The sequence below is a fragment of the Podarcis pityusensis genome, assembly GCF_964106645.2.
Source record: "Podarcis pityusensis genome assembly, chromosome: 3".
NCBI classification, from domain to species: Eukaryota; Metazoa; Chordata; class Lepidosauria; order Squamata; family Lacertidae; genus Podarcis; species Podarcis pityusensis.
Genome location: NC_138026.1, coordinates 76,854,216 through 76,967,309, shown reverse-complemented (window position 1 = coordinate 76,967,309; position 113,094 = coordinate 76,854,216). Strand labels below are relative to the sequence as shown.

Below are 113,094 nucleotides of genomic sequence, written 5' to 3'. Positions count from 1 at the left end.
AAATCAGTGGTTTTCAGTCAACCGGAGGTGTGAGTGGCCTAATGGATACAGAGGACAGACCTACCGTATTTTTCGTTCTATAGGACGCACATTTTCCCCTCCAAAAACTAAGGGGAAATGTGTGTGCGTCCTATAGAGCGAATGCAGGCTGCGCCGCTAAGCCCAAAGCCAGAACAGGAAGACGGAGCACTGCGGAGCGCTCCGTCTCGCTGTTCTGGCTTGGGAACAGCCTTGCTAGCTTCTGCAGGACAGCGGGGTGAAGGCACCCCGCTGCCCTGCAGAGGTTTGCGCGCAGCCGTCTGCTCTAGCTTGGGGACGGCTGTGCGCAAACCTCTGCAGGGCAGCGGCGTGCCTTCACCCCGCTGTCCTGCAGAAGCTAGCAAGGCTGTTCCCAAGCCAGAACAGCGAGACGGAGGGCTCCGTCTCGCTGCTCTAGCTTGGGGACGGCTGCGCGCAAACCTCTGCAGGGCAGCGGCGTGCCTTCACCCCGCTGTCCTGCAGAAGCTAGCAAGGCTGTTCCCAAGCCAGAACAGCGAGACGGAGGGCTCCGTCTCGCTGCTCTAGCTTGGGGACGGCTGCGCGCAAACCTCTGCAGGGCAGCGGCGTGCCTTCACCCCGCTGTCCTGCAGAAGCTAGCAAGGCTGTTCCCAAGCCAGAACAGGCTTGGGGAGGGCTGCGCGCAAACCTCTGCAGGGCAGCGGGGCGCTGCGCTCCAAAGGCTTCAGGGATCTTTGAGGCTGGTGGTGGGGGAAAGCAGCGCTTCCCCCCACCGCCAGCCCCACAAGCTCTGGTGAATGTACCTTAAACGCACCTTGTTTTGGAGGGGGAGAACAAGAAAAAAAATCTTTTTCCCTGTTCTCCCCCTCCTATGATCCGGTGCGTCCTATGGTCCGGTGCGTCCAATGGAGCGAAAAATACGGTACTTCTTTCTTGGGCCTTACAGGTCAGAGGGCAGCTGCATGCTATTTACATTCCATTCCTGCATCAGTCTAGTAATATAATATGGGATGTGTTAGTCATCAGGGAACAACAGGCTCTCTAGTACACTTGTTAAGTAAACAAAGTTATAAGTAAACAAAGCCAAACTTCAGTTCTCTCCTAGAAAGCAGGTTTGTGCACTGAAGAGCATTTTTTACTTTTTTTACATTTTTGGTTTACAGTACTACACACAGGTCTGGCTGTTTGGATATCTGAATCTGTGGTGTGTATATACAAATGTAATATATAAGTAAATAAATAAAACCGGTTTCGGATACTCATTCCTCATGTTTGGATAGTGTGACCTGTGTGTACACATTTGCAGTCCCCTGAAATGCAACCCCAAAAGCTACTATGAAATCTTAGGACCTCACACAGCCACTTTTTAGAAGACTGCAGAGAAGGACAAAAATGGCTTAAATATAGGTGAACATGGGAAGAGTGGGCTATTGAAACTGCATGGCTACCAAGTCTATTTTCTCTCACATTATATCTCAGTGGTCCCTATGCTTCAACAAAACCAGTCACTGGCTCAGTTGGGACGGGTGGCTATTACCCATTATAGTTAGACTCTGGATTGCTTTACTTGCCTTCTTCAGCCTTTTTGACAACACATTTCCATTTTAATGCATACATTAATCCAGTGCTTTTTTCTGGGGAGACATGGGGACGCATACCCCTAAACATTTTGTGAATCTTTGTACTTTTGTCCACTTACTGTATTTATTTTTCCCTATTTGAACTATAAAATAGTATTTTCTTGAGTCAAAATGAGAACCCCTAAACATTTTAAAGAAAAACAGCACTGCATTAATTCATTGCCCAAAGGCTAAGTGAAAGGAAATGTAAAAGTGATTAAGAATACATGTTAGGACAAATCAGAACAAGATAAAAACCAACATTAATAAACCAATAAAGAACAAACTTCATTTTCTTCTGTAGTCATTTTTGGAAATGTGCCTTGTAGTCAAAATTAAAATAAACTCACAATCAAAAAGGATTATAGATGAAAGTTGTAGTTGGCAGCTTTATTTTAATGGAAATGTGCAGCAATATTGCATACACAGCTGAAAGTAGAAGTCCAAAGTTCACTTAGGGCACATATAAACCCCATAACCCCTTAATACATGCTTGAGAGCATTTCCTATGAAGCAGTGATAGAAATATTGTAGTTTAGTTTCCTTGATTATTTCAAAATTGTTTCCTGCAAATATAATCAGCAATTGTATCAGTTCTCGTCGTCCTTGAACATTTTGCTTAAATATTCAAGTAGTGCTGTAAGCTCAGGGTTGTCCCCAAGAGATTCAATTTGTTTGTAAGCTTCAGCCTCGAGTTCTTTTAATGTTTTCCGGGTATATTCAAAAGAACCCACATCCTCAAGGTAATGTACACAATATTTTTTTATGTCCACATTTTCAGTCCTTTGTCGCAGAATATTCTGCACCTGAGTGCTTTCTGGCCTAGACCATATGGCATGGATAGTTGGGAAACTGAACTTCCCTTCGGTTAGGTCTTCACAAAAACTTTTGTTCTCACTATATTCTTTGGAGTGCAAGTTTGCATAGTCATCTCTAATTTGAAAGAAGAGCCCAAGGGTGTTAAGGAGTGGTTTTAAATCTTTCTTATAGCTAGAGAACAATTGCATGAGGCCAACAGCTAGTCCAAAAAGGCCACCTGTTTTTTGCAGAACCATGGTTTTATACTCTGCTTCTGTAGGACAGGTATAGGTGTCTCTCCAGTAAATATCCAAGCCTTGGCCCTTATGAAGTTCTAGCAGTTGGCGGGTGAACACTTTTACAGCATCTGGATGATCAAGTGTTAAAACTTTTTCTAAGCCAAGGAAATACACAAAGTTGGCACAATTTATTACAGATGGTATCCCATAGATGCTATGGGCCACTGGAAAACCTCGCCGTAGTTTTGAATTGTCTTCGATGTCATCTATAAGCAAACTTGCATTGTGCAACATTTCTGTCACTTCAATGATAACCTAATAAAAAAAGAGAACAGTAATCAAGTCTTGCATTCTACTAGTTTCTTCTACAACAATTCAATAGCTTTTGACTTTCCCTTAGCCTGGTTGCAGATCTCAACTTCTGATCCCAATGTATCAATTTTATTCTCAACTCTTTGCTTTATGGCTTTGGTACTTGTGGGTTCCAGTGTACCCAAAGGGCAAGCAGAGTGCACACCAGGCTCTCTACTTCTTTGTGTGCTCACTAAGTATAATGGTGGTGCTCACTCTCACATTCTTCTCTCTCCCTTGTGCTGCCCATACTTCCCCTCCAACCAGACACAGAAAAGAAGAGAATGAACCATTCTGACTGGATTGTTCTAGTAAGTGAGTAACTCAACTCTGAGGGAATAGCGAGTGAGTGGATGAAAAATGAAACGGCCAGGGGCAGAGCAAGAAAGAAAAAGCAGAGCAACTAGGACCTGCTTAAGAGGAAAAATGTGTAAGAAGGAAGAGACAAGACATTGGGAGCAGAGTTAATTGGCTGACCAGGCCTGGGTGATATATTGCCCAGGACCAGTAAGAAGAGCAGACCGCGATGCTGGTTTCACTCAGCGATATAATGCTGGTGAAACCTGCCACTGTGCCAGCATCTGCTGGAGGGAGTCAAGAGTTCCTTTATCCAGTGGGCACTGCTAGCAGAGGGATTTGGGAGCGGTAGCAGTTTCACCAGTGGGGCGGGGCAGGTGGAGAACGATGCTCTTGCCACTTGTGCACAAGCAGCGAGAGCACCAGGGTGGCGCAAACAAGCTGCATTGTTCCATCCTGCGAGCCTGGGTGAAACCGCCTCAGCTCTCAAGGTGAGAGCTGGGCAGTTTCACCTGGTGTCTCGTGGGCAGAGGCCAATGCATCTTGTTTTTTCAACATCACGGTATATCGCCAAACTGCGATGTTTGGCAGGCGATACACCGCGATGTTGAATAGCTGGTATCGCCCAGCCCTGTGTCTGACTAAGGAAATTAAGAGTCAACAGGAATAGGTTTGGCTAATGAACTCAGAGTACCGTATTTTTTGCTCTATAAGATGTACTTTCCCCCTCCTAAAAAGTAAGGGGAAATGTGTGTGCGCCTTATGGAGCGAATGCAGGCTGCGCGGCTAAGCCAGAACAGCAAGAGGGGCCGCTGCGCACCGCTCCCTCTTGCTGTTCTAGCTTCGCCGTGCGAAGCCTGTTCAGGGCACGGGGAGCCTTCATCCCGATCCCACTGCCCTGAACAGGCTTCAAACGGCTATCCCAGAAGCCAGAACAGCGAGAGGGATCGCTGCGCTCCCTTTAAATAATATTTTTTTTTCTTGTATTCCCCCTCTAAAACCTAGGTGCATCTTATGGTCAGGTGCATCTTATGGAGTGAAAAATACAGTAAATTATTTTGAAGTGATCTTTCTATTAATTTGGAGTACATCTAGATTTACCAAGAGGTACATTAAGAAAAGTAGTTTGCATGAAATGGGTTTTCTACTGGAGCAGGAAACTTGGTTTAAAGGAGTGGTTTGATTTTGGGGGGCTAAGACCCCATCATTGACATACTCATGTTCTTAAGAATGTCTTTCAACCTCACCAGTTTGCCTTCTGTGGAAAGGGTGTTTTGTGATTGGCTACGCCCACCGTGTCAGTCATTTTGTGTCTCCCTCCACTCAAGACTCCAGATGTACTCACCATCCCAAAAAGGTTTGCAATCCCATAATATATATGGGCCTATGGTGATCACAGCATGCATGATTGTGGATCACTGCATAGTTACAGTACCTAGCCTTAGAAACGAACCAGATTTGGTATACAAAAAGCACAAACCTCCTATCAAGTGTGAAAACCATGTACATGTAAAATTCAGTATTGTGATCATTTAAATACTTGGTAGCTTCAGTCTGGAAAGGATAAATTTACAGGTAAATCAATTTAAGAATGCAACTTACTTGTAGCTTATCTTCAGGAACATTCAGCCAGTGATTAAAAGCTTGGGAGAGTTTGGTTCTGACTTGCTTTCCTGTAATTTTAAAAAAACGTTAAAGGTATTATTACCTGGAGAAATCATTAAAGTCTGTGGAATTTCCTAGCCACTACTCTTCTCATAGTAATTATACTTCACTAGGTCAAGTGGAACATGTGCTTGTGTGTGTGCAAGTTATTCAAATTCAGGAAAACTTTGCTATGTAGCTCACCAATGAATACTGCTGAAGTTTAGAAAAAGTTATTTTCATAGTATGGGGTAGAGTGGATGATACATGCAGTGTGGCCTAGCTGGAGTAGAGTCTTTACTTACTTCAGGGTCCTGCTAGGACACATATATTGGGATTTGAGAAGTCCAGGACAGCTGCATGTTGCTTAACAATTTCATTACCTACTGAACACTACCACAGGTAATCCTAAAATTATTACACTTATACAATACGTTGATTATAGCATTAAGGTATCAAGGTGTGGTTTTAATTTTGTACTTTCAGAACTAAGGCTGTAGGCACAGAACATAAATTGTGAAAAAACCACTCCCAGTTGTAGCCACAATCCACTACTTCTGGGCAGCCATTTGTTCAAATCTGTATATAAGGCAGCTGCATCTGTTAAAACAAGCCAGAGGAATGTAGATAATTCAAATATTTTGTTGACATGTTATTATAGATAATCTGGACACCATTTCTGAGGATCATGATTGCCCCCAAAGGACTGCTGGCTGACATGCCAATTTTATCTTACCAGATATTTCAATAAATTTAGGATTAATTTTAAATCCACTCAGAAGCTCTTTGCTAGGTTCCAAAATGTGGTATGGGAACTCTTTATGCATGCAGGAGAGCATTTGAGGCTCCCACTTCTTCCTGCAACATGCGCTCCCGTCCCACTTGAACAACTGACTGGATGTTAGGGAATCCTATGTGGTATCAAACAGTACTGAGAATTGTGGTTGCAAGACGAAAAGGATAAAACAGCACCTAAGCATGCACACTGGGCTCCAGATCCCATCGCTTAAGCAATCCAAACTAAGGAAATTTAAAGGTGGGGGGGTGGGCTTTTTACTAATTCTAGGGTAGATCAATACAAATTACCAAGAAAAAGAGGCGTTTCCCATGATTAAAATATTCAGTTAACAAAAAAATTGAATCTGGGGCTTAAGTTCACCATTCTGCCCCTGACAGCTGTCCAGCTCCAAAGTAGTAGAGAAGCTGGAACTAATCACAGGATAGGATTCCATACAGCCACAGTTTTCCAGAATTTTGGAACATGAGTTAACATGAAAATCCAACATCAGAAGTGCACAGCTCACTGTGGAAAGGTGACATATAAGCTAAATCAAAAGGTTTTTGTCAATTGAATTTGATTATGCCTTGTGTCTATGCTTAAAACGCTTCAACTTGAAATCAAAAATGAGAAAGGAAGAAATAATAAATTATACCATTTAGAAGGGAAATAATTCACATGCAACTTATTTAGGGTTGCCATTTTTCAAACAGTGAAAATCCGGACCGACTCTCTACCTCCAACGACTGGCTCATTATGGAGGTCATGTTTGTTCCCATGCCCTACAATCACCCTGGCTGATTTCTGCCTGTTGTATAGTTGTTAAAGGTATAGGAGCATGCCAAACAGGGCTTCAGGCTAACTGGCAAGCTTAGCCTTTAAAGAATGGAATGGAAATATAAAAGATTCAGCACACACATATCGCCTTCCCCTTTTCTGTGCCTTAAAAAGCTGCCCATCAGTGCTGTGCATTCACCCCTCACCTCCCAAACTTTTTAACTCCTCTCCTGCAATTTCTCCTACCTGTCACACGTAACCTCTACCCTTTTGGCCTTTTTCAATTGTAAACTCTTCAAGGGCTTGGTATGGGAGAATTTTGTCTAGCAACAACAACAACCTTCTATACATCTGAAGGCTGACTGACCAGAAATCATTGCCTAGCAACAGCAGAATAATGAACCAGATAGAATTCACTAACATTAGCCAAAAAATGCCTTTTTAATACAAACTACAAATATGTTGCATGGCCATCTGTCATGGATACTTTAGTTGAGGTACCTACATTGCAGGGGGTTGGATTAGATGACCCTCAGGGTCCCTGCCAACTCTACAATTCTATGATACACAAATCATGGCTAAAAGCACATACTAGAAGTTCTCCTAACCCAAAACAACATTTCCTGAAACACATAGTACTAATCATAGTACCTGAAGCCATTGCCTTGAGTCCTACCCTCCACAGCAGGAGAAAACAAGCATGCTCCCTCTTCCATGTGGAAGCCCTTAAGATATTTGAAGATGCCTCCCTCTTCTATGTGGCAGCCCTTAAGATAGTTGAAGATGGCCATCATATCTCTTCTCAGTCTCTTCTTTTCCAGGCTAAACATACCCAGCCCTGCAACCTCCGCTTTATAGCAGCCGGGGAGGGAGGAGCCTCCTTCAACCCTTGATCTAATTCTGTCTTCTGTGGCATTAGCTACCCCTCCCAATTTGGTGTCATCTGCAAATCTGATGAGTATCCTCACAATTCCTTCATCCAAGTCATTTATAAAGAGGTTGAACAACAACGGGCCCAGGACCCTACGGCATGCCACTAATCACTTTTTTCCAGGATGACGAGGAACCATTAATGAGTACTCTTTGGGCTCCGTTAGTCAACCAGCTACAAATCCACCTATTAGTTACCTCATTCAATCCATATTTTACCAGCTTCCTGGTGGGAATATCATGGGGGACTTTGTCAAAAGCCTTACTGAAATAAAGATACACTATGTCCACAGCATTTCCCTGATCCACCAAGTTTGTAATTCCATCAAAAATAAAAAAGAAATCAGATTGGTCTGGCATAACATATTTTTGAGAAATTCCTGCTGGGTCTTAGTAATCACAGCATCCTTTTCTAAATGCTCACAGACAGACTGTTGAATTATCTGTTCTAGGACCCGCCCTGGTATTGATCAGCTGGTAGTTACCTGGGTCTCCCCCCCCCCTTTGAAGATGGGGACAACATTTGACTGCCTCCAGTCAGTAGACATCTCACCTGTTCTCCAGAAATTCTCAAAGATAATAGACAAAGGTTCTGAAACTACATCCACAAGTTCCTTTAGTACTCTTGGATTCAGGCCCTTGAGATTTGAATTCATTTAGGACTTGCTCTTCCTCTCCTCCCCTGCTGCTCCCCAATCTGCTCTATAGGGTTAGTGGACCTCCTGGGCCGGATTTGTGGGCTCATGCAAGAGGAAGGTGAAGTTTCATTTTTCAAGATGACGTCTGTTATTTGAGGATGGACTCAACAGGGTTTCAGCCAAAGCCTCTAGAACATTTCAGAAATAAGCACTGGTAATTATAAGCAAAAAATATGCTTATCTTCAAGAAGGGAAATAAATATTTATGATTTTTTTTATCAAGTCATAAATATTCTTTACAGTTGGGTTCAGACATAATACCAAAACATAGTTTGGCACAATGCAAAGGACCCTGGAATGAGCACAAAGCCTGCAGCTTTCTTCTTCCCTTGTAAGTGTGATTCTCTCCCTCTCTGGTATGTGGCAAACCATAATGTGCCAGTACATCTAAATGGTCAAACTATAATACTATTCCACACAAGGTTAAGCACCTATAATCCCATATTTTAAACAGGCAATTTCAGCACCTATTTGATCTCCCCCACAGAAGGCAATGTGACTTAATAATTTTAACGTTGGATAGATTACACCTATCGCATACTGTATGACCTGTTCTTGTTTTGAATTAAATCTTTATTTGAAAGAATTTAAATTAACATAGACATTACGTTTTACCACCTCAAATGTATAGTGAGTTGGAGGTGCATATCTGATATGACTTTAAAATTGAAAAATGGTCCAAAGAAAAAGCCGATGTCCAATAAAGAGGGTGCAAGAATCATAATAACTGATTACTTTTGTTTCAAGTAGGCAACTACAATTTCATATCAGTTTACTAGATATATTCAGGCATAGATAATACTGTGTTATTGCGTTTTTTATAAAAGACAACTGAATTCCTCTCTAGAGTTACATGAAGATGGCAAGCTTAATCTAACAGCCAGTGATTTCACCAAAGCATCTTGGAACTATGAGTAACATACAGGAATGCATTGCTTAGGAGTTACTACTTCTTGCGTAAAAAGAGAATGAGAGCAATTTAGTATTCATCCTGCTGTTATGTTAGTATTAGCATTATGTAAGCTTATGTTAAGATTTATTTAGGCTTCCAAGCTTACACAAGCACTTGAGAGGGAGGGAGGTATTTTGAAGCTTGTGGCACACTAGCAGCCAAATGTTTTCCCACATATACTACCTTTATTGAAAATACTTGAGAATTATTTCGTCAACAACTTATTTCTCATAATTCAAACAATCTTAAAAACAGAAACGAGCCAGCAGAACTCAGAAACCTGAATATAGCTTGTAGATCAATAACCACCCTCAACTGAGGTGATATTAAGTAGGAAACTGAGCATGCACACCCAAGACACCCTGTTGTAAAAAAAAAGTGTAGGTGGAATGGCACCAGTGTAGGTGGAATGGCATGAGTAAACATTCCCTGTAATTTAACGCTTTGGTTATGAAACAGAAAAATGCATCACACCATGTGATGATTCCACAGGATCTCTACTTATCTTTTGGAAATGAACAAAGTATTCTTGCATGAAGCTTAAGTTGAGTACTGGCAGTGAAAACATGTTTCAACACCAAGTCTATTAAGACATAGTGATCTGGTTTTGACACAACCCTAGTCCATATTTAGTGGTACATGAATGAGCAAACTTGAACCTCAGGCTTTTATTCTCCCTTTTCCTCCTCTAGTATAGTCACATAGTTTCTGCTTTAAATTACCGTAACTGCAGTTTGTCATTAAAGTGAAGTTGTTGGTTTGGATGTAACATTAAATGTTATTGAAGCAAGCGAGAATCAGTGAGGTGTTAATGGGTGTTATCTATGTACTAAATGTACGATGTACCTTTATCTACTACACAGTTTTAATTGCCCTGATGTGCATCAGAAAACGGTACAGTGAGATAGTTAAACATATTTACACAACATTTGTACACAGTCCAAACACATACTCTTTAGGTGGTTAACAATAAAAAATTACCTGAATAAATATAAAATATAGCCACCCACCCATTATATCTCATTTGCTGGGGGAACCTGGAGAAAGGCCTCTGAAGATGCCCTTAGGATCTGAATAGGTAATCTTCAAACATGTGCAAATCTATATTAAAAATCCAAGATCTTTAAAATACGCTAGCTATAGTGGACAGCAAGTACAGAGATGAAAGGAAGGTGGGTAGTAAGATACAAACAGATCAGAATCGGGTATTATAAAAGCATTTACCTAGGAGCAGAAGCCCAGTCATTTATAACACTTCTTCAACCAGAACACTGAGAACACATATGATCAGACACAGGGAGTAAGCAGTCTGGAAATTTCAAGAGGTTACAGTATTGCTTAAGCTAATCACATGTAGAGCTGGTCAGAAATTTAGATGGAGAAGTTTGGATAACACTAATGTTAAGAACAGGATATGAGTATAATTTAAAAAGAGAAAGCACAGGATATGTGATGGTTGGATAGCACTGGTCAGAAATTAAAGGGTGGTTTGAAAGATATGTGACACCAACCCTAGGCTTTAAGCTGAAAACATGCAGTAGACAAAACAAAGTGATTGCTACGGGCATCAGTTTAGATACTAGTTTTAGACATTACTAGAACTTAAAGCTCCTCCATGGATCACTGCCTTGTCGTGGTGAAGCCAAAGATGGAGAAGTTCTATATGGTCAGCAAAAACAAGACCTGGAGCTGACTGTGGCACAGATCATCAGTTTCTTACAGCAAAATTCAAGCTTAAACCGAAGAAAGTAGGAAAAACCACTGGGCCAGTAAGACACAATCTAAATCAAATCCCATATGAATACACAGTGGAAGTGAGGAACAGGTTTAAGGATTTAGATTTGGTGGACAGAGTGCCTGAAGAACTATGGATGGAGGCTTGTAACATTATACAGGAGGCAGCAACGAAAACCATCCCAATGAAAAGGAAATGCAAGAAAGCAAAGTGGCTGTCCAATGAGGCCTTACAAATAGCGGGGGAGAGAAGGCATGCAAAATGCGAGGGAGATAGTAAAAGATACAAGGAATTGAATGCAGATTTCCAAAAAATAGCAAGGAGAGACAAGAGGGCCTTCTTAAACGAGCAATGCAAAGAAATAGAGGAAAACAACAGAATGGAGAAAACCAGAGATTTGTTCAAGAAAATAGGAGATATGAAAGGAACATTTTGTACAAAGATTACCATAATAAAGGACAAAAGTGGTAAGGACCTAACAGAAGCAGAAGACATCAAGAAGAGGTGGTAAGAATACCCAGAGGAATTATACCAGAAAGATATGGATGTCTCGTACACCCCAGGTAGTGGGGTTGCTGACCTTGAGCCAGATATCCTGGAGAGTGAAGTCAAATGGGCCTTAGAAAGCACTGCAAATAACAAGGCCAGTGGAAGTGATGGTATTCCAGCTGAACTATTTAAAATTTTAAAAGATGATGCTGTGAAGGTGCTACACTCAATATGCCAGCAAGTTTGGAAAACTCAGCAGTGGCCAGAGGATTGGAGAAGATCAGTCTACATCCCAATCCCAAAGGAGGGCAGTGCCAAAGAATGCTCCAACTACTGCACAATTGCACTCATTTCACACGCTAGCAAGGTTATGCTTAAAATTCTACAAGGAAGGCTCAAGCAGTATGTGGACCAAGAACTCCCAGAAGTGCAAGCAGGATTTAGAAGAGGCAGAGGAACCAGAGACCAAATTGCAAACATGCGCTGGATTATGGAGAAAGCTAGAGAGTTCCAGAAATACATCTACTTCTGCTACATTGACTATGCAAAAGCCTTTGACTGTGTCGACCACAGCAAACTATGGCAAGTTCTTAAAGAAATGGGAGTGCCTGATCACCTCATCTGTCTCCTGAGAAATCTCTATGTGGGACAAGAAGCTACAGTTAGAACTGGATATGGAACAACTGATTGGTTCAAAATTGGGAAAGGAGTATGGCAAGGCTGTATATTGTCCCCCTGCTTATTTAACTTATATGCAGAATTCATCATGCGAAAGGCTGGGCTGGATAAATCCCAAGACGGAATTAAGATCGCTGGAAGAGATATCAACAACCTCAGATATGCAGATGACACAACCTTGATGGCAGAAAGTGAGGAGGAATTAAAGAACCTTTTAATGAGGGTGAAAGAGAAGAGTGCAAAATATAGTCTTAGCTCAACATAAAAAAAACGAAGATCATGGCCACTGGGCCCATCACCTCCTGGCAAATAGAAGGGGAAGAAATGGAGGCAGTGAGAGATTTTACTTTCTTGGGCTCCATGATCACTGCAGATGGTGACAGCAGTCACGAAATTAAAAGATGCCTGCTCCTTGGGAGAAAGGCGATGGCAAACCTAGACAGCATCTTAAAAAGCAGAGACATCACCTTGCCAACAAAGGTCCGTATAGTTAAAGCTATGGTTTTGCCAGTAGTGATATATGGAAGTGAGAGCTGGACCATAAAGAAGGCTGATCGCCGAATAATTGATGCTTTTGAATTACGGTGCTGGAGGAGACTCTTGAGAGTCCCATGGACTGCAAGAAGATCAAATGCATCCATTCTTAAGGAAATTAGCCCTGAGTGCTCACTGGAAGGACAGATTGTGAAGCTGAGGCTCCAATACTTTGGCCACCTCACGAGAAGAGAAGACTCCCTGGAAAAGACCCTGCTGTTGGGAAAGATTGAGGGCACAAGGAGAAGGGGACGACAGAGGGCAAGATGGTTGGACAGTGTTAGAAGCTACCAACATGAGTCTGACCAAACTGTAGGAGGTAGTGGAAGACAGGAGTCCCTGGAGTGCTCTAGTCCATGGGGTCACGAAGAGTCGGACACGACTAAATGACTAAACAACAACAACAAAGAACTTAAAAGTGAAATGTTACCTGGTAACTGAAGTAGGTAGTTGTATGGCTCCAACAGAATTCTCTTAGATGACTCTTCTACTTGTTCCATTTTAAAAAAAATTCTGGAGTAGTTCAATCTGTTTAAGAAAAGCCCTTATTAATGACCAGGGGTCTGAAAATTAGGTCCTACTAACCACCAAGACTATAGTAAGAGTTTACATAGTAATTGTACCCTACCCCTTCCATAGAATTAAGGAGAAGACCTAATAATGTAGATGACATTATTCTCCCATTAGCCTGCATGTCCCTTCCGGAAACTGCCTAATGCAAGTTCATTACAGCCACACCTTTGCCAGGGGGTACACAATCCCGAAATATTTAGTCATGGTTTTCCAAACATCCATAAAAAACTGTACAGTTAAAATACTCCTTGTGCCAATTCTCTTACCTCCCTTGCTTTAGGCAGGCTTTCTGTTCTTTGCACCCACCCTGACAAAGGTCTTAATTTGTGCCAAAGCAGAATCCAGAAAGCATAATCAGGGCTTAAAAGGCTAGGAAATAGCCCTTCCTTCTCTCACAGAAACACAGTCCAGATTTTCCTTCACTCCCTGCAGCAGCTTCCTCTGCTTCCCAGTCATCATTTCTTAAAATATAGAAACCTCACACTGCGGAATATGGCAAGGAGAAAACAGAACACGGATGCTAATTCAATACAAGCAGTGGGCCAATATACAGGATGTACAAGTGAAAAATCTAAGCAGGTAGTCACTGCAGGCTTTACTCTAAAATACTCCTTAAGTATTTTTTACATGTCATTCCAAGTAGTACGTAGAATTTAGTGCAAAGTACCCAAGATTAGTAGTATGTCACTTTAAGTAGGAAGCATCACTAAAAGAATTTCTTGAACACACACTTATTTATACACAACTAACAAAAATGATATTAAATGATATTAAAATTTCAAAGTACAGTGGTACCTCGGGTTACATACGCTTCAGGTTACATACGCTTCAGGTTACAGACTCCGCTAACCCAGAAATAGTGCTTCAGGTTAAGAACTTTGCTTCAGGTTAAGAACAGAAATCGGGCTCGGGCGGCGCGGCAGCAGCAGGAGGCCCCATTAGCTAAAGTGTGCTTCAGGTTAAGAACAGTTTCAGGTTAAGTACGGACCTCCGGAACGAATTAAGTACTTAACCCAAGGTACCACTGTAACATTGTCATATCATTTTAAAATCTACTGTTGTGAGTTTTGGGGGGGGGTGTGCCTTGGCTCCCCTTCCAATTTCTGGGTGCCATATGCTGGATTTAGCATATTGATATACAAAACATGAGCCAGTCTGGTAATGACCCACTAAAATATAGTAGGTGGGGGAGTGGCTCTGTGCCAGAGGGCAAATGGGAGGGCCCCCTCCCTCAACTCAGAATTAGTTAGAAGGGGAGCGGTTGAGTTTAGGATTGCAGCAGTGGTGATGTGAGCTAGTTGGGAAGGGTTGCAATCTGCTAAACATAGCAAACTGTACAAAGTGACAGAGGGCCATGGCTGATTTCTGCTGGCATTCAAGACTGTGGCCATGGGAGAAGAAAAAACCTCTTTGAGTGTAATGTTGCGAGCCCCTCCATCATCTCAGGTTGTATATATGTGTAAATAAACTATGTGTCATACACCAGGGGTAGGCAACCTAAGGGCCGTGGGCTGGATGCGGCCCAATCACCGTCTCAATCCGGCCCGCCGACAGTCCGGGAATCAGTGTGTTTTTACATGAGTGGAATGTGTCCTTTTATTTAAAATGCATCTCTGGGTTATTTGTGGGACATAGGAATTCGTTCATTCCCCCCCCCCCCCAAAATACAGTATAGTCTGGCCCACCATATGGTCTGAGGGACGGTGGACCAGCCCATGGCTGAAAAAGGTTGCTGACCCCTGTCATACACCTACTGCTGTGCCTCGTTTCTAAAAGAAACACAAGCCCTGGGTAAGCACCTGGACCCCTGGTATCTTGCACTGCTTGGAGATCGGGGTGGTGTGTAACACTACATTCTTAGTTGTCCTATACAGTGGTGCCCCGCAAGACGAATGCCTCGCAAGATGAAAAACTCGCCAGACGAAAGGGTTTTTCGTTTTTTGAGGTGCTTCGCAAGACCAATTTCCCTATGGGCTTGCTTCGCAAGACGAAAACGTCTTGCAAGTTTGTTTCCTTTTTCGTTAAACCGTTAATACCCAGGGTGCATTGCTTGAAGAGGTGCAGTTGTGACTTGACTTCGAGGAGCAACTCATAGCACGCGGTGTGGTAGCCTTTTTTGAGGTTTTTGAAGACTTTGGTGATTTTTGAAGCTTTTCCAAAACTTCTTTTGCAGCCATTTGGTAAGTTAAACTTTTAAAACTTTTTTTGGGGTTTTTGGATTTTGGGTTGGGGTGTTTGGAATTCAAGGACTTGGTGTTGGGGAGGGGTTTGCAAGAATCTGGAAGCTTGTGTGTTTTTTTTCTGCATTTTTATGATTTTTTGTGACCATTGGGCCACTCTGCTGTTTTTTAAAAAAAAATTCTGGATTTGAATTTCTGTGTGGTGGGTGGCTGGGGGAACAGTTGGGGAGGGGTTTGCAAGAATCTGGAAGCTTGTGTGGTTTTTTTCTGCATTTTTATGATTTTCTGTGACCATTGGGCCACTCTGCTGTTTTTTTAAAAAAAAAATCTGGGTTTGAATTTCTGTGTGGTGGGTGACTGGGGGAACAGTTGGGGAGGGGTTTGCAACAGTTGGGGAGGGGTTTGCAATTTCTGTGTGGTGGGTGGCTGCGGGAATAGTTGAGGTTTTTGAAGACTTTGGTGATTTTTGAAGCTTTTCCAAAGCTTCTTTTAAACTTTTAAAACTTTTTGGGGGGGGTTTGGATTTTGGGTTGGGGTGTTTGGAATTCAAGGACTTGGTTCTGGGTTTGAATTTCTGTGTGGTGGGTGGCTGGGTGCTTTTGAATTTTTTGGATGTGAAGCACTGATTTTTTTTGGGGGGGGGGTTGCGCAGGTAGGAGCTGTGCTGCCATGGGACCCAAGAAGACTGCTGCTGCAGAGGCCGGCGAGGGGAAGGAGGAGAAGGTTACGCTGGAAATGAAGAAGGAGATCATCCGGAAGCACGACGGTGGAATGCGTGTGACAGACCTCGCCAGGGAGTACGGGAGGAATCCATCGACCATCGGGACCATCCTGAAGATGAGGGAGAAGATCCTTGCGACTGATGCAGCCAAGGGAGTCACCAGGATCGTGAAGAACCGCCCAGCTGTTCTGGAGGAGGCGGAGAAGTTGCTGCTCATCTGGTTAGAAGAGAAGCAGCGTGCAGGGGACACAGTGACTGAGACCGTCATTTGTGAGAAGGCCAAGGCCTTGCACGCAGACCTCGTCCGGGAACAGCCAGGAACCTCAGGCGAGCCAGAAGTCTTCAAGGCAAGCAGAGGCTGGTTTGACCGGTTCAAGACAAGATCTGGAATCCACAGCGTGGTCAGGCATGGAGAGGCTGCCAGTTCTGATGTTTCTGCGGCTGAAGACTTTGCAGCGGAGTTCCTGGAGGTTGTGAAGACGGAGGGCTACGTTCCACAGCAGGTCTTCAACTGTGACGAGACCGGGCTGTTTTGGAAGAGGATGCCCAAAAGGACTTTTATCACACAGGAGGAGGCCGGACTGTGTGGCACCAAGTGACTCTGATGCACCAGAGTCAACAGTGGTGCAGGACATTGTTGCCTTGGGGAGGACCATGGGCCTGGAGGTCACAGAGGAGGACATCAGCGAGCTGGTGGAGGAGCACAACCACGAGCTGACCACCCAGGAGCTGGTCGAACTGCAGGCAGAGGCTGTGCAGGAGCAGGCCTCGCTGGAAGAGGAGGAAGCAACTGAGGAATGGCTGTCCTCCAAAGAACTGAGGGACATTTGCCTGAAGTGGAAGGATGTGCAGGCTTTTGCACAGCGGCACCACCCTGACAAGCACGTGGCACATGACCTTGCGAACACTTTTGATACGAGGGTCATGTCGCCTTTCAGGGAGGTGCTGAAAAGGCGGATGAAGCAGCAGACCATGGACAGGTTCTTCAGCAAGAAGCAAAGAGTGGAAGAGGAACCTTCTTCGAGTTGTCCCCCAGAGTCTTAGAAAATGTACTGTACACTTTGTTGATTTTTAAATGTTTTTCTGTCATGTTTAGAAACTTAATTTATTGTTCCTTCAATTTCTGAAATGCTCTTTACAGTATGTGTGACTTTAAAGAGCACTTAATAAACTCTTGTTGTACCAAATTTGGCTTTGTTTGGACTTTTTTTGACCATAGGAACTCATTAATTGAATTTCAATGCATTCCTATGGGATTTCGTGCTTCGCAAGACGAAAAATTTGCTAGACGAAAAAACTCGCGGAACGAATTAATTTTGTCTTGCGAGGCACCACTGTATAGCTTTCCTTATCTAGGTCTTCCTAAATTTAGGAAACCTATAATCTCATGTTTTGTAGGCCTGTTTTTCTGTAGACTTTACTGAAATCTCTTTTCTTCCCTCTCATTTGTAATGTTTCTTGCTGCACTGCAGATGCAACTGCTTCAAACTGAAACAATCTGTCTCGTGCAGTTTAAATACAGACACTACAGTATCATCGTCCCAAATTAATTCTGCAGCCATTGTTGATTAGCATGCAGATAACAAGTTGTGGCCCAACATATAATTTCCTGAAAGCTTCACCAATGTTCTGTCTAACAGAAATAGTGAAACACTTAAGCGGCAAAAAACAAATATACAGTGGTACCTCGGGTTAAGTACTTAATTTGTTCCAGAGGTCTGTTCTTAACCTGAAACTGTTCTTAACCTGAAGCACCACTTTAGCTAATGGGGCCTCCGACTGCCACCGTGCTGCAGGAGCACGATTCTTAACCCCAGGTACTATTTCTAGGTTAGCGGAGCCTGTAACCTGAAGCGTCTGTAACCCGAGGTATCACTGTAAAATCATTATCTATCATTGTATGATAAATGTAACTTTGCACTTTCCAGTTTAAAATCCACAAAGCACCTTCACAGACTTTGTGTGGAAAGTGCAAAGTTACAGAAGACTAATACTGATGTATATTCTACATAGCAAAGCCCAAATGAAGTTTTATATATCAATTATTATTAATTACCCACCCTTCACCCTAAGATCCCAGGATGGGTAACAAGTACAACAATTAAACACGGTTTTAAAGAGAGTTTAAAACAGCTTTCAATCACAAAAATAAGGTGGGTCCTATAAATATAGATCTCAAGTGTCAAAAGCCAGGGTAAAGAGGTTCATATTCAGCATTTGGTGAAAGCTGTATGATAAAAAATGCCAGATACACATCTGTGGGGAGTTCCACAAGTTTGCAGCTACCACACAGAATGCCCTCTCCTGGGCTACCTGTCCCCAAACTTCTGAATGCTGTGAAAAAATGAAGAGGGTTTCTACTGCCAATTTTAATACTCTCCTTCCAGGGGAGTACAATACTGTGCATGACATACCACCAGAATGTTAGCCCTTGGGGTACGTAACACCCATGTTTTCAGGATTCAGTTTCCGTTTACTGGCCCACATCCAGCCCATCACCACCTCCAAGCACTGATCTAACACTTCAACCACCTCTCCTGATTCAGATGGGTAGACAGAGCTGTGTGTCCTGAACATATTGATGACACTTCACTCCAAATCGCCTAATGACAGCTTCCAGGGACTTTTTATACATGTTAAATAGCATGAGGGACAAGAAGGAGCTCTCCAGGACACCACAGGACAACTTCCATGGTGCCAAAGAGTAACCTTCCATGGCTACTTTCTGAACACAGTGGTACCTTGGTTCTCAAACGCCTTGGTACTCGAACAACTTGGAACCCAAACACTGCAAACCCAGAAGTGTTCCGGTTTGCGAACTTTTTTTGGAAGCTGAACGTGCTCTGTTTTGAGTGTTATGCTGCTTCTGATTTGAGTGTTATGCTGAGGTCTGTCTGTTTTTGCTATTTATTTTGCGTTTTTGTTTTTGCGGCTCTTTTTGTTTTGTTTTTGTGACTGTGTGGAACCCAGTTCAGCTACTGATTGATTGTGTGACTGCAGTACATTGTTTATTGCTTTCATTTTATAGATCAATGCTCTCATTAGATAGTAAAATTCATGTTAAATTGCTGTTTTAGGGGTTGTTTTTAAAAGTCTGGAAGGGATTAATCCATTTTGCATTACTTTCTATGGGAAAGTGTGCTTTGGTTTTGGAGTGGACTTCTGGAACGGATTAAGTTTGAGAAACAAGGTACCACTGTACAGCCCTAGAGGTAGGAGTGAAAACAGTGAAGCACTGAGGGGCTTGAGAATTATAACTGTGATCAACAGTATTGAAATGAAAGTCTCCAAGAGGCATCCCTTGATCTCCCTCCCTACAAATGTCATGAACCAGGGTGTGACTTAGGACACTTTCAGTGCCATGATCAGACCTGAAACCAGACTGGAACGGAGCCAAGTAATCAGCTTCCTCCAAGCATGCCTTAATATGTCAATAAAATTTTAATTGTGTTTCAATGCTGACCTAGATTTTCAGAGAAGGGTTTAAACATCTTTGGTAATGATGTTCATTTTGTAATGAACATGCCACTGTTTAATAGTTTGAATTGGCAGGCCACTTAATGCCTAAATCATGTTGGGCCAGCATCCTAATAATGACCTCATTTTTAAATCCGAAATCTTTCAGTAAGAAGAAGTTCACAATCCTTATTTCATTTATTATATTTGCTACGGTTATATTAATAAAGGAGAAAAGCGCATATATATGCATATATGTCTCCATTATTGAATTGTAACAGGTGCCCAGAGCAACATATATGTACACATTTCAATGGTTGCCATTATAACTTAGATTATTCCATAAACGGCCAGCTAAAGCGTCAAGAGTCAAGACCATACCACATGACATTTTTACATTGAAGCTGCTACGTATTATTCTTCACACCTAATCAATTTAGCAATTTTCTGTTATTTTGCTGCAGTAACAAAGAAAAGACTGTGCAGAATATATGAGATTGCTAACTTGTCCTCTTATGGAAACATTTTTGTAGTGCACCTACATAAAGTAGCACTAATATTTAGGTAATTGATTTTGTTCTGTTCAAGGCAGCTATTTCAGCCCTCCTTTGTTCAGAAATAATTAACATATGCTTTTAAATAGTAGAAACTATTAGGGTTCCATCTTTTGCTTACATGGTTAACAAATAAACTGAGTTTTATATCAAAACGTAGCCACGCGTTACATTACAGTATTGTACATTACACATAGTGAAAAAACATAAATCACTTATTTCAGGAAAAACAGAGCAGCCCTCCCTCATATCTTTGAACACGTCAACTTCTCCAAAGCAGGCACTTCTAAATGCCGCCCTACAACAAGCACCCCTACAGCCAAGTGATAATACACACAATAGTTTAAACAAAAGCTTGAGTTCCTATTTTACCCTGTGTCAAAAGTTCAAGAGGTCTTACCAAGAACACTGCAAGACGAACAAAACTAAACTTCAAAGCAAATAGCAACGTAAAGTCACCTGTACCCGTCTCCTGCCCTCTCAATCAGCACCCAGGAGGCACTTACCACGGAGAGTGACAGGTAACCCGCTTCAGAGCCTCCCTCAAGCGCGAACACCGATAGAGAAAAAGGCCGAGGAGGAAAAGGCCAGCTCTGAGGCGGGTAGCTCCTGCTTCTCCCGCCACCGCCAAGGCGCAGCTGCTCGTCCTCCCCGGCGGCCTCCGCTTTATAGCAGCCGGGGAGGGAGGAGCCTCGCGTGAGGAGCGAGCGGGGCGGGGGCCGGAGACAGGAAGAGCCGGGAAACCCGACACCCCTTTTCTGCCGCCCAGGGGGGAGGAGGCGGAGGCAAGCCCCCCCCCGCCCGTTAAGCAGCGCCGCCTCTCACCTTCCGAGGTCTCCGCCGCTTCTCCGCCAGCCCGGAGCGAGCCCCTTCTCTCCGCCCGTCTCAGCCCAGTGTGGCGGTGGGCACAGAGCCCCACCCCCTTCCGCCTCAACCGCCACCTTCGCCTGATGGGGGGGAAAATGCGCCACCGGGGCCTGTCGGCGCAGGCGCGAGCTCCTCCTACCCCCGCTTCCATAATCTCCCTTCGGCTCCCTCCACCGCCCCCGCCCCGCTCCATTTTCTCATTTGCCTCGCTGCTTCCCGATGCACTTCGGGAATTGTAGTACAGAGGAGGAGCATGTCCCCTCGCGGGCTGCGGCAAGAGGGGTGGATGGAAAACCACGCTACCCAGAAGCCCGCGCGCCGCCCGAGTCTCCGTTTCCATAGAACTGGCGAGAGAATTACATCAGTGTTTCGGAGAGCGGGGCTAATGGCGCTGAGAAGTAGGCGGGCCTTGCTGGTTTGAAGCCAATGGCGGAGAGGCAAGGCGGGGAGAGGGCGGGCTTGCAGCTGTCACTCACGCTTCGGGTTTTGGGGGAGGGTAGTGAACAGCTTGGAGAGGAGCCGCTGCTGTCGCCGTCGCCACCGGGGTTCGGACGGGTGGGATTGGCCCCCGGTGTCGCCGGGCGGGAGCCCTCGCCTGCCTTCGGAGCCAGGCCAGCGATTGCTCGGTAGAAGCGTGGTATTCGGCCAGGGGATCAGGTCCAGCGTTGGGAGGAGGCTCCATCCTCCTCGCCCCCCCTCTCCGCAGGTTAGGGGGGACCAGCGAGCAAGCGGGCGACAGCCGAGGAACAAAGGTAACGTAGCCCCGGGGAAGATCTCCCTGGCCCCGCAGGCCTCGGGTGGCCGGCGGGGTCGCTCCGTGCAGGCGAGAGCCTTTTGCAGGGGCCATGGGGGGAAAGAGAGAAAGGGGGGAAGGAGCGCTCCTGGTTTGTTGTTTTTCTCCTTGTTGAGGCTGCGGCGGGACTCGCCGATCGCCCCCCTCCCTCCTCTCCCGAATCCGAAATATTTGGGTCCCTCGGAGGACGGAGCCGGGCAAGCGGGGTGGGAGGATACTGGTCCGGGAGCCGCCTTTGGAGGAGGCGAGATGGAGGCAAGGCGTCCCTTGTTTCTCCTTCGCTCACCGTCGCTTTCCTGGATTCCTCGATCGCTGACCAGCTCTGAGCAGGGGAGCTGCGGCTGTTGCCGAAACTCCTGCCGCGGAGTCAGCATTGGGGGGGGGGGCACGGAGAGAGAGAGAGGGACATCGAGACAGGTTGCTGGGAGATCTTTTGGGGAGCCGCTTTTCTTTAAACGGCATGGGGAGGAGCCCCCCCCCATTCCACTCTTCGCTCCTTGTCCAAGTACAATGGAGAAGCCTCCCCTCCCGCAGGGAAGAGAGTGAGAGTGTGTGTGTGTGTCTGCATGGACGAGAAAGCGCCTCTCCGTCCTGGCTGGACACCCCGCAACCTGCCTCTCTCGTCTCCCTTATTCAGCAACACCCCCTCCCCACTTTTTTGTTTGTGGGGGGAGACTGCTAGGGGTGTAGGAGCCGCTCCCAGAGAGCCGAAGGCGAAGGGCTCGTTCCCCCTCAGGCGGTACCCGGAGAGGGGGAGCGGACGTAGAGGAGGAGGGACGGGGACGGAGCGGGGGGGGGGGTTAAGAAGCGGTTGTTGTTGTGGCAAGTTTCTCCTCTGACAGAAATGGCGTCAAAGGCAGCGAGTGAGGGGGAAGCCGAGCCGCCGTGTGTGAGGCTCCGAGAGGAAGCGGGAGCTGGAGCGGCGAGGTCGTGGTTTGTGGCGGTGGAGAAAAGAGGGGCCTGCGTAGAGGGAATAGGAGAGGCAGGGGGTGAGGGAGGGGGGAGTATTGGGGGGGGGGAGAGAAGCTCGTGCAGAAATGCTTCCCTCGCGGACCGCGGAAAAGGGGTGGTGCGGTGGCTTAGTGCTTTGTTTTAAATTTCAGGTCCAGCCTCGGCAGCTCAACCTCTTTCGGGTTTTTCTACTGCAGCCTGAGTTCATCATGAAGGTAAAAGCACTAATGGGGCGGGCGGGGGGGCGGGGGGGTGAGGAACCGGCGGAGGGTTATGTCTGCCTCGGTGCGAGGACTGGAGCCGATTCCAGACCTCGACTGCAGGCTGTTTTCTGCCCTCCGGCTAATGTGTGTTGGTTCGGTTTTGGTAAACCCTCCGTGAACTGTGCTGAGAGCATAATATAAATCTGGTATGCTGGAGTTTTTCTGCAACACCCTTTCCGTGGGGATTGAGGACATGTCTGCCTGGGCCAGCCCTTGGTAGTTTGGTGGAGGAATAGGGGGCATTTGCTCTCCATAGGAAAGTATGAAGTGGGGCGGGAAGCTCCACTAAGCAGTTGTATTTAATCAGTTGGGGTTAAACAATAGATTCAGTTTACTTTTATCGTACGAGCCCCGTTGAATTGATATTTGTGGGCTGCTTGAAGGGGTATGTTTGGGAAGGAATAGCTGCAGCAAAAAAATTGCTGCAAGATGCAGAAAGAAATTTAAAACAGCCTTTCACTGTTGGATGCAGTAAGTGTTTGCATGACATGTGCCCCTTAACTGAAAGGTGCTGACAGCTGGTGGTCAGTGTCTTAAAGAGAATGTGATGGAAAAAATATTAATAATGCGTTCCTTATTTTTAAATCTGTACTGTCCACGAACACAGAACCTGGTGTAGCATATTATCTAAACATCCAGAACAAGCCCCTTATCAAAGGCCAAATCTGGCTTTCAAGGCTTTACAAACCTGTTAGAGGCACTTACTGAATAACTGAAAATGGAATATTGCACAGTACTTGAATAATAAGTACTACCTACCATATCTGTTATTAAATATTGTAAGCTACTTCCTCTGTTGAATAAGGCCTTTCTTGAGGGATGTGGAAAGCTACATCAGCAGTGCTAGAAACACTAACTTAAAATCAAATGTTTCATACAATTTAAATTGGAAATAAGCTCCATGGCTGTCTTCTCTTGATAAAATAGTTGTTTTTCAGAGAATTGGTGAGTTGATTCCAAATCTGTTTTTTTACATTAAGATTTCTTTTGATAATGAAAGTGAAAGAATAGTTTTTTTCATCTAAAGACTATTTGTTTTAAAAATATGCAGCACTCATTCTTCTTTATATATGCAAGTCTTATGTCAGATGAAAGATTCATGATCAGATATTGTGATTATAGCAAGCCATGGAGTTCTGAAGTATGGAACTATGCAGTTCACATGTTGTTGAAAATGTAAGAAATGTAGTGCAGTCTTCACTCTGTAACAACTTAAAACCCTGTCGGTGTTAAATATAAACACTTTCGAAAGTGCTGAGTGCTCTTTTTCAGTTTCTTACGATATGTGTGTAAAATGAAAGTTACAGTGTATTTCATACTTCAGAATGGATATAGTCAGGCATTTAGCATTTTAGTACCATAACATTATAGTTTTGGTCATATCAATCTTGGCACAGCCTGATTCTGTACATGCTTACTCTCTCTGTATTGGCCAATGCTTTTAGCATCTAAAAACTTGTCTGGAATATATATGTTTACTCACTGTGTTTCACTGTGTTCAGCAGAGCTTAATCCCAAATAAATGTTCATAGGATTGGTTTGAAAGAGTTGAAATAAAATAGATCACTCTGTTATAAAGAGGTTCAGATGTTATTTAAAAAAAATCATGACCGGAACCTACTTTTTGGAAAATGCCCACTTTGCTTCCTCCCTGATTCTCATATGAGTTTCTTAAGAGGTTGAAGTAACTTCTGCCCTTTTGTGAAAGTATAGTTTGGCTAAAACAAAAAGCTGCAAACTTTTGCCACTCCATCGAGAGGACTAGCTGCCGTATGGCTTTGGTCGCTGACAGCTGTAGTATAAGAGAGCGAATAGTTTGTTCATTCAGTATGCTGTGGCAGCATTGAATTCTGCATATCCTGCTTCAGACCTCATTCTGTTGCATGTCAGAGCTTTGATTAATAGTTGTGATACATGTGCACAGAAGGAAAAATAAAGAGCTGGCTAGTCAGGAGCTCACCCCGTAGCATGTTTAGCGCTGTGACTCATCTCCTTTTTGCCCTGTACTGTGGAAGAAGTTGCCAGGCTCTGTGGTATATATCCTCTAGTACCTTTTCTTCTGTTTCACTGTGTCATAATTTAACTGTCTGCCTTTTTGCAAATGGCTAGCATATTGTTTAAAATTTCAGCTCTAAACTTTTAGAAAAGAACTCATTGTTTCCCTTTATATCATGTTTAAAGAATGTTTTATAGTATACCTTTACTACTGTAAGGGTAACACTAACTAGAATAATAGGTCAGTAAGCAAGGGTGGTTGTTTTTCTGCTTCTGTTAATTCAATGTTTTATTAGAATGAATGTGATCTGTAAAGTGATGTTGAAGGTAGTGCTTCAGTGGATAAAAGTAAGCAGTGAAATTTTTAATTGTGTGATAGAGCTCTACAGAGGTACTTCTGAGGAACTGAAATTATTTTTAGAACAAATGCCACAAGCTCTGACTGATGGGGCTACTGGCTGTTCCCTTAAGTGAAGGAGGCAGTGTTGTCTTTTTTGGTTCATGTTCAAGGGTATCAGTCTGGAAACTCCCATTTCTGTTCCCAGCTTGCTGTTTTGCTATTGCTTGAAGTTGCACAAGTGCTGCAGCCCTTATTGGCAACCTGATGATAAATATAATTTGACTTGAACACGCTTGAATCTAGGCATCGTAAAGTAGGTAAAAATATAGTTTCACATTCCTGCTTATGGCTTAGTAAGTTGCCTTTATTATTAAGATTTATTGATACTCCCTAGGAGCATCTGTATGAATTCCAAGACAATTAGTCCCTTTGTGTGAATGAATGCATGGTATCAAAACTCATATATTATAGGTTTGTGATCAACTGAAAATCCTGAAACAGTGGATGTGCAAATATGTGTTAAATATATCTTACCCCATTTTAATCACATAGTGCTCTTAATAACTACATATTGATTAGCACAGTATGCCAGTGGACAGCATGAAAAACTGTAGTAATTTATTTGTTATGGGAATTATTATATATTTCCTTTGGCCTTCACAGTATGTATGATGGGAATTATTACACGTTTCCCTCGACTTCACAAATAGCCACTCATGCTAAATTATAAGTGTACTTCAATAGAACAACTCTTATTGATGAATATATTAACTATCTAATATCAGAGGCAGTGCTTGCAACATATATTCCACTATAGGAGGCATTTGATAGAAGCAGCAGTCTTCAGTCTTTGAGTCAAATTTTTATAAGGTTTGGTTCAGTATATGCAGCTTTCCAGTATAAAAACTAATACAGTATAAATGCATTGTTGGGTTTCTGATTCCTCCATAAATGTCTATTGATAGCCACTTGTGCCCCATCTTCTTTTAGAAAATGTTAGGAAATTTCATATGTCTGGCATGTGGAAGAGGATGTGTGCGATGGGAACATTTTTTAATATCTGGTGGCAGTGTATATTCATTCAGACATTCTGGGTTGCAGTCATTATAGAGACAGATAAAGCCACCAATCAGATAATTAATCTAGATCCATATATAGACAATCAGTCTATAAATTTTAAAAATAAAATAAAAATTGGTTACTAACATGGAACATGGATGTGATCTGCTACTGACATATGAGTCAGCTGTATCAGGAAGCTTTTAATGTGTGATCTTTTGTTGTGTTCTCGTATATTCTGTTGAGAGTAGCTGGGGCAACCCAGTCAGATGGGCGGGGTACAATTTTTTTTTTTGTAGTAGTAGAAAACAACTTTGGATAATCTGCAAATCTGATGGATAGCACAGTGAATGAATTGATGAATGCTTTATGCTCTTGATCCTATTGTTATTGCTGCTTTCTTTTTTATATCTGAAAGACACATAATAGACACATAAAAATAAAACATAAAGTACTAAGGACAAATGGACATGTGCTGTTGCTCTTGTCTTAAAATTTAGTCATTAAAGGTGTATACACTGGCTATGTGGCACAGGTTGTGTGAAATATCTTTAATCCTGCTTGTGAAGAGTGTATGCTAACATTTATTTAGTTTATATATACATTCCTTCTCTTTACCAACTCCCTGCTCAATTATTTTTTTATTATTATAAAAAATGACCTCTGCCACCATGCAAATCACTGATGTAATGAATAAGAGAGGCTGTAATTGTTTTCAGTGCTGTCTTTTTGTAATATAATACTATGAAGGAATATCAGCCATTTGTGGTGGTGTTTCTACACAAACAGCCTGAAGACAAATACTGTAGTACTATCATGCATTGGTTGAGAGCTCAATTGTTCTTGCAGACAATGTGCTGTAACCTAGTTAAGAATGTAGTAATGTTTTACTTTTCTTGCCAACTGTGTAGAAGCAAACACAGGATTAGAATAGGAATGCTTTTAAGAGTACATGCACTACAAGTAAGTTAAAGCAGGAAGGAAGGAAATACTTATGGGATGTTTATCTCTAGAACTGATTGTTAGAGTATGTAAACAAGCATTTCTTTAAAGAAATGGTACTTTCATAACCTATCTAACCTGCCATTGCCCTATTTTTTTCTCTCCACCCCCTTCCATCTTCTTACATAACTCTAATGCAATAACAGAAACAAAATACTTACACAAAGCTATTGTGTGCTATTTTATAAGGTCTGTTGCTTTACAAAGAATAATCCAAGAGATCTGCTTTAATTGCAAAACACTGTGATGAAGAAATGTTTGAAATAATTTTGTTTAGTTTGTTTGCTACTAGGAGTTCACAGATCTGTTTGTGGTTGCCACCACCACATGCTTTCTTGAGACCAGTGGCAATTGCAGAGAACTCATAGAAGTGAAAGTTGTTTGCCCTTGCAGTAGACTTCAGTGGATGGTACGAACAGTATCTTGACTGCTGTTACCTTATACAGTGATCCAGTGGAATGCGAGAGAAACTACTCCTTTCCTTCCTCCTTTGTGGAGAAAGGGAGGTGAGCTTCTCTTCTGTATGCTGGGATTATCCCAAGTCCAAGTTATCCCAAGTCACCCAAGTTATCTATACAGTAGACAAAAACTCTTTTCCTCCATGCTGACTTTGGGTGAGAAAATTGCTGGAAGTGTAGATTTCTGTACTAGAGAGGCAGACAAGACAATGTCTGGAACCTTGTTGACTTATGTACATTAGGAAAGGGATCCCCACTTAGAATTATTCTGCCTTAAATGGTCAAAAAATAGTGGCTGGCCCAAGGTCACCTAGTGAGCTTCATGACTGAGTGGGGATTTGAACCCTGAATTCCCATGTCCTAGTCCAACACACTGTACCACACTATACCACTCTGGCTTCCTAGAGTACTTCTGCTGTGGGGCAGCTATATAAATTAAGCAGGTAAATAAATATGGGGAAAGCAAAATATCACTTAGAGAAGGATATGAAATATTTTCTTGGAAGCTTGATTTTGTTTTATTCTGGATTGTTTTATTTGATGTTTTAATGTGTTGGAACCTGCTTTGAGCTTTTTTTTCTTTAAAACATAGAGTGGTGTAGAAATGAATAATAATAATAATAATAATAATATAAATTTCATTGCAAAAAAAAAAAAAGGTGCCTGGACAAATGTTGTAGCACCATAACCTAGGTTTAAGGTGTGCCATTTGGAGATTAGCTTATATAGTCATACCTTGGGTTAAAGTTGCTTCAGGTTAAATCTTTTCAAGTTGTGTCCCGCGGCAAACCGGAAGTAACGGAACGGGTTACTTTCGGGTTTCGCTGCTTGCGCAGACGCTCAGAATGAATTCACACGCATGCACAGACACGGCGAATCATGACACGCAGACGCGGGTTGCGTTCTGCTCATGATGTAAACGGGGCTCCAGAACGGATCCCGTTCGTATCCAGAGGTACCACTGTATATCTGAGTTTCTAACACTGCAGGTGGCTGCAGAGGGGAGGAAGAATTGGTGAAAATTGCATCCCTGCCCTCTTCCTCTTGTGTGAGTGGAACTCCCATGAGGGCAATTCTGGAGTCAACTGAGTAAGTTTAGTTTATAGGAAAGTGAGTCATTAAACTTCTTTTAAAATTCCAAATTGTTAAAGGGTTGAGTAGAGAAGTTGTTACCGTATTTCTGTTTTTTTATTCTACAGAAGAAACTAACAAGAAATAGACAAATACCTGGAAGAAAATGTGGGGTTTATCCCAGTTAAATAAGAGACATTGTTTTGATGTTGTGTGGGTTTATAGATATATATATATATATATATATATCGAGAGAGAGAGAGAGAGAGAGAGAGATATGTAATACAATAAAATAGAGATGGGGAAACTGCAGTCCTTCAGGAAGTGTTGGACCCCAGCTCTCATCATTTCTATCTTCTGGTCAGAAGGGGAAAATGTCTTAGTAATGTTTGGAACTTAGCAAGAGAATCCAGAGTGACAGATGTAGCAGGTATCTTGTCTGTGAATTTAAACAAAATGATAGATTGTCATAAAATACAAAACCAGGAAAATGTTTTTGTGCCTTATTTTCCCTTTATATTTGGACAATGATATGCTAACACTTTCTTCTTGGAAGTGTCATTTTCCCTAGGAGAAAAACAACTGAATTTGAATATGGATGCAGTTATTTTGCATATTCATGGTTCCTTGAAACATATTTTGTCCCAGCATAGTTCAGACTAGGGCTTCCATTGGGATACCACAAATACTACTTGTATAGTGTGAGACTACTTTGTTTGAAAACATACATGTGTAATGCAGCCTGTGCAATGTTAGCAGTGTACTAGCACTGTCTTGTTACATGCTGAAGCATGTAAGGATTTTGCAGAACAAATCTGACAAACTTTAAGTTTAAATTTAGATGCAGATATTTCAAATTCATACACCATATAACTGCTTCCTATGAACCCAGATAGTGTGTAGAATTACCAGGTCATAACTTTTAAAGAAAAGGCTGGTGCCATGCTGTTTTTATTGTAATTATCTGTACGTTTTAAAATAGATCATATAGATAGTTTCAATTTTATTAATGTTTATTTTTTAAAATTAATGCTTTTCCCTAGGTTTTTAGCTATTTTTATCCTGTCTGTAAGCCGCCTTGAGTCCATGTCTCCTGCCTTTTCCCCTGACATGGACTCAAGGTGGCTTACACATAAGATAAAAATAACTAAAAACCTTGGGGGAAAGCAATCATTTAAATAACCACCTGTAATAACAACAACCTGGAGAACTTCCTTTTCAGAGGCCCATAAATTACCTTACTACATTGAACATTCCTCTCCCCTCTGGCGACCTCTCAAACTTGTAGCTGGGGAGGCGGGCGAGAGATTAGCTCTGCAGCTACACAGTACTTCAGAAGTGCTTCAAGTGGCTCTGAAGCACAGTATGACAAAGATGAGCTACCACTTCCATTCTGAGCTGGAGAGTGGAGTGGTTCCTGACCTATAATGTCCGCAGAATCTTGTTGGCTTCTAAGGCCAGCATGACCAGTATTCTAGCAGTCTCACTCTGTAAATCATCAGTAACAAACAAAGAACTAATAGGGAGTAATCCATTCAAACCCCACTTCTGGCAGTAAATGTCTTCAATTAATGAAGAAACAAAGGGACACCCCAAGGGTCTCATTCAAAGTTAGTCCCTAACATGTTCACAATTAATTAACAGTTGAGCAGTATAGTTTAGTAAATGGTATACGGTTATTTGTGATAAGTTAGCGTTAAACTTACTGCTATGAAAATATGTCAAATGTTTTCCTAACAATTCACAGGTTTGCAACTCTGGGGATACTGAAAAACGAATAAAATTGCAAGTTGCTGGGTAATATCCAATTGTGTCTGTCTACTAGTGAAACTGACATCTACTTTTCCTTCATCTCTTCTACCTGCAACCCACCAAATCTACTTTGAAGAGTTGAAAGACTTTAGAGCAGATTTGGTGGGATGTGGGGGTAGCGAGGTAGGGAAAATCCACTTGTGCAACATTAAATATCACCCTCAGAAATATCAACCCTACAGGTTATCTCGAAAGAGGCTGACATGCATGTCTAAGAATTAGTGGGCCTAGAATTTTGTGTCAGATTTAAAAGGTGCTAAATCTAAGCCCTTATTGCAGAGGAACCATCAGGAGCACATCCTAAGGCTCCTGGTAGTTCCTTTGCAGCCATAGTTTTACCTGCTGCATCAGATGCCAGGCAGGTGGGCATGGTTGGGGGGAAAACAGCCTCATTGTGGCAGAGGTTCCCCATCTGTTCTGTACTTTGCTTGCAGGTACGATAGGTTAATCCTATAGTTTTGTCTTTTGACCTGTTCAGTGTTGTCTCACAAGCTTAAAACCCACTGCTGGCGTTGGTCTTAGGATTTTGCTCTCTAATGGCTTTCTGTAAATTAGATCTTTCTGTATCAGAACATGGACTTGTTTTCTCAGCAGTGAAACATATTACATTATCCTTTGATGGCAATAATAAATAACAGTCACTTTGCTTGTAGGCAAGTAGTGCACTTAAGTTGTAGTAGTGGTCTCTGGTACGAGTTTATTCTTTCTGGCATGGCAACTGCTATCTTTAACCTTTCTCTTGTCACCTTTTATATATTGAATTCTCTCCCTTGGGGCATTTGTAGTCCTTATATTTGCCCCTCTTTTATTAAATTGTTTAAAGTTCCTTTTGAATTTCCCTTTTGATCTATTGTATTCCTTTGATTCTTTTCCCTGTTGTTTAGCTTCTCTTCTTTTTGATTCTGTGTAAAATCACTCAACAAGTGTAAAGTTTTATCCCTCCAATCATGTCCCTCTTTTCTCACGTTCTCTAGATCATGAGCAGGAATCTGTGCCTTGAAATATTGTACAGTGCCTAGTTAACTTAAAATCATTACTTAAAATGATGAAGAAGCTGTCTAGTGTAAATTATATACTGTTGCAATTAGGAGAAGTGGAACTCAATTTTTCTTAGAACGTTTGTTCCTTTATTCCTTGCAAAGATAGAGACCAAAGCCAGCTGCTACAGTGTCTGTCCTTTATGTATTGGCCTGGCTTCTAAATCTAGGCTATACAGTTCCAGAAACAGAAAATATCTAAGCAGGGTTCACCCATGCTTTTCTTTAAAAGCAGTAATGCCAAAACCCTATCACCAGGGTTGTATTAAACTGATTTGGCATGATAAGTGGCTAGAATAACATTATCGGAAGATTATTCTTTTTCTTGAATGTGTATGATTAATTCAGTTAATTTGTAAATAATTGTTCAGATCAGTTTTTTTTTTTTAAAAATGAACCAACTCAGACCCTGTGTTTGTCCTCTGAGTCCCTTCTCAATGTGTCCTCTCTGAGAAAGGAGTAGAGGGTGGGAACATGAGAACAGGCCTTTTCAGTGGTGGCTCCGCACTTGTGGAATGCTCTTTCAAGGGAGGCGTGCCTGGCACCATCACTATCTATTTTCAGGTGCCAGGCAAAAACATTTCCTATTATCCAGGTTGTTAGCCCTTAGTCTGGAGTAGTTCAGGTATTTATGGCCTCTCATGTATGTATAGTGGTTCTTATTCTTTTTTGGCTTCTATACTTCATTTTAATGAATGTACTAGGTTTTTAAGTTGTTTTGGGTTACTTTTGTGAAAAAGCAACTAATAAATTCAATCCAATAATGAGAAATAATAGTAATACTGATAATATAAAATTAACTCATTTTACCATTCTCAGAGCACCTTATGCACCACTTACTCATTTTTCAGCTTTTCTATAGCCATTGTTGGTACATCGTGGGATTCTTGCTAGCATATTCATATCCCATATGAATTTTAACACTTGCTGGAGCGTGCACACATAAATAGTGATTGTCTTGTTGTACAAAGAATGTAACAGCTTTTCAGGTTATATAACTTTTCTACAAAGATTTCATGTTTGGTTAACTGTCTTGCATGATTTGCTTTAGCTAGGAAGTGCAGTGTCTGTAGGTATTCAAAAATAACTTACCTTTCAGTTTCCTCTTTAATCTCCACCTAAGATAGTACAGTTTATCAAGTTTTTGTATCTACCAGGGCCACTTAGTTCTCATATGATAAACATACATGCACAAAAAGGTAGAATCATATCACATGTGAACATCCTGGATTCAAATAACTTTTGTTTCATCTAAGATACTTAGTAATATTGCAGATAAAATATGTTTTAAGGCAAACATACTCCATCTTCTCTGTAGGAAATATTTTATGAAAGTACATTCCTGTTCTAACTTCCTGTATTGTGGATCTGGTACTTTAAACCAGAATGTAATGAAACATAAATTGCAAGCATGAGGACCTAATGTTAAATACACGACACTGTATTTCAATTAAGTTTCAATTAAATAGAATAATTCACAGTTTTTTCTGTGAATTCTAGGGGTATTTTTCTAACCCTAGAGAAAAATTAATAACATTATGTTCCATAGTGTTTGGAAGCTAACTTAATTCTGTGTTATACTAATTTAAAAACTGTTAGATTATTTTAAAGCATAACTACAATACTTAGACTTGTATATCCCTAAATTGTTCAAAGCAATGTCTAGTTTCAATTTTTTGTTATTGTAAATGTTTTATGTGACCGTATTGTTGGCAATGCTTATGCTATCTACACAACTTCTGATTCTGTCATTTGGTCTGTTAAACTACTGGAGGTCCAATATGTAATATGTAAGGAACAGCTTTGGCACATGCCTTTGCCCAGTTTAAATTGTTTGTAATGATTGAAGCCGGTTTCCTCTCGCCCATCTTGCACTTGTCATCCAGTTATGTATTTCTTCCACCCCCCGCCCCTCACATCAGATTATTCCATTCAGATAAACCCTCATACCCGTTAAGTGCCTGTAACAAATTACACTTCAAAAGAAGTGTACAATTTCAAGAGCTTTTACCCATACCTTCAGTTAGTAGCACAAATTTAGATACTCCTGTTTCATAAACCAGATAATTTGCTAATCACAAGTAATTAAAAGAATTTTCAGATTCTCCCAGTTATTAACAGGTATACTACATGGCATATTTAATGGTGAGTTGAAAAAAATACTCTGGGAGAATTTGCAAATATAAAATACACACAAGAAACAAGTATTCCCATTGTTTCCAAAATACCCTGATCTAATGAAGAATTTATCCAATCACCGAAAAGTTCTTGAAACAACTTACAGCTAAAAGCAGCAAAATATTAATATCATCGGGAGGAGAAAAGCACATTTAGTAGGAGTACTTCTAGTGATACAGCAACACAATATGGATTAATTTAAATTTGATCCTTCCACAAAGGGAAAAGGAAGGAGCCCTTTTGCAATATGATTACTTTCCTGGGACAAATCTAAGATCTGTTTGCAATAGCCTGGGTGCCAGGATAGTGCCTGACATCTCCACCACCTGGGTATCATTGGATTTGGACTGTTTTCAAACACATCCTATGGAATTATATCAGTTACATTTTACCTGTTCAATTGGAATGAATTTTTGTAATCAAATTGCTTTTTCTGTAGCCTGAGCAGGAGCAGTCACCATTAAAAAAAGAGGTCAGAATAGGTCAAAATATATGTGGACTGTCCCTGGATCAAGTGACTTTAAGTTCTCAAAGCTCTTTATCTAGCTCAAAGTTGTCGTCTGAACTAGCCAGATGCTTAACTGAGAATCAATCACAGTCAGACTTTAGAGCATGGGTAGGCAAACTAAGGCCCGGGGGCCGGATCCAGCCCAATCTCCTTCTAAATCCGGCCCGTGGATGGTCCGGGAATCAACGTGTTTTTACATGAGTAGAATGTGTCCTTTTATTTAAAATGCATCTCTGGGTTATTTGTGGGGCCTGCCTGGTGTTTTTACATGAGTAGAATGTGTGCTTTTATTTAAAATGCATCTCTGGGTGATCTGTGGGGCATAGGAATTCGTTCATTCCCCCCCCCCCCAAAATAGTTTGTCCTCCCACAAGGTCTGAGAGACAGTGGACCGGCCCCCTGCTGAAAAAGTTTGCTGACGCCTGCTTTAGAGCCTTCTTGCCCCAAAATGGCAACTAGACATTCCATTTTGGCGACTACAATGCTTTACGAACCCATTTGGTGCCTAGCCTATGTATCTGAGTTTCTAACACTAGGTGCATTAATGTTGAGTAATAAACAGTCCTAGTGAGGAGGAGGAAAAGGAACTCCTCTCTGTAAGGTCAAGCATGGGGAAAGAAAGGGTCTGATGGACCAGTTGCAAGAATTATCCACTGGCCCCTTGGGCTGATAATATCCACTGTTGCTATTCCTTCTTATAAGATGAGGTGTAGCAAAATCTGACTTTATTTATTTATTAAAATATATATTGCTATTCATTTTAAAAAAATAGTAGTTTACAACAAATATATTTATGATGTGGCTTTTGGGTATTCTAATGTAAGTTGGTTCTGTTGTAAGGTTTTAGTCTACTGTATTAGGTGCCTTGATCATCTCTGGGTAGGAAAGCAGAATATAAATCCGTATTTTTCGCTCTATAAGACGCACCAGACCACAAGACGCACCTAGTTTTTGGAGGAGGAAAACAAGAAAAAAAATATTCTGTATCTCAGAAGCCAGAACAGCAAGAGGGATCACTGCGCAGTGAAAGCAGCAGTCCCTCTTGCTGTTCTGGCTTCTGTGATAGCTGCGCAGCCTGCATTCACTCCATAAGACGCACACACATTTTAGGAGGGAAAAGGTGAGTCTTATAGAGCAAAAAATACGGTAACTAACAAAGTTTATGCAGTAAAGAGAACCTTTATGGGCTTTATATTAGTGGCCCATAGTGAAGCAAATACTTCTGAGAAATTAGTTCTAGTACATACCTTCTTTCCTTGTTCATAGTTGACAGATTTTTTTTTTCCTTTTCAGAGGAAGAACTGAACAAGGTGGAAAGCTAGGCTACAGTCATTTAATATTACAAGGGAGGGACAAGTGGTGCAAAGATTACAATGGTATAGAAATTTTAGTAGGGGACAGTTTTGCTCAACTGAAATCTCTAGCAGTATTGTAATATTACCACTACATAAATTTACAGGAAGACCAATTTGTACAACTCTAATAATCCCGTTTCCACTGTGCAGCTAAAACTCATTAAGAACTTGAGTGAACTGCCTAGCTTGATATCATCCATAGTATTTTAAGTTCGCAAGTAATGCAGTTAACATTGCAGATGCTTGCAGAGGTTAAACGATTCACACACTTGAGACACTATGGGGATTCAGTTTGTGTGTCATTCTGTCACGTTTTTGTGGAACAATGTATTTATTCCTTCATATTTCAAGCATTTTAAAGTGTTTTAATGCTGTCTTTTATACTGCTGTAACCCACTCTGGAAGCTTCTCATGAAGGGATGGTAATAAACCTAAAAATAATAATACTGCCATGTTTGTCGTCTTGGGATCTTTTGTGAGGAAGGATGGGGAATAAATTTAATTAATAAATAGGTTTTTAATAGGGCAGAGGAAGAAAAAGACATTGTTTTATGTACTTTCCTTGTTTGAAACTGTTTAGTCTTTCATGATATGTCCCAGCTAGTAGAATCAAGATGAAATGTTTAATGGTGTCGCATCTTGCAGCTTCTCCCAGCTGCTTAGCTACAAATGGTAAAAATGTTGGGTAGGTGTGTTAGCAAGCAAGATATGAGAAGAAAGAATGGGATTGTTTATTAGTGCTTGTGTGTGACATATGGGATGCTGAGAAGGCACAAATATCTGTTTTTCTTGCTTTTATATGTTTTTATACTGTTTTATTGGTTTTTGGTTGTATTTTTCTTTTAATGAATATTGTTTTTATGTACTACATAGTGTGCACTGCTTAGAGATTTTTGAAATATTAAGTGGTTTAGAAATGCATTCAAATAAAATAAATATTAAGAGCTAAGATCAAGGGGGAGGGACTGGGAGTTAGACAAATAATGTGCTTACTATCTATTCTTCCATGGAGGTTTTTACATAGGAAACACCTGTGTAAGGAGGGAACCCATGAGAATTTGTTCCTGGACCCACTCAGACATAATTACTGATGATAAAGCAAGCCTGCTCCTCTATTCTGTTGAAGACAGCTGTGGCTTCACAGCAGCTGGCTCATCTCCATGTTACTTTTGATTTGTTCTGGAAGCTGGAAAAGTCTGGTGCAGTTTCTCAAAATGCTTTGGGAAGTTGAAAGGAGTTGAAGGTTGGTACATGAGGGAGCAGGAGTGTAGCTTGGGAAAGTTGAAAGCCAAACCTCTGGAAAGGCCCTAGAAGCCTGATTGTTAGGCTAAATAGAATGCCAGCATATTGGCAGAGCCATTCTGTATTGTACGGAGGCTAGACACTGCAGTGGCCCTGAGCAGAAACCACAGCGCACACAACAATAAATTCATGTAGGCCTAAAGTGAATAAACTTGCATCAGTTGTAATAATCCTAAATGTTGCTTTATAACGACATATACCATTTTTACAAACAGGATGATTAAAACTGTTCATTTACTGTGTGTGTGTCCCCCCCCCCACCAATGGAGAGCTGTGAGATTTAAGAACTATGGGGCACTTTATTGGGGGGGGGATTCAATTTCCATAGCTTATTATCAGTATATTTATTTCATCTGCACCCTCCCATATCAGGTTTGGGGAACCTTTGGCACTCTAGTTGTTGCTGAACTACAACTCCCAGCAGCCCCAGCAAGCTTGGCCAATGGGAGTTGCAGCTCAAGAACATCTGGATTGCCAAAGTTTTCCCACATCTGCACAATATAATAGTCAAACTGTAAATCAGTAATAGAAGCAAATATCTATGGATATGTTCTAACCAAGGGTGGACACTTCCAAGTTCAACTTACTTCAAGGAAAGCAATTTGGGTCCAATGCAGATTTATCAAGCCATGAGCCAGCTTCAAAAATGTGTGCATATTCTCCTTCTTCCCTTCTCTTTCTGGAGTAAATTCCTCCCTTCCCTCCTTTATTTGCTCTAAACATGGTTTAGATTCATCAGCTGGTGACAACCATAGTTAAGGCTAATCAACTTTGATATAGAGCAAGGGTTACAAACAAATTCTGGTTTAGAGAATCCTAGTTATCATGGCCATGGCTAATAGTGATACAGATGTGCTAAATCATGGTTGAGGCAAGTACAGTGGTACCTCGGGTTAAGTACTTAATTCGTTCCGGAGAACTGTTCTTAACCTGAAACTGTTCTTAACCTGGAGCACCACTTTAGCTAATGGGGCCTCCTGCTGCTGCTCCGCTGCCGGAGCACGATTTCTGTTCTCATCCTGAAGGAAAGTTCTTAACCTGAAGCACTATTTTTGGGTTAGCGGAGTCTGTAACCCGAAGCGTATGTAACCTGAAGCGTATATAACCTGAGGTACCACTGTACAGGAAGAGAGGGCTGTATTTGCTCCAAAGTAGGCAAGTAGGTCTTATAAGCATGCCTTAGACTGGTTTCCTGTTTGTAGGGAGCCATCATTACATCTGCATTGGACTATAACCTTGTGCTAAACTTTTTCAGTCACAACAGACAACTCTTTATCTCAGTGATCAATAAACCTCTTTATATAACACATCAGCCATAGACCCATCAGAAGGATCTGAGTCCCAGTGTGATACCAGAAATTCTACATAGACAGTGCTGAGGACACTATCTCCAACATGTTTTGATTGGTGCCTTTGTGAAGGAATTGAAAAAAACTGAAAAAGTATCAGGCAGCATTCCTACAACCTAGGCCTCCTTCTCCAAAGCACAACACCATAGCCACACAACCACAGCAATAGAGGAAAGAGAGCTACACAGTGAGTTCTTTGGAGTCTCCCAAGAGCCCAGTCAGTTTCATGCTCCTTTCATCTCCCCACCCTGTGTGCATAACCCTGAGGAATACCAGCCATAGAGACCTGAAGAGGGACCATATGGGGAAGCTATTGCCCCATGAAAAAGTGCAGGCTTCACATACAAGAGGAGGCAGGTGTGGTAGCCAGTTACAGTGACTGATGAATAGCCCATTAGTCTTTCTCAGGTAACTGCAGGCATACCCATGCCCCAAGGTGTCTTGGCAGTGCTAGTTTCCACAATAATAGCACATTCACCATGCTGGCAGTAGCTGTTAGTTATTATCATGACATGGAGCTATTTCCATATACCTGATGAGTCCACCTGGCTACTTAGGCTATTTACCCATTGAAGGAGATAATGTAGTAATTAAATCACCTATATAGTGTAGTGGATTGTAATTAACTCTATCCAGTTTGTCTGTTCTGTTCCACATGCTATAGCTCTTATCCTGCAAAGAAAAGGAGCCATTAGTGCTTGGCTAGAAGTAGTAGTAGATGGAAGTGTTCACCAGTAAAAGTACTTGGGCTCCCCACAGTGTTCCCTGGCGCAGTGTGAAAGAGTGGGTTGGTTGGCTCTCCTTCAGCACATGTGTCACATTTTTTATCCCTTGTTTAAGTGATACACTGTGGTTTAAACCACTGAGCCTATTGGGCTTGCCAATCAGAAGGTCAGTGGTTTGAATCTGTGTGACCGAGTGAGCTCCTGTTGCTCTGTCCCAGCTTCTGCTAACCTAGCAGTTTGAAAGCATACTAGTGCAAGTAGAGAAATAGGTACAGCTGTGGCGGGAAGGTAAATGGCATTTCCATGTGCTCTGGCCTCTGTCACGATGTTCCCTTGTGCCAGAAGCAGTTTAGTCATGCTGGCCACATGACCTGGAAAGCTGTCTGTGGACAAACGGCTCCCTCAGCCTGAAGTGAGATGAGCACTGCACCCCATAGTCGCCTTTGACTCGACTTAACCGTCCACAGGTCCTTTACCTTTACAATCTGTTGAGTTTCATTTGTTAAGCAAGAACACAATAGTGGAAGGAGAAACAAAGTGTGTCCATGAATATTTGATATTTTTTGCATACCTATCTCCCTTCTGGGGAACAGGACAGGAGAGTGTGCAGGAATACTCATTTGAGCAGGTCTGGCCTGAATCCTTTGGGCGCCTCAAGCAAGATTTGCTACTGAGGCCCCCTCATCCATGCCCCATGGGGTGGGAGGAGACCAGTGGCAAAACACTGGGGAACACCCCCTTTTCTCCAAGAGTCTTGATGAAAGGGAGTGTTCCTCAAGGTATTGCTCCTGTTCTCCTTATCTTTGGCTTTTGGCTGTTTCTTTGGCTTACCTGTATTGGAAGCCACTGTTGCCAGGGCCAGATTGGGATCTTCCACCCCCTATGGAGCATGCCACCTGAGCGGGTTGTCTCGGGTCACTTCATTGGTGCGCCCACGTGGCACACATTTCTAACCACTTTCCTCACCTCAGAATTTGCTGCCTGAGGCAGCTGACTCATGGTATGGCCCAACGTCCTCTAAGCCACCCTCCCTTGCTTACCTTTTGTAGGGTTCCTTGCGCTTGCAGCCCTGGGTACAACAGCAGATTTCTCATAGTTGTTTGTATTGTATCTGGAATCCTTTGGCAGGGTACCCATAACAGGTTTTCAGAAGACCGTTCCTCATCCACTCATTACCTTTTTTATCGTTGCTGTTGTTTCTCCTAGGCTGCTAGGTGTTGGTTGGTTGTACACAGTTATCACTGTCTGCTTTTTCTAAAGACAATTATATAGTCCTATGCTACATTTTGATATCTGAGTTGTTCCCTTTGTGAAGCCTACACTTGATGCAGTGTGTCAATTGCTACTGAGTTAGGCTGTAACCCTAAACTGTGACTGACAACAGCAAGGCTTTAGGAGTGGAGCAGTCAACACTACATCCACAACCCAACCATTTGTGCTGGCCAAGGCAGAAGAGTGAGGGGACAGGAAAGTATAATATTTGTGCTATTTTTTAAAGTAGAAAAAGGTCATTAGGCATGTTCATGGTTCTTTTAATTACTGTATTTTTTTACAGATGTGTTGTGTTTTTGCCTGCTCCTTTAATGGTGTTGGAATTGTTTTATATTTTTAACTGTATTGAATCATGTCCTGGGAACATATGGTTAAAATATTCATTTGTTCAAAAAAGGACCATATTCTGAATTGTGTGTGAGTATACACATGTGAAGTAACAAATCACAGTTTTGTAATTCATACTTTTTTCATTTGCTTGAACTTATTTTATACTCATGATTTTGTTATTCTAGCACATAGAATAACGTGTGTACTACATAGCAGTAATTATATATTATTTCATAAATGCTAAGCGTTGCAAAAAAATGGGCAAAACTGCTGAAAACAGTAGTACAAAATGCAGTGATACTGATGGTCCCATTTTAAGCTGCTTCCCATGCTGCAGAGGAATAAACACCCATGCAGTGGTGTCCAAACTTTTTTCAGAGAGGGCCAGATTTGATGAAGTGAAAGGCCGTGGGGGCCGACTAAAGGGCCAACCAAAGTTGTTGACCTTTTTTTAGGATTAAAGTTGAGCTTTTTTAGGGTTGGAGTTATTATTCTTTTGGGGTTGGAGTTGTTAAGGTTGTTGTTGGGTTTTTTTTTAGGATTTTAGCCCAGGTAATAAACTGCCACAGGGGCCAGATTAAACTGACCGACGGGCTGGATTAGGCCCCTGAAACAGACTTTGGACATGCCTGCTTTAGGGAAAGAAACCATGTGTGTGAATACATTTGGTTATGAATGGCTTTCTCTTGCTTCTTGACCAATTTTTAGAATACATGGAGGTGGCAGTTGTATTGAAGTAAACAGTAACTTTTGTAGATATTTATTGTTACATGCTTGTTTTTTGTTAGAAAAGGTAATGTGAAGTTTTTCTTAGTCTGGAATTATTTCTGTTGTATCTTCGTAATTTGTTTTGATCACACTAAAGTCTACTCAACATATAGATAGGATTATGCAATCCACAGTTAGTTCAGGCTGGCCACTTCCCTTGCTCTTGCCATGGACCTTGGAGCCAGGAGGACAAGGAGAGAGAGAGGCCCAGGAGCACAATTGTGGTTGTGTGGGGAAAGAAGTTAGAAGTGGCCGGCTTTGTTGGAATCCTCTCTCCCTTTGCATAAAGTTAATGGCAAAAAAATAAATGTCAATTTGAGTTAATTGAGAATCCAAGAAGGCTATCTCCACCCATCCTTCTTTACCCACCTGAAGCCACAGTAGAGCTTCGCATAACAACTAATAGTGGCCAGGGACCATCCAGGACCCAGGAGTGCACTAATCCAAGTTTAGATAGCAACAGTCACCTCTTTGGGCTCTGCTCCTATATTTTTTTGAACAAAGACCACAAGAGGTTGTGCATAGTCCAGTGGGCCTGTTGCTGAGATTCTCAGTTCAACTAGAACTCTCCAAGATGAAGTGAAGGAGGCTTACGGTGGTGGACAGGGAAAGCTCTAGCATATATGTTGGTGATAATCAAAACACATGCTACTCACTAGCATATTGATAGCATACCCCACTCTAACCCAAATAAAATAATCTTGTTGACCTTCAGAAGAAACCCAAACCCCATACCCTTATACAAGGACAAAGGCACATTACTCATAGTCTGTGTTAATGAAGTGAAAAAAGAAGCCTGTGTGCATTTTCTAAAGACTTTCAAGCTTGACCTCTTTTATCGGCAAAGCAAGATTATTTTGCTGAAAACAGTTTGAATGGGCAGAAACATCCTGTGGCTTGGATTTCTTCCTTGTGGCATGACATTGAATTAATTACACTCAGGATGTCCCAGGAATTCTCTACCCTTGTCTTTGTCATGAAATGTTACTCAGGTACCTGACTGGACCCTCTCTGAAAACATCCTTTAACATTGTTTTTTCTGTAGCTGGGGGCATGAGTCATCCCCACTGGATTCAGGCTTCCCCACTCAGACTGATCCTTGCTCCTCTACATGCCAGTCTCTTACTCAGGAGGCTGCCACACAAGTTCAGCTGTCATGGAGCACTCCTGGAAAGTCTTTTCCAACCTCTCTTTTAGTATTCTTTTAGTCCCCTTGCCTCAATGGACCGCAGAAGCTTGCTCCTTTTTGCTAGATTCCTTACCTCTTACACCCTTGCCAATTGCCTCCAAACCATGTTTGTTATTTTGTTTCGCTGATATTAATGAACCTCTGTACAAAGGCATCAGCCAGTGTCTTTATAAAAGAAGATGAGTGAGTTGGGCTCATGGGCTACATTATTCACCACTCCATCACAGCCTGAGCCTTATCAGAGAGAGGGAGCATTTCCCACAACATGCATAAAGCAATCATGAAGGAAGTGTGATTACCCTTGTGCCCTTTTGTGGAAGGATCCCCTCCCATCACAAAGAAAACTCAGTAAATTTGAGATAAGCATTACCTTCTCATCCCTTCCTCACAGGACAGGTAACCCCTGCATCTCAGCTTTCCTACTCTTTTCTGTTCTTCACATTTCTCTGATCTTAAGAGAGAGGACAGCTACTAACCTTTTTCGTTGTTGTCATTGTTCCTGGTTCTTTCTCTTTCCCCATAGTAAAGTTCAGCTTCACTTTTACTCTTTCCCCTTCATCTTGGTGATTAAGCCATGGGTAGGCAAACAAAGCCCGGGGGCTGGATCCGGCCCAATCGCCTTCTAAATCCGGCCCACGGGCAGTCCAGGAATCAGCGTGTTTTTACGTGAGTAGAATGTGTGCTTCTATTTAAAATGCATCTCTGGGTTATTTGTGGGGCATAGGAATTCGTTCATTCTCCCCCCCCCCCATATAGTTTGCCCCCCCCCCCACAAGGTCTGAGGGACAGTGGACCAGCCCCCTGCTGAAAAACTTGGTTGACCCCTGGATTAAGCGAATGGCCCAAGCATAGTTATTAACTCATTTCTGTGTTTTCCTATACTAGAATTTTAAGCCAGAAAACTGTCTTGTTTATAATCATATTTGTTTATATTGGCATATGATCTTTACATTTATTTATATTAATTTATAAATAAATATTGTATTTGCAGCTGCATCATGTTAAGAATACTCCATGCTGAAGCCCCCAAATTTAAGTCAGTACAATTCTGTTTGTGTAAGCACACTATAGTCACCAGTAAGAAAGATGCAGTTGAAGTACGAGAACTGGGGGAGAAGAGGGTAAGAAAGTGACTAGAGCAAACCTATCTGGACTGAGCTCAACTGAACACGGGGGTTGTATTCCATATGATGCTAAAGTGAATGTTCTATCAGCACAAAAATTTCTGCTTGTGTGACGGAACACTGTCCCCTGCCTTGCCCCTTAAATCTGTTCTGGATGTTTCCCCAACCCTCCAGAGCAGATTTGCAAACTGCACAGGCGGAGAAGAGGGGAGAATCCCTTTGTGCTAGTCCTTGAGCTTGCACAAAAAGTTGAATACTTCCCAGAGTTCTAGTTGTTTACTTTTCATGCAGGTTCAGCTACAGGTGGGATGAGTTTTTCTGCATCAAAAAGGGGAGAAGGGGACCTGGTGTCCTAGGAGGACCCAAGTTTTCCCACCATGAGAGATAAGTGCAAAGCAGATAGAATGAAAGAGAGGTTCCATGTGCAACATTTTGGTTGACATTCCTCACTTTGATGAATGCTAATTAGTAGTGATATGTTTACTGGTGTTCAGAGTGCCTCAGGCATCAAGTTTCCTTCTTCAAAGCTGTAAGATGGCCAGTTAGTAGATACACCTTGTATGGCTTGATTGCCACAGGAATCAGGCAGTGAGGCAGACCCCTGCACATTCCAGTTGTCACCTCTCTGCATAACTTGTGAGAGTCACTGCTGCTGCAGATGATAAGCGAAGAGCTTGCTCTGGTTCCCCTAATTTCACCTGTTTAGTTCATTTTTCCAGACAAAATGGGATTTCATTGAAGCAGATACTGTACTAGCGCAGACTTAAATTGGCAGCAAGAATGAACTCCTTGGTATAACATCATATTAAAATTACATTTTTGAGGTGCATCTCCAGTTGTATTCCTGTTGTGTAGCCTTAATCAAAGAGTAGCGACTTTCCCCCCTTAACACCTAATGTGAATGCATGTGTGAAACATAATGTATTACTAAGCCGTGACAGGAGGATATGTTGCCTGTTTCACCTTGTCTCTCTTATGTCATCTGAAATGTTATACCATGTCAGGTCTTTGAATGCTTTGGAGATGACGATATGTTTATACATATGTTTGCATTCTTAGTTTTGTTGGCAAGTGTGTATACGGTGCCAAAAAGAAGTTTTTGACACACATTGTAACCCACATGAAATTCATTTGAAATTATTCAGAGGCCGGTTGGACTTCAATGAAATGTATAGTTGCTGGGTCTAGCAGCATTTGTTTTTCTCCATAAGCCACATACTTTTATCTGTGTCTTTTTGTGGGATTTCTTTGGCAGAAACAATTCCTGGCATGTTGGAATGTGAAGGGTTCCTTCTCACCAGCTGAGTCTTTCAGCTGGCTGGGATCACCAAGTACCGTAGTGGTAATAAGCCTTAGTATTCTAAATCACACCTTTTAGTTAAGATTTTGAAAAATATTTCTTGTAGATGCTACATGGGGGGGTGTGCGGGAAGACAATTGTCTTTTATTTATTATGTATCAAATGTTTCTGTTGCTGTTCCTTAATCTTTTGCATAATCGTGGAACTCAAAGTACTTTCCTAAAAAGCCAATAATTCTCATTAAACTAGAAGAATCTTTTTTGGTAGTTAAAGCGGAACACTGTTTGTTATTGGGATGAGCTTTCGTGTGCATGCAACTTTAGTTTTCATTTCTCTCTATTCCCAAATATCCAGGCTTACCCTCTATGAATAGAAGGACTCAGTGTTAGAAACTGGGGAACGCTAGGAGCCCCGTGGCTCCTGGGACCTAGGTTGTGGGTGGCAAATGAAAATGTCTAGGCGTCTTGGAGGGGGGGGCTGCCCCGCTACCAGACCAGGCAGCCTCACGGTGCAAAACAAAAACAAAAAGACAACCCACACCTGCCGGGAGAATTAGGGTGTCTGCAGGGTAGTGCAGCAGCAAAATACATGTGTTGTGCTTTGCTGTGACATCACACCTCCCTTGTGCAGGTGAGATAAAGTCTCTAGCTATAGCATCGCTGCTATTCAGTCATGTCAGGTCTTACACTTTACAATGTAAATGCTTGTGGGTGTCAGTTGCACTACAGCAGCCCAGTTGGTATAAATTGATGGTGGATTGGATTGGAACCTCATATAACAACTTTCATAAGTCTGAAACATCTATGATGGTTACAGTGTAATTTTGTATCACAAGGCTAGGCAAAGTTGGCATGGTTTTTATTTGGGCAAAAAATTGTAACCAGAAAAACCATGCACGTCTTAGTTCTTGCTTTTCTGGGATTTTATTGTTCCATTTGGATCTGTTGGGTGTTAGCCAGTGATGTTGTTTTCCGCTAACAAGAACTTTTGACTGTGCGGAGGAACTTTCCCTTGCTCTCCTCTTGCACCTCCCCTCCTCCCAAAAAACCTGTTCTGGGGTGTTCCTTCAGTGTTTGATCCCTGTCTGGGACAGCTGCGTATTCCTGCATTGCAGGGGGTGGACTAGATGATCCTCAGGATCCCTTCCAACTCTATGATTCTATGTCTATGTCTGAACCCTCCAGAGCAGATTTAGGGAGGATGTGTGAGATATGGAGGGAGAGGAGATTTCCATTCTGGTGTGGGGTGTGTGTAGTGTTTGCTGTCTTTTTATAAACTGCTCATAGACTGTTCTGGTATGAAGCAGTATATAAATGTGTTTCATTGATAGATGGATAGTTAAATTATCTTCTTTGATCAGAACTGTTTACACAGAAGGCTGTAGTGTGCTAGCAACTGGTTTGGGGGAAACTGCTCAGTAGCAAAGCAGCACTTCTCCTTCCCTCTCTGCTTTGCGTACTTACACTACAGCTGCATAATGCTTAGAAAACGCCTGGTTCTTCAAAGTCAGGATTGCCAGCAGCAACAGCTGAGCACTATGATGAGTGAAGTCCTAGCTCTTTTAAGCTAACAGGCAGATAACAAAAATATTCTGCCATAGGTATGCTAATTAACACATCTAATGTGATTTTTGTTGGAAAAAACAATGTACCGTATTTTTCCCTCTATAACACGCAGATTTTTTCTCCTAAAAAGTAAGGGGAAATGTCTGTGCGTGTTATTGAGCGAATGTGTGGTCCCTGGAGCCGACAGGCGCGAGTGAAGACAAAAATCAGGCAAATATCAATCGTCTGGAGAAGGGAAGCCTTGAAAAGAGGAAGCTGCTGCTTTCCTGCATTCTGCCTCAGGGTCTTACTGCCCACCCGCTTCTGTTTGTTACTGTGTTTGCTCAAACGGAACAAAGAGCAGAGAAAACCCCTCCCCTCCAGAGGGGAAAGCAGAGCGTCCTTCCTTCTAATTCCTCTCGTGCTCCGGTGCTGCAACATGCAGGTGGGGGAGAGAGAGAGAGCTGGCTGGCTTGGGTGGGTGCGTGGGGGGAACTTTTGCCTTCCTTTCCTCCCTCCGGTAAAACTCCTCTCCTGCATTCTTAGCCAGCTGCTTCTCCGCACACCCCTCTCGGTGCTCCTTGTCCCTTCTATGTTTTTCCTTCCCTCCCCACTTAAAACGTGGTTACAAAGCACGGATCCACATGGATCCTCAGGATCTTTGCATTGGGTCACCCCAAATTCACCATCAGATCACATAGCAATGATCTGATGCAAAAATAGGGCTGCAATGGTGCAAAAACGTGGTTACAAAGCACTGAGCCACATGGATCCTCAGGATCTTTGCATAGGGTCACCCCAAATTCACCATCAGATCACATAGCAATGACCTGATGCAAAAACAGGGCTGCAGTGGTGCAAAAACGTGGTTACAAAGCATGGATCCACATGGATCCTCAGGATCTTTGCATAGGGTCACCCCAAATTCACCATCAGATCACATAGCATGTCCATGGCTACAGCCTGCACCAAAAAAATCACGCACCCACTGTTGCCTGGGGCTGCAGTGGTACAAAAATGTGGTTACAAAGCATGGATCCACATGGATCCTCAGGATCTTTGCATAGGGTCACCCCAAATTCACCATCAGATCACATAGCATGTCCATGGCTACAGCCTGCACCAAAAAAATCACGCACCCACTGTTGCCTGGGGCTGCAATGGTACAAAAACGTGGTTACAAAGCATGGATCCACATGGATCCTCAGGATCTTTGCATTGGGCTACCCCAAACTCACCGTCAAATCACATGTCTGTGGCCACAGCATGAAGCACAAAAATGATACATCCACTGTTTCATTCAGAATTTTTTTTTCTTGTTTTCCTCCTCTAAAAACTATGTGCGTGTTATGGTCAGGTGCGTGTTATCGAGTGAAAAATACGGTAATCACAAGGCAAGCCACAAGTGACAGAATGTAATTGTCTGATAAATAACACTGTGCTATATTTCCCAACAGTTGTATGCAGCTACCATTTTCTGCACACAACTGGCCCTTTTATTTCCTGTTTCAAGGAAGGCTATATTTTATACAACACAATGTACATCATTAATTCTATAAAGGATTATGTTGCACTGTGTTTCATTTTCATGTATAAAAGCTTGGATAAAAAATTCATGTTCAAACTGAGCCCCCACCTTGTAAACAGCCTAAGTTTGGTTGGTTTCCTTGCCAAAGCTATAGAAATCTTAAAAGTGGTTTTAAGAAATGGGATCAAATTCTGTTTGTTGGACAGTGTGACTTCAATATTTTATAGAATACTTCAAGCTCAGAAGCTTTAAAAAGGATATTGGCCCAAACAAAGATATCAAAACCTGGGTTTTTACACACCAAATTAATGTTTCTTGATTCCATCTGAAACAGATCTATTCATCTTACAGTTTATTAGGGGAAGCACGTTGATAGCAGAATTAGTGCCTGTTGAAATATTTCTGTGCTCTTGATAAGTGTAAGAGCCCGATGCAAAAAAAAAAAAGAGCAAATAGTTTTTGAGAAAAATAATTTTACGGCTTGTTCACCAAGTTGATTCTCACAGTTCATTGGGGAAAAAATAGGAGAGGTAGGGAATGTTTGGTGCATTTAAAAAGTGCACCAACATTTCTAGATTCCTAGGTAATGGAAACAAACAACTTTTTAGATTTACACCATGTCTTACTGCTTTTCCGATTTAAAAAAAAATCTGAAAGATTGTGTGAGCTTTGAATTAGCAATAAGCTTATACAGGAAGCAAAAGTTATTTGTGACGAGAGGCACTTTTACTGTTTGGGAAACAGGTGACCCATGTTGCCTAAAGCATCTGTCCCTCAGCAGTCTGTGCCTGAATGTCTAGCCCCTTGCCCAGCAAAGAAGGGCCTTGCTTTGCAGTTTAGATTTGGAAACTGGCTCCCTGAGGAGTTCCCTGAAGAATCCGTTGCACCAACAGAAGTTAGGCAGAGCAGGCTGTTCCACCTCTTCCTTGATGGGTCCTGATCTAGGGCCTACACCTGCACTAGTTTCCCTCCTCCTGAGTTTAACTTCAGGAAGGGATACCATAAGGAGACAGGCAAGTGTCTGGCTCACTGCTGGTTCAGGGCTTTGAGCCTGGTTTATTCATGCCTGAGAGCCAGCTGTGTATTTATGGTGTCTGCCACCTCTGGGCAGAAGAAGAGAAGAGCGCTTGCAGTTCAGCCCATAAAGTACAGCCTAAGAGCCTGGGAGCACCTTCCTCTTTGTTCTTCCTTGTGTGCTTGTGCATATCTTGCTGCCTCCCTCTCCCTCTCCTTCTCCAGCCGCTGTGTGAGCTCTGAGTGCTGCCCCTGTCATTGCTGCCCTTGGATCCCTGCACTAATGTTAGTTAGGGACTTAGAGACACACAGGAAGCAGCCATAGACACCACCTCACCAGCCCTCATTATTGACACCTCATATGATCACACACTGTCCCATTAGATCCATTTCTGTTGAAGAATATTGCGGCTGGGGGCAAGACAGGTGCACAGCTACTGTAGGTGTGGGAGTGGGGAGAAAAGGCAGGGGAAATGGGGGGAGCAGCTCTGATTAGCTCTAGGAAAAGCAGCTTCTCAACATGCACACAGCTGGTTCAGCAGGGCAGCCATATATATTTGATTCCCCATTAAACCAAAGAGGATAAATTTGAAGGGGGGGGGATGCCCAGGAGGAAACAGGAGCAGCCAAGCTTGTCTCTTCACATAAGTGCTCCTTCTCCCCCCCCCCTGCACCTAATTCTCCCATCTCTGCCTGCCTCCTTCCCTTTTTCAGTCTATTCTGTTGTTTTCTGCGTTAGTTTAGGGTTACAGAGGTAAAACCAACAAAGGCACAGCCTGGGTTATTCCACTTACCGTATTTTTCGCTCCACAGGGCGCACCGGACCATAGGGCACAACTAGTTTTTAGGGGGGCAAATAAAGAAAATCCCCTCCCCCAGCCCCAAAGAGCAAAGAAGCCAAGACAGCCAGCGGGATCTATTCCTCTTTAGCCACGCACAACCTCTCCAGCTGGGAGAGGCTGTGCGTGGCTTTGTTTTTAGCCGCGGGGCTGGGGTGGGGGAAGCCCTAGCTTCCCCCGACCCCAGCCCCCAGAACAGGTCCGGAAGCGGAGGCAAGGTTGCGCAGCCTTGCCTCCGCTCCCGGAGCTTGCGGGCTGGGGGAGCGCTCCGAAGTTTTGCGGATAGCTGCCTGAAACCCGGGGAGCGCAGTGGGAGTTGGTGCGCACCGACCCCTCTTGCTCTCCAGGCTTCAGCGTAAGCCTGCATTCGCTCCATAGGATGCACACACATTTCCCCTTCATTTTTGGAGGGGGAAAAGTGCATCCTATGGAGCGAAAAATACGGTAGGTCTGAGCTAAGGCATCCATGTTGTTGGTATATAGCCTTATGCCCTTTTAATATTTTTTCCGCCTATTCACCCTCACCCACGTGTGTGTGTCTCCCCTCTCTTTCCTCCCCTTTCTGGTAATTGTGCATTTGGGAACATAAATGGATTTCTCTTTCAAGACTGGGCAGAGGGTTCTTTTTTGATTTCAGTGAGGAGGTCAGCATCCAAGAGGGTTGAAGTTAGTTCAGTTTAAACACTGGCTCCCCAAATTTGCCCTGATTTCCCTACCATAAATATGTCTCTGCTAGGAGCCTGGGATAAAGGATGGGATTCTGGAACTGGATTGGGGGTCCAGGCAAATGGTATGGTTTCTTCTTGTTCCTTGGATGAGGGCAGAGGGAGTTCTCGTAGGTCTTCAGGGGTTGTGGGGGGTCTTTTCTGAATCAGGGGCTTCATAGGGTTTCTATTGTTCTATTGTTAAGGAAAATTCTGGGCTGAGAGACTACTCAACAGCCCAGCTCATTGGGGTGCGAGTCCATGCGGTAAGTAAAAGAATGAAATTCCAGCCAAGCAATTTGGAGCAAAACAGCAGTCAGTAGACTTAGATCCGCAACAGGTTCAACAGCAGCGAGTGAACCCAGAGCATGGGGCGACATTGACTTTTAAAACTTCCCACCATATCCCAGAATACAGTTCACGCAGCATCAGCAGCATCTTTACATCACTGACATGTCACAAAAGGGGAGGGGTAGACAGGGGTTACACTAGTTTAACCTTGGCAAAAATGTGCAGACAAGTCCTTGGTACAAGATTAGCATAAGGGCAAGACCCAGATATAAGATTAGCATAGGCAAACACCTCTGAAGTCCCACCACCCAAAGTACAATAGAACTTCATAGGCAAGTCTGGTGATGGGATTAGGCTTTCCTTGGCCAACAATCAGCTCGGCAATTGTCACCACCTGGAGTCCTTTTTTCAAGGGCAAAATAGCGTTGGAATGGAAAAAAACTTGCAAAGGAGTTGATTTTATATGATTTTTAAAGCTAGGTTAACTTCCCTGAGCTGTCAAGTTGAAAGGATACATTCAGGCATAATATTTGTAACATTTAACAACTTTAAAGACGTGCCCCCCCCCCACTGTAATTTCTGTAACACTATTCTATACTATCTCTATGGAAGTTTCCTTGGTCTCAGGGTCAGGATCTAGATTAATATTGACTGGCTTAGCTATTTTTGATGTGATCAATGTCTAGCCAAGGTCTAAGCAGGTTAGGTTTCTAGTTGCTTAAACAGGTCCTGTTTGACAAGGATAGAAGGAGATGAAATTTGCCAGGCATAATGCTTGGGAACTGAATGAATGGAGAACTATCATGAGCATGATTCATAATTTACTTAGAACAATATGAGGACTCTTTTTTCAAAAGTTCCATATAGAATCATAGAATTGTAGAATTGGAAGGGACCCTGAGAGCCATCTAGTCCAAACCCCGTGATGCAAGAATCTCAACTAAATCATACATGAAAAATGGCTATCCAGCCTCTGCATAAAAAGTAGAGTACATCACCTCCTCAGGGCATCTATTTCACTGGCAAACAACTCTTATCAACGGAAAAGGCTTCCTGATACTTAGCAGGAATCTCCTTTCTTGTAACTTAAAGCTATTGGTTTGGGTCCTACCCTCCAGAGCAGACTAAAACAAGCTTGTTCCATCTTCCATGTGTCAGATCTTTAGATATTTGAAGATGGCTATCAATTTCAGTATTCCCATTGAAAAGTTTTCACTGAAATTTAGTAGTGGATTGCTTATTCTTATAAGTGTAATAATTTTGCCTCATTGGAAATATCAGGGGAGAGATTAAAAGCCAGTTGTTTTCCTTTTTCTTCTAGGCCCTTGATGAGCCTCCATATTTGACAGTGGGCACAGATGTGAGTGCAAAATATAGAGGGGCCTTCTGTGAGGCCAAAATCAAGACAACAAAAAGACTGGTCAAAGTCAAGGTATGTATGTGTGTAAATTTTCATTTAAAAAATAGCATATATTCAGAGCACTCCACAATGTATGGGTCTTGAAGTGAGGCATTTTAAGAGGGATGAGTTAGTGAAGTACTTCACTAGGACTGAGTGCCCAGTTGTTCTTCCTCTCCAGTAGATTAACTTCCTAACAGTTTCTAAGATCACTTTGAGGGAGGGACACAAATGATAAGCAGCACCAAAATGTCATTAGTGTTGTTTTAAAAGCAACACCAAAATGTAGACGTTGCATAATCATTTAATAATCCTGCTAAATTTCATTATGCCACCAATATATCTGAAAATAAAGAAAAACTATAGCCCTCTTCAGGTGTTCTGATTAGGATTTGGGGAGGCTACAGGGATAAGCACACTACATCTGTTTCCCTCCTTGTTTTGTCACCCTTCACAAGTTGGAAGGCAAAGTTTTGAAGCAGGAAGCCTCATGTGGTGGATGTTCCCTGTGTATTTCAAAACCCTGCTTTTATAAAATAATCATTTGTATTAATGTAAAGTGCTGTTTGTTTTTAAGCAGTTTAGTTAATCAGTTAAATCCAAAGCTCCTGCTCAAAACACTCAAGTTCTATAGGATTCAGTTTTCTACAAATAGACAGTATAAATGTATGTATCTTCTATTGTTTGTGTGTAATACTTCAGTCCTAAGCTAATGATGTTATTACTGATTACTTTTCTGTGCCACCCTTCCTTCAAGGAGTTAGGGAAGCATGCATGTGGTAATCTCACAACAATTGATTCTGCTTCATGGCTGAGCAGGAATATGAACAAAGGTTTTCTTAGTCCAAGTCCAGCACTGTGTCCTTTGCGTTACGTCTCGTTTTCCTTTATAAGGTTAAAAAAGCAAAATAAGTTAATGGCGATTATAAAATGGGTGGCGCTTCTAATATTTTAGATTTTAGTGGCAAATAGGGCCATAAATAGGGGAGACATGCTATATATAGTTATTTGTCTGCTAGTGGCATAATTTGCAGCAACTGTAGACTGTCTAAGCTCAAACTCAGAAATATCTGTACACCATGTGGGGATGTTGAAAACAGATGTGTCCTTGTTGTGGAATGCCCTTCTGTTAGATGTATGTTTAGTGCCTATTATTTTTTCATTTTGTTGCCAAGTGAAAAAACTATTCATTTGCCCAGGCAATTGTAGGATATTAGCTTTATTTATTGCTGGAAGTTGCAGGCCCACTCTGTCCTTGAATAAAGGCCTGTATTTTAATGATTTGAGCTTTAATCATATTTGCTCTTATTATGAAGTGGATTTTTAAAATTGCAATTTGGATGAGTTTTAATTGTATTGTTCACCACCACAAGATTGGTTATAATGAAGGGTGGCCTAGAAACATCCTAAATAAATAAATAAATAAATAGTAAAGATAGCTGTATGTACACTTGCTCTGCTTTAACAATCCTTTAAATTGTGCTTTGCAGGTAACATTTAGGCATGATTCATCAACTGTGGAAGTTCAGGATGATCACATAAAAGGCCCTTTAAAGGTAATATATTTGAATGATTAACCATGAAATTTTTTCCCTAACAAATCAATATATTTACAGTGATGTATATATAGATATAAAGTTAGGTGTAATTATTGAATAATCCTACTACATTGCACCACAATTACCTTGTGAAGAATGAACAGTTATTATTTAAGCAGGATAGAATATAGTTTGCATAGTATTAAAATCTGAGCTGTTCTGATCGATAGAATTTAAGTAGCGTAGCTTGTTTCTGGCATGATACGTACAGTGATAGAACAGATTCTGCAAATAAATGGGTTGGGATCCAAAGGATAACGCACAGTGTTCTGGCCTCCCGTTTTCACTGCAGCTTCCTGGGCTCCCCTTCCCCAGCCCAGAAAAGCCACTCCTGAGGGTCAGGGAAAAGTACAGAATGGTGTGCAATATGTGTGCCAGGAATTGACAGCACACATTGCTATGCACATGTGGAAGTGTCTTCTGTTCACTTATGGGCCTCTTTGGATCTCGGATCAAGTGTCCTGTACAGTGTCTTGGCGTAGCTTATGCCATTTCTTCTGATGAAGAAAAATTTTGGCCAGGTCTAGTATGCTGTGCGGAGAGTCATGCAAGGGACCTGTGTTAGTCTTTTTGAATTTAAGTATCCTGCACCTCCTTTGAACAGCTGGACCACATCCCCATCCCCTATCACAAACTGCTTTTGATACACCCGTCAGTTTGAAAAGTGCTTGTCATGTGGTGCAGGGGCTGCTGTACAAGGACAAAAGTCTTGAACCCCCATTAATAGCTATTAGATTTTTGACTGAGCATGTTAAGGAAACAGTGCCTGGCTGGGTAATTTTTTAGAGTCCAGGACAATTCTGGTCTGTGGGGGTTTAGGGAAGCTTTTAATGTTTGATGTATCATAGTATTTTAATATTCTTTTGGAAGCCGCCCAGAGTGGCTGGGGAAACCCAGCCAGATGGGCGGGGTATAAATAATAAATTATTATTATTATTATTATTATTATTATTGGACTAGATAACCCATGTGGTCCTTTCCAACTCTGCAATTCTGTGATTCTATGATTCTTTAATTACAAAAATTTCTTGAAATTATTGTAGTGAATGAATAAGTGTAGGAAAATGTGTTGGGAATGGGTAATCTTGTGAATTTTGCCTTGAAGACAAATGAGCAGGATACTTAAATTCCTGTCGGTTTCTCCTCACAGATCTTTCATTAAAATCCATGTATTTTTTTTCTGTTTTCCAGTTGTTTGGCACATCTAAAACACATAGTTTGCAATTGACTACATTCAGAACTGCATGCCTGCAAATATTACTTTTTATGGAATATATAATGTTGGATTTGAGATTAAGACTGAATTTATTATTTTAAGCAGTATCAAAATTTTTGTTTTAATAGGACAGACAGTAACTGCTGCCCACCGTGGCCTTGACCGTATTGATGCAGCTGCATACTTTGCTCACTCCCACAGTTGTTGGAAAGGTTTCCTTAAATCCAGTAGCTGCCAGCAAAGCTGTTTGTTAGTTGGAATTGTTGGTTGCTGCTGCAGAGCAGTGAAGAGAGAAGGGAATTCCTGTTGTTATCTGCATGTGCTAGGAGGCAGGGGAGCATTGTGATCAGCACTGTGGAAGTACACTGTTGCTGACAGGCAAGAGGGGTTGTTATACTGGCATTCAGCAACCACACACACACACACACACACTTTCACAGTGCAGACTGTGAGACCCCTTGCTTCAGCACCAGCTCCTAATGTTTATGACAAGAACTATCCGATCTGCCCGTCATCAGCTTCTAGCAATGCTGCTCAGCTCACTGATTCACTGGCTGGTGCTGCGTAAACAAGACCATATGCCTGGTTCCAACCAGATGAATAGTTTAGAGACTTCTCATAAACTTAAGTACTTTTATTTATATGCTGCCTTTCCATAGTTAAAGCTATGCTCAAGGCACCTTACAATGTAAGAAAAAGACATAATCACAAACAAAAGTAGTCATCAACAATAAGGAAAATGCCAAAAAGTACAAAACCAAACTGAAAAAGATCCGCTTAAATCATAGTATCTAAAACAAAGGTGCAAAATAAATAATATAAATAAGAGCAACAAGCCAATGCAGGATTTAACTCTGCCTCCTATCCATCAGGTGACATCAGAAATGATGTCAGCTTATGGACAGATGGACGTGATTTGGGGGAAATGGCTTGGTGGGCCAAGCGTGCCAACAGGCTAGAGGTTTCTCATTCCTACCCTAAAATAAGCAAGTGTAACCATTAGACTTTACTGAAATGGTGTGTGTTTTACTTGCTGATTCCTTAAGTTGTTGAATAAAGCTCCGCAGTCACTCGTCTAATAGTGAAAACAGCACACGGCAGAAAAATATTGTTCCTTCTAGAGAACAATGAATGGTAACTGCCATTAAAATGTAAAACAAGTGGTAGTCAGTATGATGGAGGAAATGTACCGGTAGTTTCCTTTTTGTTTTCTATAATATTAATTGCTCCTTTCATATGAACTCTCCGGGTAGCATAAGAAAGGAGACAGAATGGAAATATGGTGGTTAATTTAAAGAGGCATGCAGCTTTTTTTAAAAAACAGGAATATTTAAAATATTGCTTTAGAGAGAAAATGGGTGACTTTCTCACTCTGCCATCCTCAAAAAACTAATAGTTATAATGATTATAGATTTTTTTTCTTTAATCAGAGATTCAGAGAAATTGAAACATCAGTGCCTACTTGTTTAGACTTTTAAGACACAGTAGAAAGAAGTTTGTTTTTTGTTTTAGGCAACTATTCTAGGGAATAACTTTGACCATTAGCTCTTGTTCACCATCTGCTGGCAGTAAGGAAGTAGTAAGTAGGCAGATCAGCATTTCTGAAAAGTGCCTTTTAGAAGCATTTTGGGGTAAAAGTTGGGAAAGCTGTCTTTTTAAAATAATTTAGGCATACCGACTTATAAAAAAAACTTGTTTCTAAGCATAATTTTTGTCTACTCCAGAATAGCAGTTCTATGCTAATTTGATTGATTTTCTTTGGCTTATAGTTCTATATACTGAGTTGAATCCAGATTTTCCATGAGTGGAGCTCCACTCATAAGACATTTCTGAAGGGGGAATACAGTTTTCACTGATTTATCCTTCCCCTTTCAGCCTCATATTCCCCCCCCCCCCGCTCTGCTGGGTTGAAGGACCCTTCAGAATAGGTAGCACAGGGGACTGCAAGAGGAAATGGTGATAATTATCTCCTTTCCTTCCTCCAGTGGTGGCTTCCACTAGATCTTAGTCCCAAAAAGCCCTTCTGTTCACTGGATCAAACCAAAGGTGGTGTGTCCTATAAATAATAACTTCACTGAATGTTTGGGCAGTTGTGTTATACATTCCAGCCATGTCTGAGCAGTCACGTTACTATGTGTTCACTTTGGTGGAAGTCAGTAATGTATGTCTCTGTTTTTTCATGAACTTGTGCCGTATGTACTAGTGTTTTTTAAAATCTGAGTTCCGGATTATTGGTTATAATAGTTATGTTTAAAGGTATAAGATAACATCTGGAGGAGAATTTCAAAACTGCAACTTCTGTAGGCCAGGATCCAAAGTGTATTGTGAGTGCACCATGGCTGTTCATCTCCCCTGCCCAGGTACTCCTGAAGGTCAGGAGATCATCACCCTCCATAGCAGGTGTGGGCAACCTTTGGTCCTCCCATTTTTTTTTCTGAAGTCCAACTTCCATCATCCCTGGCCAGTGTAACAGGAAGGGCTGCAGCTAGAAAAGAAAACCGACCATCTACCCCATTTGCCTATCTCTTTGCACACAGTTCTCTTTGAATCTTCATCATAGAACATATTTTGTCATTCTTTAAAAAGATGCCTTCATATAGTTTTATACATTGCATGTTCTGATATTTTATATGTTCTGATATTCTTGGTTTGAGTTCTAAAAGGCACCTTCTTGGTACAAATAGATATATATTTTGAAGTCTGAAAAGTAAAACCTGACATACATTAGATTGCCTCAGAGACATGTTATAAGCCTTGTGTGAAGATGGTATGTTTTTCAGATTTTCCCTTCCCCCGAAATGCAGCCACACACACTATATGTGTAGATTGGTTTTTGAGAGCAGAAACTGAATTTAAAAGAATGAAAAATGAAATGTTCAATATTTTCTAATTATTGCCTTGGAGATTACCTAAGTGGCTTTTATGTTTTAGGTAGGAACTGTGGTGGAAGTAAGGAATCCAGATGGAACATATCAGGAGGCTGTCATCAACAAATTAACAGATGCTAGTTGGTACACTGTAGGTAAGGAAAAACAACTCCTTTTTTCACCAATCCAAAAATTACAGGTCAAGAAAAATATGTGCTTTTTCTTCCATAATAAGTAGTGGAATTGAGTTTTTGTTTTTTATATTTAGTGAGTGTTTTCTTTAATTGAAATCTATATATGGCTTCTTAAGAATATTCTTGGACTTGCTGCTTGACAACAACAGGCAGTAGGCATGGAGATGGGAATGGGGAAAATGAAAAAAATATGGCAGAAGAAAATAGAATAATGCAGGTTTATGCAAATTGGTGGGGGGGTTAGTTTTAGTTTGAGATTATTCAACAACGTTTGAAAGGGTCTCCCCCACCTTTTGAAATTTTAAGAGTGTTCCCTGCCACACAAAAATACACAGTTTTAGTCAAATCTATAATATTGAATAGTATTTATACTGCTGTTTTCTGTTACAACCACAACATGTGGGGAAAGTGTAGAATTTGACTAATAACATGTTCATATTAATTTTCTGTCTAAGAAAGAGGGGGCAAGAAAAAGGGACCATTTGATTTTCACTGAGTCCTGTGGTACCTTAAAAAAGACTAAAGAATTAACATATGAGAAATCACAGTGTGCCTACTTCTTAGATGCAGGTTTTTCCGAGCTACATTTTTGGAGTTGATTTTAAATTAGAATTAATGATGAAACTATAGTTCAGTTGGTAAGCTCATTCAGGGCCTTCAGAATGGTGATTTGTTTCCTCCTCCAACAGCCTACATGACAAGTATGTATCACTTTAATAGTGATGCCTACTAAGAAAAGATAACATTTCTCAAGATGCAAAACTTATTTGCATGCATTTCCAGAGTTAATTAATATTTCCATAAGCCTTGTTCCTTTATTAATTTTTTTATGAGTAAAGTTTTCAGATTCATGGAGGGCTGGATAGGAAAAATCCAGTAGATCTTTCTCCTGTAAAACACTGCCTAGCTTCTAGTTTACAGATTTGATTTTAAGACTGCAATGCAAAGTGCACTTATTTGAGAGTGAGCTCCACTTGAACTTACTTCTTAGTTTTGAGTAAACATGCATACATTCATCATTTGTTTAACAAAGACTTTTCAGTAAGAAGTGCAGCCTTTTGCTTTTAATTAAAAATGCAAACAATATTACAAAGGCTGCTTTTGCACACAAATCAGGCATGAGCTGTGTGCTGGTGCACACATCCCTAGTGTTCCCATTTCACTCCTTCTTTCTACAGTAGATAAACAAAGCACAAACAGTCAAGCTTAGAGGTACATACAAACCTGGGATTCTGGTTTGTTTCACTCAGCAAACCATGATTGCTGTGCCAACAACAAAGCATGACCTTCAAGTTAATTGTTTTGTCTGGCTGAAACACACCATGATCCCAGGTGTAGATTTTACACTGACCAAGCCTAAATTTGGCTTTTAATTGATTTTATTTGTTTGCATTTCATTATATTTGTATAAAGCAATGAATGCATGCAATAATAAATGAATGTAATATAATATAATATAGCCTGTTGGTTTGTTTATCCACTTGTGGAAGGGAGAGGCAAAATGGGAACACTAGGGCTGTATGCATGAGCATGCACCCCATTCACAGTACTGTGTAATCGACCAAACCTTATGGCTTAGAAATATGTGCAAACATAGACTAATTTTTGGTCTGAAATAGTAACCCCTCCAAAGAAAAGGAAAGAAGTATCCAGCATCTGTTGATGCTTTTCCTCACTCTTATTTTCTATTTCTATTACTTTTTGGTATTTAGTCTTTTGCAGTTCAAAATAGTTTGAAATGTTAAAACTGAGTGAATGCAAAAAGGCCGAAGATTGAAAGGGAAGATCAAGCTGTACCCTCCATGTTCACCAGCAGTTTCTTTAGGCTACAATCCTTCTTGCTCCAGTGGATTAGTATACATAGGATAACAGAGCAAGCATTCTCCCACAGGGTGACTGGCTTGGCTTCCTCTGTCTCCACACATCTTTTTTAGTTTGATTTCAACATTTCAAACAATAGTAAAAAAATTAAAAGCAGCCTCCCATTTACCAAAGAAGAGAGGGCCTATCACCATAATTACCCAGGTGAATGGATTTGTAAAAGTCCTGTTTAGAGGCTGCATTTCTACCATAAATAAGTACCTGGCCAGTACTCTCCCCCAGTAGAGATGGATAACTAGTGTGTGAGGATCTCCAGAAGCCTCCAGCATGCAAGCCAGATAAAATCCTCCAAGAGACAAGACCAAGAAAGAAAATGTATTTTCTGGACTAAATGAAACTAAGGACAAGAATGTAGCTGGACTAAATGAAACTAAGGACAAGAAAAAGACTGTGTCAATCCCAAAGTGGAGGACAACTTCAGTCCTAAGTTCTTTTAAAAGCAGCCCTCCGAGTACTCTAAGCCAAGATGGAAGTGGCAGCACAAGCCCACAATCACGGTTGGAGATTACTGTAGAGATTCTCAAATGTTTGGAAGGGTTCTGAAAACAGTGGAGAATGTCATGCCTTGAAATTTCAGAAGTTATTTCCTGTCCATTGTCCAAATATCAGAGGATCACCTCAGCATTTCAGCATTTCCTCCATTAAAGGCATTAAGCTAGCATCTCACTAAAGCTCACTAAAGTACAGGGGGTTATATTCAGGAAAAGGGAAACACATTAAATTTTGGACTTCCAAAGAACCCTTTGTCACCTGCAGAAGTGCAGATACTGCATAAAGACCCTGTGCTCCTTACTGACTGGACTTACATCATCTATACAGTTTACAACAACTATTCAAATATACAATAAGAAGCATGTAAAAATTTGAAATTGGAGATCTTCAGCTAACTGTTGCAGATGCTCCTTACTGACTGGACTTACATCATCTATACAGTTTACAACAACTATTCAAATATACAATAAGAAGCATGTAAAAATTTGAAATTGGAGATCATCAGCTAACTGTTGCAGAGATGCTTTCTTAATTGTCTGCATAAGGCTGACAGCAGATCTTCTTACCAACAATAATAGTTGCAGATGACCAGTAGCCTTAACTCAGAGATCTCAGTTCCAATCAAGATAGAAAAATTGTTAGGTTGGTGGACTTCAGGGTTACCCTTGATATAGAGCTTCTCATCCAGAAATCCAGTTGAGTCATCTAAACTACAAATGCTGATCTGAGCACATGGGAGGCCCACTACAAGGAAGCATTGATTTTGTGATCACCAGAGGATCTCAGAGGAGCATAATCTCAGGAGTATAAAACCTTCTGGAACTCAAGATGATCAGATTGGCTTTGCTCTACTTCTCTCACCTTCTACAGGCACATCATCTCCTGATCAAGATGGACACTCAAGGTCTGCATCAAGAGAAGGGCCCTTGATCAAAATTAGTCTGTGGTACACAAAAAAGGGACCCTCAGTACCTAAAAGGGAAACAATCTCTAGACCTAGCAGATACTATTTGCTGATATACATGTCTACAAAAAGATAATGCAACACACAGATAAACTCTTGAGTATTTTATTGATAAACTGGAATATTGTCCCTTACTGAGCCATCTCCAGACTCTGCTTTGCAAAACTCTCAAGAAGAAAAATACCTACACAGCCTAATTCCCTAGAGTACAAAATTGCAAAAAAAATTAAGATTGTAAGAGTTTCATATGGAATGTTTCCCATTATTAAAATTTTGTCCTTTTATGAAATATTGAATGCCAAAGTACATCTTAATGCCTTGACTGACTAATATGGGGAATTATTATTAGTGATGGACATTGAAAAGAGAATTTTTATTTTTCTTCTTCTCAAAATCTGATTTTGTCTAGGCAGCTATTATTCACGGACAACTTATGAAATATCTGTTCAGTGTGTTATACATGTCAACCTTGTAAACAGAATGCATTAAGACAGTAGAAAATGCAGAAACATGTTGTTAAAGTATAGTGCATTTATATAAATTAGTGATATTTTGTGTCATCTACACTTTACACTTCAGTAACTCCCTTTAAGGATGTATTAAAAATAGAGAAGTATTTAGACACCAGTTTAAATAATAGGATTATGGGCTCCATGGAGCATTAGCTTGATTTTGGATGCTGTAATCTTATAAATTGGAATTGCAGTTTCAAGTTGACAAGTCGTTTAGAAGAATGTGCTCTTAGAGTACTGTCTAAGTGCATGATATAAATATTGGTTGGGAATTTGTTGAATGAGCAGAAAGTCCTTTTGTCCAGAAATAGGCAGGTTGCTGATCTTTCCTGGATGCATCCACTTGTCAAATTGTGCTCCAGGGGATCCCTTGACCTTTCATGAGTTGCTTTTGGGGAAAGGAGGAGGATTGTAGTAAGGGAGCAGAAAAGCCTGTGAATCGTAGTCCTTTGGATCCTGGTCACTTAATTTGAATTCTATAAAAGATATTGCCAGATGACACAAAAATATAGGCTAATAATTCTTTTAAGCTCTACTACTACAATTGGTTATACAAATAACTAATGGTTGAGTCCTTAGAAAGTTCATAAATTATGCCTGATAGATTGCAATGAATTTATAGTAATCGGCAAAACCTATTTAAAAGTGAAAGAGAATGCCTTGAGTTCTTTGTTGATTTACTTTAATAAATAGCTTGGCCTTCATCAGTTTATCACTGATCAATCCTCTTAAGAGTATTATGCCTTGCATAGGGGTTGGTTTCATTAAACAGACAATTAAAAATTATATATACACATGCACAGACACATTTTTTAAATTTGTACACTCTGTTCGATATATTCCTGTCATACTTTGGGTAGATGCCAAAGCACATTTAGGAATAGTTAATTCTTAGTTACTGTTTAAGTGAATAGGACTTAAATTGTACTTGGTCTCTACTGAATCAACTTTAAGTCATAAGACAATATTTGCTTGTTTTTAATTGTAATTGGATAAATAGATTAATAATTTGTGTTTCCTTTTTACGTTTGGTAACAGTATTTGATGATGGAGATGAAAAAACTCTTAGACGTTCTTCGCTTTGCCTGAAAGGAGAGAGACATTTTGCTGAAAGTGAAGTAAGTATTTCTGATTAAATGAGAATTAGCTTCTTTTTGTAGATCCATGCTATTCTGAATTTTATTTAGTTATGTTGAAGGAATCTGGCATGTTATCCCACCAGTTAAAGGAATGTAGTAACATGGCTTTCTGAAAATAATGGATCATGATGTGAGTCTAAGAAATCATTACTGCTTATTGAGGAGACCTTGCTGCTGAAGTCATAAGCTCATGCTACCATGTCTTAAGCCAAAATACCTTTTACTCCCAGATTAGTTTTTTGTAGAATGGAAAGTGGAGCAGAGAAGATGGGCCATTTGTACAATACAAAATTTAACACAAAATATGCTTAAATATGTTTGCTTTCAGTGATGATAATGTGTATGTTAAATGTATACAAGCATGCTTATGTAAATCAGACTAAAAACAAATAGCTAACATCAGCATGTCCACAGGACAAATAAATTTTGTAACAGGGAACCCAAGCATTTAATTAGCTGTGAAAACGTATATAATATTTACTGCTCTGTCAAGAGAGAAGTTAATTTCTGGTTAACTTCTTAAGCTATAGTCTCTCTACACTTTGATGTGTTTGTGTACACCATTCTACACCATGGTAACCTGGTAAGTAACTCCAGAGTCTATGAATTCGCAAGTGAAAATTGCTAACGTGTGGCTACCTCTCCAGAAAAACGAAAAATGCATAAGCAACTGAGAACTGTTGCTCTTCACAGTGCAAACTTATGCATGTGTACTCAAGAGTAAGTCCCATTGAGTTCAATGAGCCTTACTTCCAAGTGAGTGGCTATGAGTGTAGCCCTTAATCTATTCCCAGACTCTAATTCAATGCTGTTTATGCCATATTTTGGAATTTCTGCTGCAAGAGTGATTTTAAAAAAGGATGTTGCTGCTGTTTAGCATAGTGAGAAGCAGATATTTTAAAATTTCTCCAAGATGGATCCCTAGGTGCATTGTATCCCTACAACCCTGCTCTTATTTGCTTTCTAATTATTTCCTCTTGATGGTTCTTCATCCTGCTGCGGAGGGCAGCTGATGCCATTGAGAGTACTATATCTTGGTGCTGTAGAATCAAAAGTTAAATAGAGAGTGTGGGGGAGAGAAAACAGGAATGACTGTACTTACACATTTGTATCCAAATGTTAGGTATTTTGATAGGCAGATTATATTGTTCAGTGCTTCTCCTTCCAATCTCTGGCATGCTCTTCCTAGAGAGCCTCAACTGATACCTACATTAATGTCCTTTTGACTCCAGGCAAAACCTTTTCTGTTCTCCCAGGCCTTATAGCAGTATTTATTATTAGTTATTTATCATTTCTTCCAGTCACTGCAGAGAGATGATAGTTTGGTCAGTTTTAGCTTTTGTTGGGGATGAATCTTGTCAATATGCTAATTGAATTTGTTGCTGGTGGCTGGTTTACATCTGTTTTATGCTGAGTTGGATTTTATGACTGGATCTTATTGCTGAAGTATTGCTGGGCTGGTTTTATTGTTTTATAATTGAATTGCTTTGTTTATAATTTTGTTTCTTTTGCTGTTGTATGTTGCCTAGCAACTCCTAAATGAAAATTTACTTTTTTTAAAAAAAACCTTGTAAAAGGCTAGTGCTATGGAAAGCACTTCCAAAATTTTGTTGGAATTGCCTAACATCCAAATGCTCCGTTTAGACTTCTTGTGTGCTCGTCTCTTCTGCATGAGGACTTTTGCCAAGTGTAGTTTCGCTTTCAAAGAATCTTGGCTTAGCATTATGTCTGGGCCAGGAATCTTGGGTTACAACATATTCTGGTCAGTCTCAATAAATCCATGGTTTGAAGTTGGCTTGTTTGGCAGTTAATTAGTTACTGTTTGTTCTAAACTAGAATTCATTATTTTATATATTATGCTAAACCAAAATTGGTTGGCGGTGGGGAACACCCTACTCTCTGCAGAAGTCCTCCTCCTGACTGTGCAGGAGGAAAATGAGGAAGCATTTCTCTCAAGCTATTGGAGTCCTGTCCATATAGCACTAAACTGTGGTTTAGCATTACATATAATCCGAGCCATTGCCTACTCCAGAAGATCACTTTTCAATTTAATTTAATTGCAGTTTTCAGTGCTGTGTAATGCATTCATTAATATTCAGACATACTTTGTTGATGAAAATTCCTGGGTCAGTTCAAATGGTAATAAATGTAATGTATTTTTCAACAGACACTAGATCAGCTCCCACTTACCAACCCTGAACATTTTGGGACTCCTGTCATAGGAAAGAAAACAAATAGAGGAAGGAGATCTAATCACATGTAAGTTGTTTTTGTTTGCAATTGTTTGTTGATTTGTTATTATCTTAATTTTCAGCAGGTGGTTTGAAGTTGGTAGAAATGTATCACATAATTTAAACTGAAAGTGCTGTTATGTGGCCCAATGTGTATTGAAAGCAGGACATAAGGGCTATTAAAAAAAAACACAGACAAATTTGTTAATGGCGTGGGACAAGGCCACAGCTGGCCCACTGTATCTTAGAGTGACATAAGAAGAATCCTACTGGGTTAGAGTAAAGGCCTATCTTGAGACTGACCCAGAAACTCCAGCGGGTGCAGAATGCCGCGGCGAGACTCCTTATGGGGTCTTTGCTGTGAGATCACATTCACCCGGTGCTATACCAGCTGTACTGGCTCCCGGTGGGGTACAGGATCAGGTTTAAGGTGCTGGTTTTAACCTTTAAAGCCCTATACGGCCTAGGACCCTCGTACCTACGGGACTGTCTCTCCTGGTATGTCCCACAGAGAAACTTACGGTCTTCAAATAAAAACATCCTGAAGGTCCCAGGCCACAGAGAGGTTAGGCTGGCCTCAACTAGAGCCAGGGCTTTTTCGGCTGTGGCTCCAATCTGGTGGCACGCTCTGTCACAAGATACTAGGGCCCTGCGGGACTTGACATCTTTCAGCAGGGCCTGCAAGACAGAGCTGTTCCACCAGGCCTTTGGTGAGGGCACAGCCTGACTCCCTCCTTTGGCAATCTTCACAGAACTCTAGCCCAATGGTTGCCATCAATTTGATTTAAACAAATTTTATAATGAAATGATTTTAGAATGTTGTACTATTTTATTGTTGTTAGCCGCCCTGAGCCCGGCTTCAGCTGGGGAGGGCGGGATATAAATAAAATTTATTATTATTATTATTATTATTATTATTATCATTATCATTATTATCATTATTATCCTTTTCCCCACAGTGGACAATAAGGTGCTTCAGGGTAACACACAAAAAGGGCATAAACACAACAAAACTCTTTTTCTGTTTCCTAGTGACTAGTACTCAGAGGCATACTGCTTCTGAACCTAGAAGTTTGGCCATTAGTAAAAAGATCTTGCATGAGTTCCTCACTTTAAAACTAAGCCAGTGACCATCATTAGATATTGTGGCAGTGAATGCCCAGTCATAAGTAAGATATGTCTATATAAGGAGGTACTTTTTAGACAGTCCTGAATCGACTGTTCGTTAATTTTGGAGGTTGGCTTCATGTGCTGGTAGTTGTAAGGTAGAATCAGCCTTGAACTCCTAGTGTAAGTACAACTTTCCCCTTGTATTTAGTAGTGGGCTGAACAGAGGCTACTCAAGTCTGCCATGCTTGCTTCTATTACTGAATATGGGTATTGGATCTTGCTGCTGTTCTTTATTTAAATATTTTTTGTTGTATACTATATGGCGGGCGTTGCGCACATTCAGAAAAAAGTGGGGGTAGTCATTGATACCATGTTATGGATTTATGTTATGGGGGGCACAGGTGACAGAGATGCTGTTCTCTGAATTTTAACTCAGCAGATCAAACATTGAAATAGAGACATAAATGCAAATGTAATGAAGCACCTGTATTAGAATATATATTTCTTTTTGTGTGTGTTTGCATATGGCAAAACACTGTTTGTATCTTTTTTCAAAAAGTTGCAAAGATGTACCAAAAACCTTTCCACCGAAGAATCCTTGCCAAGTGCACCGTGAATACAAGCACTTCGATAATGGCTTATTCTTGACTAATCTTGGTTTTTGTTAATAGTACTGTTTAAAGTTTTGTTTCGTCTGTACTCTCCTATCATTTGCAGACACAATGTATTTGTAGTTGGTTTTAATACAGCTTGAAATCAACAGGTTTTTCTTTCACTTGCTACTTTGTTTGTATCAGGATTCTTAGTGAGACTTGCATAGCTTTGGCAACAAGACTTATCCCTTTATTTCCAATAATTATGACATATGTATTTTGTCCAGTTACTTGCCTCAAATGGTTATCCAGTTAAACTGTCAGGTTCTAACTATTAACTTGCTCCTCTCCCCTGATTGGATGACAATCCACCCAGCCCTGATTGGTTTCTGAGTCACTAGAAGGCTGACCATCATATGTGAATTCGTCCTTCACATGGGGATTTAAAAACTGGTGGCTACCATTTGTTACTTGCTCGCAATTCCCCTCAGAATAATACTATGTGATGTAGTGTCATTCCAAAGGCATTATGAGGAACATGGTGGCTACAAGCACGGAATACTACTTTCACGCCCCTGGGAGACTGCTATCACTGTACCACCACTGTTGGGGTGGAAAGAACGAAAAGAGAGAGTGAAAGGGATGGACCCTATAGCAGTCCCCACTTCCCAAAATTCAAGCTAAAGTTCATTCGTAGTTTGACCCTAATCAAAATTCTGAACTCTATAGCACAATTTAACTTGGAGTTCTTTTCCTTATAGCCCAGAAGAAGAATCTTCCTCATCCTCAAGTGATGAAGATGAAGATGACAGAAAACAAACTGATGAACTGTTAGGAAAAGTTGTTTGTGTAGACTACGTTAGTGCTGATAAAAAGAAAAACCTCTGGTTCCCAGCTTTGGTAAGTGTTTCAATTTTATATTGTTTAATAGCTTTATTTTGAAGAGAGAGAAAAGTACCTAGAAATTATATTTTGCACTTTGAGATATTCCTCTTTCATAATTTAAAACCACCACGTTAAACAAGGTCAGAATAGTCATACTATCTACAATTCATTTGAGCACACTAAGGGCAGTAACTTCATAAAGTGCATATATTGTAAAAACTGTGCAGTTTAATAACATGTAAGTGCCAAGTCAGTCTGTATACAATAAAGCAGGATTTTTTAAAAAATGTAAAACAGAGCACTGCTTCTTTTCTTTTTTCCTATTTTATGGTCCCTATTATTTTCCATGCTATTCGTTCAGCTTCCAATTGCAGAAGGTCAAAGGCAAAAGCTGCTGTATTGTTCCTATTTTATGCTACAAAACATACAGATTGCTGGATCTGTATTCTGAAGTGGTGTACCAGTTGCTAGGGAGAAACAGCAGCAGTGGGCTACTTTTTTCATCCCCTCCCTGTGGGCTTCCTGAAAGCATCTGGCTAGCCATGGTTAGGAAAACAGGCTAGACTAGATTGACCCTGAGTCAGGAATGTTTTTATCAATCCTTTTGCTGCATGGAATTCTTTTTATACTTACTTACTTGAGAATATTAACATTTTAAAAATAAAATGCCCCCTCCCCCAAAATTGTGTAAATCATGTCACATTAATTACAAGCATATAAGTGGTTGCAGATAGAAAACTTGTTCATAAATTTTAATGAATATTTGCAGAACTGTAAATGTGATCCTAAACTGTACAGTTGACATTAAATAAATCATCATTATTTTTAATTTATTGTTTTGGCTTTCAAAAGCAATGCACATATCACATCCATTATAAAAGAATGGCTGAAGCATGAAATATTACTTGATAATGTTCTAGAAGAAGGTTGCATTAGGTTCGTGCTTCTAATGGAAGATTGTGACTTAGCCAAAAGCACCATAAGGTCACATTTTTAAAAACTGAAATAAGGCAAATCAAAGATCTTAGAAGCAATGTGCCAGTTTTAAATAGGGAAGGTAATTTAACAAGTGGCTTAATTCATATGATGTAGGTGATTATATTTGGCTGAAGTTGCTGAGCAATTTAAACTCTTTGTGAAATTAGTAGTGAATAGGGGTCCACAAATTTCTTCCTAGCTTACTAACCCACCGTCCCCTAGAAGACTCTGAAGAGAGGAAAGATTGGTAGTGGAAAGGAGCATCGCATCTTTCTCTGAAGCTCTGTGGGAAATGAGATGAAAGGGCTCTCCCCCAAGTCCTCTGTGTATACAGAGGACTCAGGCAAATGTGTGTGTGCCTTTTATCTCACTCCGTGCTGGACTTAAAGAGAAGGTAGAATGCAAGTCCTGTCCTCCTTGTTGCTTCTGTTTCTTCAAAGCCCACTGCAAAATAAGACAACATCGTCTCCCCTTCCCTGAATTCTCTGCACAGGTTAGAACACTTGGAGAGGAGCAAAGCCTTGTTTTTCATGCATGGCACAATGGAAGGCAGCCTTCACACAAGTTCCCTGAAGTTTTCAGAGAACTCTGGGCAGGATTTTTGTGTGTGCTGAGCATCCATGACAGGGGCAGTCAGTCACCTCTGTGACCAGTTTTTTGGACTCTAGAATATGAACAAAAAGTATCTTCGTTGAAATATCTCAGAATGGTACCAAATATTGCTATAAAATATTTTAAATATTTCCTTTCTTTTTATGCAGGTCGTTTGTCCAGACTGCAGTGATGAAATTGCAGTCAAAAAGGATAACATTCTGGTTCGTTCTTTCAAGGATGGCAAATTGTGAGTAGAAAGATTTCCAGTGTCATTATTTATACCAACTAGCTAATACAATCTGTCATTTCTACTCACTGACGTGACATATATAGGGCTTTATTTTTAAATGCCAGTAAGAGGGAGGGACAGGAAGCACAAACCAACTGTTCATTCTACCTTCCACCCCACTCATGTCACTTACATAGAGTGCCTAGCATATGTGTTAGGAATCAGGTTGCAATTTTGTGCAGCTGTATAAGTCAAAGGGTGGCCGCTTTACATACTTGTTCTATATGTCAAAGTTTGTTTTTGTGATGGACAATTTCTAAAGAGTCTGTTCTTGATTTGGTTAACATGCCTGTGTATCACTGTAAATCACAGTAACACAGTATTATTTCAGCTGGCTTCAAAATAGTGTAAATGGCGGGCCCATTTCTGACCTGATTCATGCCACTTTTTCACTTGAGAAGAATTTCTTTTCTTTAAGAAAGTATCAACAAGGAAATGTCAGTCTTGTCACCTTTTATAAAGTCATTTTTCTCCCTTCACTGAGTGGCAGACATTCCTAGGTGGGTTAGGTTCTGCCTCTGGAAGGCAGGACTGAGGAGCCATTTTTTGAGAGGTGTGAACCACTCACCCATCTCCCATTTGTCTTCTTGCTTGACACAAGAAGGCAGGGTTTTTGTAAGGATTGCACTGTTAAGCAGCTGCCATGGATACAATTGTCTGTTCCCACTGCTTTCCACTCACAGAAAGCTTGGATTGAAAGCTCTTGCACAGAATTAAATCTGCTCTGGTAATGGACCCAGGAATCAGTACCTTCTTGATACTCTTGCTAAATGAACATAATAACAGCAGACAAGGTTTATATTAATTATAATGCTTATGGACCTGGTTTTTTTTAAAAATACCAGGATGGTATGTTTGATCCATGGATGGAAAGAATGATTTGTTATTAAAGTGTTTTAAATTTTTTGTTTTAAAAGTTTTGTAATACTGTATTATTATTATTATTATTATTATTATTATTATTATTTATTAGCTCTTCCGTACCAAGGAAAGATGTTCGAGAGATTAGTGATTCTTCACCAAAGCCTGATGCTGCATTAAAGCAAGGTAAAGACAATATAGAATTAAGAAAAGATAGCATTTTTCAGCTGAATTTGGCTAGAAATCTGGCACACACTATGAGGGACAGCTGTGCTACAAAACATGAGGGTGCTACATGTCCCACCAACTGCTAAACAATTCCTACCATATTTTCCTGCAGTTCAGCCCACTCAAAGTTGCTCTTTCCTGTTCCCTACCCTAGGAAGCTCCTCTTATTATCCATGATAGCTAAATGGAACCTTCATGTTCTCAGGTAGTATACTTCTGAATTGTATACTCACTGAGTATACAGTGAACAGCAGGGGAATTTGTTCCTTTCACGACCTGTTTATAAGCTTCGCACTGGGATTTGACTGACCAATGTTTGCAACAAGAGTGCTAGACCAAATGGAGATCAGTGATTTGCCCAAGGCTTCAAAGAAAATATCAGGCAGAAACTCTGTCTTAAACACCAGACTACTTCCGTGATCTCACATTTGTTGCTGCAAAAAACATTTTAAAGAAGGTGAATGACTGAAGCTGAGAGAATGGTGTCTTACCCGAATCCAGAACCTAAGTATAAAGAAGAGCAGGAGTTGCCTTCCTTTTTGGACCAGGGAACACATTTTGAATTTTGAAAGGGTTCTATCATAAGATGGCTGCCTTAGGGGTGTGAACAAAGCACAAAATGGCTGCCATGGGGAGCATGGCCTCACATAAAATTAGAGAGAGTGCTTAACCTGTTGAATTTCTGCATAGAAGATGAGGCAGGCCGGTAAAGTGTATTAAAGGGGAGTGGAAGCAGCAGCTCTTTAGGACCTCAGGATTCCTACTGCCTGGTATCAATCACTTCACACATTGACTAAATACACTTACCCAGGTAGGAGAGCCAGGCTTGTTCATTTTACAGACATTCCTTAGAAGAGTGTTCCTGCGTGTTCTGCTTCATAACTATGTTTCTAGCAGGGCTGGAGACTTGCTTAAAAAGAAAGTAAGCTCAGTCTGGGGCCTCCATGGGATCACAAATGAAGACTCTTGTGGGCACCATGGCACTCACAGGCTCCAGGCTGGTGTCCCCTGAGGTGAGCCAAGTAAGTTCACCTCCAAACTTCTCAGTTAAATTTTCCTTTAATTAGGTTACCTCCCAAATCTGTTCCTCTTCAGCTAATTTACACCACACACATTCATCCCTTGGGCAGTCACACAAAGAAAGAAAAACTCAATGTATTTTTCATCTGTGCTTTCCCAAAGCTCCTGTACAGGAGGGGTGGGGAATCTGTAGCCCTTCAGATGTTACTGGACTCCCAACTCCCATGAGCCCCAGCCATGATGGTCAGTGGACAGGGATGATGGTTGCAGTAGCCCAGCACCATCTAGAGTGCCACAGGTTGCCCACCTCTGTGAACTATTAGCAGTCCTCTATTCCAGCCTGCAGTTCAGCTCAAGAACGACGACAAAAAGCATGAAATTTCAGACTGGCAGCTGTTCTCCAGTCAGCAGCCACCTGATATGCTGGTCCTGTCTGGCTCCATTACATCTCTCCCACACAGATCCTGCACGTTACAACCATACAGGCAGTCTCTGGCTTTTGCTATAGGGACAGCCAGGAGATGAATCCTGCAGACACCTTCTGAGCCCAGCTGGGATCTTAAAAAAAAAAAAAAAGCAACCCCCAAACTGTAATATCAGAGAAGGGGTAAATAGGGGTCAGCTGAATTTTCATTACTTATTCTTTTAATGTATTTGAAATATGTACACGTTGCCTCTCAGTTATAATTTCTGCGGGTGCTAATAATCTAATTGAAGTAGGAAGAACAAAAACCAACACCATACAAGACAAGCATCATTAAATACCATCAAGACCATGTTGAATACTATCTTAAATAGCCAGAATAAATCAGCTGAGTGATACCTCACTTGTAAAAAACCCCCTGAAAGCTATCACAGTTTGCTAGGCTAATGGACAGGGAGTGAGTTCCCTAAATGAAGTGCCACAACTGAAATGGTACTGTCCTTCTCTGCCACCCACCATACTTCAGGAGATGGGACATTGTGAACAGGGCGTCTGATCCTAATACTCAGACATGTTTTGATGGGAATTTGTGGTTTTTCATATACCCTGATCCCAAGCCATTTAAGGCTTAATAAGTCAAAGCCAGCACCTTTAATTATGTACAGAAATAAATAGGCAGATAGTGGTCTTTTTTCAAGTAGTGACAAGGTATGTTCCCTGCTATTTGTGGCAATTAACAGGTATGCTTGCTACTCAGATCTAACTGAAGTTCCAAGTGTCTTCAAACACATCATAAGAATAGTGGCCAGATCCCACAAGAATTTGTTATATGACCCATAGAGCATTCATTTGCAAGACCAAATCAGTAGGCACACGCAGGCTGCAGACTTGATCCTTTAGGGAGAAGTGCAACTCCATTCTGAACAGGGCAAACTATATCAAGATAGAGGGCACTTTTAATTTTGTATATTTATAAAACTATACCATTTTATCATAGAAGGTAGTGAGAGGTGAGCTGTGATTAAATGAGCACATGGCACTACTTTGATGCACAAAAGTTATGAACTTATACCAGGGGTTTGTCCATGGCTGATGGACTTGTGGCTCCAAGGCAGTCTGCTGAAGGTTTCTTGAAAGTGATATAATAGTATCTAGATATAGCAAATAGTTTTGTAATGCCAAAAGCATAGATCGGTGAATGTGCTTACTGTGAGGTGTTAGCCAAACCCCTTTGGAAGAAAGGTGGGCTTTTTATCTCTTAGGGTGAGGAAAATCCCATGTTCAAATAAAAGTAGGATCACATCACACACTTACCATCTTTTCCTCACAAGGAAAAGGCATATGGCCTGCACCAGTACGTTCCCAAGGAGAAAACATGAACAAGCTCAATTTCTTCTCTTTATGTGTGTTTTACCAAACGGGCCAATTTTTTATATTTTTTTTACATGCAGGAGCAAACTAGACATTCAGTGCTAATAAGTTTCATTCAATTTACAGCTTTTGATCAAGCCTTAGAATTCTGTAAAAACAAAACTGTTCCCAGTAACTGGAAGACTGAGTTGAAAGAGGAAAGCTCCAGTAGCGAAGCAGAAGAGGAGGAGGAAGATGAAAAAGAAAAGGAAGATAACAGCAGCGAAGAAGAGGCAAGTACAGCACTGTAATTTGGTTGAGCCATGAAATATTTCCCGTTTGGAGTATATTGATTGTTGAATTACAGTAGTGGCACAGACAATATCAACCCTTTTATTACATTGTCTTTAGCATACCTCTTCCTTGTATATTGTCCATATTTGTGAACCCTGATTAGTCTAGGAAACCAGTTTTCTTTATGCAACAAAGAAAACTAGCGTGTGATCAGCGTGAACGTCTGCAAGGTGGGGAAAAAACTACCAACAGGGATGGTATATGACCTATATGTTGCAATTTTATTTAAGTTCAAGAAATAGGCAGAATAATTGTGGTAACGAGCATGTTTGACTGGAATAAAGAAGGGACATTATCTCTTATTTGGGTTTGTAAAAAATATATATATTCTGCTGTTACCACAGCTGATATCCTTTAGGGATAAGACATTGAACTAGCAGCATATACGAGTAGGGGAAAAGTTAGTCACACACACCATGATCTGCAAACCCCGCACAGGCATGCATTGAATGACTAAGAATCCTCCTTAATATTAACTTTGTGTTTTGCTAAATCCTGCTTCTAACAAACATGATTAACTGGAACATCAGCAACATCTGCTTTTCTAAATTTTTACTGGAGTTGTTTTGTTGGTTTAAAAAGAAGAAGGAAACTTTAAAAAGTGCAACCCAAAACGCCACTTCCCTCAAAATGGTGCTAAAATATATGTGGAACATCCGTGGAAATGAGTTGGTTTATCTTTCTGCAAAAGTTGCCATCTCCACAATGAAATATTTTTCTCTTGGAGAGGAAAATGGAATTTCAGTTTGACTGCTGTAATTAAATAACAGATAACAAATTTCAATTAATTCACTATTTCAGATTTGCTTTATGTTCTTATTATGGTGCTTTAAGACTGCAGTCCTATATACACTTTTTTGGAAGCAAGTCCCATTCAATTTTCTTCTGAGTAGACATGCAGAAGATTATGCTATAAATATGCATTTATTTGTATTTTGATGGCTCCCCATAGTGAAACTAAACGTTTTCCAATTAAAATACACTTAAAACAGTTATTAGTGTAAGATACAGAGAAATGACGTTTGCCTTCAAAGCCAAAGTACCAAAGCATTATGTAATGGTTCCTGAACTTTTAAAATATAAATGTAATTCCCTGCAATACTTTTTAAAGAAAACTGTGGTGATTAACAGGGCAATCTAACATGTGCTTTTGTTACCATATTGTTTAAATTAGGAAGAAATAGAACCCTTTCCAGAGGAAAGAGAAAACTTCTTACAACAACTCTATAAATTCATGGAAGACAGGGGTAAGCATGTCATTATATTTATCATATAGTTTGTTTTACGCTATAGGGGATGTAGTACAGTATGAGAATGTAGTACACCCCTGAAAACTTGTCTTGTTGCTTTTCATAAAGTGAGTTTCAAAGCTCCGTTGGGGTTTAAACCCTGGTCTCCTAGGTCCTAGCCCAGGGGTGAGGAACCTCTGGTCAAATGTGACTCTTCAAGCCTCTTTCTAGCCTTTGGGGGCCCTGCCAGACCACATTGGCCTTGTTTCATATTTTCCTATGGTGCTTTTCCCCTGGCTGGAATGTATCCTTGAACTCTGATAATCATTCTCCCTTGCTTGGATGGAGGATAGCGAGGGGTGTTGTGCGTATGTTTAGTAGCTAGCCTCCTGTACAAAGATAAAATTTACATCAGTGTTTTGCTTCTAGTCCTGCCCTCATAAAGTTGCCCAGAAGGAAATGCAGCCATAAGGTTCAAAAAGGCTCCCCCGCCCCATTTCAACCACTACATCAGATAGGCCAGTTGAAAGTTGTTCCTTTTAAAAATCAGCACTATCTTTTTGGAAATAAAAATGAATTCTGGCTGGTATAGCACAGCAAAATATTTCATTTATATATATTAAACCTGTTATTTATTTATTTTTCTAAAACATGTATCCTGTTACATGTACATCCAGTTAGTGTTCCCTGGACAGGTTATAGCAGAGTAAAAATGTAATAACAGAACACCAGTTTTAAAATGGAAGAAAAATGCAGCAAGTAAAGAAACAACAGAGTAACTAATAACTTAGCAGTGTGTGTCTGTATTATATACAAGCCTGTACAACCTGTAACCCACCAAAACCAAACACAGCTCACCAGCCAAGTTTTGTGGCCTGCCAGTAGCTTTTGCAATCCTTTGCAGGCAGCTAAAATTGGAAGATTATCAAGCTCTTCATGGCTACCATATGTTGCTGGTGTGTTGTTTTCAACTTTGTGGGTTACAGGTTGCACAGGCCTGAAGAGAAGAATGATTGCAGGGCAAATATTATTTCATTATATTTTGATTTTGAACTGTATCATAATGCCAGTTGTCCAACTGCCCTTTAGTAATCATAGGGCAGAATGAATGGATTTGACAAGAAAGCTGAATTAAATTAATTCATCTCAGCTTTGCAAAGAAGTTCCCTTTGTACCATTTAGCAACTTTTGGAGCCCACACATATTTGATAATGGCTTTTCCAATTACTTGGAAAAACTGTGTAGTATGAGTTCTGTTACATGATTGTTAACTAGGAAGATAAGGCCACAGCTGCAATCGTATGCACATTTCCGTGGAGTAAGCCCCATTGGAATTACCTCTGAGAAAATATGCAGAGTATGCACAGCATATATATGTGGTATAGTCTGGGATTGAGACACTGAACTGATTTATGTGCATTAACACCAATATGAGTTGCTCTTTACAAGCTAAAAAGCCACACTTCAAAATACTTTCTTTCACAGGGACTCCGATTAATAAACGACCTGTTCTTGGATACAGAAACTTGAATCTCTTCAAATTATTCAGACTTGTACATAAGCTTGGAGGATTTGATAATGTAAGTACTATTAATCAGAGTAGAAATAATTTTGCAATTTGAAGAAAAGTTAATAGTGCAGCTTCAAAACCACTAGGAGAGGAGATTTGTAGATGATGAGGTGGACATCACACTAAGGACTCTTTATGCATTAATTTTTCTAAGACTCTCTTTCTAGGTTAAAAAAGAAAGCAGCTTGTAATAGTAGTTTAGTATGAAGTCTGCAGTCATTACATATACCCAATTATCTGAGTGTTAACCCCATAGAAGACAGGCTTACTTCAAAATACATAGGTATTATCTGTGCACAGGAGATGGAAGTGAATTTGAATACTCTTAAAGTATGGGCATCTAATTTTTGTGTGTGCTATTTTAGACCCTTAAAGTTCAGAATAAATTATTTATTTAGACACTTGTGCAGAATTATTCATTTAAACATAGACATAATGCTTTTTCTTGGGATAACAATTTTCATTCTGCTTTATAGATTGAAAGTGGAGCAGTCTGGAAGCAAGTATATCAGGATCTTGGGATCCCTGTCTTGAACTCCGCCGCTGGATATAATGTTAAATGTGCATACAAAAAGTAAGTAGATCTGTATATATAAAATTGTGTGCTTTGCTTTGATACTCAATGTTGAATGCTTCATCTCAGCCAAAAGAAACATTGCATAGGTATTCTGTTTTAAAGCTGTCATCATTTAAATAAATAAAAAAAAGATAATAGGCTATATTCAGTTGTGTTTCTTCAGTCACGAACAGCTTTGTTTCAGTGGAGCCTTCCATGAACAATACAATGTGGAAAGTAGTTTTCATTGATTCCCCCTGCTGTCTGCAACCCTTGCTCTAAAGGGTTAGACGATCTATGGAACAGCATGGGAGGTGGTATAAGGGGCTTCAGGAGAAAGGCGGGATTTGCAAAAATCATATCCTTCCTGCATTTCCAGAAACATCCACAGAGCAAAGAACCCAGTACTCTCACAGTGCAATCCTAATACTGTACTCGTGTGTATTCATTCAGAAATAAGTCACATCAACAGGGCTTACTCCCAAATAGGAGGATACAATTCTAATTAAGGTGTCTTTATCTATTTTGGCTGTATCATGCTATGTGTAGTAGTAACTACCCAAATCAAGTCTGCTGTTCTGGCAGCTAACCGTAAGTCCTCTTTCAAATTTGTTTGGAAAGTTATTAAATTTTATTCCTGAGCTTCCATGTTGCTAGACTAACCAGACTCAACATAACTTTTTTTCAGGTATTTCTTTCAAAAACAAGTTGACATTTGGGGGCAGTTAAAACAACAACAACAACACAATTTTGAGCTGGTACCATGTTGTTGGTTTCTTTTAAAAAACAAAGCAATCTTAAACCATTATTTAGCAAATTAATTTACATCCTTAAAAGTGTAGTTGTCTCATAAACCAAACTATGGTGAACTAATCATTATGTTATTGTCATCTTTTAGATACCTCTATGGCTTTGAAGAGTACTGTACATCAGCTAATGTTGAATTTAAAATGGCATTACCAGAGAAAATAGTGAGCCAGCCCTGTAAGGACCTTGAAAAAGATATGAAGAAGCATGAAGAAACTGAGCAAAATATAAAAGAAATAAAGGTGGAATCTGAAGAAAGAGATGATGAAGTAATGAGGAAACAACAAGACACACAAGCTGAGAATGAGAGTGAAAGAAAAGAAAATGATACGTCCTCCTTGGTAAGAGCTGTTCCATTATTTTTTGTAGATTTTGTAAAATATATCATTGTGTTCTGTTAAAGTAAGCTGAAATAACATTTGAGTGGATATTGTGCCTATAAAGTAAAGTGTTTTATTCTAGCATTAATATACTGTTTGCTAGTTTTGCTACATTTCTCAAAGTATTAATGTCATTTTCAGAGCTGATAAGAACCTGTTGCAGTCCAGATTCACTTTGACAAAAGAAATACCTTTGTGGGTGTCTTGCAGAGTTCTAAAGAAGGCCCTAAAAACTCTGTTTAGGCAGAAATCAAACACTGTTGTGTCTGCTATATCTAGACCTCATTTGGCAATTGTGTCCCAGGATCCGAACCAGACTTTTGTCCTCACACCAAGCCCCTTTGCGCCTCCTTTTGCTAAGCTCCGTTAAGCTAGGAAGTCTCAAGCTACGAAACTGATAACACAGTTTGAAAGTTCCTTACATTCACATGACCTTACAAATTCCTTGTAGCTATAATTTGCACCATGTGGAAAATCAGAGCTCCATGTTCCTGATGTTCTCCTGGTCAAAAATATCTGGAAAGTTACGGGTGAACAGTGTTTCCTACAATATTTATGTTCCTTTTTCCGTTGAGCAGAGATGTTGTAAGGTAGGATGAGAGCTCCCTCTAGCACAGCTAAATTAGAGGTTTCTGCTCTTCAGCTCCCAGCAGTTTTTACTGCTTTCACGTTGTGAGATTGTATCTCACATTCTCCATTCATCTTTGCTTAGAGTTGTGTTTTGTCTACAGTTTTCGGAGCTTATCTTTATGACATTGTTGCTTATCATTTGTTGTTAGTGCTTCTGTGCTTATTTGGGGGAAGGTTGCGTTGATGCTGTTTCTCTCTTAGGGAGACCCATGAATTTTTGTCTTGATGTACAGTGCTTGATTGTGTGTGAGTTTTTGGGTTTCTTATGTGCCTTACCACTTTCCACTCTTTCTGCTCTGTATTTTCCCTTCACCACCTCCCCTGCTGCTTGTCCCTGGTTTAAAGTGAACTACCCTCCACCCCCAGTGTCCGAATTTTGTTTTTGGTCAATGGAGGGGATATTTCCTCCCCTCCGGAACTCCGACATTTTTTCACAGTTCTCCTCCAGCAGCTCTGTAGTTTTTTTAAATTTAATATTTTTGCTGATCACCCATTAGATCTCAGTAATCAGCTACAGCTACTCTGGGGCTATGGGCAAGATAAAGCAGTTGAAGGCTAAAGCCCTTAAGGGAGTGTATAAATCAGCTCATAAACACCGTGCTTCTGGATGGCATTGACCTTTACTGTCATGGGCACAAAACCTGGTTCTGTCTCTGTTGGCATGGATACCATGGCTGAGAGGACTGATACTGCTAAAGCACTCATGCATAAGATGGGCCACCCAAAGATGTCTGGTTCAGTTTCCCACGCTTTTCAGATTGATTGTGATAAGGAACCTCTGTGTAAAGAATGGGTGCACCTTAGAACCCTCTGAAAACTTCCTCTAAAGAGGATTTTTGGGGGATTTGATGTGGCATTATCTGTGAATAAAAATATTACTCACTTTTCAGATATGCAAACATATCAAAAGAAAGAGGTGCCCTAAGTCATGGAGTATTGCGGTCATACCAATAGTGCATACATAACGCAGGTTGCGCTATGGTCTAAACCACTGAGCCTCTTGGGCTTTCCAATCAGAAGTCAGCGGTTTGAATCCCCACGATGGGGTGAGCTCCCGTTGCTCAGTCCCAGCTCCTGCCAACCTAGCAGTTCAAAAGCACGCTAGTGCAAGTAGATAAATAGGTACTTCTGCGGCAGGAAGGTAAACGGTGTTTCCGTGCGCTCTGGTTTCAGTCACAGTGTTCTGTTGCACCAGAAGCTATTTAGTCATGCTGGCCACATACTCAGAAAGCTGTCTGTGGACAAATGCCAGCTCCCTCGGCCTGATAGCAAGATGAGTGTCTCAACCCCATAGTTGCCTTTGACTGGACTTAACTGTCCGGGGTCCTTTACCTTTTACCTTAGTGCATACATGAGACTGCAGCGTTATCTTTAAATGCTCTGTGCTATGCTCCGGCCTGGGTGAGCCCTCGTTCCTTTACAAGAGATTGCCATATTAATACTTACATCTCTGCAGGGGCACTTTTGAGAGACACGCGCTTCACCATGTGTTTCCAGGGATATAGGCAGCCAAGACCCACCTTATTTTGGGTAATTTGGACACATGAATAGTACTTTTCTTTGAGTGAAAAGATGTTATTATAGCCTTACCCTACCATTCACTATTTGGTTTTTTCTTATCTGATTGAATATGTATCTGGATTGCCTTGTGTGCTGGAGCAGGGAACTGCTCAATGTGTGGTGTTGTTGCTACATGTTGTTGGTATGTTTTCTTACTAGTGTGTTGAGTGCCGAATGGGGGCCTGCACTCGCAGCTTGGGGGCCAGCTGAGAGGATAAATCTCTAATTTAGCTGCAGTGGTGCTTGCAAGTGCTTGAGAGAGCTCTCATTCTACTTTAGAACATCCTTTCACTAAAAAATACCCTTCACAGGTAAAACCAATGGTTTTGTTTCAGCAGCCTGGACATGGATCAAGGGACAACATTCATGATCCGATGTGAATTGCAGCAGTACTTCCTTAGAGTTGTGTTATTATTTCATGAAAATGATTTACAATATAATAAATCATATATAAAACAGCAATATATATATAAACAGTTAAACAATTGCATAAATAAAAACAATTTTTTAAAAGTTTACACAGAGAGAGAGAGACAGACAGAGAGTTTAAAACAACATTAGCACATATATAAAATCAATTCAAATCCAGTATAGATACCAACAGAGAAAATGGCTGGTGCAGATTCTTCCTAATTGAAAACTAACAGGTTTTTTTTCAATTGTGAGCTATATCAATGTTTTTATTTCTCCTAGGAAAGCAAAAAAGGTTTTCAGGAATCACACACTGACCAGGAAAAGGAATTAAGAATACTGAAAACAGATGAAGCCAATGTGGAACATAAAGAGGATGAGAAGAGTAAGGACTTGGAAAATCAGAATACCAGTCTTGAAACGGAAGAGAGGGAGAAAAAGTAAGAATCTTTTCTTTTCAGCTAAAACCTATGTATGAGGGGAGCAATACTGGGCTTCAAATCTGAGTTGCCTTTGATCTCTAAAAGATCAAAGAGGAACTAGAATTTAAGAGGAACTAGATAACTTAGGCTGTAATCCCAGCCTCATTTACCTCAGAGTAAGTCTTACTGAATTCATTGAGACTTACTTTTGTCAACTTGTTTAGGAAAGCAGCCTTTATGTCAAAAAGCTCAATGAATACCATCTTATTTTGGTGCTTCTTTTTGTCGGAGATGTCCAGTTAAATTGCTTCATTATTCTGAATACTATAGAGATTGTGTAAGAGAAGTCATCTGCTGTCTTCTGATAAAAAGATAATTAAGAGTGATGGGGAAGCAGCCATAGGCCTCTCTGGTCCAGCATTCTGTTCTCACAGTGGTCATCCAGATACCCATGGCAGGCCTGCAGTCAGGGCCGGGTTGCAGCAGCACTCTTCACATTGGTAATCATGGACTTCAATACTGAAAGATATGCGTGGAGTAGGATTGAAAGCTGGAAGAATTGTGTAGGAGAATTTAAAAGAAAAAGGTGTGGGGAAAGCTAAACAATAAATTGTGGGCAAAAAAAAAGTTACAGTAGGGGTTCTCAAACTTTCTGCCCACAAGGCTCATTTAAATTTCTTGAGGCCCACAAGTCACAAAATGGTGCAGTGGCAGAGCCAGTCACAAAATGGTGACAGATGGAACAGTTTGGCATAATCAGCTGACAGTTGCTGACATCATTTTCTACTGATATCAAATCCATCTTTGGAAATTGCTGACATCTTTGTCACAGCATTTTCCTTGTGGCAAGGAGTTCCATAGCTCAGTTTTCCTCAGGTTAAGTACAGACATTTGCTCTGTAGGTATTGTGACTCAGCCTCCCTATTTTTGGCAGAGTTTGCTTCTTCAGAGGCTCTTTAAGTGGAGAAGGTTTTTTCTTTTACATTTGCCCCTTCACACTCCCACATGCCTCTAAAGTATTTTTACTGTCTCATCTTACCACAGTTACTGATCTTCTCCCATTTTCCTTTCACACTCAACTTGTACCTTATTCACACATACCCAGCCACCTGCTGTTTCTTTCAGCCCTTCCTCCTTCATCCTTTTGCATTAATTTCTTCCTCCTACAACAGTTTTCCTCTCATTCTCTTACTTTCTATTTCTATCTTATAAAAATATTAACCTATAATCTCACCTTTAACACCTCCCCTTACCCTTCCCCCTCAGAGGAGGGAGACCTTCCTTCCAATTCCAGCTTTTCCCAGTCTTTACTCAACATGCAATGAATTTTTGACACTCAGCCAACTGAGAAACACTGAGTTATAGGTTGGAGTTTTTAAAGATTTGGCTCATCTGGTGCGCCAGCAAAAGGAAAGCGACGATTTCTTATCCAGAAATCAACTGAATATAGATCAGCACTCCATAAATTTATTCTACTGGAAGGCGACAACATCAGTAGAACTGATGGTACCGCTACTTTGTTGAAGCACCTGATCAAGTAATTGTCTTGATCTGCCAAGACTTCCCTAATTTTGCTGCTATGGTGTGACAACTATGTTGAACATCCAAATGAAATTATTTTATTGCCATTCTGCTTCTGAAATAAATATAGGAGTATCTATTATCAGCGTGTCATGCATGTGACTAGATTCAGGTCGACAGCCTATCTGAGTAGTTGACCCTCAGACATGCATAAAGGTGTGGTGTGCCTTTCAGGCAAAATGATAATCGACTGATCATTTTTATGTATATAAAAAATAATGCTCCCCTTTTTTTGAAATGCAGATTGACATGTATGGTATGTTGGAATTGACCCATTGTGTTCTCATATTTTGGTATCATGTAGAGTTCACTGCTTAATGATATTGAAGTGTATGGATTTCTTTATTGTGAATTAATCTTTCTGGCACTTTTTTTTTTTTTTTTTTGGAAAGTATAGCTTTTTCCAGTTCAGGTTTCAGATATTTTTAGTGGGACTAATGAGTTTATTTACAATTCTCACTTTTACACTTGTAGTTTGTACCTATCTTAAGTTTGTATATTTGACTACAGTGAGAATTGTGTCTGCTGTTACCAGTTCAGTGTATTACATGATTTCTGTGTTGGGGGCTGCTTATTACGAGGACCTGTGAGGAATGTGGCGAAATAATGTAAAAAAGAGCTAGTCAGGAAAGTCACTGAAGGGAAGCATTGTGGGGGAAGAGTATTTCTTGTGGAGCTGTTTGTAAGAGGTTTTTTGCAATGAAGGGAGGAATATACATGCCCTTTTCTTGCGCATGCTCTAGGCTTAGATAAGTAACAATGTGCTCCTTGTATACATGTTTTTACAGAAGATGCAAATGTAACCGTGCACTGTATTGTCTCATAAAAAGTAGCACTCACATTCCTGTTTACTACTACTAATATTAGTACTTCGTTCTGCTATGTTGGGGATCTACAAGCCGTGGCCTGATGTGGCCCCTGTTGTGTTTTTGTGTAGTATAAGCTATTGTTTTTCAAAACAATATCATTATCTCAGACACACTTCTTGATTTGACAAACAAGTATAATATCACTGTATATCTAGTATATGTTAATAATGTGATTAAAACTTTGGTTGTTAGTATCTTGATTTGGGGCTTAGGAACACTTCACTAGAGCACTTCACTGTGTAAGTTTTGTATATCAGAGTTACTGTATCTGAACATATTTTTTGCTACATAGAGCTTTCTTTCTTTCTTTCTTTCTTTCTTTCTTTCTTTCTTTCTTTCTACACTTGATAATCTTTAGCAATTTCGATTCACTAGTGATTTGCCTTAGAATAGGCAGTCTTGTGCTGTTAGCCACTTTTTTTGTTCAGGAGCATGCTAGCCATTGCATTGCCTCAATTCTGTGGTGGCTTTCAGTCAGGATTGCAGTGGACTGTTTAGTCCCACATATAAAAATACTTATCAAGACAACCCTCAGCTTTGTACACTCTTTCATATCTGCAAACACTGTTATCTGATTTCTTGCAAGTTACACATGTAATTGAATAATCTCGGGTACAACTACATACAAAGATTGTATCTGCGGCCTGTAATGACCATACTGTTAAAATGCATAGATCAGACACGAGTCTTTTGTGTGGTTCTACTCTCATCAAAACCTTATGGAAGTATAGTTTGTTTTGTTTTTAAAAACCCCCACTAATCCTGAGGTTAGCAACTTTTAGCTAAATAGCTTCATTGAAATAAAATAGCTATTGTGGGATAAGGTAGTAAAGAGAACCACGGCTGTTTGGATTTAATTGAAATGAAGAGCATTTTAGCATATTGGGATACAAAAGGAGGCTTTTGTACAAGTTGTTCTGTTGTCTTTGCTCTTCCCAGAACATACATTAATTTATGTGGTTGTTACAAATGGGTTTAAAATAATGTGTAGATCATGTATCCAGTACTTGTGTTTTGCACATTTTGCCTCTTGTATTCTAGTCACAAATATATAAATTCTAACATTTTGAAAGCTCTGATTCCTCAGGCCCTGGTTCTTTAGGCTATAAGTTTATTAGTGTTTGGTCTGGGACAATTACAATTGTGAGTTGCAATAGTGATGGGCGTCATATTTTTTCTACAGAACAGATTTCTTATGCTTTGCTATATTTGTGTTTTGCTTCTGTGACTCATGATATAGTAATGCTTGGACACAGATTTACAAGTTACGGGGGGCGGGGTGGCAATCTGATAAAGCTAATGATAGATACGACTTCGTGAATCAGTGATTGAAATCTATGGAATGTTTAATGATAATGATAATTAATAAATTAAGCAGTATAGCTATGCTTCTTTCATAGTCTTTGAGATTAGCTATGGTGTGCTTCCATCAGGAAATTAGTTAATTGTTGCAAAGTCAAAATTGCCACAATCTGTCCCCACTACCACCTTTTAAGGATAGTCCAAAAGACTGACAGAACTTGTGTAGCTGTGCAGACATTGCCTCTCTCTTCCTTTTCATGGAATACATTTTAAAGTGCAGAAAACTTCCGAATGCTATTTGGTTAGCCTGTGAAACTGTGATAACAGTTACTCGTCATCCTGGAAAAAAGTGACAAGTGGGGTGCCTCAAGGTTCTGTCCTGGGCCCATTGTAATTTGGATTAAGGTGCTCATAAATCTGCAGGTAACACCAAACTGGGAGGGATAGCCAATGCTGCTGAGTAACAGAATCGGGATTCAAGATGAGATTAACAGATTGGGGAACTGGGCCCAAACTAACAAAATGAATTTCAGTAGGCACAAACGTTAGGTTCTGCACTTAGGCAGGAAGAACCAGCTGCTTTTCCTAAAAATGCAAAGAGCAAAATGGACTTCATCTTCCATGATGGGACTTTCCCTTCCTCCCCTTCCCTCTGCAGCCTTCCCCCCCTCCCCTCTGCAGCCTCCCCCCCCACTCCCTAAATGTTAGAGCAGATTTTGGGGGCATGGAGTGTACTGAATGGGTGAAGAGGGGAAAGGGAAATCCCATTGTGCAAGTCGAAGCCTGTGCCGTTCACACAGATGACATCATTGGTTAATCATTTTGTACAATCACATTTATAGGACCAATAAGATGAGTATCGTAAGGGGCAATAGAAAATGACTTGCGCTGATCGAGCCTCATTGATTTCTACCAGATACTGTTGTTGAGTGTACTTGGTTTGAAATGAGGAAACTTCACAGGATACTGTGCTATGCTCACAATGATTGGGGGGGGGGGGGAGATTCAAGTTAGTTAGGCATATCAAAGTGCTGCTTGATATACTTATTTCAGTTGAATTGCATTATTGATTATATAGGAGTGAAGTGTTCGGTTCCTTAGATTGCGTTTCTGGAGATTTTCAAAAGATGTTTCTCAAGAGAGCAATTATCGGAGTAAATGATGTATACTATGCAAAATGGCCACTAATGCAGAAGTAACAGAGTAGTTTGAAATTTGGAAGAGGGATTTACCCTAAGCAGACTCCAGAGACAATTAATATTTTTCCTCTTTCAAATATGATCAGAACGATTACTACATTGTGATAGTAAATCCTTTATACACTAACTAATATTCAGGCTCGCCTTTTAACAGTATTTACTTTGATGATTATCAAGTGTGTCTGTTCCCTATAAACCTTTTAACGTAGTTGCAGTTTTCTGTTGTCGCTGGCTGGTTTCTTTCACTTTGCTTTTCTGAAGGTTGAAGCTCCTGTTCTTTGGGACAGTTTTTACTTGAACTGCTTGAGGCAGCTTACATATGGGAACTGCTTGCATCATCATCTTACTGTGTTATCTTATTGATGTATTTTGGGACCCATCGTTCTAATGAACTGACCTTTCAGTTGTTTGCTTTACAACACTACCATTTAGCCAAAATCTTCACTTTACTGGAGTTTTAAAAATCCTATTTAAAAGCTTATAGACAACATCATCTGCTATGCAAATGCTTTTTATATTAGGTTTACCAGTGTCTGGAATACAAGAAATCTAGCTTCTGTCTGTATGCAGATACATAAAGTAAGGTTTCTTGAAGGCATACTGGCCTATCCTGGCAACATTTTCCCTCAGGACTTCTGCTTCATGGTATTCAGCGCTTTGCTTCTTTTCTGTATGGCAAGATTTTCAATCTGGGAATAGAATGCTGTGGTCTTCATAGTACAGATCTATTTTTAAAAAATCTATTGAAAAACTTGGAGGCATGTATTCTTGACAGTTCTGCTGTTCCCTGACGTGAATATTCTTGACATTGGTTGCTTCTTTGTATCTTCCATCTGTGATTGCAAATCACTCTTCACCCCTTTTAAACATATATATTAAAAAATGATCTCCGCTTTAACTTTCTTATGCATCCTGGTATTTGGTTCCAGAAGATGTTATAACTTGCTCTGAGGATTTGAGGATTATTTAATTTGCTGAGATTTTCACGCTTCCATAATTTTTTCAAGCTTTTAAATATTATTATTTTTTGCTGCATTGAAGGTTAGATACTCACTTTAAAAGCAAAAGAGTGAGAACTAAAGGGCGCCAATGGCTGTGTTTTGCCTTTTCCTGATTTATATAATTAAGATTTCATAATAACTTAATACGAAAAATGCACATAATATTTAAAAAATAGAATTTTCTGTTTAACAGGAACTTATTCATTAGTGTGCTGCCTAATATTTAATAGATTTGTGTTTTTTAAAAAGAATTGAAAGCACTGATGTTTTAAAATTGATGTTGGAAAGCAGGGGACAGATGAGAGAGAAATGCTGAAATCTATGCAAGTGTCCCTAGATCCCTTTTAGATGAGAAACTGAAATTCAGTTACTAACCCCGCACACCCAATAGTGTTTTTTGTTAGCTTTTTAAATTACAGAATGGCTTTATGCTCCCACCCCTTGTGCTGCAAAACAAAATCAATACATTTTGAGATGATCATTCCTCAGGGTCCCTTCTAATTCTTTGAAAAGGTGTGGCTGAATATGCTGCATGGGGCGGGGGGGGGGAGAGACTGTTGTATGACAAACAATTGAAATGGGGGAGAACATGCTTGTTGAGCTCCAAATCCCTACAGTTGTTTCATTGATATTCCCATTGAAGACACATTGGCAAATTAAGGTTTAGCTTGTTCTTTCTGGGAGATTGATCCCTTTTTATGTGGGAAAAGCATCTGAATTACAATGAAATTTGTATCCTTGGAACACTGGGAGAGGAAACCATATTACATTCATTTAGATGAGAAAGGGCTTTTTCTATATGAAATACTAAAAATTAAAGTTTAGATTATAAATTTCTTGCACAGCCTCTTTCTCTTGCTGTAACTTGTTCAAAAACATTTTACTATGGTTTTGAATTTTCTCCAAGAAGTGCTTACTTATTAAGCGTAATGAAGTAAGTACATTGCCAAATCCAGTATATTATTGGAGACAAATTAGAATGCATGTGTGTAACATAGGAGAGAAAACATGCATAACTTAAACTATCTGTTCTGGTCACAGCACTTGCCACTGGGTATGAGAAAAACTGCTTTTTATACTCAACAAAGGCTTGGTTCTTCAGCAGCAGAAACTGCTATGGCAAAAACAGCTAGGGAGAGCTTCAGCTGCACATGTGGTTCTCTTTCATCCAACTTCTCCCTCTTTGGATTTTTGTCAAGGCTTGTGAAAAATAGCCGCCAATTTTGGATGCTTGCCTCTTCAAAAGTCATGATTAAATTCAGCGGGAAATGTGCCATACTTCCTGCCCATGACTTCTAGGGAGAGGACCTGAAAAAAATATCTGTTATTTAAAATTCATAAATATTGGGTTGAGTTTTTAATTTTGAAAACTTAGACCACTACTTTCTTTGTCATGACCAGGATCCAAAGAGCTATTTTATATGTGCCCAAGGGTGTGGGTGTGCCCATTGAGATTTTAAATAGATACACACCTGCCTTCTTCATCACAAGCTCATTTTGAAATTCATCCCAATGTCAAAAGAGTTTTAACCATGAGGCTTGGGTTGCTACTGCTTTCAGTGTGCGAAATTAATTGCACAATTTTTTGAATTGAGGCCTTAGCAACGAAAGCATACCTCTGCTTTTAAAGCAGTCCTTTGCCAATTAATGTTATGTTCCAAAACAAAAAAAAAAGACCTCAGTGTATACTCAGTTGGTAGAGCATGGGTCGTGGGTTCAAGCCCCACATTGGGCAAAAGATTTCTGCATTGCAAGGGGTTGGATTAGATGACCTTTGTGGTCCCTTCCAACTCTACAACTCTAGGATTCTATGTTCTGAAAACTAGTTATGTATGAAGCACAAAGTGAAAAATTCAAATACATTCTATAGGGAGAGACAGAGAAATATGGGCCCAAGATGCGGGGGGAAGAGGTCTCCGCTAGGGATAGACAGTTTCAGTAGCATCTTGGCTTATCTTTAATCTTGGCTGCATCTTTAATCTTCATAGATGGTGGTAAACGTTTTTTTCATTAAAACAAGTCATCTTTTTAAAATCTTCTGTAAGTTTTAAAGCTACTTTCTGTCACTATTCTGAATGCTAAATTCTTGTCTATATTCTTGTCAGTTGACAATATAAATTAAAAATTCTCATCTTTTAAGGGATTTCATATATATTTACATATATATATATGGAGCCTGCTGTTCTTCACCCTCTATGCATCCGCAGTATTAATCAATATACGCCATTTGGCACAGAACATTTTTTCCAATCTTTTTATTAACTGACATTTTTTAAACCTTTCAAGCAATGGCACCATTAAGGAGGAAGAAGAAGATGAAGAAGAAGCAGAAGAGGAGGAGGAAGAAGAGGAAGATGACAACAATGACAACAATGAGGAAGAAGAAGAATTTGAGTGTTATCCACCAGGCATGAAAGTCCAAGTGCGGTATGGACGAGGGAAAAATCAAAAAATGTATGAAGCTAGTATTAAAGATTCTGATATTGAAGGTGGAGAAGTCCTTTACTTGGTGCACTACTGCGGATGGAATGTGAGGTAATTGAGATTTAGCTAGTGATTACTTCCTTACAAATACTTCTAAAATACACTTGTGTGTTTTAAAGCACACTGAATATTGAATTTTTTTCAATATTTCTGCTCTTTGGAGATCATTGTACTGTATAAAATTATTTATATTATAGGATATAACCACAGCAACTGAATAGCATATAGATCAAGAAGAATAATCTTGTTCGGACTCCTTTCTCAGCATTATTTTAAGTAGTACATAATAGAGAAATAGCTTATGGCTCTGCTCATCATATAGTATTGGGCAACACACAGCTAGATCTCTACACATTTCTCAAAGTCTAGCATGAAAAAGCAAAGCATACATTTTACCATGAAGTAGAGGTGAGGTTTCATTTGCAATAACTGGATTTCTATCTGGATGATTGCATGCATGCAAGAATCTATCGTTCATTTTCAGCACTTAAACCAGATGACCAGCTTCTCTGAGCACCTAGGAGTCTTATGTGCATCTTTGTGGACAGTAAATAGCTGACTTTCACTTGGCCAGACCTGGTTTCTTGTTACCATACACTTCTAAAGAAGATTCATCTTGCCATAGTTACTTGTGTCACTGATTTTATGTCTGAGCATCTTCCTCTTATTATGGCTTGCTGCTGTAATTTAGTGCTTTGGGGAAATGGTGGGTTTAATTTTTGCCCAAAATGTTCTTGACGTCTTTTATGCCATTAATTGAATTTTCTACTCCATGCAGTTCTCAAATTGCTGCATCCTCAGGCTCTTTCAAAAGTTTGTTTTATGGATATGCGTTTTGCAAGGGCTTTTGTAACAGGCCCCATATTTCTCATTTAATACTCATGTAGACCTTCTTATCATCTTTGCTTGCCATTTGGATCTGCATTGCTTTTATAGTTATCTTTGTCTCGGAAGGTTGGAGAGAGGCTTCTCTGATGTTGGCAAAGTCAGCCATCATGAGTCATAGTTGGAAACTCTTGTCATGCTACCTTCTCTATTTTCATAATGGAGCTGTGTTCAATGAGGTCATTGCTTATCAGACAAATAAGAGACTGCTAGTAAAGATTTTGAATTGTAGGATTTTGTTTTTCTTTTTCTTGCAGTATTTAGTTTCCTTAACTGTTGACTTGCTCACATGTGTCTTCAAACCAAGTTGAGCATGTATTGCAAAATAATAAGAGTTTTGCCTTCTATGTTCAAGTGTAAATAGTGAATACACAACATATGACCTGCAAACTGATGTAATGAACGTGTACAAAGCCTTTGATTTTTTTGTATTTCATTTCCTTTGAAAAGGATGTATATTTTAGATTACTCAATCAACACTCTTTATTTTTCCCTAGCATTAGAAAGAAGTTGAAATTTGAGCTCAGGCTTTACTTGCTTTACTGTGAAAGAGAACTTTTATTTATAGGCTTTAGACTATTTTTATTTATAAGAGATCCAAGAGCAGCTATAGTTAAGTTTTGAAATGATATTGGTGTTAGTATGTAGAAATGATAGATTTGTGAGCGGTTGACTATAAAGTCTTAATTGTGGCTTGGGTGATTCCTGTTGAATGTATTCCAGTTTGAAACTCTAGCTTTTGAGGGAAAGATTGAGATAATACTTATAAGGGCTAGAGAATCCTCTTAATTCATGTGATTGTTTAGTTACTGAAGGGTTTCTATTATGTATATTTAACTTTGAGTGTGACCCTTAGACCATCAATAGACCATCAACATAAAGCCACCGTTTAAATTTCCCCTAGAGGTCGTGCCCTGAGGCTCTTGCTAATTCCCTACAAGAAATGCAAACCCTAAGTCTGTAGATTGGACTTTTCAGCCTCAGTAGAAAACAGAGTAGAACTTTTTGTCCTGAAATCTAGGCATGCAAAAGCATGTGTGTGTGTGTGTGAGAGAGAGAGAGAGAGAGAGAGAGAGAGAGAGAGCGCGCGCTTTGGTGGTTATATTTAGGGTGTGTGCGCCTAATAAGTTGTTTTTTCATTGCTTTTGCGGCTTCTTGTTCTTCAGAGCAATTTAATAATAAAAACATACCTTTGTGGTTCTCTGTATCCTCCCTCCACGCTCCAACTCAAAAAAAGCAATAGCAGATAGAGATGCCTTTCACATCTGTCTTTCAACTAATAATATATCATGTATGCCTCACATCATAATTGTAGACCCTTCACTGTTGGTTTGTAATTCTATAACCCTTGGACAGACTACATATGTTTACTGTACATCAATATTTACACAGATGATTTAGGCTAGGGATCCCATGTGATTTTAAGCAAATCAAGGAATTGTCAGTTTTGCATAATCAGAATTAAATTGCTACAGGACCTGAGAGAATGGGTGGAGGGTCTACATACATTTGTGCATTAAGAGACTAAGAATGCTTAGGTGAGTAGATAGTTATTTTTAGGAGGTGCCAGCAATAGGTGAAGGTTTGTTATTTGGTGATTGGAGTTGTTGGAAGGAAAGAGACAGCTAGGAGTTTCAGTTCTGTCAATCAAATGTAGACCCTGCAGTCTTCTTTTGTGGAAGAAAATAGCATTGATTCATAGCCTGACTCATACAATTTCTGTTTAGACACTTCTTTGAGGTAGGGAACTGTGGCCTTCAGCTTGAAACAGCTGTTAACTATGTGTTCAACAGTGCTAGTGCTAACAAGGTGGCGACTCATTCATACTCTTTCTGCTGAATTTTAAATGTTAAGCCACTTTCATTCTGTCTCCTGAGTTGGATGAATATGACTGCCAGAATTATGTATGATATGCTGTCAGTAAGTTAAAATAATGTATTTATGGTTGTTCTTCTTCCTTTGAATATTTTATTTTTCATTTTGTAAGAGTTAGTCAAAGCATAAGCTACATTTAATTGCCATGAAAAGTTTCTGAGTTATTTCAGAGTGATTACTGAAGATAACCAAGTACGTGCTGCCTCCAGTAATGGTGTTGGTATGCCTCTGAACACCCATTCCTAGGAAGTACAACTGCAGAGAGTGCTGTTGCTCTCATGTCCTGCCTGCAGGCTTCCCATGTGCTTTGGCCTACTACTGTGAGAACAGAATACTGGACTAGATGGGACTTTGTTCTGATCCAGCAGGGCTCTTCTTATGTGCTTAAAAAGTTATTATCTTAAAGGATTTTTTAACCAATACTTTTGAATGTTAATAATAATAATTCTTATTCTGGCCTTCAGAATAAAACCTGTAAATGGTTCAGTTCATGAAGATAAACTCCTGATATTATTAAACTACTAGTAATGCTGATTTTGTTATTCTTACTCTCAAAAACCTGCTCCATCATGTAAATCTGCTCAGTGGTCTTTAGCTTGAATTGTCAGCTTTCCATATTCCATGTTTAAATAATGGGGGTACTTCTGTGTCCCAGGAAACTGAACTAGAATATAAAGAGATTTAGTATAGTATAGTGGCTTAGAAACTTAGCTTGAGCTCTGGAACTCTAAAGTATTGATTTTGTACCAGCTATGAACTCATTGGATTGTCTTAAAGCAAGCTACTCACTCTCTTTGGGTTCTTCACACATAACACTATGGTTTAGTGCTGTATGAATGAGCCTCAACAATCCCAAAGACTTACATGCTCTCCCTCCACTCACATAGGAAGGCTTCTACTGGTTTTATTCAGTTACAAAGAATCTCACCAGTGTTGTGTGCAAAGCAGGAATCCTGCCTTATAGTGGTTAGCTGCTGAACAAGCCAGATTCATTAACAACTAGCCACTTTTCATTTTAAGTCAGGAGGTTCTTTGAAACAAAATAAATTTAGTAGAAGCCCTCCTCCTGGCAATGTGGGAGAGAGAGAATGTGAGCTCTGTGCTTTGCTCAGGCTTATTTCGACTCATCCATGTATCTTTAAACCATAGCAGTATGTGGGAACACGGCCTTTGTTTCAGCCCCCCAGCTGCACTATGGAGATAATAATAATTGCCCTGCCTTAAAAAGTTATTACAAGGTTTTCAGTAAGAATATATGTGAAACTCAATACTTCAAAGTAAGGCAGGTAAAAGGTGCACCAGGGTCTTGGCAGATCTTTGATTTCTGGCTCAGAATTGTTTAACTTCAGGGTTGTTGTTGTTTTTATTAAAAAAAAATCTGCTTTGGCTGGCTAATCTCTAAGCCTCAAGGATTCCTCAACTGCAAAATGAGTATTGCAGCTCTGCTGGACAGTTCTAGGGTTTGTTTGGAACCCTTAACCTGTAGTAACTCATATATAGATTTGTACTTGCATCTGCCAGTTATCCCAGTGAAAGACTTATGAAGTGAAGTACAGTGGTGCCTTGCAAGACGAAATTAATCTGTTCCGCGAGTCTCTTCGTCTTGCGGTTTTTTCGTCTTGCGAAGCACGGCTATTAACGGCTTAGCGGCTATTAACGGCTTAGCGGCTTTAAGAAAAAGGAAAAAAAACTCGCAAGAACTCGCAAGATGTTTCGTCTTGCGAAGCAAGCCCATAGGGAAATTCGTCTTGCGGAACGACTCAAAAAACGCAAAACCCTTTCGTCTAGCGAGTTTTTCGTCTTGCGAGGCATTCGTCTTGCGGGGCACCCCTGTAGGTATTTATCCCACCTGAGCTATCAGTTGCATCAGGCCATCAGCCATTATTTTGTTTCTGGCTCTGTTTGATAGACCTTGGAGTTCTAGAGAAAAAGGCATATTAATGCCAGGAAGTTGAAGATTGCCCTCCTATGTTTTTCAGGTACTCTGTAAATGTTAGGTTATTGTTGCTGTTGCTATTCATGTAATATCATTTCTAGTGGAAAACATGTATTTCTACTTGTTGTTCCTGTAGACTTGGGGAAACTAATGTGGACCCTCCAGGTACTATTGGACTCCGATTCCCATCATCTCTGACCATCTGCTATGTTGGCTGGGATTGATAGGAGTTGGTGTCCAACAAGATCTGGAAGCACCATGTTGGCTACCCCTGCTGAAGACCATGCTTTGAATATCTCCCAAAATGTAACATTATGTATTTTATTTCCTTGTAGGTATGATGAATGGATCAAAGCAGACAAGATAGTGAGACCAGCTGACAAAAATGTGCCAAAAATAAAGCATCGGAAGAAAATAAAGGTAGTTGACTTTGGACTACTGCTGAATATATTCATATGAATAAGTGGAAGAGAAAAGACAACATACTCATTTATGATAGCAGCTGTTCTAGTTGGAGGGAAATTCAGTGCCACAAGAATGTTGTTTCATATTTACTTGTCATTATGTATCTGAGTTAACATAATACTGTTGACTGTGAAGGACAAAGCCAGTCATCCTATATCAGACCCATATTATGTGTTTGGCAACTTATTCATCAAAACATAACAGTAGGCAGTGTGGTGTTTTTTTATTGGCCCAGTGTTGCTTAGTTAGATAACTGTTTGTTGGTTGGTTGGTTGGTTGGTTGGTTGGTTGGTTTGTTTGTTATATAGATTGATATACTGCCTTTTATCCAGTATGGAACATTCACAATTTCCAATATCATAGAGCTTTTTTCCTAGCAAATATGAGAAATCCATGATAGAAAAAGTGCAATTTAATAATGCAAACCCCCCAGATTCCATTTAGGACTACACTGAGACTATCTCCAGTGTCATACATATAATGAAACTCTTCACTTACTTATAGTTTTCACCCTGTTTTGAGATATCCCTCGACGGGACCAAGAATCAATCACCTGGTTAGACCATCACCCAGAGAGTGAGCAGGACTCAGCATGGGTCCTAATAATGCTCTGTCTTGGCAGGCTTGTATCCAATGATGTCATTCCGTAGACAAAGGGTTCAATCAGTGGAACAAGGAGGAAAGCCATTTTTGGTTATTTCCCTTTTACACTGCAGGGCCCCTTCCTCTAAATCTGCTCTGAAGGATCCCCAAACCTCTGGAACAGATTTAGAGGGTCTGGGGGGGGGGTGCCAAAGAACGCTTCCCACTCCATTCCACTGATGGAAGCTTTAGTCAGCTGAGTGACACCACTGGATGCAACCCTCACATTCTTAGCGTTCTGGAGGTTCAACACCAGGTTCATTTATGAGGATGGACGTTAAAAGCTTCTGCGCAGCAGCAGAACTGTTTCCAAAATTTCAGAAGGTACACCTTCACCAATTTCACTGGAAAGTGTGTATATGTGTCTATGCACATATTTGGGATTTGTATTTTTCTTGTTTGTTTGTTGGCAGAAATTCATTATCTAACAAAGATAAAATTCCACTTATGGAACTCTTGTAGAAAGCTTAATATCTGCTCCATTAGGCTTCCTTCTCCACAGCATGTGTGATAGCTTTCCAGAGTTTTATGCTCAAAACTCTTAAGATAAATAGTATGGCTTAATTAACTGAATATATTTTTCTTATACACTAGAATAAAGCAGACAAAGAGAAAGATGAAAAATATTCTCCTAAAACGTTTAAATTGCGACGCTCATCAAAACCACCTTTTCATGCCAGTATATCACCTGAGATGGCATCCAAATCAGACTGCGCTGAAGCCAAAACTTCTGAAACTGCTCCAAATAAATCTTCAGAGATTATTTCTATCCTTAATGGACTGCAAGGTAATAGACACGTTACAGTTTATTGTGCAAACATTTTTCTAGTACTAGGGAAGGTACAGGCTTTAAACAGACCCTAGTCGCCTTTAGTGAATAACCATTTAGTGAAGAACCATGTTCAGATAAGGAGACAAGAAAGCCTTGGTGAGCCTTGTCAAACTGCCGTTAATAACTAACACATGCAATCATCTCTAAATGTTTTCATGTAGTGATATGTATCAGTGTCAAGGGTAACATTTATGCAAACACATGTGTTTGAGAATACATGTTAATAATTATTTAATTTTTCCATTGGTGGACTAGTAAATTCTGTGGACACATTTGTGAGGTTGATGCTAAGAAACAATCCAACACTAAATGGAAAATTGCACAGAAAATAGCTATTTCTTATTATGTTTTTGGAATTAGTTTGCAACTTTTTTGTACTGTGTGCATATGCTGCATGCATTGTGCAATGAAGTAACCTTTTGTATAAGGATTATCTGCAGTGGAGATGCAGTCTTTATTTCTTGGAGCAAATACTTTTCTCTAAATTTTCTGTTTTATTTCTTTACATTTCATGGGTCGAACCCAAAGGTAAAATGGAGCAAATGTTGCTTATTTTGCTGCAGTGATCAAGGCAATACTGACATGTTTACTCCTACCACATTAGCATGAATGTTTAGAATTACAATACTTGAGGAAATTATCTCTACTGATGTAATCTGTTTAAATATAGGGATCTAGAAATTATTTCTCCATCATGGAAGTATTGTTCTTAGCTTAGCACAAAAGCCAAATTCAATTAGTATTGTGTGTAAGATGTAGTTCAACACCTAGCGCCACTGCTATTATTATTATTATTAGTCTCTGTGACACATAAGCTTGTGTGTTGCGACTCACATAATAATGTCAACTCTCAAACATCTTGTGTTAACATTATGTTGGATCTCACCCAAGGAGAGAACAGAAGGCAAAGATAAGAGCTGATAAAGAAGAAAGAGGGAAGCACATTCATGTATTTTGAAATCAATAGTACTGGTGACTAGCTTAAGCATGATCATTCGTTTACTTAGTACAAAGTATGGATAAGAATCTAGGCTCATTAAGAAACAGGAAAACTATAGCAGGCCGGAGTAAGTAATCATGTCTTTGTGTGAGTGAGTTGCCCCCTCTTCTTTTTTGTTCTTTAGTTTCCTACCATCTACATTCATCTGTTCCTAGTTTGTTCTAACATTTTCCTTTTTTATGGACATCAACACATTTTTGCTTTTCTGTCTGTTACTAGATATAGCAACTCACATTTTAACTTTTTATTTCATTTCACCCACATCCTAGTAGTTCCATTCCTCCTTAAACAAACTTGTGGCTTCTAGTCTTGGGTCAGAATCCAACGAACTACTTTAGCTGAGCCCAAAGGCTTGTGTTTGCTGAATGGAATTATTGGCTGATTTTTCTGAACAGCCGCTCTCCATGAAAATCTTCGAAGTTTTAAAAGCCATCTTGATCAACAAGCTGCTGATCAAGAAGATAAATATAAAGTCCCCTTGGGCTCATGCAATTGATTGCTCAGTTGTTTGAATGTTGGACCTGGTCCCATACAATATGGTATCAATCTGTCATTTCTCACAATGGAACCATACTCTATGTTGCTCCTTTAGGGAGTCTTCGTTCTCCTTTCCTTTCTAATTCTACAGTCTTAGAACATGTGGGATTGATTCACTTTTATCCTCCAAAGAATATTGCATTTCCTTTTTAAAGCCATTTCTCTGATAAAGCCTTTTGAAACCATCCTCATTTCCTTTTCATCTCGTGCACTTTCCTTTGAGTCTGTTTCATCATTTGTATTGCAAGTTACAAGCTATCTTAGATTGTTTGAGAAAAGAATATTTATTTCTGTGGTGTTTGCGTAAAGGTTTTTATTAATTGTATCTAAAGGTCCAGTTTGCATTAATAAACATAAAAAGTATGGTTTTTGATGCAAAAACTTGTGGAGAAGCAGGAATAATATTACTTTTTGCAAAAAAAACCAACAACAACCCATTGAAGTGTTCTCATTCATTGGTAAAACACAAGTTTTGTGTGCAGGAGTACCTGGGTTGAATCTTCAGCATCTTCAGTTAGGGCTGAGGAAGAGACCCCTGCCTGTAAACTTGGAGAAGTGTGTAAATCAGTTTAGACAATACTTAGCCAGATGGACCAATATTCCAACTCTATTACAGCTTCCAGTGTCCACTTAAATGATTTTTTTAAAAAATAAAAAGAGGCTGATGTTACACAACTGGATTGAGGACTGGTAAGGTATTTTAGCCCAGGCCCACACAGAGCATGGAACAGCTGGGTACACTTGTCCAGGACCTCAGAGGGCTAAGCCAGCTGGGTGGGGGGTGGCGGGCCTGCCAGGGGCTGGCTGTACTTATCATGTTTGAGTTTATAATTTTATTCTAACAAGACTCCTGCCCTGGGTCCTCAGACAAGATCTGCATGGGCCTGTTTCAGCGAGCACCGAAACCCGGAAATAACCCGTTCCGGTACTTCAGGGTTTCAGCGCGTCCATAACCTGAAAACGCATAACCCGAAGCGTCTGTAACCCGAGGTACCACTGTACTGCCCTTCATCCATAGATCTCAGGGCAGTTCACATCATAAAAATACAAGATATAAAAAAACAGAATACACAATAAAGACAAGAGCAAAAAGAAACCCATAACCCACCCTCTCTCAAAAGAATGCCACATGAGAGGAAACCCCATGTATTTCATGCACATTGCCAAACACGTGATTAGCACTCTTACTTATATGTGATTGCATATTAGGAGTAAAACCTAGGCATCCCATTCTCTCCATCAGGTTATCAGTGCTGTAAGAGATGAGCATGTAATTTGTATGCTTAACTGGGAAGATTTTTGCATGCATCCATATATGCTTCGTGCTCCTATGAGTGAAGATGTATTTATCAGGGCCTCAATCACTTAATAGAGTTCCAAAATACAATACAAGTTCCTTGGTATAATTACCCAGCAGCATTGCAAAACAAGAACTGTTTGATTTGCTTTTTAAGATTTTTGAATGCCTAATTTTAATAGATATAAAGATCTTGAAGCCTAAAACAAATGTTTTTGCATCAATATAATTGTAATATATCCAGAAATATAGTTAGGATGATGGTTTTTGCATTTGATTTTCTTGGTTCCTCCACCAGCTTCTGAAAGCTCTGATGACAGCGAGCAAGATGATGACCAAAGTCCTCCAAGTGTTTATAATAATGGTAAGGAAGAACCACAAGATGAGGCTTTGAGCCAAGGTAACAATGAACTCTGTCCAAAAGAGCAGAACAGCTTGCCCTTTCCAGAAGAGGTCAAATCCCTTTCAGATGCCACAGCATCCAAACCAGCATCCAAATCTCCGGAAAGACTACGAAAAGAATTGGCAGAACTATCTGATGATACTGATTATGAGGGAGAGAACGAAGCCACCAAGAAGAAGAAAGATGTCAAGAAAGAGGCAGTGGATAAAACAAAACCCCCAGTGAAACGTGGAAAACGAAGATATTGTGTCCCAGAGGAATGTGTAAAAACTGGGTCACCTAATATCAAGGATGAAAAATCAAATGGCAAAGACATGTTAAGTTTGGAAAACAGTAGCAACAGCTCTTCAGATGAAGATGAGGGGAAAACTAAATTAAAAATAACACCAACCAAGAAGTACAATGGTTTGGATGAGAAGAGGAAATCCTTACGGACAAATGCTTTTTATTCAGGTTTCTCTGAAGTGGCAGAGAAGAGAGTAAAACTTCTAACTAACTCTGACGAAAGGCTTCAAAATACCAGAGCTAAAGATCGAAAAGATGTCTGGTCGAGTATTCAGGGGCAGTGGCCTAAAAAAACCCTCAAGGAGCTTTTTTCAGACTCTGACACAGAGGCAGCAGCTTCTCCGCCACATGTGTCTTCCGAGGATGCTCCACCGGAGCAACACCTGCAAACTCTCGTAGAAGAGACTTCTTTTCCCAGTTCTAAATCTGAAAGACCTTTGCCACTCAGCACAGAAATGAAACCTGTTGAGGAGAAGCCAGCTGAAACGAATGACAAAAAAGTTGAATTCCCAAGCAGTGGCAGTAATTCCGTACTAAACACCCCTCCCACAACACCTGAATCGCCCCCGTCTGTAACAGTAGCAGAATCCAGCAGACATCAGTCCAGCGCGTCTGTGTCTGAACCACTGGCACCAAATCAAGAAGAGGTACGAAGTATCAAGAGTGAAACGGATAGCACAATTGAGGTGGACAGTGTTGTAGGGGAACTGCAGGACCTGCAGTCTGAAGGAAATATATCTCCTACAGGCTTTGATGCCAGTGTCAGCTCCAGCAGCAGCAATCAACCAGAACACGCTGAGAAAGGTATAAACATTGTGCCGTTTAGCTTTTATCACTTTTCCAAATTCGTTATTAATGTGTTGAGTTCCAAGGTTTCTGTCTGTCTTCAAGATGTCTTAAATCTCTGTGAAAACTGTACTGTTCAGAAAATGGAATATAATTATCAGTGGGTTGGACCCAAGGCTTCCCTTCTGGGAACAGATTCAGCCCCATATCTTTTAGAGTTGAAAGAATGCGTCTTATTATTTAAAATGAGAGATGTTAGGAATCTGATATTAATACTGAACTATGTCAATGTGCCATTATTCTTTGCACAAGTTTATCTCACAAATGAGAATGAAAATATTTTGTTATCTCAAAAGTTATCTGGAAAATGTAATTGAATGGCTACAGTCTAATAGATTATATGGTCTAGTAGATTATAGTTGACCATGGGATCTAACAAAATTGTTTTGAATTTCAGTACAGTATTAACTACAGTACAATATTTATATATTTTGCTAAAGAATGGTGCAGCTGGCTGAAGAGGACATCAGACTGCACATTTGATCTTCTTTATCCACTTGTCACTGCCAACCAATCCTGGTTTGCTCTACAGCATTCTTCCATTTCTGCTCTGTTCATGTTATCTGTTGTTCAGCATAGTAGCTTTACATGTCCTGTGAAATGTAGATTACTGTCTTTAGAAACTAGGATAAAATTGTCTCAGACTTAGTTAGATTACTAGACAGTTGAAAATAACTAAATCTTTCAAAAACGTACAAGCATGATTAATGTTCCTATTCTATTAAATTTCATCCCTAGTATGGTAGGCTTTTTATTACAGGAGTAGTGCATATTTTTTTCACATTTTCTAAAGGGATTTCTAAACTAAGAGTGGCCATTACTTTATCATTCTATTAAATTGAGCAGACTGTTGCTTGAAAGTTTATTTTAATAACACATGTCTTGTTTTTTCTTCTCTCAGTTTTAAAGAATCATTTAACAAAATCCTTGCTTTGAATAAATCAGAATATCTACCATTCATATTTTCTATGGCTGGGACCCAAAAAGGGGATATGGCTGTGCAGGAAAGGACCACACACACAGCTGCAACTTCACATCCTGCTTTTGCCACATTAGTTTCCACTGCCTTAGAGGCAAGATGCTTTCTAAACTGAACAGTGGTTTGCCTCTTCAGTAGCAACTGCTGAGACAAAAGCAGCAAGCAAAGCTCAGGTTGTGCGTGCGGTTTTTCCCCACATGGGTATGTCTCTTCTTTGGTCTAGGCCTACTTACTTTAGAGAATTTGCATTGAAGCAGGAAGCAGATATTTTAAGTTAATTCCACTTCATTGTTTAAAAAGTAAACATTGGTGTCGCTGGTATGTAAAATACATTGTGTAATATCTTGTTCTTGCTATTATTTTACTAAAGCTTGTCCTGGCCAAAAAAGGCTCAAAGATGTCCAGGGAGGTGGTTCCTCAAAAAAGCAAAAAAGAAGTCACAAAGCATCTGTGGTGAACAACAAAAAGAAAAGCAAACGTAAGTATAGCAAACTTCAGCTTCAAACTTTAGAAAATGTATTTGCAACAGTTTTGGGCCTGCTTTTGGGTCAAACCTTAATATCATTCATGTTTCTCACAACTGAATGCATTTTGCATTGTTGTTGGAATGAAGAAGTTATAGAATCTGTACATACAAAAAAAAAATCTGTACACCCCCCCCCCCCCCGAATGAGTTCTCATAAGTGATAAGGGCTGCCTAACCCATATAAAATTGTGGAATTCCTTGCCCTCTGGCACCAGGGCCAGGTACCACTCATCTCTATGGAAACAAGTGTTACGTTTTCTCTTCCAGTTACCTGTTTTAAACTGCCATTCTGTTTTTATTGGAAGATTGCAGCCAGATTGTCTGCGTCAAGATTAGTTTTACCCCGCAGTAAGAGCTGCGTCTTATATTTGGAAACAAACATTCAAAGGGGTGCTGAGATTTTTAGGAATATGCTAAACCTGTATTTCCTGTGTTTCTTCAGCAAACAGCAGTGATAGTGAAGAACTTTCTGCTGGAGAAAGTATCATCAAATCTCAGCCAGCAAAATCAGTTCCTGCAGCAATGAAGTCTCAGAATACCAAATCTCCAGCAAGAACACAGTCTCCAGGAAAGTGTGGCAAAAATGGAGAGAAGGATTCTGATCTCAAGGAACAGAACAATCGCTTGCCAAAACTTTACAAATGGAGTTTTCAGATGTGTAAGTATGGATTTCTTGTTGCTGTGCCTGCACTTTTGAATGAGTACCTTCTTCAACCCCAAGGTTGTTGGAGGGGCAAGGGAATGACCCATTAGCCTGTTTTGCAACAAAGGCAAAGACGTTTGTAGTATTTTAAAGACTTAAGAGATTTATTATAGCATAAACTTTCATGTTGCATCAATGAAGCAGACTCTTTGCCTTGAAATCTTAGGGCAAAATAAATATACATAGGTGGTTGGTTGGTTGGTTGGTTTTTGTGGGTGGTGATTACCGTATTTTTCGTTCTATAGGACGCACCGGTCCATAGGACGCACCTCGTTTTTTTGGGGGGGGGGGGAAATGAATAAAAAAATTTATCCCCCCCCCCGCGGCTGCCGCCCCAAGCCTCGCGTGCTTCGGGCTGCAGGCTACCGCCCCAAGCCTCGCACGCTCGGCGGGACCTCCCACCGGGCGCGCGAGGCTTGCAGACACTCGCCCGAAGCACGGGGAGCCCTCCGGAGGGCTCCCCGTGCTTCGGGCGACAAGCTGCAGCCCCAAGCCTTGCGCGCTGGGCGGGACCTCCTGCCGGGCGCGCAAGGCTTGCAGACACTCGCCCGAAGCACGGGGAGCCCTCCGGAGGGCTCCCCGTGCTTCGGGCGACAAGCTGCAGCCCCAAGCCTCGCGCGCTGGGCGGGACCTCCTGCCGGGCACGCAAGGCTTGCAGACACTCGCCCGAAGCACAGGGAGCCCTCCGGAGGGCTCCCCGTGCTTCGGGCGACAAGCTGCAGCCCCAAGCCTCGCGCGCTGGGCGGGACCTCCTGCCGGGCGCGCAAGGCTTGCAGACACTCGCCCGAAGCACGGGGAGCCCTCCGGAGGGCTCCCCGTGCTTCGGGCGACAAGCTGCTGCCCGAAGCCTCGCGCGCTCGGCGGGACCTCCTGCCGAGCGCGCAAGGCTTGCAGACACTCGCCCGAAGCACGGGGAGCCCTCCGGAGGGCTCCCCGTGCTTCGGGCGACAGGCTGCTGCCCCAAGCCTCGCGCGCTGGGCGGGACCTCCTGCCGGGCGCGCAAGGCTTGCGGACACTCGCCGGGGCTGCAGGCTGCTGCCTGCAAGCCTTGTGAGCCCGCGGGAACTCCCACCGGGCTTGCAAGGCTTGCGGATAGCTTCCTGAAGCCTGGAGAGCGAGAGGGGTCGGTGCGCACCGATGCCTCTCGCTCTCCAGGCTTCAGCGAAAGCCTGCATTCGCTCCATAGGACGCACACACATTTCCCCTTCATTTTTGGAGGGGAAAAAGTGCGTCCTATGGAGCGAAAAATACGGTATTTGATTCCTCGTGGCAGTAGCTACTGATACAAGAATAACCTTGATAAGTAGACTCATCCAGTCTTCCCAGTTTTCTATAAAGAATCATTTATTTCTTAACACTGCCTGACTTTTATTTAATTAAATCTAGCATTTGTATAATGCTATAAATTTGTTGCATCTCCTTCAGTTTTGGTCTATCCCTCATTTTGTGTTATTTTTCATAAGGTGGAAGAATTAAAATTTTGCATTGAGCTAATGAATGTTGCTTTCTCTGCAGCTGAGCTAGAAAATATGAGCAGCACAGAGCGCATAGCAATCCTACAAGAAAAGTTACAAGAAATCAGGAAACATTACTTGTCTTTAAAATCTGAAGTAGCTTCCATTGACAGAAGAAGAAAGCGTTTGAAGAAAAAAGAGCGGGAAAGTAAGTAATTAGGTCTTGAACATGTTGACGAAGTTAGAATTTGACTGTTGGGTGTCTCTTAAAATATTAGGTATTATTTTGTGAGTATTAAGGGACCATTTCAATCTTATCCTAATCTGAGCCTGAATGCTGTCCCTTGCTTCTCACATTGTTATTTTTGACATGCTCAGTGGCTGCCTCTTTGATTCTGTACTTGAGCAAAGATAAAAAACAAAATCAAACCAGTGCAAAGTAAAAAACGGGGGCATTAATAAATCTCATGCTCATCCCTTCTCTATGGGCAGGCATTGTAAAAGAAGAGTGCAGGAATTGCTCCATGTAGACCTCTTTCCCATCCAGTGTACATTAAAATAATCACAAGGAAGCAAACACGTTTGTGAGAAAGTTAGGATTATCTCATTGCAACCGCTCAATCCACAAGTGCTACCTGATTGTACTGTTTATTAGGCCAGGAGGAGCAGCTGGCAAACTGATCTATATAATGATGATGCACAAAAAGGACTTATTACAAAGCAACAGTGTGAGCCTATGTATAGTGTGTGATGGGAAGTGGATCTTTAGATCATATTTTCCTTTCCCTTGCTGCTTGTCCTCCTTCAAATGTAATGTCTAAACTGGGAGATAATGCAGTTATTGGAACATGGGACATGCCTCACCCAGCAGTCTTAAACTCATCTGGAAAATTAACTCTGAAGCAAGTAAAACTACTATGTTTCAGACAAATACCCCAAACCTAAGTGCACCAACATGGAAGCAAGTCCCTTTCATTTCAGTGACATTTACTATTTCACTTAAGATCAAAGGCAAAATCCTTCCAAAATACAAGATGGGCAAATTAGTAATCCTGGTTGGGCTTCTGTTGCAAGACTGGGCTTCATAGAGCTCTTTTTCAATGCAAAAATGAACTTGGTAACAGAAGTGAATCCATTAAAATGAAGTATACCTTCTTAAATTGTGTCAATCTGTGTGCACCAAAGTGAAGTGAAGCTACAGTCTTACCCACTTACCTGTGACTAAGCCCCACTGAAATCCAGGGGACTTACTTCAGTATAAACTTTTATATGATTGTGCTGTAAATGCCCTTAAGATTGCTTAATAAAGCAACACGTATCACTGAAGAGACGACCACAACTATAAAAGCACTCAGGAGGTAGTTACAAAATGCCGATATATGCCCTAAATGTTATTTGATTTCTGTAACTATTCTTATCAGCGAGTATTTAATTTTTTGCTCTTCATTACAGGTGCTGCTACCACGTCGTCATCCTCTTCCTCGCCTTCTTCCAGTTCCATTACAGCAGCAGTTATGTTAAGTTTAGCAGATCCACCCATGTCGAGTTCATCACAGAATGGAATGTCAGTTGAGTGCAGGTGACAGCAAGACTTGCCTAAGCACTTTGCACTTAATGGCTGCTGAGGGCCACTTTTTATACTGCACAGTGGCACAAAATTCAGACAAGCACTATTTTGTATTTAAATTTTTTCTTGACAAGCTAACTTTGCACTTAAGTGCACTTTTTTTGAAGAAAAAGTACAACAAACTGCTTTTCCTCAAGCAATAATTGTTTCCAACTTGTCTGGGAATTGTGTGGTGAGTTGAAGGCCTTCCACTGTGGCAAATGAAGGCTGTTCACTGCCAGTAGAATGGATACGGTAAGCATACAGTTGTTGGGTAGGCCTAATTAATGTGTTAAAAGTGGCTTACTGTTCACCTATTCCCTGGTATTTTGTTAAAGCTGGAGCATTTGATATTTTTCCATTATTTAGGAAAAATGAACCTATTTTCATTTTTACAAGACAATTGTTTTTTAACTATTTAACTATTTACCTTATGGTGGCTATAACTGTACAAGTCAAGCACATGTAATTTAATTCCAAACCTGCCATCAATAGGATGTTTCTCATCAGACCTGATAACCAAATATAAGGATTCTGTTTAAAAGGCTTACTAATGTTTACAGGTTTGAATTAGGCTAAATAGGTTACTGTGGGGTTTTAAATAACCCAGGAATTGGAATGAAACTACTGTACTTTGCCATTTTTCTATGAATCAGTATTTTTTTTAATTTTGATAAAAATACATTGTGAAAAAAAGAAGAAAATGGCTAACAAACTGTATTAAATCTTAATGTATAAAGATTGTATTTAGCCAGTTTAAAGTGTATATTTATTCATAATGAATTATAACACTTATATTTTTGTGTTTTCTTGTAAAAGTTTCTTTTCAGTTAAAGCAACAAATATTTCATTTGTAATGCTTATTTTATTATGAGCTACAACTGAGAGGTCTTCAAGAAGGAGTAAACTGTGTTAATATTATACATGGGTGTCGAGAAGAACATTGCCACAGAAGGGATAGTTGTTTATAATATAAATAGCTAACTGAGTGGTAGATACTTTTTTTTTTTTAATTGCCTTGTACAAAACCCCAAATCAACTCAACTGTTTTCACTTCTATTGACTTTATGTTGTATGGATCCCAAGCCCTCTCTCGGTTGGCACTTGTATTTAATTACACAACTTTGTAAGACATTTGTATATTGCGGAGTGTTCATTCAAGCTATTTAATACCTGGCACTGTTAATACACAGTACTTTATTGTACAGATTGTTTTACTGTTTTAATTGTAGTTCTGTGTACTTTTTTTGGCTGGGCTTATGGGGGCTGGCATGTTTTTCTTTTTTTGTTTTATTTCTTTTTCTGGCAATACAACATGTAAGAATTTCAAACCTTCTGTTTGTAGATGCTAGAGTGTCAGAATCTTTACATTCGACTTTTCTAAGAAAAGCATTTTCAGTCTTAGTAGTGTGTGCTTAAAAGGTAACTGATTTTATTGAAAATGGTTTCAAGCTATTCAGATATGTACAGGACTGTAAAAAATTGTTGACAAACATTGAAGGAAAGACATATAAAGAAAAGCTATAAAATATATATTAGGTTCTGCAGACAATGGAATTATGTAATATATTGTATAAATGTAAGCAAAGGCCTCCGAAATAAAATGCCATAGTTTGTGAATATTGGATTCTGTTTCTAACAGTTTAATTAAGACATTTCAGTGTCTTCAGGATTACCAGCTATAAATTCAGTTTAGCTAATATATTGGTGGTTACCCGGGGGCGTTTTTTGGTAAACATTTCTATCATTTGCCTTTTGATTCCATACAGTATAGAGAAAACAAATGAAATATAAAACCAGAGCAATAAAAAAAAAAAGATAACAAAGTATCTTAGGCATGCATCTTCTGCCAGAGAGTCAGTTATACCAAGTGTACGTTGGGAGCAGTTGTTTGGGAGCAAATCATCATACAAATGTACCTCTGAGCCAAATTTCAAGTTAATCTAATCTACAATGTTGGTACCAATGTCACTGATGATGCATTAGATTCTACAGATCTTGTCAAGGCTTGCTAGCCAGCCACTATTTGTGCTTGCAATCAAACCCTCTTTCCCAATTCCTTTGGCATATGCAGAAGGCTTGGAGGAGAAGCAAGAATTTCTCCCATGTGCACTGTGGCTAGGAGAAGATAAAAAACAGCAGGGTCCTTCTCACTGTTTATCCTCTTTGCAAAGCAGAAGTGAGAAGACCTACACCTCTCTTCCAGGCCCTCTGGCACAGGCAGAGACATTTTTGCTGGGGCAGTTTAACTTTTAAGGATCTGATGGGCTCTAATATTTACTTTTTTTGTTATTAGTTGGTAACATTGGATTCCATTGCAGACACTGATGTTGCACTCACTCACACCAGCACCTAACAGGATCTTTAACTGTGTAAAAATGTCTAATATATGGTACTACAAAATGCTATTTCATGTGCAGTGCATCTAGGAATGACCCCTTCCCCAGCACACCATTGATCAGAACATAGTATGGTTAAAATAGGCTGACACCTTCTTTACCTCAATGGACTGATAATATTCCAGAACAGTTGCTGACTATGGTTCTGTTCAGAGAGGCTACTTGCTGTAGGTTCTCCTATGGCTGGGCCCAGTCCTTAGAGCTCCCAAGAACAGAAGCACAGCAAGCGTTCTTGATTTGTAGAATTTGTATCACACCCTTCATCATAGATCATTTTAGGGCAGGTGACAACTTTTAAAGTTACGTTTTACATTAACCCAGCAGAAGCATCAAACAAGCAAGAATACAGTACTGCATATTGTCTTGAGATTTTAAATGAATATATATTTTTAATAAATAAGCAATAAATCCATCTATCATCATGTTAATCCACAGGTCCATACATCTAAGATACTCAAAAGGCCTGGAAGAACGAGGAAGATTTTACAGCTGGCTCCGAAAATGTAACTTAAACTGTTACTTGTGCATTGCATCTGTTTACAGTTGTGGTATATAAAGAGCTGTCTTTTAATTAATTATTACAGATCCTCTTGATGTCACCTTTGCTCTTCTTGGCACCCTTCTGTTTAAAGCCAGATACAAGAGTGCTAGGTTGGATGAGAGTGTTGGGTCAGAAGGTTATGAAGATAGGCCTACAGTAGGTGCCCTGCCTTGCCATGTGCCACCCTCAAGTACTACAGTGGCTACAAAGTCATGTGGTGTGACTCACCAGGCTCTTATTGCCCCCACCCCCACCCCCGAACAGGCACTGGCAGCAATCCTGTGTAGGTGCCACTCTGTTCTCATTCTGCTTGGGTGTTAGCAGATTAGAATCCCCAAAATGCATTGCCTAACGTGAACTTAATCATATTATCCGGTAGCCTAAAATGGTATCCACTCAAATGGGGAGCTCGGGGGGAAGGGAGAAATGAAGTGACTAGAGGGGAAGAAAGGAAAGCTGGGAGAAAGAGGTGGAGGAGATAAAGCAGAGCAACAGGGGTAAGGGGATGAAGCAATCAGAGGGTGGCACAGTGATCAGAAAAGAGGAGCAACAAGACTCCCACCCACAGGTAGAAATGGAATCCCATAATATAGATTCACTTGAACTTGTACAGTTTTTATATGGGGTGTGCCCTGCCATCAAATCACATCTCCATGGACTGAAACATAAAAATCACAGACCACCACTTTCAGCACCACTATTATCAAAAACTTATAAGAAACAAGTCTTGATCAATCCTCATGATTTTTACACCATCCAATCATATTACTCTGTTTCCATATGTGTTCTGTGATTTAATGGTGGTGATGTTGGCATCCTATGTAATGCTCATAAAGATCTACAAGGATCCACGTTTCTGTGCCATAGTAGCACTAGCATGTACTGGATATGTGATTTTACAGTGCAGTGTAAGTTTTAATTCAATGGTGGATTGGGGCAAACCTCTTGTAAAATACATGACAACTGAAGATAATCCATTTTTAATCTACTTTATCTGACTTTTGCCTAGACTTCACAAAAAACACTGTGTCCTGTGTCTGTGAGGGCATGGGATCAATCACCCACAGTTGACTAGCTGAGCAACACAGCCACTTCTCCCTCTTGCTCTCTATTCCTCCTCCCTCCCTCCCTGCCTGCCCCAAAGCAGAGGCAGCCCTGTTGCTCCATTCCTCACTTGGTGGAGGGGGTCCTTCCTCAGAGTGAGGCATTGTGGGTGAGGTCACCCAGTGACTGCCTGTGCTGCCACCGCTTAGTCACTATGACTACGTTTAAAACTTCAGGTTGTGTCAAAAACTTAATTTGTTGTCATCACAGCAAAGCAACAACAGTGCAGGCATTCAAGGGGGTATCTCTCATTTCCACCAGCTCCCCTACCACATCACAGTCTGGGCCTGCAGGTCCCCCAGTTCCCATGGGTGGCTTTTCTGGAGCTGAGGCAGGAAGGAGGAAGCAGAAATGCCCTGTTCTGTGAAAAGTTAAATTGAGGATCAAGCACTCAATTCCCCCCCCCCCAAAAAGAATAGTATTTTATTGAATATGAGTCCTTAAAATTCAGCCTAACTTCACAGGAGATTTCAAGTCTTAAGCCTATTACTGCAGACATGGCTATACAGTATATCACTCCTTATGCTAAGAAGTTTACATTTCTTTTCAGTACTCAACAAGTGGATGATGCTCTTGCAACTTGCACTGGCCTAATTACAGTCCATGGCATAAGAGATAAACTACCGCCCCCCCAATGCTTTTGTAGCTTAATAACAGTTTAACCCAGTGATTTCTATTCTGCTACAATTAAAGACAAGAGCCAGCTTGAGGGTGATGTGCTGGAGCTACTGGCAATCCTTGCAGACACTACATGAGTGTGTTCCAAATAATTGTTTCTTTGCAACACAAGGAATCAGGAGCAGCCTGTTTTTACCTAAGTGTCCTTTCCAGCTTCCAGTTTTAATGCTGCAGCTAAGTCCCTATTATGACCAGAGCTTAGACAGCCTTCCTCACTGGTGGTGGGAGCTGTTCTACCAATTACAAGATTGAAAAACATGAATGGGAAAATCTGTGCTTTCCTCTTAAACAACTAAACTTCTATAATCCTACCACCGCAAGTGTATATGTACCGTACTTTGTAGAGTATATGACTTACTAGCATCAGAAACTGAATTTATTTTGGTGGGAGGAAAATGTATCTGAGTTATGTGTGGGTAATTAACAAAAGAATCAGCTGAGTGCCTAGATTCAAAATGTGAGTCTTTGCATGTCTGCTTACAGTTCTTGGCTACTCTGCCTATCCCTCTTGCAATGAACAAATCATACACTGTTAAGTTTAAAAGCTTTACTTACTATAGCCAAAGTTCTGGTTCATGCATTATTCTGTGCAGCAGAAAGTAGAACACTGGTAGATTACTCTTGGATGCAAAATACCGTATATAATCTGAACTACATACTCAAAGATCAAACACATCCATCCATGGCAAGAAGAGATTGATGAAAGGAATAGAAGCGGCTTCACTCCCTCATGGAGAAGAGGGGGCATGGCCTAGCTCAGTCTGGAAACAGAACTCTCTGGTCTTAATCCCTTGATGCACTAATTAGCACTCCTGCATTGCTGTTTGACCACTTGCTTACCTTAAATAACTTTCTTAAGTTACTACTTACCTTCACTTTTAAGCACCTCACCATGCTCACAGCCACACAGAGAGTTTTTGCTTATTTATTCAAACAATTTAAGGACCCCTGGACAGTTAAGTGATTACCTACGAGATCGCCTTACCCACACTGCCCACTTGACTGTTTCAGTTGGTGGAATTGGCACTGCTACAGGTGCCAAATAATACATGTCTCTCTTTGGTGCTTGCTAAAAACATTTTTTTAGACAAGTCTACTCAGATGCTTAGAAAGTTGAGGTAATTTCAGTGTTCTGTATGTTGTAAAGTAGGGTTGTGATTTTTTCTCAATTTTATTGTATTGTCCTTTTGTAAACCACTTTGAGGGTTTTTTGTTTTTGTTTTACAATCAAGCAATGTATAAATTTTATGAAATAACTAACCAGATGTAACAGCGTCCTTTAAAAATCCAGCCTGAGCAAGGAAGTTGTGGGAAGACCAAGATGGGCTGGGCCAGCTGGGTGGGGTTTGGAGTGCTTCCACTTTCGCAGGACAAGAGCTGACACAGGCTTCTGTCGACTTTTAACCATCGGATTTGTACTGTTCTGAAAGTCAAACAGGGACTGTGCCAGCGCACAGCTAAAGAAATTTTATTTGCAGCATGGACTGCAGGGGACGTGCGAACAAGAGAAAACCTCCAACCCAGAGATGAGGAGATTCTGCTTATACCTGAGATTTTTCCTCCCGTTTATGTCCAGAGGACGCAAGTGTGGTACTGCTTTGAATTAAACTACGGAGGCAAAAGCAGACGAAATAAAAGTAACATGGGCGGAGCTTATTAGTGCTGGAGGTTGCCGGTCAGAAGCATGCTGTAGGCACAAGAAATTATGAAGAAAACCATCTTATTAATTGGATAGAGAATTTCCGGGTTTACCCTGGAAACCGTATGTTTGTCTATCCATTGGGATTTTGTGACTGGATAACACTGCCTCTACACAGAAAGAGCGGCAAGTAGTGACAAAGGTGGCAGCTCCTTCTAATTCGTATATTGCACCTGTATTAAATTGTCCTGCTAGTGTCAGAACCAATGCAGTTCTTGATTGCACCCATAGTGCACTTTAGGACTGACGAAACC

General features: G+C 40.5%; 2 protein-coding genes across 8 annotated transcripts; one reads left to right on the top strand and one right to left on the bottom strand.

The window, feature by feature from the left end:
- Window positions 1-1,978: 1,978 nt before the first annotated feature.
- GGPS1 (geranylgeranyl diphosphate synthase 1) lies at window positions 1,979-21,222 on the bottom strand. Its single transcript, XM_080997778.1, is given in 5 exon segments — window positions 1,979-2,968; window positions 4,904-4,974; window positions 12,947-13,044; window positions 20,826-20,851; window positions 20,854-21,222. Coding segments are annotated over 5 exon segments (1,311 nt in total). The 5' UTR covers window positions 21,208-21,222; the 3' UTR covers window positions 1,979-2,206.
- Window positions 21,223-21,351: 129 nt separating this feature from the next.
- ARID4B (AT-rich interaction domain 4B) lies at window positions 21,352-108,039 on the top strand. Of its 7 annotated transcripts, none has more exons than XM_080997639.1 (24): window positions 21,352-21,619; window positions 22,764-22,826; window positions 52,290-52,400; window positions 53,858-53,923; window positions 58,113-58,203; window positions 63,130-63,209; window positions 65,398-65,489; window positions 67,926-68,064; window positions 69,789-69,868; window positions 70,884-70,957; window positions 73,941-74,090; window positions 75,326-75,394; window positions 76,862-76,956; window positions 77,423-77,520; window positions 78,401-78,650; window positions 81,573-81,730; window positions 89,951-90,199; window positions 95,180-95,264; window positions 96,546-96,738; window positions 99,916-101,109; window positions 102,501-102,608; window positions 103,099-103,314; window positions 104,875-105,021; window positions 106,266-108,039. In XM_080997639.1, the coding sequence occupies exons 2-24, from the start codon at window positions 22,821-22,823 to the stop codon at window positions 106,394-106,396; spliced, it is 3,882 nt and encodes a 1,293-aa protein (XP_080853765.1). In that variant the 5' UTR covers window positions 21,352-21,619; window positions 22,764-22,820; the 3' UTR covers window positions 106,397-108,039. The 7 variants fall into 7 exon arrangements, with proteins under 7 accessions (XP_080853765.1, XP_080853764.1, XP_080853763.1 ...); XM_080997638.1 differs by lacking the exon at window positions 21,352-21,619 and adding an exon at window positions 21,895-21,915 and having other exon boundaries at window positions 73,941-74,086; window positions 75,322-75,394; XM_080997637.1 differs by lacking the exon at window positions 21,352-21,619 and adding an exon at window positions 21,895-21,915.
- The last annotated feature ends 5,055 nt before the right edge of the window (window positions 108,040-113,094 follow it).

Excerpts from the sequence above, each read along its gene's own strand:
- ARID4B (XM_080997638.1), top strand. Across the intron at positions 58,204-63,129 it reads TGCTAGTTGGTACACTGTAG|TATTTGATGATGGAGATGAA; the intron begins GTAAGGAAAAAC and ends GTTTGGTAACAG. Across the intron at positions 69,869-70,883 it reads TCTTTCAAGGATGGCAAATT|CTCTTCCGTACCAAGGAAAG; the intron begins GTGAGTAGAAAG and ends ATTATTTATTAG.